The following is a 140624-nucleotide window of genomic DNA, read 5'->3' as shown; positions in this document are numbered from 1 at the left end:
CATTCCGGTGCGTCTTTCCGACTACACAGGGAAGGAAATTGTATGATTTCACCCAAATCTTTGTAAGTCCCTTCCCTTGATTAGATGATTTAAATTGGGATTAATTATATTGTTTATCTATTTTTTATCCGCACAAAATGGTTCAATTTGCCTCTAATCAAATTAATTCCAATTTAAAGATAATTTCCCATTTATTTTCTTTGTTTCTCCGTCGGCTCAAAATACTGCTTTATATAAGACAAAACCATAGCACGACAAGTGAAGCGATTACGCTCACAATAACTCACGTCTGTGTGTGTGGTATTGGGGAAGAAAGATGCATCAGCTCTTATGCAGCGTGTGCCCACAAGTAGAAGGGGGAAGGGTGAGAAAACTTATAATGCATCAAGTCGCTCAAAGCCCAGGCTCTTCTTCGCTCGCACGCCTCGCAGATAGGGAATAGATGATTAGAAAATGATGAAATCAGCGGATGAGATAATAATGCAATTATAGCACACAGTTCTCTTGACTTGGCTTTGTATTTGTTACGGGGGGGAAGAGGGACTCGAGTTCAAGCGAATTTACTCATAAATTCCACCCCAAGCCTTTAGCATTTGCTGTAACACACGACTAAAAATCAATCGAAACGCGCCTCGACTCTGCAGTAACGCTGGCGTTTGGAGCGAAAAAAGGAAGCGTTAACGCGCGTATGTGTGTGAAGAGAGAAGCAAAATGACATAAAATATGCTCCCCGGTACCGTACTGCGGAGAAACTGGGTCACAGGAAATAGTGGCCCCGGTTTATATCCGTACACATACACACACCCAAACAAACAAACCCATACATACAAACACATCACCCTTTAGTAGTGAGTGTCGTACAGGGAAAAGCAGGATCACGTGTCAAACGGCCAAACGGGGCGGATGGCTGATGTGACCTATTCCAGGTGTCACCACCGGTGGACAAATAATCTTCTCCATTTATTAGAATTTATTGTGTGCTGTGAAAAAAGGGTGCCTCTTTACTGTCGTGTTTGCGTAGCAAAAGAAGGCAACACGTGACACGCAACAATCACCCCCGTTTTTTTTCTAATTAAGTAATTAGTTGGAATTGGGGAAGAGCCCTTACTTCTAGCACTAAAACAAAGCCTGAAATAGATCATCAATATAAGAGAAGAAATAACAGCTTCTAGGATAGCATCAGCGACCTGACGGGGCGCGATATTGGAGCTCAGAGTCTCAGAGTCGAATTCCTCATCCAACAAGTATTTCGGGGGTTTTTTGTCGGCACACATACACAACCACTGGTCGTGTGAACTGGTGTGAAGGAAGGTAGTGGTGACTTAAAAATAGCAAAATGCTCTGTTGGGAGGTTTTCCACCAGATCAGATCAGTCCGCGTGTCAGACTGACCACCAGCCAGTCGGGGCCGGGGATTTGAAAAAGATGAAAAGCGATGCGGTTGCGAGTTTGCGTTCGTTGCGTTCGTCTCGTAGGTCGTCTCTTCGCAAGTGAAAAATAGCATCAAACGCATCAAATGGCCGGTGCGGGAGGGCATTGGGAATATTTGGGCACAGATGTGTATGTAATTTTTCAATGCCATTTTTCCGCTTCTGTGTCTGTGAAGATGATATCCGGTCAGACGATTTTCTCTCGCCACTCGGCAGACAGGGTCGTGGTGTTTGTGGGGAGGCACTGGGAATGGCACCACATCAACATTGACAGCAGACGAATGCCCCGCCAACGAACTGGAGTGGAATTGGGAGCGGAATTTAGGAAATTAGGCCACCAGCCAACAAACCACATTCATTGTGGAATTATTTGTTTACGTTTTTACAGCATACCCGCCTTCCGTTTTGGTTTTGGTGGTTGAGTACATGCCCGCCAAACGAATCGATTGCAATTCCAAACTTCATACTTCTTCCTCAGAATACCCGGGAAAAACGAAACGAAACGAAACACTCCGACGAAACAAATGCTACCGATGCTGAAAAGTCTTATCGCAACGATGAAGAAACGAGGTGAATATAAAGTTCTACTCTTGTAACTTATGCTCTAGGTTTGTTTGCTACACTGGAAATAAGTTCCAAGTTTTCCTGTGCTTACGACCAGTGTTTCATGTATCCACCAAGATGTTTAACCTTTGTACTGGATTCTTTTTTGTTGTGTGTGTGTGTATTACGTGCTTTGTGCTCACCTCAACTTGCTGGAGGAAGCCCTCACGACCCACGATCCGTTGTCGTTTGCAACGTGTAAGTTTGTAACACACATTGCCTGCCTGCGTCACCGTTACTGTGTAACGTCTGTGTTGTAATTTGTTTATTTGTCGATTCATGTTTACAAACGAACTCTTTGTGTGTTTGGGTAGGTAAGTGTGTGTGTGTATAGCACGAGGAGGGTTGTCATAAAAAACACAGGTGCGTTCAGGCAATAGGGCACGATCGCGAGGTGATCGCGTGGAAGCAGCAGCGTAGAACTTCCAAATACGTTTTAGAAGTTTAGAATGCTATTCGACCTTCGAATTTTACATTTTGCTTCATGTTTAAGAGCTTTAAATTTGGTTGAATAATATTGAAATAATTTAAAATGATATTCTACAACATTTGTCATGATCCCAGTCAATGAAGTTAACTTACTTACTTTACTCAGTTTAATCAATTCTACTGAATTCAAGATTCATTCGGCGCAAGGAAACGTCATGCTAACGTACAACTTTTAAACAGTTCTGTCTCTCTAATGAACTAGAAAAAAGAAACATCAAACCTCTTGCAACAGACCGGTCCATTCCGAGCCGGCACTTGCGGCTGCACACGAAAGCAAATAATCGAACCTAGTTTACAGCTTGTAAATCATTTGGAATGCATTTTACCGAACGTCTGCACACGCACACGGCCAGCCAGCTAGCCGGTTAGCCACACGTACAATGTGCCCTTTTCTCTACACTGCACGCTTATCGATCCAAAAGAGGGGGTGGTGGATGTGTGCGCTTTTAAAAAATTAATCATCACCAACCAAACCAACCGGAATGGTTTCACCCTCCCTCCCTGTGGTTCGTTATTATCCGCTTCACTAGAGACGGGGACCGGCCCGATGCATGCATTCGATCACAAACATGCTTCCAGGGTTGTAGTCATCAGCGCAGTAGCCCGATCCACCCGAAAGTGATCATTGCGCGTCGATCGATCCGGACGAAGTTGCGCGTGCTTCAACGAACGGGGAAATAATGATATTTTGCAACAACAAAAAAAAGAAGAAGTAATAACTAAGCACCGATTTTAAATGAAAGGGCGCGTCCGCCGGGGTATCGGTTTCCGTACGGCTTGTAGCGCCGTTTAGAGGCAAGATTAACTCATCTTGGCTCAAATGCGCCATGCATCATTGCGTGTGGTGTTTGCATTAACCGGGTGCGCGTGTGATGATGGCGTCTTGTGCCAGGTCGCTAGTGACCGGTTAAGTATCGAATTTACTGAGCAATTACACTAAGTACACATGCCCGGTCAAAGGGGGTTTACGTTGACGTCAGTATGACAATAGTGTGTACGATGCTGTCTATCCTCATCTAGCCCGTAATGAGCTACAATCAAATGATTTGACAGATTTGTTTTGCCAAGGTTTTTTTTTCTGCGTTGCGTGTGTGCTGCTTCTATTTCTCAATGTTATGTTTCACTATCTTTTTGACGTTTTGTACCTTAGTTGTATCATGTTTGTTTGTTACTTGATTTTACAAAATAATTCGATTGTTTTTATTTTTCTCCAAGTGTCTGAAGTGTTTTTACTTTTTTTTATATATTTCATACAATTTTTTTTAATATTTTAAATGAAATCGTCAATTCAAAAATCATTAAACATATAATCCTGTCTGGCTCCATGTTTAAGGTTGTTAAAGCCACGGATCATTAGGCCTTATTATCCACTCCGTTTACGACCTTTGTCAACAACTTTATCGGCATTTGTGGTTTTGTTTTTTGAACAAAAACACTTCATGGCCAAATATGACATAACATCGGTAACGGGTTTGTTTTCGGTGATTGTTTGCCGACAAATCGAACGATAAATCGTTTCATCGGGACGGTTCGATTTGTTGTCTTTTATCGAAGAGATTTTATAGATAAAAAATAACAAACAAAAAAGCCGAAACCAGCGAACCATAACAGAGAGAGAAAGAGAGAGAGAGCGAGAGCATGTTGAAGGTTTGTCCTCTCATTAGCTCGTCACACTCCCTTCCAATGTCAATGTCTCCACGGTCGGTTACATTTTCGATCAATCGTTACTATGGGCTACTGCCGGTTTCCTTCCCTGGTTTTTGCAGGGTTGTTCTGCTTCAGTAAGGTTTGTCTAATTGATAGCCTACTGCGGCGTCTCATCAACGGGGGGATTTTTTGGGTGATCGACCGAATCAGTAGGGCTTAGCTGCGGCTAATCAGTGGTAATTAATTACCAACCTCTAATTCACCCATAATGACCATAATGTATGGAAGATAGGAAAAAAAGCACATTTTACTAGCGGTTCTTTAAAATGGCGGTTTCACTTTTTGTTGGCTTCCTCACAGCAGCTTTTAATTAACATCCGGGTGTGTTTGTCTTCGCCCGTCGCCGGGTGTTCGCCGTTGATAATGGCAATACCGCGTGGCGTTCCACTTATCAGTAGCGTTTGGCGAGAGGTTCAGTATACAACAACACACGATTCGGACAACATAGTTCGGCTTTTAGAACGAGTGGGTACGAACAAAAAATGCCAATCGATCGTGCATTTCGGCACGAGTCTTCCACCGATTACCAGTTTGATGGAGTTGGCAGATGTTTCTTGACGCGGCAGAGAAGCTGGATTTGTAATCTGATGTCATCACTGCGCTAACACACACACACACACACACACATTGGTTCGCAGTTCTTGTTAGATTGGAGCCGAGCAGAGCACACCACAGAGGGAGAGATCTCAAGGTATCTGTGAAATTAACCTTTAACGGAAAACAATATCCTCTCCTCTCACACACGCGGCCAGAAGAGTCGCCGTCATCGGGCAGGGGTGCGTTATTAATAGTGGCCCCAATCTTGCGAAGGTCCTCCTCGTGTGTGTGTTCCGTTGTGTCCGTCGGTTTATCGGCGCATCATCGGTCCATGTTTACATTTTGCCACGACCCCGAACCCTCTTTTTACACGTCCTCCCGGGCGTGTGTTTCTGTGTGTGTGCCTGTAGCAGTGATTTTTGTAATCGATTCCACATCTTATATGACGGTGCGCCATCTGAAGGATGGCCACAGTTGCCGGTGCAGAAGAGTGTAATGGTGTGTAAACACAGTGGATCACTAATTGACGTTTGATGCTTCTTTTTTTTTGTTGGTCTCAACCTGAACCGGAAAGCAGGGAGAATGCGACGAGAACCATGTGACGCAAGCCTGTCCGTCCGTTTTTATGCAAACAATTACGCGATCGCGGGGTTGCTGCTGGTACTGCTTGGGGTGTGATTTTTGGGTACATGGAAAGAAGCTAAAGATGATGTGTTCTAAAAGAATCTCCACGTTAAACTGATCTTCTGTGCGATATTGTGTGTGTTCGTGGTGGTGGTTCTGGTTCGTCTTCCGTTGCACAATCACGTTCCGCTCCCTTTTGTGTGTTATCTTGTGCAAGCTTTTTGAGTGTACCGCCTAATAGAATCGATAAACAGTTATAAGTGAAATAGGAAACAGATGGGTGTTGACGGTGCCATTTAACTAGAGGTGGTAACATTGTTGCTAAAAAGGCAAACAGTTTGCCAGATAAAATGCTCTCGAAGGAAGTGCAAAGTTCGTTCGTTTTAGTGCTCGAGTCCCGGAGGTGTTCCTCTGTTTGTGGTGCCAGCTTTTAACAACCTATCACGATTCGCAAATACAGCTGGATTAGGCGGCAAACAGATTTGTACCAACACCTGTGCCGATAGTGCCGCTTATCAAGGAGAAAGCGAAACGTTTTCAATGCATCATCGTCGTGACAGTAAAAAGGTCTTGCTATTTTTTTTAATTACATAAAATAATTAGATGTTTCATTACAATTTGCTCATGCGTCTGATTTGGAATTTAAATGCAATTTTTAAAATTGGATTCTTTATATTTAATTACAACAATTTAAAATAATCACACAAGGCCGAATTGTGTTTCGTTTGTTTGTGTGTTATGAGCTTTCGTTTTTTTTGGTCCTTCGTGCCGGATTCTACTTATTAGCGATGACCTGACAGAAGCGATCATAATTCAAAATGAGAGTCAATTAGTCTTTCAAATGAGCTCATTTAATTATAATAAAGTGTAGGAAAACAATCGTAAATAAAGCAGAGTTTGTGAGAGCACTTTCGCTTAGCCAGTGGTCGGCAAGTAGCATTGATTCGAAGGACATACATAAATTACTGTTTAAATTGTTTAATTTAAATTGCTGATTGTATTGAAGAGTTGCGTGCATTATTAAGTATTGAAACTGAAAGTAGAGAATTGTATTCAAACCTTTCCTTTTGTGTGTGTACTTGCCAACCCCTGGTCTAGACGATGCATTCCTGCAGTCCAGCTAAATCTAGACCATTAGTCTACCTTTCCCTTAATGCACACTAAACATGCAATGTGGCCCGTCCATCGCCTTATATGCAAATATGCATCGCATCACTTCCCAAAAACGGCTGGGTCAATGACGCTCTAGCCCGCAGTAACTTGCCAATCGTCTCTACGCGGCAAAATAACTCACAAAATGCCGCAAACTAGACAAACCCCCTTCCCAAAAAAGGGTAAAAGCTTAAGCGCAAGAAAAATGAACCTTTCAAGGTTCTTCAAGTTTCAGTTTTGGCTGTTTAAAGCCGTTTAAAGCCTTCCCAGTCCCTGCCACCTTGACTATCTGTGGCTAGTTTACTGCTGAATTTAGTTCGCGTTCGAGCCTCACGATGGTGACCGGTTTGGTTTTGTTGGTTGGTGGGATTACCTCACCCCGAGGCTTTTGGTCTGTGTCGTGCCGGTACCACTGTTTGTGACAGTTTTATTTGGCATTCTTCTTCTGCTTCGACTTTTTTCGCCCTTCTTCCTCTAACTCCATCGATAAAACCGATACCAAAACGTCTCGGCAACCTCGTCACGTCATCTCGCAATGGCACTCCATGACTCGAAGGAGTTGTCCCTGCGGTTCAACAACCATCCCTCCCTCCTCCCTTTGCCAAATCAATGCGACGAAGAAAGGCACCGCTGTTGGGTGTACATAAAACCCGTCCCTTCTCTTCCCTTCGCTGATTGCCATACCACACGGCACATGCGACATTGCCAGCTGACTGCCCATGCGAGCGCCCAACGGTGGTGAATGTTAAACCCCCTTCTCTCTGGAGAAGGCGCGCTGATGTCATGCTGCAGCACGGATTTCGCACGGTGAAGGCATGCGTAATGTTCTATTCTTCTTTTGGGTTGTGATAAATGCAAAAAAAAATGTCTATGGTAGTTCTCTCTCGCTCTGATGATGATATTACTCTGCAGAGTTGTTACGCGAAAAAGGGAATGGTTTGGTCGAACAATCGACGGACAGGTTGTAGGGCAAAGGTTGGTGATTTATTTAATTGACCATTGAGTGGCATCATTTGAGTAAGCATTCTTCCAGTGACTGATGATGTTGTTGGGGCTGATTTGCACACCGACTCTTGGTGGTTTGTGTGTGTGTGTCACCTGTGGAATGACACGAGACAACCAGTGATTGATGATGTATGGTGCAGATACATCGACCAGACTTGAAGGCGCTCTTTGAAGTGTTAAATGTTATGAAATCCGTTACAGATGCCTGAACTGACAATAAATCTCCAAAGCGTCTTTTTAATGTACCTTACAAAATTCGACTTAACACATGATACTTGATCTTGGATTGAGATACGCTCCTGTAAGGCCGAATATGGTTCAATTCGAATATGGTAAAATTTGGTAAAAATAAATCCAAAATACCTGTATAATAAGACCTCCAAGTTCGTTACATCTCAAGCATTAGGGTTAAGGTTACAAGGGTCTTCTATAAGGGAATCATATTAAGCAAGAAATTAAACATAAATCTCTTCCTTAACCTCAACTTACTATAAACTCCTGTATGTGTTCCGTTTGTTACAACATTAATTTAATCTCTCCCGTTCATTTTCGATCAACCTTCACCAATTGTGCTTATCGTCCAAAATGCCTGCTCGATGCACATTTTGGTCGACGCATTTGTCACTCCCTAATCCTACCCGGCGGTTCGATACCACGGAACCGCAGCGATAAACGTCATTCGTCCAAAGCGTCCGAACAACGTAATGCGTTCCGCGCAATTATCGTGGTAATCCGTCGACTTTATGAGTCAGTGGTTAATGCAACAAAGAAAAGGTACGCCACATGCTTGTCTCATGTTATCGGTGTGCCAGCTGTGCTAGCTTGCGATGTACGGGTTGGTCCGTTGTTTAACGAGCAGACAGACCACACACATAGAGGAATCCTTCTGTGTGGAGATTTATGATCAATGAGACTGTCCAAAACTATATCGGCCGATAAGTACGACCGGTTAATAGAAGAAGCCGATAAGTTCACAAATAAAACACATCACTGCAGACCTACAGACGTTATGTAAACGATCGCAATGATACACTCGTCACTCAAAAGATGAACAGGGGAGACAGGGTGGACTGATAGACATGATGGCTGGCATGGCTGCCAAATTGCAAACCCCAGGCCCACTTGAACTATTGATAAATGTGTGTGCGTGCGCCGTGATACGGGTGAGCCAATTTTGGTTAACCCTTTCACAGTTCCACTGAAGGTGATCGGTTCAATCGAACGCAAATTCGATCATCGTTAAGAATAGTAACTTCGATTCTGGTTGTGCCTGTGGTTTTGAATTTCCTGCTCGATTCGCAACCACCACTTGACACGCAGGAGAATCGCAGAAGTGGAAAGTGTATAATTTAAACGTTTCCGCGCGAGAGATGAGATCATTGGACGATCGGTTGATCGCGTCAAGTTGTCAGCGATCGTTTTTACGAACAAATTGAGGAAGGATAAGAAGGAAAATTGAATTATTCAAATGATTTAGGATGTTTAGTCAATATCAATATTGACTTCTTGTAGGATATAGCGGGGCATGATGCAAGGTTTCACTCCAAAAATGATCGTTTTGCATGATCTGTATACTGTATATAAATCCTACTCAACATTAATTTTTAATTTCTCGTGGTAATTATTTGTCATTTCTCCCAGATAATGCAAAATTTCGTCCCTTTGTGTGTTTAAAGGCCGTGCATTTTCGTGTATGTTGTGTGTTGTTGTGTCCTCCATCTGAGTACCAAATCGAAAGCTCCCCCAAAAGTGTTCTTGTGTGATGTTGTGAATAATTCCAACAAAACCCTAAACAATAAAACTGAACCTAATTGTACTTCAACAGTCCTAAACATTACAATCTCACCAGCATTGTGTATCCTTCCACATCCCTCCAAAACAAAAACTACATCCCAGAACTTTCCTCACTTCATCACACTTTTATCGAAACGAAACGAAAACACCATCGTCCCCAGTGCGCGTGCCCTGCCGTCCGTTGGTCGTGCCGGTTATGTCGTGTGGCCGCGTAGCACCGAACTGCTATGGCCGAAGACTTGGCTGATCAAATTGACGACTATATCTGTGTATTTGAAGGAGCCGGTGACCTCACGATGGATACGTTCGTAATGCTACTGTTCGCGCTGATTGTGGTAGTGATTTCGCTCGTGTTTGCGACCAAACTGATCTACGACAAGTATGTACTGAAGAAGGGTGCTACGGCGACCGGTGGGACTGCTGACGGTGTCGGTACTGCTGCCACCGTACCGGCCGGTACTGCGACACCGCTCGTGTCCGCCGGTGTGACTGCTGGGACGCGCGTCTCCGAACCGAAGGAGGTGCTCAGCAAGAAGGTAAGGATGGGTGGGGTATTAGGGACATTAATTCTCGAAGATTTAGTTTAGGACCAATAAAGCACATTTCCATGTAAACAAGGAATCTCTTAGTACCTAAAAGTCTGAAACAGAGGTTTATGTTTCACAAAGATCTTCTGGATATTGGGTACTTTAGACATAGGCCTGCGATCTCAAAGATCTTCAGGATCATGGCAGAACAGAATGTCTATTCCGAACTCCTCATCTTCACTAGTCCAAAATTGCCATATCTTACAACTCCAAAACAGAAATCATGAGCCTAAAAACGAACTTCATCTCCTCTCCCTTCAGGAGGCCATTCTGTCCCAAGTTCGTAATGGAGGCAGCGGTGGCATGGGAGGTGGCGGCGGTGGTGCCAGAGGTGGGAGCGGCTTCGGTGGAGGAGCGATGGGTGCCGCCAGTGGTCCCACGATCGCTCGCAAACGCATTTCCCGCATGAGTCCCGGTCCCGAGGCGCAAAAGAAGCGTCCGGTGATACCACCTTCCAACATTAATGGCACTGATCCGGTAAGTGTACCAGAAACAGATAAATACCTGGATTCTAATCTCCAATGTCTCCCGCTCTAGCAAATCACGCAATGGGCAATCCATCTGTTCCGCTGGCTGTACTCCGACCTGGTAGTGGTGAACAAGCTGCTCCAGGATTGGGTGGCCACGGTCAACACGGCACTGCTGACGCACGTCGAGCAGCACGAAATGATTGTGGAGGTGGTGCGCGTCCTGCCGGAAAGTTTGCCTCCCAACATGTCGAGCATACTGTGCGAACCGACCGATCAACCGAACGAAGTCGAGCTGCTGTTCGACGTCGACGCTACGCCCGTGCTGCAGATCAAGGCATTCAAGTCGAGCAATCAAAAGACGGAAGTGTCCCACTACAAGGCGACGGTGGCCCGGCTGAAGTCACGCGTCAGCGTTATCGTGAACTATTTCGCACTGAAGGGAGAGATGAAGCTGGAAGGATATCCTGATGTAAGATGGAGGAAGATCTCCTTGAAGATCGTTTCGATACATTGTATCCGTTGTTTTGTAGATCAAGATCCATCTGAACAGCATTGGACCGTTGAAGACCGCTAACGCACAGGACGAGAAGAAGCAGATCGATCTCATTACGGAGCTGCTGATTGGTTCGATGCGTGATGTGGTGTACCCAGTTGACTTCTCCATCTACTCCACCTGTCCGCGAATAATGGGCGAAGAGTCGGAAGAAGTCACCTCGGACTATGGCTACGGTGTAAGACAGATTGTTTGTTAAGTGCAAGGAATCAATCAGAGTTGTTGAATGATCGTTTGGCTTCCCTTTTGTTATAGGGTTACAGTGATGGATATCGTGGCTATCAGGATGATGCGTACGGTACCGGACTGTCGGCATCCCCAAGGAAACTACTAGTCAAAGTGCTGAAGGCAGAAGGACTGTTGAAGGTACATCTTAAGAACAATCAAAAGGAACACCAATTCTTATCATCTCTCTTTAAATTGTAGTGCTCACAGCCTTTCTGTGTGATCGAGATGGACGAACCGGCCCAAAAGCACCAGTCCGCCTCCAAGCTTGGCCAAAGCCCGTACTGGGATGAAACCTTCCTGTTGTAAGTAGCTCCCTCTAGCGTACAAAAAAAACCCTCGTACCGTAATTGACGTTTCAATGTTTAGACAAACGTTGTAGCGTATAGCAACAGTATTGATGTTAGTGTAAAGTACGAATTATGTGGTCATGTGGTATGGTATACGATACGTTTCTTCTTTCTTCTTTCCTTCGGTTCCAAAACGAAACGACCGGCTCCTTCCCTCCAACCTCCCACGTAGTGATCTGTCGAACCACTCTACCGAACTCCTGTTCGAGGTGTACGATACTGTAGCAGTAGGTAATGATAAATCGACGAGCGAACCGCGCGAAGGAACGGCCGAGGACGATGCTACTAGTGACGATCCTCAGCAGGTTCCTTCTGCGGCGGTTAACATGGCCTCCACCGCCAGCATGCCCGACGTTGTCGACAGTACTACTAACACGCGTTCGGAAACGAGCGCCGAGCTGCCGCCGGTGGACAATGGCAGCGATGGTGTGTTGGCCACCGTTGCCGAATGTCCGGAAGCGAGTGACGCCACGGAGAACGATCCGGTCGAGCCGCTAACTACCAAAACAACTCCCACGCGGACGGTCGACTCCGGTGGCGACGAACCTGCATGTACCGATACTAACCAATCTAAACCCCGTAATGCATGTGAGTGTAATAATACGAAAAGATGCTTAGCAAGTAGTTGATGATGAATGAGCGTATGAGTAGTAAGTAGTGAAGGTGGATATTGTTGCCTGCATTGATTCAAAAATTGATAGTGCTTTAGTACTAAGAATGTGCGTTGCAGAGATTAATAGCTCCCTCTAGCGTAGAATCAAAGGTACCATCAACCTTTTAACGATGGAGAAACCATTTTAAATGTAGGAAATAATCCAGCTGCATGATCTTTTCAAACAATTTTGTAACAGTTTGCCGCTTTTCTAATCAGTATTTAGAGCTTGGATTTGAAATCCAACTTTTAACGAAATTTCTTCGGATTTGGATCCAAGTACTAACAATCACTAACGATGCGTGCCATGTTTTCATAATTTCTGTTCTCTCCCCTCCCCACAGCTGGAGGGCAAAAGTTCCTTGGACTGGGTCTGGTAGGAATCGACGAACTTGCCAGTGGTCCTGCCACGACACAAATCCTGGAATTGCAACCGCGACCCTACGAAACGGAAACCATTACCGGTTCCTTAACGGTTGAGGTAGTACTTGAAAAGGTTAACCATACCAAAGCGATCGAAGATACTAATTCCCTGCACTGTTCCTTGTTTAGTTTGTCTTCATCGATTCACCACCGGTCCCGGCAGCCCGAAGACAGTACACCCAGCAGTCCTTCCACGCGAACGGAATGTCCAACTTTGCCCGAGGTAAACCTTCCTACCATTATGTTTTTTACATTCATCCTTTCCATGTTCTGTATTTGGACCACACCACACCTCTCTCATCACCGATCATTTCCAAACACTTCAACTTGCAAATTCTATACAATTTTTCACAAATACACACATTTTTCATTCTTTTTACATCTATAAACATACTTTCGGTACTTGTACCAACTCTTTTTTGCACCTTGGTGTTTTTTTTCCTCTCTTGTTTCTTTGATTAGTTGCCTTTTGTTACGTTGAGTTTAGTTTTGCAACTGTTAGTTTGTTTATCTTGCTATTTTTTGTTTGATGTTGTTCTTTTTTTTTCTTTTAGTTTATCATAGATTATTTCAATCTTATTAGTTTTTTTTTTGTTTCAAACTAAATTCACTTTTGGTGCACTTGGGTGTTTTTGTTTTGTTTTTACGTACAAAGTTAGGTTATCGTAGATCAATATTGCGATGGTTTAAGAAATTTTGCATCACATGAACGAATCACTCTTCATTACACATTTTCATTTTCCTTCTCTCGTTATTGGTATCTCGTTCTTTTGGGCCTTTCCATATTTTTTTTCCATAACTCTCTCTCTCTCCCAATAATTTATCCCAAAAATGGGTTCAAAAGTATCATAGAAAGCTTTCAATCGTCACCGTTTCCTCCCCCGAAAGGGTAATAATTGTAACCACCAACAAAATCAACAACATACAAAAAAGTCAAACTGCCACCACCACCACCTCCTTTTTAAGTGAACAAAGTATATTTTCTCACATAATCCCTCGATCGATCTTGTCTGTTATTTTGTTATCTTTTCTTCTTCTTCTTCTCTTCTTTGTCTATTGTTTCAGAATACTAAATCAAAATTTTCAAATACAACCCAAGATAAACAAAAACAAGACTTAAACACTTTCGAAATCTTATCTCAACCACACCACAACCAACAACAATACCTTTCAATCTACTGTATGCGCTTCCGACTTATTCGCCGAGCGATCGCTGCGGGATCGCTGCTCCGAACCAATAACAAAGCTGTTTTCTCGCTCCTCTCTTTGGTTGTTTCGTTGAATCAATGTCCGGTTTTATATTTCAAACTGTTATATTATTATTTTACTATTTACTTTTCTACTGTTTTCGATTGAATTTATGTTTGTAATGTACGAAAAATAAACATCATTCGTTATTGGCATGGTTGGTATTGACGTTCTATTGATACTTTGTTTATCTCAAGATGAAAACTCTTCGAAATCTTGTTGCTGAATTACGATAAAATTTTGTAAATTGTTCATCCAGTTACTTTGCATGCCAAATCAAAAAACTCTACCAAAAGAAGTGAAAGTTGTAGGTCTGTTCTGGCAACGGGGAAAGCAATCAGCTCTGCTACTACTACTACTACTACTACTACTAGGCTACTAAAGCACAGCACAAGCCGCTCCACTCTCTACTACACCACTACTCAGCCACTCAGCTTTGTGTCTGGGGCCGAGAAGGATGACAGACAGAGCAATTATATAGGTAGACAGTAACCCAGTCAAAAGTATACAAACACCCGACCCTCACCCCTATTTGCAAAGCGTTTACAGTCGATGTACAAAACCTCCCTTTAATTCTAGTTGAAGTTGAGTGCTTATATCAAACCAAATACTTCCAAAAAGTATATGTATAATTGCACTGAAAGAGAGAGAGATAGAGAGGGAAAGATCTATGTGAGTAAAGATATTTTTGCCTGCTACGCACCGACAACCACCAAATTAATCTACGCCACTAATCGGGATGGTTTTGTGCGTTTTTTTTTTTTGAAGACTAACGATATCATCAACACTTCAAAGACATAATTGAAGCCTGTTTTAAGACTTCCATTTCTTGCTCGAAACTTAACAGACGAATCATCTGCATGTGCTTCCTTCACCAAAAAAACGATAATACTCTCTTGGAAACGAGCTATTGGTTCTCGATGTGTTTGATTTACCTCTTGTTCCCAAACAAAAATCCACTCTTGCAAGAGTGATCCTCGTCATCCCAGTTTTTCCTGGAGAGAAAACGTCCCTCCAGGGTCGTCCCATCAGGCTTGAAATGGTTTCCTTTCTTCTTTTTTTCGAACCGATTTTAAAAACTGTGTGGTTTTGTGATTGTTTTTCACATGCGAAGGCTGATCCTTGATTTCTCATTACGATTGTTTTCCCCCCAGATGCCGTCACGAGTACGCCCGGTCCGGGAAGTCCGGGCAAAACCGCAGCTAACCAGGCGATGGTCAACGGGTCGCAGAGTAGCTCCCCGATGTCACCCTCCTCACCGTCCAAGCAGCTGTCGAACAAAGCGCAGGCGATGGCAGAGCGTAACCAACGGTTCCAGGCAGCCGAAGCTAACCGGATGGTAGGAAATGATCCTTCCAGCACATCTCAACTCAACCATAATCTTTCTATCCTTATCTCTTGCAGAACAATTCCTTCCTCAAGCCGACCGCAACCGGTCAGCTGAACTCTCTCAACGGCATGGGCAAATCCGAATCCACACCGGCATCGCCGGCCCTCTCCTCCACCTCTGCCACCTCCCAGTCAATGACGGCCAGCCTGAGCAACAGTGCGCCGGTGAGCGTCAACTCGGCGCCACCCGTCAAGAAGCCGCGCAACATCTTCGGCACGCTGCGCAACAAGCTGACGCCCTCGAAGAAGTCGAAATCGCTGGACGTGCCGCAGTATAGCCCGACCATGCCCGGAGGTAACGTGCGAAGCGCATCGTCAACGCTCAGTCGAGGATCATCGATCGATCAAAGTTGGTTGACAATGCATGCGCTCACGCCTCCTCACTCGGTTTATTAATGTTTTCGTTTTTGTTTTCTCCCAGGATCGAACATTTTCCGCAACCTGTCACGCAAGTCGTCCATCTCGGAGTCGTCCGCCATCTCGGGTCTGTCGACGGGCAGCGGGCGAACGTACGTGCACGAGGAGTCGACGCTGCTGCTCGAAACGACCGAGAACAACGTGGTGCGCCACTATCTGGTGCCGCTCGAGGTGGCCACCAAGCAGAAGAACTGGAAGCGCAAGGGTACCAAGCTGCACATCTACAACGATCACACGTTCGTTGCGAAACACATCCCAGGGTTAGTGGCGTCCCGCACGCTTCACCACACGCCAAGAAGCACTACTAACTGTGTCTGCTTTGTTTTCAGTGGCATCCTGTGCTTTGTGTGCAACCGCAGCATACCGAGGCGTCCGGGCAAGCAGGGCTACGAGTGTCGGGACTGTGCGATCCAGTGCCACAAGCCGTGCCACGTGCGGGCTCCCCAGGCCTGCCCGAACCCGAAAATACTGTCCATGCAGCTGTAAGTATGCGAGGAACGGGATAGCGAGTGTTAGAGCATTGGTGATGGGATTTCCCCGTTTTTGTTATTTGAACTGCGTAGCCTCTCCATTTCCTCCAAACTATTTAGGTTGTTTTGTTTAAATATCTTCCCTTTACCATCCCACTTCCATTCTTTTCCCAAAGGTCTTCACTACCCGTACTTAGAGATTAGTGTGGGGGCCGGCACACCAACAACCGATGAACCGAAAAACAGAACCCTCCTCCCCCCTTTGCTGCGTACGCTCTTGCCGTTTTGTTGTGTACCACACACCTTGTTACTCGCGGGTCGCTCTCTGCATCACTCTTTCCCCAAATGTGTCGAACTCGCTCGAACATTTTGGCTTCTTATAGTCTTCATCTTTTTGTTAAATGTTCTAAAAGAAAATTGTCGGTTTTTTGTCGCGCTTCCTTTAGAAGAATTAAATGAAAAATAAGCCAAAACAGTCGTAGAGAGTAACTGCTTCAGAAAGCTTCCTTCCCGTACATCCCCCCGCATTGCAACTTTCCAACAAATCTGCGAACCGTTTCGTAAGTGTGTCCCTAGAATACAATGTCCGTTTTTATTGCTGCTTCAGCTCGTTGTGCTAACACAAAATTGGCTCTCTGGCTGTGTTTACCATTCTCCGTTGGGTGAACTATTACCCATGTCGTAATCTATTCTGATGTGTTAATGAGTTTTGTTTTTGATTTTTGACAATTTACTCCAAACAATACTTATTTTTACTTTAATTTGTGTTATTTTACTTTTTTCTCTTTATGTTTTGTGTTTTTGTGTGTGTGTTTTTGTCTCTTCTAAGTTTCTTTCTTATTTTTTATAATTGCTTACCAATTTTTAATTTCATTCTAACTCCTTACTATTGCTAATAACAAAATTGTATGCTCCTATTTGTGCTTTCCAACTCTCTGTAAGCGAGTGTCACTAAACGTGAATCTACGATTTTCACCCTAAACAATACTAATCCATTTCTATCCTTCCAGTTTGCGATGGCCCTGGACACACTAAGGACACACCAGTATCCCCCCAAAGAGACCCTCCCCGGAGAACGGACAACAAACAACTCTCTGCCAAAGGAGCATTTATACAGAGAAAACAACTACTACCACTACCACTAATAGATCGGCTAAAGGACGCTAAACGGCTAGTGGAAAAGAAAAGCAAAAGCGGCGAAGAAAGTGAAAGGAACAAAAAGCACACAACAAGTTAGGATAAGCAAAAGTGTATCATTCGGGTAATGAAATGAATCAACGCAAACAAAAACAAACGAAAAAAACGGGATACAAAAATGGGAAAATCTTAGCTGCTGCTTATTTTTGCTACAACGTATTACATTCATCAAAACTTCCTGCAAAAAAAAAAAGTGTAAAAATTGCTAAAACTCTAAAACATATAAAAGAAGAAACCGATCCTCTCGAACGCTACAGCGCTTTCTACGACGAACTCTATATGAAAACGATCTTTCGAAAACAAAAAGCAAACGTATAACAGAATATAACGATAGACATGTTGCGTTGCGAACCGTTTGAATGCACCTGTGTTTGTGCCCGCGCAACAGGCTTTTGCTCGCGCAGCAAATTCGTCTTTCTCGCACACTGTGTTTCAAAACATTAGCTCTCTTTTTCTCACGCTTTCTTCTAAACCTTTCACCCCTCTACTGCTCTTTGTAACGTTTCTCTCGTGTTAAAAGAATACATTTGCTATAATATAGTCAAAAAAAAAAAAGTTAACATTGTACAGTACAGGATGAGGGTGAGGGACGACGCGCGTACAACTATGTTCGATTTAGTATAGCAGCATGTGTTTAGAAGGAAAACAGTGCCTAATGAATGGGTTTTCAGCGAGGATCTGAGCGTATTAGTCATTACAATGTAAGAACAACCCGTGGGCGCCAGGGAATGGTAGAAGGTCCCGACAAAACTGGCCAGCATAAGTGGAATTCACATTAATTTATATCTAACACTAGGGGCAGCAGTACAGCGTATCTGAAATGGTAGGGTAGAGATTGAAATTTTCAATTCGTTTCGTTCGACAAAGCAGAAACCATGCTAATAAATACCTCTCTCTCTCTCGAATCTGTAAACAGTGTGACCAAAAACCGTGATTACAATCAGCAAACAACAGTGCAGTAGGAACCGATTGAACGATTTTTTGTTTGCAAACGATAAAACGAATCAAGGCTTTAAGTGCATCAAATGCAGCTAAATCAAAATATTGACCGTTAGATAGGTCCGTTTAGTTTGTCACTCTGTTAACACGCTTCCGCCGATCCCGTCACAGAGCACAACAACACAGTTTCGTTTTTTTGTAGATGTTTCTGTTACTGCGACGTTTTGTATTGTGTACGATTATGTTGCTTTTAATGCGTTTATACTAATGACTATTGTTATGCCCGTTACGAATCTGATTGGTGAGATGATCACGTTGTGTTGAAAGGTAATGAAATGTTAATTTAACAAAAAAAAAATCCCCGAATAAAGTCAGTTAAAGGTGAAAGTGTCAATGAATAAACGTTAATATTGTTTAAAAGGATGGTGTGCATGATGGATATATCTACTTACTTACAACCACTCTCTTTCCATCGTCATCTGATTTCTTCTTCAACCGCCGAGCTTGCTTCTCAATGTGTTAGTCGTTATTTTTCGAATTTTTCACATCTGTATGAGAATATTTATAGTTAGCTGATGGAAACGTTTTTTTCCTTATTTAGTTCATTTATTGTTCAGACTGATTACTTCTACGAAATAGTTCATCTAAAAACGAATCTCTCATGTAGACACTCGTAAGCTAAATCGACCGAAATACATGCCGTTATATCTAATTACTTTCCGCGGGGTGGGGGAAATCGAAAATTTCTCTACGCCCTTAATAAACCCTGACACTGGCTAAATTCGAACGATGTGTTGCAACATTTGGTCAACTGCGGTACGCGCCACTACACGGTACACAGCATAAACACCCTGCGAAAGCACTTCCTTCTAGACACTTTTCACTCAGTCCACTTAACTACAGCCTAACGTAACAAAAAACGAGTAACTTATATGCAACGTTGCAATTTGCCACAATTGTCTCCTCTCACCGCCTCAGTATTGTGCGTCGCGGTACGCGTGGAAAAAGCGCACAATAATCTCGGGCAGATTCGGCGCCCGGCAGATGTACTTGTGGCCGTAGTGGCTGCTCTTCTCGAACCGATGGAACTCGATCGGGCCCCACGATTTGCCCCGCGTGTCTAGCGCTTTGCGGTAAAGCTGGGGGAGGGGGGGAGGAGTAGAAGAAAGCTGTACTACTGCACCAGCCATGTTGATGGGAGCGTGGAGCGCCGCCCATTACACTTACCTTATAGCCTAATTCAAATGGCACCACGAGATCGTCCTCCGCGTGCAGTATCAGCACCGGCTGGCGGAACTCGGCAATATGCTGGTCGGACTCGAAGCGCAGCTTATTCTTGTACATTGGTCTGGAGATCAGGTAGTCGAACCATGGCAGGTGACGGTATAACTACAAAGAAAAAACAGGAGCGAAACGGTCATTTATAATCATCTCCACAAGCACATACAACCGATCGCTCACCTTTGAAAATGGATGGGCACATATCTCTTCCTTGATGTTGTTAAACGGACTCTCCAGCACGACCGCTTTCGGCCCGGGCAGACTCATCTCGGTCAGCAGCGACAGCAGATGCGTGGAAACGCCCGTCCCGAGCGAATGGCCCCACAGGTAGACCGGATTGTTGGTGATGCTCGTGATGTACTGATACACGGCCAGCGCATCGTACACGACGCCCAGCTCGGACGGCGACAGGTTGGCCGAATCACCGTACCCACGGTAGTCGATCGCTATCACGTGATAGTTCAGCGCCCGTAGCATCTGGTACAGCTCGACCCGGTGCGGGGCGCCGCGCGATGCCGTATTTCCGTGCAGGTACAACACCACATCGTTCGTCGTGGCCCGCAGCGTCTCCTCGAACAGGTCGCGCTGGTGTTTCTCATCGGTTAGCTGAAACCCGTCCGAGCGCAGCACTTTTTCGATCCCTTTGTAACGATCACCGGCGTGATGTTTTTCATCGGCAACGATGCTACCACCGTTGCTCGTGGTGCCATCGATCGTCGGGAGCGTTTTGTTTGCTATCGTTCGCTGGGGAAGCAATAATGGGAAGAATTGTTAGAAAATATTTGTTCTCATTGCTGCAAAGCAAAGTTTTGCTTTTATCGCGAAATTTACTGTCAAAGTGATGACTCAAGCGTTGTAAATTCCCGTTAACTGAAACTACAATTCACTCCAGGAGTGCCATTGATAATCGCTCTGTTTATCAAATGATTAAGCTTGACTAACATTTCTAGTGACACTGATAAAAGCAACATCTTGGAGCCATTTTTAACAATGTAAGTTAGTGTGAGTCGACAATCGGCTTGTTGCTATCGTTTTAAAAAAAGAGGTTTTTTCTCTTCAACAAAGCAATTGAAAGAAAAAGAGAAAAACTAGACAACAAAAGTGTTCAATTTTCTTTTCCAATGTGTTTACAATTTCAATCAATTAAATCTTTTTTCTTAGCTTCGTATTTCTCTCTCGTTCATGTGAAAGCTAACACTTGGCGCGATGAAATTGAGGCATACAATATTCATATCCATACACCATCGTTTTGTTCCGTTCCACAAAGCAAGTTAACGCCCAAGCTACAACAAAAAACGACGTTAATAAATCGTAATGCAATAACGGAACGGTGGCAGCATTACATTAATTATTTCACTTCACTTATTGATTTCCTTCTTTTTGATAGTCTTTTTTCCTTGAAAATCGACCCTTGGTAAAATGGAAAGACCAACAACACTCCCTTAACTTAGCCTTGTAGGAGCGTTTTCCGTTTTTTTCCCTGTTCCCTAATATCCCCCTTGTAGCTAATTGCATAATGGATCAAAATGATCGTAAACCTCCCGGCACCTGGCCCCGGCAAGGTCTCGCCCGTCTCCCCCAGCCGAATGGCGTCGCGCGACCAAAAACCGAATGCTGTGCGCGCAGCATTTGGTTCACAAAATTGTAAAAATAACCTCCGAACGTAAAAGTAGTAGCTCGATCGTCGCGGCGATCGAGTGTCCCGCGGCAAAGGGGGATGATTGAAGCGTGCGCTTGAGGCAAATTCGCACGGAGCGCATCATTACGGTGGATGCACGCCACGATCGGCTGCTGCCACGCTTCCCGCTTACCTCGTCGACGTGCAATTCCTTTGCATAGCGGCGCACCAAATCGAGCGGCAGCACGTGCCACACGGCAACGTTCACCTCGAGGTCCTCCTCGTGGTCGTGATGGTTGACGTAGAAGTTTCTCGTCGCGTACAGGCCACTCTTTTCCGGCCGCTTCAGGTCCAGGTTCGGTGGGTAGGTTACTGCAAAGGGAGGGAAAAATCAGACTTGCACATTCGATCGGAAGGGGGCAGGCTTTTTGTTTTGGATCACTTACTGAAGGTGAGAAAGAGGATGCTTTTCTGGAGTGCGTACGAATACTTGAAGATGATCGGTAGTATGACGAACCCGACGAGAAATAGCAGCACCGCAACCGCACACGTACATCGACCGATTCTGGAAGTAGGAAGCGAACGAAACGTGATTACATACACATTTTTCACACATCCTTTAAAAGGCAGACAATCAGCTCACGGAAATAGTAATAAGTTGATTGAAAACGATTTTTAAGTTTTTAAACAAAATAAAGAGAACAACATGAAGAGAACACCTAAACGACACACTTAGCACAGCAAATGCATTACTTGCGGCAGAGGGGCATCTTGGCGACGGTGCATTCGACGTGGTGCAACGCGCGTTCGAGTGCGATTAGTGTGGGCGCGTGTACTTAGGGTCGGTGCGCACACACTAGATGTAGAATCTACTTCTTCGCGGCACAAAACCGGCACAAATGCAAAAGGGGGTGGCCCCTACATTTGTGTTTGTGTGGTGTGGGTTGGATGAAGACAGCGTGCGCACTTGTTGTGAGCGAGTGAGTGCACGCCTCCTCTGCACTTGACCCTGAAAAAAGCGGCAAATAAACTATCTCCTTTCCCCCGCTGGCGTGTCACGTAATCTGGGGCGACGATCTGCACCACATCTTCGTTATCTCTGCAATCAAAGTACTGTGTACTGTGTGGCACTGGCAAAAACCGGTACGGTGAGACTCGTGGTGTTGGTGTTGGTGTGAGCAAAACAAAGTTAATGTTTGTAGTTTGCTTGCCAGCACTCCACCGGAGAGGTGACATTTTTTCAACATAGCCAAAGCAGAAGATACTTGAGGAGCAATAAAAACGAACAACTAAAACATCAAATACACAGATATGTGAAAAGGAGATTAAATAGTGTATTAGTGGTGAAAAAGCGAAAGGTGAAAAACACAAAAAGAATAATTAAAGTGCATTAAGAGTCAAGAAGCAAGTAGAAGCATCATTTTAAATTGTGAAAATAAAAGAATACAAAGCTAAGGATTTGAATAAAGAAAATACCGAAGCAAATGTTGTGGATTATTATGCAGAAGTAAATATTTTTAGTCAAAATCCAAAGACAAAAGTATACTCCTTACCATACGATTAAATCATTTCGTAGTTCGAACTGTATATCTATACGTAGATGAGGTTTTTTTAAAGTAATTTCATTGTTTTGGTAATGCAAAGGTAATGCAAAGGACCTTGATTAAGTAGGGTCAACCATTAACCAAGACGCTGCTTGTTAAAATCATAAAATGTATAATACTACAATTGATCATTTCAATTTTTTGACTGTTAGAAGCTCGAGCATACGCTAATCTGGTAACAACCAATTGCAATTCGAACGAGCGAGATGATTATTCGGTCCCGTGGTACAGTCGTCAACTCGTACTCGTACTCGACTTTACGCCATGGCCCGTCGTGGGTTCAACTCTACAATGGAACCCGCGTCCCCCCGTAGAAAGGGACTGACTTATGTTATGCGGCTGTTGTAGTATGGTGGTGTACAGAATAAAGTCTCGAAAGCCTTTATAAGACTTAAGACTATAGACCCAGCAGTATGTTCCCCGTAGAACGTTTACGTCCCAAATAGAAAAAGATTATTATATTCAACAGAAGACCTTCAAATGCATCCACAATGCAGGAAACGAATAGAATGTTTCGGTTTGAAACAATCAAGCAGAGAGAGGTACAACTTGTGTTTCATAAAACATACATAACAATGATAACCAAGTCAGTACAAAGTTCAACCCTCGTGGTTTTTGCGCCAATGGGGGAGCAGAGAGGGTGAGAGAGAGCATTTGTTTATGAAATGGGCGCCATCGTGAACAACAAAAAGAAAAAGAAAACACAGAGAACTGCATTCAAGCAGGAACCGATCGTGCAAAAAGAAGATAACCGGAGCGGCAAAATAGAACAATTATCTCATGGAAACGATGTGAAAAAGAAATTATAAAGAATAGAACAAATATTTATTTCAATTTCATGCAAGCACGTAGTGCAATAGAATGTAAGAAAAACGAGCAAGCATTAGAAAAAAACTGCAACGGAACTACATTACAATGGCGCGCAGGAAGCAAAGCTAAAGTGGCAAACAAAGGGGAATGATCATTCACACGATCTTCTAGAACTGTCCTCGCACCAGATCGTCATCATGGTGGCGCGATCTGTGATTTAAATGTGCACCAGACGGGCCAAGACATTTTAATTCTATTAACGATTCCACCGCTCCAGTGTCCGTGGGCATTTATTCACTCGCCAAGAAGCTGGCGACCTTTTCCCCACGTCCCGGCGAATACGCTTGCATAACATCGAGATAAATCTGTTGCGTGTGTGTGTGTGTGGGTGCAGTTGTGCAAAGAAGACAAAGTACAAGCAAAACGCGATCTCGGACACACAGATACAGACACACACACACACGGGACAAAGAAGTTCAGTGCCAACCGAAGAAGTCGGACAGATATCGCACTCCGGTCATTTTACTTACAAATCGGTCAACCACAGCCCGATCGCTATCCCGGGCAGGACGGTCGTCTTGAAGAGATCGGTTATGAGACGATCGAGATCGAACATGGCCATCCTGTGCTCGTGGGGTATTATTTCCTGCCGCGTTCCTTTAAGGTTTAAGGTGGGAAAGGTGCGATTGCCTCTGTCACAGCAAGGATTCCCCCGCAAGGGGCGTGTGTTAGAATTGGGAGAGGGGGGAGGTGGTAGCTTAAGGGGGGTTGAAAAAAAGCACAGGATCGTCACACGGCACACACAAGCTCACACACACACGCCAAGCACCAGGCAAGCGGACACTTCAATGTGACTCTGTTCACTTCGCACACACGAACGGTTCCAGCTGATGATGGGTGGATTGGGATCGTGAATCATCTACATACACTCCCACACTGACACACTTTCTTCCAAGAATCTTCTTTCTGCTTGTGCATAAAAACCGGAAGCAGGAAACACACACAGTGGCACACCCCTTTGTACACCAAACAAAGAGAAACTGAGCTGCGGCCTGCTCGAGACTGATTCACTTTGCCGTCTGCAATCGAATCGAACTTGATACGCGAATAGAACCGCGTCGGGATTGGGGCTTTTGTATGTCGCGAACACTCCCGACACTTATTTAGCGGTGGTCACAAGCCGCGGCGCCTTATTTCGGCAAATGCTGTTTCCGATAGCGCAATAATACCAGCCCAGCGGTGCCTGTCAGTAGCGAGCGAATGTAAACACACTTGTTGTTGGTCTCTGTTGGCAGTGTTTGTCACGAGCGCATACAAATTCACGGTTCCTGAGCCGGTTTCCCGATGCGTAAAATTTACTCATACACGAGCGCACACACAAACACACTCTCACAACGTCGTCATGGAGACGCCCTTTTTTGGTGAAGGGATGATGGTGTCGTTAATAATTCCTACAGCGTCATAATTATTGCTCCGTTTGTTGATTAAATTTTGGGATTTGGGCACACACACTTTGGAATGTATGGAGGAAGCAAGGGAAAATCAACACTCAACACTAAAACTTCAAACTCCAAACTCCGATCAACACACATTCGTAATCACCTTTTCAAAGCGCGCCGCTTGACGGACCAGTACATGCCTGCGTACGGTTCGGCCGCTGAATTCGCACAACTTCCTCCGACGATGCTGACACGACGACCACGACGACTACGATGGCGATGCGTTCGTGTGCTCGAACCCCCTCCGCTCCTCGGTTATGTTGTGCTGCCGTCCGTTGCACCACTTCGCCACCACCTTCTCCGCTTTCTGCCTTACTTGCCCTGATGGGACCGGCTCGTAACAGAAAAATACGATCCTTCGATTGCACACTTAGTGGCGAGGGGGAAGGGATGATTAAATTGCACTTTGCCAGCTGTATAAACACCCACCGCTCCCCACCGGTTGCCGTATCAAAACATATGCTTTTGCACGCGTCACACACACGCACACACACGCAGCTAGATGATAACCGTTGAAATTTTAAGCAAAAGGGGGAAAAACACCCCGATAAAACTCGCAGCGCTTGCTATGATGCAGTGGAAAACGTTAAAATGCACTGATGGCGCTATTTTCCACACTCTCAAAATACGGGAACGAACGTTCACGCCGGTTGAACGGTGTTGCAAAACTGTTACCACCACACAGCGCAGTGCAAACGGGCAAACGGGAGAGCAAAATCGCACAAAATTGCCCACCAAATCTCCCGGCTTTTGTTTCATTAATAGCGTCCGGGATGTTCTCTTTCCCGATCGTGTCTGTGTGTGCAAGAGAAAATTGAGGGAAAACCGTGCAGGCAAAAAATTGCTCGCGCAGGTCGACGCGCGATCGTGGTTGCGTAAATTTTTTGTGCGTTGCAAAAGGAAAAACGAAGCAAATTCCCCCAGCTTTTTTGCGTTGTTTGGCTGTGTTTGCGATTTTTTGGGAACCGAGCAAATGTGCACAACTGACTTTATCTTCCAATTCTAATGGTGTGTGCTCATTTGGAAGCACAAAAACGAACTTTAAAATTTAAGTCACGTTTTAAACGGGTTTTCTACGCTCCTAGGAGCGTTCCTATCCCCAGCATGTCTCTTCGTCTTACTGTTTACGAGTTAGAGCAGTTCAAAGTCCGAAATATTTAGGACAATTTTGATGACTGCGTCACTGGTTCAGGCAATGTCGCACACAGCAGCTAGTACGAACGTTAACGATGTCGGTTTTTAGTGTCGCGGTTTGGCACACGTTTTCGTGTAGTTGTAGTTTGACGTTGACGTCGACGTTGATCCTGTCTACCGTTTAAGGGCAAGACGAGGCGAGAGCAGAAAAAAGCAACTCGGGAACAATGTTCGGCACCGATGACACCGGGAGAGTGCAGTCGCTTGTAGGGGAGCCGGCCGAGCAGCAACCGTGGTGGAGGCCAGCCGTGGTGATGTAATTGCACTTGTAGTACGCTGCAATTAAAATAGGTTACCGAAACGGTTCAGTATGCGGAAAGCAGGGGGGGAGGAGGGGGGATTCGTGGTACATGTTTAATGACGAGAACATAATTGCCCTTTTGCTTTTACGTACGGAGTGTGTGAGTGTCTGTGAAGGCTTTTCCTTAATGCTCTGTTAAATACATAAATTGGCAATGGTAAAACACGTTTTCGTAAAGGAAAAAGAGGATAAAGATGATGTAAAGGTTACGAATAGTCACCAGATGAACAAATCAACAACTTAAACAGGAAAGAAAATCGATTCACAAGCCAGGATGCCAACAAATGGTACATTTTCAGCAAAGAAAAATCATAGACGATTAGGAGATTATGTTTATCAAAATGATTAGCAGTCGCTATTAAACCATTGATTGCACGCACAGTATAGATAAATGTGCGTTTTTTGGGGGGTGAGATTAATCGATGGCAAACAGCTCTTTCCCATACGGTGTACAAATCGATGAGACCGCATCGATAGACAAGTGACACCAGCGACACAAAACAGCAAACCAAAAACACGAATGAAAAGAGCACGTGTCCTAAAGTATGATTATTCAGCACAGTTACTTACATTTTACAGTTAAATTTCCTTCCTTCGTCATCGGCACTGGTTTTTTGGTTTATTTTTAACTAATTAACATTTTGCTACGCACGATCATCCCTTCGACGTGCTGGCAATGCGTGTCTGTATGTAAACAAACGGCTGTCAAAACCAGCTGACAGTGGACGGGAGAGCTTTTGCTCGAGGTTGCTTGGACCGAAGCTTTCTTCGTGTCGTGTTTGCTGCCGCTGCTGTAGAGCTTTCTCGATTCGTTCCACTGTTGTTCACATAGACACAAACGCGACTCTGCAGCTGAGTGTGGTTCAACGATACATGATTTATTCCTAATGCTTCACAATAATTCCCACACAAATGCCGTGACGGGATACCGGCGGGAAGACCACCTTCCAGCGTCCCGCACCCCCCTTTAGCGGTAGATGTTCATAACGCGCGGCGAGTTACCGCCACCACCACGGCACAGTGCGCATATCTTCGTTTCGAAACGCATCTCGCACGAAAAAAAGGTTTACTTGTTCGATTCCCACTTGACCTTCTCATCGCGCTCCCGGACCACCTCCTGCAGGTACGGCTCGAGGTATTTGGTGTCCTCCTCGTACTTGGTCCACTGTTCCTTCGGCAGGATCGTTTTCGTCATCGACAGGTGGAGGGCGCGCGTGATGCGGAAATTGCGCTCATCCTTCAGCTTCTCCGGCAGGCGGCGGATCGCCTCCTTCACGTCCTCGTTCTCATACAGACAGTCGTCGCGGTGCAGACCTGTGGGAATACGAGGGAGGGGCAGAACATCCGGATCAGTTTGCCATTCGCAGCAAGGTCAACGCGAACCAGAACACGGGGAGGGTGAGCTGTGCTGTGCTCAACGTTCTGTCCGTGCGTCACAATAACAAACCCCGTAACACTCACCGTACTGGTTGAATCCGGCCATATTGTAGGCCCATTTGCCGAGGGCAGCTGCAAAAAAATGGAAAAAGCAGTTGGTAAACAATGCACGCAAACCCCGCTTTACCGCACCGGAATCTAAGGACACAATTTTCTTAACATTATGTAATTTGTTGCGCCGAACGCTGACCGTGCCTCGTCAAAACAATAAGGCTTTGCGGAGGCAAAAAACGGCACAGCAAATACGATGGAGCGCTTTAAAACGTGAACAACCACTCACAGTAGACGGCGGGTCCTTTGCGTGCGAGGTACGACATTTTTATCGTGGAAAAACGCTCGGAAAAATCCTTCCCGAAATGTTCAGCACAACTTCTTGGGACTTTGCAAAAAACGAGAACGAAACTGCGTGCTTGACGTTTGTGCAATTGGCGAGCGCAGAGACGTCAGCGCGATTTGACAAGCGGGAGTTTATAGTGCACTGCTGACTTCTGGGTGATGTGCCAGCGGTGAAATCGGCAATGAAAAGACAACAGAAAGAGGTGAATGCAATGCGTACATTTTGAACTGGACAATTTGAAACACGAAAAGAACGATTTAAATTTACTTTATTTCTGCAAAACAACAGTAGTATCTTGTTTGGGAAAATTTCATACTAAATTTCAGGGATAACAGTTGATAACAATCTAAGTGTTGTTTTAGTTCATGGAGTTTTGCGGGCAATGTTCGCACAAGTAGTGTAGAATCAGTATAACAGTGAGGTATAACAAAACAAACGATCTTCTCGCCCTGTACTTCAGTGAAATTGCTTTACTTCTGGATCTGATAAGAAACGATCGTCTTTTGTCTACGTTCGTTCAACATTCGAGAGTAAAATTTCAATGTTTTGGTTTATTGTAACGGTAGGTAAGCAGCGGTTCAATCCTGCCAAACGATATGATTATATTGTATGACCTTCACTATTAACTTTAATCTCATTTTCGTTCCCCACAGGCTGTTAAAATATGAATAAAAACATCGAGTACCCAACACTGCCGGTCAGCAAAGAAGAATGTTTGCAGTATGTGTTGTACGTCGCGATGATCCACGTCGAGATCATACCAGATATCAGTGATACTCTTTTGGTAAATCTAATCGGACCACCGGAGAATTATACTCCTAGAGCCAAGCTTTATGCCACGCCCAAACTCGGAACGTGGTGGCAAAGCATGCCCGAGTTCGGGCTGGAGAATGTTGCGCCGGAAGATAATGCTCCAGTTAATTTTTATTTCATTGTGAAATACGAGCTGTCCGTCTACCCGTCCAGGGTCGGCTGGTATGAAAAGAAGCATACCGGGGCAGTGGTACGCATCTGGGCCTACAGAGCCGAAGCAAAGGAATGGTCCCTGCTGTGGGATTGTCGTTATGATGGCGTCCTGAGCAACAGTTCTCCCCAGCTCTTCTGCCCAGAGATACGTACCGTTCGACACTCGACAAAGTTGCTACGGTTCGAGCTTAACACGCGTGATCGGGTAAAAGCCATCGTCAACTTTGATGGAATTGCTTTGGTAGGTGTGGAAGACAGTTCGGAGGAAACGTTACATCAGTCGTCTGCGGTACCATTGAAATCGCACGAAGGAGTCACTCAGGACAGTGGCACGCGCGACTCAAGCGCCCTACCACCTACTAGGGCCACTGGGAGGAAGCTTACCGATCTACCACACGAAATGCTGTTTAAGATCTTTTCGCACCTCGATCAGCTGTCGCTCCGTAACGTTGGACAGGTGTGCAATTCGTATGCCGCGCTCGTATCCGATGCCCGACTGTATCGGGTGGTAAACCTGCGTCCATACTGGCACAAGATGAACAGGCAGCATCTGCAATGGCTGCAGAAACGATGCACCGGCATCAGCAAGCTGGATCTCTCCTGGTGTGGCAATGTCGACGTATTCAACAATTCCGACGTGAATGCATTGTTGAAGCGTCGCGGTGCCACCCTAACGCACTTGCGGCTCAATTGCTTCGGAGTATCTGTCAATCTGTCCCGCATGCTTAAGCTCTGTCCCAATCTAACCGAGCTTTGCATGCAAAGCGCGTGCATCGACAATAATTACATATTCAGCCATTCCTATTGCGGACAGTTGGTTACGCTCGATCTGGGCCGGACAAGCGTTTCGATCAAAATGCTCAATCATCTGCTGCAGCATAATCTAGGGCTGCAGCATCTAAACCTGTCGTACTGTACCTTTCCTGTGTTGGACAGGCTTTTAACATTCGGTCAACGATATCATTTGCAATCTTCCATCATCTGTACGATCAGGGAATACAACCGGCAGCTCATAAGCCTTAACCTTTATCGGACGTGCATAGTGACTGCGGATGCACTGGAGGCGCTATATAATTGCTTCAACCTAGAAGAGCTCGACCTCGGCTATAGCTGGTACTCAAATCAATGTTTCGATTATGAGCTAACTATGCTGGTGCAGACTTGTACGCGCCTACAACGAATAGGAATTGCCGGTTATATGACGTCGAGCGATTCCTTTCTGCAAACGTTTGCGGCGAGCTGTCCCGAGCTACAGCTGCTGGATCTGACCGAATGTGAGATACTAAACGATGAGTTGAACGCTTTGCGAAATGAATTTCCAACACTCAGCATATTAGACCAATCGAGGAGTGAAGGGACTCAATGAAATTGGTCATAGATTTGCTGGTTTGATGAGATAGAGATGAGGCGACGTGTGTATAGAACACATTATTCCGGCGAATAGTGGGATGGTGATAACAAAAATCTTTTGATTATAAGCCGCTGATTCAAGACATTGGTTAAAAACACACACAAAATCAGCATTTCATTTTCAACATTAATTCTTTTATTAAAGGTTACCCTATCGCCTATCTTATTTGGTCTTTTATGATCAACAATCTATGAACAACGGGTTGCGGGATAAATCCAAAAAGTACACTATCAACTTAACGCTACACTGCGCACTCCTTCCCATGAACACTAGGCTTCTGCAGTACTACCACTCTACGGTTGAAATAGGAAAGCAAAATCGAAAGTAAAGCATAGGAAAGCGCTACACTAGGATACTAGGGTCAGGTCAAAAACAGTACACGAACCATCCAGGAACTCGTCAAAGTCAAACAAAGTAAGTAGAGTAGTAAAACCTAGACGTAAGCGAACAGACACACAACCCGACCATCCAACTAAAACTTGTTAGCGGTGTGTGTGGATGTGTTTGTCGGTAGCGGGACGACGAAATGATATGATCGCATTCTTGATGTAACTTTGCTTCCGCCCCCCTTGCTGCTTGCAAAACGGTAAGCCGGCATTGTGCAGGCACAGGAAGCTCGTAACTAAAGCTAACCGCAATAATAAAGATGGAGAATAATCAATAAGCATGTCGTACACTATATACTACTAGCAGCGTGTGCATGCCCCGTCCGTCGCGCCCTGCGAATGCCACTGGGACTACACTACTTTTGTTGCGGATTAAAATGGGAGACTTAAAAAAACAGAGGATTCCTGATCGGTAGAGCACTATCGTTGAGTCCAAAAAGGTCAAAAAGATTTTCCAATGGGGATTTGTCGCCCCCGGGGGTTCTACACTCGGTCATTTTTAAGCCTAATCACAATTTCGCCTCTCCTATCTATCCTCAAGATCACATTAAAGAAAGATCAGGCAATCAGGTTCCACTAACACACCAGCACAGCACGACCTAAGGCGCCTACGTGCAAATTTCACAAACTAAAAAGATCCGCGACGACGGCGCAAAGAGTAATTATAAAGCAAGTAAACAGGTTCGCGCTGCAGATCATCTGATTGCGCGCGGTGCATTAGTTTCCAGACTTTTCCTTTAACTCGGCTTTCTCTTTCTCTCTCTCTCTGTCTCTTGCTCGATTGTTGGTCAAAAAAGGTTTAAAAGTAAAAACTAATACAAACAAATGAGCTAAATCGAAAGCGGATGACGCATGCGCAAGGGCCATGATGGATGGTAAAACGGATTTGCTTCGATTGCATTTTGCCTTGCTCTACCTCTCTTCGACAAACAACAGCTGATTAGCCTGTTGGTGCAATATGCCCGGCGTGTGTTATGCAAGGTCGATCGATTGACCACAGCAGGCGACGCTTTTTTTTGTTGTTTTTTCGTTCACTCCGTTCAAACTGTTGTTTGCTGGCTTTTCGCTTGAAGAAGGAGGCCGGTTTCCGGTATGCATTATGACATTTGCTTTTCTAATCCCCCTTCGTACCAAGACACCCTAAAAAGGGCACTCAGAAAGCTGTTGTTCGTGTTCCACCTCCCACCATCCCGCCGCTAAAAGTTCAGGGTTGTCGTGAACCCGCCGACTACTGCAATGCGATCGTACGATCGATCGATCGAGCCCTTCTTTCTACTGTTACTAACTACTGCTAGGTGGTGGTGTGTGAGGAGGACAAGCCTTCTAACTATTCTAACTGTGTCGCTTCGTAAGCAGCGTGTGCTCGCGCGCGCACCAGCTGTTTGTTTGTTCCGGTGCTGTTTTTGAATTTCTAATTGAAGGGGGTCTTACAATGAGAGAGAGAGAACGAGGGTCGTTTGAAATGAAAAGTGAGTCAACGACGACGTTTCGCTTTCAACTGTCCTCCGTACCGACGCCCGTCGACGAGGAAGAGGGTATGGCGGCGCCCGTCGCTGGCAGGACCAACCTTCATAAGCCCATCGCCTGCTGCATGTTCTCGGTGCTGGCACCCTTCAGCGCTTCCGCGATGCCGTGGAAGCAGTCCTCGCTGTACGCCCGGCCCACCATATCGGACACGACTGGGATCGGTTCGTGGTTCGGCAGGATGAGACTAATTTCCTTGATCAGTGCCTGTGTGTGCCGGTGAAGATAGACAAAACAAAAAAAGGCCCGATTAGTATTAGCTCCCCTGTGTGCACAAATCCCGGGACAGCTGATAAGCACTTCTCCCCCTGATTACCTTTTCGACGTCAACTTTCACCTTCATCTCCTGCTGGTGGGCGGCCGTGGTCGATTTCAGCTGGATCGTTTTCTGGACGGAGAAGTTCGGCGTCTTGCCGAACCGCCAGTCCCAGGAGGCGAAGTTCTCGCGCAGCTCGGTAATGCCCGGGAACCACTTGTCGGTGGGATTGATCAGCTGGAAACCGCGCTGCTTCATCAGCAGCTCGCGACCCCCGTCGGTTAGCTGGGTGGCCGGGGTGCGCAAGAATTCGTAGCTGTATAATGAGGAAGAAAAGGGCGATAGATTAATACGCAATCCGAAATTCCCCACAATGTATTGTAGCGCAAAACACCACACACTTACCCGATGGCCGATAGCAGCTGCTGGATGTTTACGGTTCGGTTTACGTCCACGAGGTTCTTGATTGGCGATGGAATGGAAGCGGTAGCCTTGCTTGTTATTTCGACCTGCGGGACACACGTAAAAAAACATACACACACGATCAGATCAACAAATTAATTTCAAAAAGCGTGTGCAGGAAGACATCTCTCACTCTCATAACGCTTGATCACCTTCCTCCGAAAAAGAAAAAGAAAATCATATTTTCATCCACCCAGTGTGCTACAAAGATAACCCCCCATCGAGGGGGGGAGCATGGCACACACCTCTCCTCTACCTGCCCCCCCACTCCCCTCCCAATGTGCTATCAATTCGACTTCATTCCCTTGAGGCCAAGCAAAAGCAAGATTGTTTAACAGTCCCTTATCAACGCCGCGAATGAACTGACACCCCTCCCGCCCCTCTTCTGTTTCTCTCCTCTTTCCAAAATGTTAACAAAACACACACCATTAACCAGTGTCCTTCAGTTCTATTCCTGAATCGAGTCCCTCACCGAGCGCTCACAGTACAAAGGGCGACGTCGTGGGCTGTGTGTTACACTGTGTTACGGCGTCATATGTGGCATCGAAAAACGCATCCCGCCTGCCATGCACAGAAGAGCAGGGTAGGGAGAGGGACCCATATGCAGACCACCCGCCCGGCGGCGGCCCTTATACACGATTCCGGTTTGGTTCCCTATCGGTCGTGGAACCGGTTCGCGCCAGTTTCCATTTAGACCTGACTGAAGCCAAATGATTTTAATCAAGATAAATTGGTGCGCGCCCCGGGTTCCTCCGAGATTCACACACAGGCGGTGAGGCAACCTGGGACTGGCACTGGAACGGAGAAGGGACCGGCCAATAGGAGCACTTTCACACACAAACAAGGCGAGGCGAGCACATTTGCGCTAGTTGAACTTCATGTAGCCTAGTTACAATGTAGCGAGGAGTTGCAGTAGGCGGCTGTAGCGATTTTATTCTATTTGAGACCGGCTCATGGTGTGATTCCAATGCTTGAAGTCTCTGTTTAGAGGAGTCGGGACATGATTGGTCTGCTCCTCTCATACCCATAGCTAGATGGATTCCCTCTTTGTCTAGATATTACACTACTTCGACTTCAACTAAATTCAGGCCAGCATACATTGTAGCTTAGAGGCTCTACTTCAATGGGAGCTAACAAGACTCTTATAAAGAAGCATCTTTGTTGTTCTGAATGTTCTACACATACAAGAACATACTCTCAATAAAATCAACAAAGTCAGGTTAAATTCCACAATGTTATGCTTATAGCTTGGATGATTGTAGCATCGCATAAGGTGATCTACGATTGTGATGGATCGTACGATCTTATGGAGTCTAATATATAGTCTGGATCATGATCATGGAACCGGAAAGCAGTAACTTTTGACTAAATACGGGTTTTAGACATGATTTTTTGACAAATTTAATAAGATCTTACCATCACTACATCATAAAGTGAACATATATCAATCCTACGTTACTTAACTTACTGAGGTAGTGTACTATTATACTATTATTGTCGCTATTTTAACAACTCTTTTCGTAGATAAGCCTCTAATATTTACCCAACCATGCATTCTGACCTCGCATGGCCAATGTTTATCCTCCTTCAACGGGGTTATTAAAGAAGAAGCTCGCAAGACTCTGCTGAGAAGATCCAACATTATTATCTAGATGTGCCGACAATAAGCCCCAAACACCTCTGCTTAACTTATCATTATCTGTTATCAGACACACACACACACAAAAACTACAATCCGCAAGGGTCCATTGTGATCCGATGGACTCTTCTTCGATTCTTCCTCCAAGCGGTGCGAGCTTGACAGCGGAAAGTTTTTAACTCTCATTGTTTTGGTACCTACTTCCCAAAATAAGGTCGTTTGCCAATCATTATCGTTCAATTCTGGCCATAACAAAACACATGTCTGTGGGGGAGGAAGATGGATGGAGGAGGGGGGGGGGCTCTTGTTCACTGAAACAGACTTTCATCCCACCTCATCGGGACGCTTATCACACTCCCGGGCTCAGCACACAAAGCACACAAACAAGTGCTGTGTGTGGGGTGCTTTACGCATTTGCCCTCGCTCGCCCCCGAAAAAGTAATCAAAACGCCGGCACCGGGAAGAAGAAGACTTATCACTCCTGGTACACGGCCGGTTCTAACCGGTCCGCCAAAACCAGTTCATAGACATTTGGCCTTAATTTTGTGCCAAACACCAAACATACGTTTGGCGTGCGGGGGTAGGAGGAGCCTTATCGAACGTTGGGGTGAGATGGGGTACTTAGTGTTTATCAACCCCACGCACACATGGTTCGTTGTCGCTGGATGAAGAGTTCCGTCTTGTTACGATGCTTTCCGTGCAGCGGTGCTGGAACACTCGAACAAAAGGGGCGACTCACCGTACAAAGTTCAGTGAGGGTGGTCAAGGATATGTTCAGGCAAAGCTGCTCAATTGGTGGTGGTGGTTGCATCGTGCCGATGAACTCATCATCGTGCGAAATTGCCTACCGCGCCCGGACAAAGGGCTGATGCAATACAATTTATTCCGCGCGTGTTGTGCCAATCAGCTGGGACCATTCTGGAAGGGTTTGCTACACAAGTTTTGCAAAACAGAAGTAATGAGAGTTCACCCCAAGCAAGACCCCTCTAGAAGAATCATGAGCAATTGATCATGTACATTATCTCAAACAAAGCTCTGTTTTTTGCACCTCTCGTTTAATAAACTTTTTTCATCAAACAAACACAAGCGCCGTCTGCAATTGCAATTGTTCTAACCCCTATCTCGCTGTATCAGCTGTTCCGCCATAAAGCCTTATCATTGTGATACAATTTATCATCACAAAAACCACCCCGACGGCGAGTCTCCGGGTGTCTCCGTGTGGAACAAAAAAGCCTACCACACTCTCGCTTTCATTAATAGAGAGGGTCGCGCGGTAGGTGTAACGCTCGGGGATGTAGGAAGTTGCCGCTTCTTGCAGCAATAACAGCAGCAAGAAGCATAGAGAGGCAAGACATTATTTATGGGTATGGTGTGACCCAACCGGTTTATCACGTTAGATCAGACCATCGTGTGGCCTGTCGACTGTTCTGTTGTTTTCGCCTTTTCGCATAGCAACAACAGCCAGCGCTTTGTGCTTCGGATGTGAATCCTCCCTGTGCTGTGTTGTTTTGATGTTTTCAATTTGATGCCATCCCATGCCGGCATTCTTCAACTTACGTTATCTTTCTCGAGGGATGCACCCAGGTGTAGCTTGTTCGAGTTAACCAGCAGCGTACAGTGGTGATAAGCGTTCGGTTGGCCCAGTTTTGCCGCCGTGCCGGATATCTAGAAAAAAAAAGGAAGAAAATATAATTAGAGGAAACTTACGAATTGAAGTTATAGTAGATTACTTTAGATTTCCCTTAGATTGACACTCCGGCAGGGTAATTGTAAAGAGGAAGTTAGAGGAAGAGAGCTCAAAATCACAAGGCAACCGTGAAACAAAAACAACCGATTAGATTAGTGGAGCACAACACACAATCTAAACTCGACTTCTATTCTTAATGTCTTTCCAGATAAGCATCAAATCAAGCGTCAATGTACCACACACACTCCAGGGTCATTGCAGACATCGTGGTTTGTTGTTCCCGGCTTCTTGTTCAATAGAAATAGAGTGTTACCAAGCAGAGAGCCTTGAACATATTTTAGGAACTGAATATGCGCTATACTAACTTTTGCATATCCAACGGTACAAAGGCACACGAACGGCATCTTCAATCACGGAACGCCAGTGTCAATGACATCGTCAACCCCATAGTCGGGGGATGGATCAAGCGTCCGGGCACTACCCAGCGAGCAGTGAAGAGAACGAGGGCCGGTTTAATAGCCCCAGTCTCCCTCCTCTCTAGATATCATCCAGTAGGCGAGTGCACACAGGCAACGACCTGTGTGCGTAGCAACGCCGTCCGGAGCAGCATTTTAAGACCATGGACATCAACAACAACAACAGCATCGCCATGGGCTGCTCTTCTGCCCTAGCAACAGCCACTTGACCATTTGGCGAGCTGCTGCTGGCGATCTGCTCGACGCGTTTTGTGTCCACCGGTTCACAAGAAATCCAATCTCGCGGTTCAAGGGTGAGCCGCGGTCGTTAGCCGTTTGAGCGCACAAGCTTACGTGGAGCGCACAAGAACAAGATTCGATGCTCTTCCGCGGCTTATCTAAAAGACCCCTATAGACTATAGACCCCACTATGTTACACTGCGTACTAACACGCACACACATACACACTCGCGCACCAACAGCGCGCGTGCTCGCGCATAAACTATGCAAATTCGCACCCAGTACACGTGCACTCGGTGTATGTAGAGCTGCTTTGTGTGTGCCCGGGCCATGATTGTGTGTGTGTGTTCTTCCTTCCGATTTGTGTGCACGCAGAGGGTTTGGACGAGAACCGGTTTTGTGGGTCATGCTCGCAACACGTGAAACATCACCGCCTCGCTGCTCTCATGCGCATATCGTCGAGCTGAAGGGAGGATCAGCTCGTTAGCTTGCGATCAGCGTGTGTTGCAAACATGCGAACTGAGAAGCACACACAAAAAAGGAGTGCAAAAAAGCCCTCCGTCTTCGGAAAGGGACGACGTGATTGATTGCACGTAGCACCAACAGTACCAACGGCATATCGCATCCGAGTGTCCTTGGTGGGAGAGATAATTGTGGCAAAAACAAAGCAAAAAAGAATATGCCGTTTGAGTACTGCGCAAGGAAGGTCTGTCAGCCAGCCTCTCATCAATCTCGTTGGGATTTTCCCATGGTAAGCTTCTCAGTTTCTAACCAAAAGTATGATTTCGACCTAACCACCTATGAATGATTATGGGAAACCCTGAGACCCTGATACTACATATTTAAAGGTATAAGAAGCAGACCGTAAAGTACAGTAACAGTATGTTTCATGTCTTCTGCTACATCTTCTCATATTACACCTAAAATGCAAAAAAGAATCCATTTAAACTGCTCTCCCCCACACAGCTTACCTTTTTGCCCAGCAGCACGATATCGTCCCGCGCGGACAGCTCCGCATTGATGCCGTACTCCCGGTACAGGGCGCGCGTCAGCAGCGTCAGGTTGTACTTCCGATCGTACCGGGCCCGCGGCATGAAGAACGTACAGTTAAGGTTGCCCAGATCGTGATAGACGGCACCGCCGCCACTGTTGCGCCGGGCCAGCTCGATCCCATTGCGTGCCAGTGCCGACACGTTCGTCTCCGAGAACGGATTCTGATGCCGGCCGATCACCACCGACGGTTTGTTAATCCACAGCATCAGTATGTGATGGTGGGTCAGGTCAAAGTTCCGATAGATCCAATCCTCCAGCGCCAGGTTCGTGAAGACATCGTTCGACTGCGAGATGAAGACGGATTTGCGAACCTCCGCGTCGGGAATCTTCTTGATGTCGGCCGTTGACAGCTGCTTGCTGCTGCTGCTCATGGTCAGGTGGCCGGTTGGACTGCTCGTACCATTGCCCCCCTCGGTGGTGCCATTACCACCCTGGAAGGGATGTTTCGTGGTGGAATAGGCGCACAACGCCTGGCCCGGGCGGAAGAGCCGCGAGCTCACCGGTGACGCCGATGACAGGACGTACATCCGGCCGAGCGATCGTTTCGCTACCATGGCAGCCATCTTGCTTGAGAGTGTTGGTGGGTTTTTTCCGCTCTTCTTCAGTCAAGCGCCGATGATAACCAGCTGTTCGCTTGTGCTGATTGAACGCACACACACGCGCTTTCTCGTAATCACCAACACACGCAGCAGCACACACGCAGTTTCGCTTGCACTTTCTTTGTTATATCGTGTGTGCGTGGTTTTTTTGTGCGAGGTTCTTTGTGTTGTTGTTTTTTTTTCGGGCGACAGAGACACGGCGAAGTATGTTTTGACCGGTTGCTTTGTTTTGATACGCAAATTCGTAGCCCCGCCGCAGACACACACCTGTTGGGGATTGACGCAGTTCGCAGCAAATAATAAAAAAATGCTAATGTTCTTGGGCTCGATCTTCTCGATGGTTTGTGGAATATATTTCACCACACACTGGTTTTGGGTACGTTCTTCTTGCACACACACGCACACGATCCGTCTCGCTGGTCAGTCTTCGGTGAACTATTTGCTACACACGTCTTGAGACGGTCGCGAAGGTGGTGATGATGATGTGAGATGATGTTTGGGGCAGTGTTCACTGTTAGCTAACGGACGTAAAGTTCTATTTTTACGAGGCACACACACACACACACACGGAATGATGTTGTGTAGTCCTTTACGCGTTTTTTTGTTAAGGCACGTCTTTGACTAGAGCTTTGAGGCAATGCTAGGCTGAGTAGAGTTTTTGTTTGTTTACACACAATTAGCGGCTTAGTTCTAGGTAGCTAAAACTATATAAAATGCCTTAAATAAAACCTCTGGTAGCACCACACACAACAACTCACAAAACTGCACCCTTGTTCCTGAGACGGGGGTTTCTTTACGCTCTAGCAACACAACACAACAGTGCTGATGGTCTTCTGCTGCAGTAGTGGATGGTGGTGCGACTTTCGGCTGCTGATATTCGTGTCAGCTGCGCTCATCGAAATCAGGTACTCGTGCAGGGCGATCGTCTGATGCAGCCACTTCCAGGTCTGGTGCAGCGAGTTGATGCGGTATCGAATACCTACACAATCGCGACTGCAGTTAAAGGGCATTCCTTTCTGTTGACCAGACGCCAGGACGAAAACGGTTGCTACACGGTCGTTTGCTGAAACAGTCACACACACACGCACTCTCTATCTCCTTCTCTCCTGCTTTCGACACCTGGTGCGATTACACCGAAATGCAGTACCAAAACACAACACCAACTGTCAAACGGTAGGCCGTGGCGACCCGAACACTACGCAATACACAGACGTGAAATGGCGAGACATATGGGCACACACGGAGACACGATGCGGCGATTTTGGAAAGTGGGTTTCGTTTCTCTGGACGAGAATTGAACGGGTACGGGTCCGCTGAATCTAATGGTTGATACGTGAGTGGGTTCTGCTGCGAGCGGAGCAATTTAATTTATACACTCTTGGTCGCAAGCGCGCGCACACAACGCACACCGTACCGTACGGCTAGAAGCGATGGGTTTAGTGTGTGTGTGTGTGCGTGTCGTCGGTGACTCGTATTGGCTGAGTATACACTTCGCGACCGGAACGGAGCGGAAAGTTTTGGAACGAACGTTATCAGTCAAACGGGTAACGGATCCTCCTAGAGGTAGGTTAGCAGTGTTTGTCATTATTCTGCATTTAACACTTTTATTATTTATTTATCTATTTATTTTAGTTATTTGGAACATAATAGAACCACATAGATTGTTACTACAAAAAAGAAGTGAATACAAAAGAATAGTCAGGGTATTGAGCCTGGCCAATTCTAATGTTCATCCATTTACCCAGTCCAGTTGCTACCAGTCCACGATGATTCTATTCCAAAGGTAGGTTTCAGTAATTTTACCTGTTACAGGCTATCACTTTAGTTACTGTTTCCAATTTGTTGGATTTTGTCCCTTTTCAAGTGTCTGTTCTGTACCCAGTACCGCTGTTCCATTAGTTGGTTCTGGTATCATTAGTAAGTATCGGTAGTAGTTATACCTTTGTGAGAGTTTCGTACAGAATATTTGCTTTATTCTGGGTCCAATTTTGGTTGAAATATGGATAATTTTTAGGGCATACTACTGATAGAAATTTATAGAAAAAAGGAAACCTACTCCTAGATTAATACTTACCAAAACAACCTCTGCGAAAAGAACAAGTTGGTTATCTTCTCTAATTTCATACGCTGTTTAAAAGATAACAAATTCCACGACAAATCAATCTACTCGCATTCGGATTCAACTACAAATGGATATGTTGAATATTTTTACACAAAACGCTTTATTTAATCTCTGATCTCTGATCCATTTCATTCATCTCCAGATCACGCCACATTGTTACGATCGTGCATGCTCTCGCAGGACGTTACGTTGCAAATATTCAGCCTCTTCCTCCCAGGTTACACGATACACCACAATTGATCGTATCACGTTTGTAGTAAAAGCGTACACGAACGACGATGCAATTGCACCTCCCGCCGCATGCCACGTTTATCGTGGTGAGAGAGCATCACGCTCCGAGCGAGTGTCAACGGCAGCAGCCATGGTAACGTAGCGTGGTTGTGTGTAGCTGCGTTTCACATTCTCCATTCTGAGCCCGGCGTTGACGTAGGTTGTGAGAAAAGGAAAACGTTCTATGGTCAATCCACACCCGGAGCACACGCACCCGACCCAACATTGTCAAGTGTGCAAGTGGCGGGGGGGTTTGTCCTCGCTAAGGTCAAACGAGAGTGTGTGGCCAGCCATCATCAGGTGGGAATGCGTGGCACATCATCGCACACCAGGCGACCATTCCGTTGAGATGATCCTCAGCCCCACCCCAGTTGATAAGCTTTTGATGGTTGCCCGGTGTCCGTGTGGTGATTCCGATCGGTGGGTGCGCGCTGCTGATAGTCTTGGGAAGCGAGTAATTTCTCCGACTCGGTTGGTGGTGGCTGACGAGGCGACGTCATAATAATTATACGGGGCGCACTCCCGTCCCCGGGGGCAAGATGACCCACATAGAGAGCGCATTCTAGCTAAAACTGCGCAAATTGTTTGTGCAGGGTGACCGAGCGGTTGCGATGGGGGAGAAGGAACAGGAAGCTAAGCGCACATCTACAAAGAGAGGGTTATGTGTACGGTTTGCTCCAGTTATTACCGGTCCCGATTGATGATGAAGAAGCCGTTCGTGCGCTCGCGCGCCAGACAAATGAAAGTTGCAGTAAATGTAAACACATCAATCGCTATGTTTCGCTTTTCGTTACACATAAGCTATATCTTAATCACGTTGCATGGTTTTATTTTGTAATAATAATGTGTCAGGCTTTCCAATTACCAACGATCGCCCCCTCCACTTCCAAGCCAATATACGGCCATCGGCACAGGGATGCGCCTCTCTCCCTCCCTGGATGCTTAATGTAGTATGGTTACGAGAGGAAGGTTTCTTTAGATTTCTGCAGCATTTTTGGCTCAACTCAGTTTCCAGCAGCTCATCTCGCTAGCGCTCTTCAACGCTCTTCACAACATTCAAGCATTACGTCCACACACGATTCTCCTTAAAGCACCTTAACTATCGATGATCACACCAGTTTACAAGCTGTTTCGTCCCTTCCATTTCCAACCATTTGTTTTGTTTGCGCGAATTTCTGTTCTGTTCTGCTGCCCTGCTCAAAAGCGAATCTTCTTCTGGTCGTGTCATACCATCACACACATCACAAGCTAGCTTTACTTTGCCTCTTATACACTGAAATTACCAAAAAATACGATCACTTTATGTGTTGTTTCACTATTTTCTGCAGCGTTCTAATCCATTTCAGTAGGAGAGTATGTTCTTTTTTTGTTTCGATTTCCATATGTTTGCTATAAGAGAAGGAGAACAAGTGAGAGTAACAAGACGCTTTTTGGTGTAAGCATTCGAAATACAACGGTTTTTTCACAGTAGAAGAGAGTTTGTTTCTTACAATGTTTCGATTTTTCGTATTGGAGCTACCTATCTTGATTAGTAATTCATCTTTGTCCGATTAAATAGTCTGGGTGATATTGGATTTACCTTTGCTCTGCTCTCGTGTGTTTGTGGTCTAGAACAACTGCAGCTAGCTAGAGTTTTGCACAGCCTCTTTTCCCTTACTCGTCGGCGGATTATCTCATGGTTTAATAAAAAAAGACGCTTATGCTGTCTGCCTGCTCCTTTCCCAACCCCTCCAAGCACAGCAGCAGAGGATCACCGATCGTAGTAAAGGAGATCGTTCGAGTGGACCACGTGGCGATTGTTAAAACGTTTTAAAAGACTGCGAATTTTAGATAAGATGTAGAAGGAAAAGGAGTGAGTTCACTTGATCATGGGGATGTGTGCCGTTGAACTAAAAGTATACATAGAACTAAAATTCGGAAATGAAATAAAAGAACTTAAATAATTATTACATTAATCATACTTAACAATTTTTAAAGTATATTTCGATAAGATAAAAAAAAGAACACGAAACTTTCGCATTTTGTAAGACAAAATTAAATTAAAAATAAAAACTAAAACAAACAGCAATCATATGTGTATGTACTGAGGGGATGGTCAAGGGTGGTTACCCTCCTCCCCCACCCCTCTTGTAGTTTCATATATCTTCCTTCGTCCCCTACTGAAACCTCTGATTGCCCTTCTGGTGCCTTCTGGTGTATGAGGTTACGGTTGCGGATGATTTTTTCTCTTTCTTTTCTTCTCACATGTATATGTATATATGCACAATTTGCAATTATGTTAACTCTTTCTATAAAAGGGATTATTGCTGAACGGCGAGCGTATTAAACGTAAAAGAAACACATAAACATTCCTTAGCTTAGCTTGGCTAAAACGAGAGAGAAAAAAAGGTTATCGATCGGCTACCGATCAGATCCCACATAGAAAAGGGTTGGGGATCAACTAAAGATAAGGGTAGTGAAATAAATTAGGGGAAAAAATCAAAACAAAACAATAAATCAGGCGATGGTAGGTACACAGAAGTTTAGGAGGAGAAGCTTATAGTTTGTTTTTTTCCAAGAAAGTATGGAATGTTCATGCAACCAAAAAATTAACTAAAATCTTTACAAAACATAAAAAATAATAGTAGCTAAAGTAGAATAAAGCAAGTGGTATAACCAATTCAATACGAGTACGAATTGGAGCACGAAACAAGGAAAGGGAAGCAACGAAGAACATACATGAAAGCTTCGTTAGCATGATCATTCTCCCCACGTAGTGATAACAAGATGTTTTAGAGTGTATATATGTATGTGTGTGTGTTAAGGAGGGGTATAGATACTGCAGCAGGGTCATGATTCGCTTGTTCTGCTAGAGTCGTCTTTGCCTAAAGAGAGTAACTAAAATAAGGCAATCTTTTCTTTTGTTGTGTATGTGTTTCTACCTTCATACCTTCATTGTTTTCTATTTGTTTTTACGGTTTGTCGCCAAATGTTTTCCAAAGTTTTGCTATTTTTTGTACAATTGAAATATTGTTTTCGCTTGTTTTGGTGCGGAAAGCACATGCGGAACGAGCGCGCTGGCGGCTTTTCACTGTTGCTATTGCACACCATCTTTCTCTCATTGTTTTACACTCCACTGAACACTGATGGTATTTTGGTTTGACATATTTTTGCTCCTCTTTCCTTCTAACACACGCGGGGGTCTCTCTTGGTTTTTGACGGGGTCCTAGAAGAGGCTGCTTGGGAGGGCGGGATTAAAAATTTCTCCAAAAAGTGTGTTTTAGCTTTTATCTGCAAAACTAGAAACAGGGCAATGAAAAAAGGGAGAGACGGTTTAGTTGGTGTTTTAACAACAAAAGTATAAGCGCGACACACTAAACGAAGCACAACACGCCTCTCTCGTCCGTGATGTGCACACGCGCACATCGATGATAGCTTTCTTACATTTAAATTCAATAGTACAAATAGTGCTTCCCACAGTAAAATACGTTACGTCGTGCGACGCCCTCCACAACTAAAGCGGCTGTATTCTTTTGGCGAGCTTAATATTCGCTTGCTGCATTGCTAATGCTTCTGCACACACTTAATGGTTGTTCCACTTACTTTGTTACTTTTGTTTGTTTTACTTGTATCGAAGACATGCTCGGTCAACAACTGTAAATAATCGCCCGTTTTGGCGGAGAGGGGGTTTAGTACTTTATCGCTTCCTATTTCGCTCTCTCCCACAAATTGCTCCCCACTCAAAAATGCAAATTATCTCATATACTTTGTATGCCCTGAAAAAATTGTAATACACATCTTAACATCAAAGATCCATCTTCCATCTAATCAATATATGTATCTTGGTGCCTGGGGGTGATGCCTGGTGTATGCAATGTGTGTCTGTGTGTGTATATATAAGGGTTTTCCATATCTTTTCCTTTTCTTTTGCCCTTCCAAAAAGCAGCATTGGTGATTTTGTTTTAAAGCGAGAATTTGATTGTTTGCTTGCTTGCGCTCTTGTCGTGTTCCTTTCTTCTCGACTTGCCATATATATTTTTTAAACTCTAAATATTCAGCGAATCCACCGGCTGCTTCTCCCTTTCTTGCATGCGCACATGTTGCATCGCACTTTAAGCAATAAATAAATATATGAATAGTTTTCGTTTCTTATATTTCGTCGTCGACCTCTGTGTGTATGCCACGTTTCCTCCCTCTTTCTCATCGTGATCCTCGAATGACAAAGGAGGAGGACGCTTTTTCTCTCTCTCTTTATAGGGGGGATTTGCACTTTATGTTTTCTTATTTATTTCATGTTATCTTCAAACTGCATCTCGCAGCAGTGTTAACCTCCAAGAGCACACTGATTTGCAACAAGCTTTGCGGCGACACACGATTAAGCAATCACTCCAGAACGTGTAGGAGGCAAACACACACAAACACACTTTTCACGCTTTCTTCAGCTCGCGTGGCCGCTTTTCGAGAGCTAATGGCACACACACACATACCATATATCTGTGTTAACACATCCGTTTGAATCGCGATTTGTCGACTTTCGTTCGTTTTCACTCGAATCGAATCGGTTTTGCCTAAGAGCTACAGTGATGCACATATGGGATGCACACACGTGGGAGGGTTGCGGAGAACACTCCCGCGCTCATGTGTGTGTGTGTCAGCATAAAGATATAAAGGGGGCGTTGAGAGACGTGATTGTGATGATCCGCTGCTGCTGCTGCTTATTGCGTTTGCTGTTGAATTTCAATCTTCTCCACTGTCATATCTGGATTCATGGCGGTTGCTTCCTGTAAAATGGGAAATGCGAGAAAGACAATTAATACATTTTGTCATGAATAATAATTAGTGAAATTAGCATAAAAAGAACACAGTGCATAAAAAAGCTGCTACACACACACACTACGATGTGTGTATTTGGGCGGGTGTGAGGATCAGTTTTAATAAGAAGTGACTATTAGTTACGCGATCAAACAAAACTCTTTCCAATCGGTGATATGTTAGCATATGCTTTGAGGCTCGCATTGCGTGTTAAAATGAATCTTTTTTCTTTCTCTTCTCTTTTGCTGCGAAAGAATTGTAGCTTTCGCAACAAACACTGAAGCGAAAGGTCGTACAGACAACCTTTCGCGTTTGGGGGGAAACAAGCCAATGAACAAACATGATAATGTGTGTGACAAAAACAAAATCGAATTGGGATGATCTTCCAATGGGAATGAGAATTGAAGAGCTCCATGCGTCTCAGGGTAAGAAGCTCTTCAAGAAAATCAAACGGCATTTTTTGATAGCAAATTTTCAATTCAGTCGCATGAGCAGTACGCATGTTGAAGGATGACTTGGTTTTTCTCTCTTTCACACTAGCAAAAAAGTGAAACACTTGAGCGATAACGGAAAACTGTAAAAAGTCCGTTCATTAGGCAGCCACATACGCACAACAATTACGCGAAAGAAAACAGTATTTAAAATGGCTACTCAACCTCAATGCTACTCTCAAAATGTTGCCTTGCAGTAGTGTTCAGTTCGTTCGTTAGGGTAGCTGACAACCCGACCCCTTTAGCCCTGTTTCTTTTTTCCACACCGTCTTGCCTCATTTTCCCCCTTCCGGGCAACCTTGCGGGGAGCTTGGGCCGGGAAGTTGTGGCTTCGTCGAGCGCAACGCGGCCAGGGGCGATTGGCTCGTGTGCAGCAGATATCTGCGGGCTGCTTCCCGGCGATCGAAAGGGTTGATATTGATTTTAAGTGAAGCAACCTGCAGCCGGCGGGACGTAAATTGTTCGAGGATGTTGGGAGGTTGGGGTCGGTAGAGGTTTGCAACGATAGATAAACAAGATAACATAGTGAACACGCTGTTTGAAGCTATATTATGGTGCCTTAAGGGTAATGGACAGAAGGGGAGTGTTTATGCAGGGTGAGCATTTTTTTTTTTAAATTTAAGCGCAATAAAAATGATAAAATGTTGGAAAAGGGACAAAAAAAGGAAAAGTACAAAGCAGTGGCATAGCAACATTGATGCTTCAAATTTGATTGAAAGTAATGGTTTTAGAACAGGAGATCTTTTGGGTTTAAAAACATGACGATGTCCCTGTTATAAGCGTGCCAAAAACATTAGTACACAGCTTGACATCTAGATGGAGCATTTCCCCAATCGTATGCTAACATTTATAGATCCTTCTAATGCTTTACGATTCTCTCCACCTTGAATCCCCAGTGAATCCGATATTCTGGGTTGAGAGGTTCTGTTCAATCAACAAATTTTAGCAATAAACCAACTAAATCATCGTTTGGCAGATTCACGGTATGCTTCCAAGGCGGTGCTCCAATACAAACTGTGTACTAAATCATGAATGAGCTCTAATATGGATAACGTCTCACGTTTACGAGCATTCCGATGAGTATAAATCTGATCCAATAACAAAAACATACAATTAATTGCACAACAAAGGCAAGTAAGGATATAGATAGAGTACAATGCGCAACAAATGTTTCTCTGAAGTTTCTACTAGTTCTATTCAAATTCTTAGAACATCTTGTCCGATTAAGCATTTACGTAAGCGACACCTTCTTCATACCGTACCTGAATTGCTTCAGCAAGGGCTTTGTCATGATCGATCGGGTCGCCATCAGACTGGATGGTAATCTTTTGCTCGACGCGTGTCTCCACCACACCGTCCCGTTCCGTTTTGTACTAAAAACAAGATAAACGAACGTTAGTTTAGCGACTGAAAGTACAATGTACACTACACAGCAATACTTACGGTGATTGTTTCAACGGTTCGCGTTTTGCTGGATACCGTCTGGGACGATACGATTTCACCGTGGGTAGTGGTGCCACCTTCGGCAAGATCATCTAGCACCACGCGCCGATGCTCCACGTTCGGTCCTTCCGGGATTTGTGAGGCACCGACAACGTTATCCGCTCCCTAAAAACAGGTCGGAACAATGTTCATACGTATAATTAGAGACCCGTTTCTTTTCAATTGAAGCATCACAAGCTCTTCAAGTATATGTACACGTGTTCCGAATCTAATCTACCCATTCATGCAATGTATATGGCTTGTACAAACCGTGTAGGACTTGTTGTAGATCACTTCCGACAGCGATTCGTCTCCGTAGGGGCCATCGATCGGTGTTCCGGAGTCGCCGGAACTCGACGATGAGACACTGTCACGGCGTGCGTACTGCATTGATGCGTACAACACATTCGCCCAGTAACGTGTCGAGAGTGAGGTTCATGATGAACAGACATCGTGCAAGTAGTAGTTGGGGGGGATGCAAACAGGGCATTCATGCAATAACAACACATATTTAGAAGCATAACAACAACGAAAACGCAAGGGAAAGAAAATGATGTAAAATATAAAAAAGAAGGATAAGTAAATAAAAGTCATATCGCATGGGTGTATGGGGGGCGAAATTAAAACGAGCTCTGTTAGAAAAGCGACCATACCTGATCGCCACTCGTCACCGTGGCCGTGGTTTTGACTTCCTGCGTAATGACACGCTGCTCCTGCCGCTCACCGTGCTGGGTGGTGGTGGTGGCCACCGTTTTCTCCTCTAGCTGTTGCGTTTTCGCGTTCGTGCCTAGATCCTCGTGGGTGGTGGCGGTACGCGTCGTGACAGCGGTGGCCGTCACAAATTTTCCTGCATCCGTACCGGTCGGGGCATCCGCCTGCACAGCATGTCATCGGATTGGTTTGAACGTGCGCGAACACGAAAGGGGGCAAACAATAACGTAATGGAAGGAACGCGAATCGCAGTGTTCAGAGCAAAAGCGCGCGTTTAGTGGCAGCAACACAAACAGAAAAAAAGGAATAAATTATTAGTTAACGAAAAATTAAATCAAATGCATTAAACAAACAAATACAGCATTCCCCAATGTGTGTAAAGTGGCTCATGCATGATGCTAGAAAAAGTGCACAGTGGAACGGACATGGGGTCACCAATAACCGGGAAACACGCTTTTACGAAGGTTTCATAAGAAGCCTTTCAATGTTATTTTGATGTGCGAATTACGAATGCGTTTTTGGCCGGATGTTGTTAATTTGGTTATTTTTGTCTTCTCACTATCTAAACGTTTCATACTTACTTATACCAATAAGCTAATGTCCATTACAACATACCAGTCAACTACATTTTGAAAGGTTCAAACTACGATTGTTTTAAGGATTAATGTCTAATCTAGTTGTAGAAATATACCCCGAAAATCACAAAGTGAAACACGTAAGACTACTACAACTTTCTCTAATAAAAATGCAAATGTAAAAAGAGTCGAAAACATGGTAGAGAAAACAGTGTACAAGAAAAGACGAACATGCTACAGACAAACATCATGCAATAGAAGCGAAACACATGACAAGCGAACGTGAAAACACACACATATCAATGGAGCGACGGTTAGAAAACGCATGAAACAACAGACAACCCAAAGCAGATTAATGCAATGTAAAAATGTGTTAGAAATTAAAGTAAAACAAGCCAACACCAAAAACAAAACAGCACAACACAAAAATCACATTAAAACAACGCAACAAAACTATAAAAAAAACAACCAACAAGGTGTGAGTGAGAGTGTGAGTGCCAATAGACGACCGTTACGCGCTGCTGTCGATGCAACACTCTTCTCCTGCTGTCACACCCGTGAAACGAAAACAAAACCATTACACTACCTTGTGCTCCTGGGTGGAGTACACGATCTGTCCGGTGCCCAGATTCTGCACCTCCTCCTCCACGTTATGCGTAACGCCATCCTCGTTCTTCGTGATCACCTGCTTGGTCGTCGTCTTCACTACGGTTGGCGTGCCGGCAGCAGCCGCAGCAGCAGCAGCATTCAGCTTGCTGCCCGCCGCCGCTGTACCCGAGCTGATCTCCTTGATGCTTTCCTTGCCGTACTGGGCGGTCATATCGTCGTCCGAGCTTTCCGAGTCTCGGCGCGTGGCCTTCCTGTCCATGTGCTTGATGCCTTCGTAGAACTGCTCGCGCGTAATCGGTACCGTTTCCTTTGTCACCGTTACATTCTTGCCAAAGTGGCTCGGTTCAATGTCGGCATAGTTCAGGATCAGCTTACCGGTGACAGGATCGCGGATGGCCGTCGCCGGATCAATATCGCCCGTGTTCGGATCGATGTGGCCCCACTCGGACTTGATGCGCCCGGTAGCCGGGTCAATCTCACCGCTCAGCGTCATCGTTTGCGTAACCGTCGTTCGTGCGCCGGCAATGCGCGGATCGTTCGGATCCACGTTGTACGTCTCGCCCGTGATCGGATCGCGCATCTTGTACAGATACAGCGTCTTCGGTGCAACGCTGCGAATGTGACCCGTCTCCGGATCCAGATCGACCGCGCTCACGTCCAGCTCCTCCGGTTTGCCCCGCTCGTCCTTCTTCGTGATGATGAAGATCTTGATGATGACTAGTCGGCCCGATTTCGGATCGATACGGCCCACCTTGGTGTAGATTTCGCCGTCCTCTTCGTTGATTTGGGTCGCGGCAAACAGTGGCTCACCGGTGGCCTCATCGACCTGGCCCGTGGCAGCATAGATCTGGCCCGTCGTGGGGTCCACCTTCGTCATGTTCGGGTCCATCTTGGCCTGTCGTTCGATTTCGTTCGTCTTCGGGTTAAGATAGCCGTAGATCGTGATGACAAAACCGGTCTTCGGATCGACCTGGCTCGAAGTGTAAATCGTTTCGCCCGTCTTCGGATCCTTACCACCATCCGGCAGCCAGACCTGGTTCGTTTTGGCATCCACACGGATGTCTTTATCCTCGACCGGGGCAGCCGGCACGTGCTTACCCGTCATCGGATCGATACGGTTGTGCACGATGCGAATCGACACGATACGCCCGTAATCTTTGTCCGTTTTGCCCGTCTTCGGGTTGACCTGATTCTTCAGCAACACCTGCCCACTGACCGGATCCACCTTGATCTCCTTCGTTTCCGTCTTGCCCGTCTTCGGGTCGACAAACGTGACCGTTTGCTTCACCAGATCCAGCTGACCGTACTTGGTGTTGATTTTGCCGTCCTTCGTGTCCAGCTGACCCGTGCTCTTGTCGTACGTGATCGTCTTCGGATCGACCAGACCCTTCTTGTCAAGCTTGCCGAGCACGGACGTGACCTCCACCACCGGATCCACCTGGTTGCCGATCGCGATCAGATGCGCCTGGCTGTTGTCCAGCTTGTTCGTCTTGGGGTCGGTCACGCCAACCACCATAATCTGTCCATTGCTGCGATCGACCGTCACCGGACGCACGGCAGCAGCCGCAGGCGATGGTTTGCCCGTCTTAGGATCGATCGCTCGCAGCTCTCCCGTGCGCGGGTTAATGTCACCGTACTTGGTGCTCAGGATGCCGGTACGGTGGTTCAGAATACCGCGACTCTTCTCAATTTCGCCATTGATTGTGTCGATTTTGCCCGTGTTGGGATCCACCTTGGAGGTGATGGTCGTGATCTCGACCACCGAATCCTCGTCCGGCACCACCATAATGGCCTGGCCGAGCGTATCATCTACCTTGCCGCTAGCCGAGTCGACCACGCCGCCCACGATGTGCAGCTGGCCCGTCTTCGGGTCCGTCTGGCCCTGGAACGTTTCGTTCTGGCCGGTGCGAGCGTTGAAGTTCACCACCGTGCCGGCCTTCGGATCGATCAGCCCGTACTTGCTCTCAATCTGGCCCGTCTTCGTGTCCAGCACGCCGGTCGAATGCTCCACCACACCCTGCGCCGTATCGACCTTCTTCGTTTTGGGATCAAACTTGGAAATGATCACCATAATCTTCACCTTCTTCTTGGCCGGTTCGGCAGCGGTGGCGGCGGCTGCCGCAGCAGCAGCACCAGCCTGCTCGCCCTGAATAAACGCACTGCTAGTGTCGTCTAACGGACGGAACGTGCCGGTCCCAGAAGCGAGCGGATCAACCGCCTGTCTACCCTTGTTGGGCGAGTACGATCGGGCGCTGGTGCGTACACCCTTCTCAGCCTCACTCTCCCCGGGCAGTCCACGTGCAGCCGATTTCGGCGAGAGCTGATCGGTCTTGACACCGGCAGCGGTGGCAGTGGCAGCTACCGGCGATCCCGGCGCTTTACGCTTCTCCACCGACTCGCGCACCTTCTGATCCTCACCCGGCGCGTAGTTGAACGCCAGCCCGGTCGCGCGGCGGCTTTGCGAGTTCGGGCTGAGCTGCGCTTCGCTTTCCTCGTTCGGGCGCAACGGTGCCTCGTCGTACCGGAAGCCGCGCGTCTTTACGTTCTTTTTGTGCGCCGTCGCCGGGTCCTGTTCGCTTTCCGAGTACTCGTACGGCTTGGTAAAGCCGGGCTTCTCCGGCGTCGTTTGCGGCGTCTTGTTCGTGGCGGTATCTTGGGCCCGCGCCTGAACCGCTTCCTTGGCCGGGTCCTTTTTGCCCGCACTGCCACCGTCACCGTTCGCGGCGGCCATCAGCTTAGCCGGCTGCTCCTTTCCGGCGTCTTTCTTGTCCTTCGGCGACTTGCGGCCGGAGGAAAACAGGAAACCCTACACAAGCGATAGACGTTACCACAAACACGCGGACGGATGGAGGCGGACGGCCGGGCAGTACAGCACAGTTGGCGGGATGGACGTAACACACACGAAGTACATGACGACCACACGCATACACACACACACACAAACAGATACATACAAACACATATGGATCAAGAGGATGTCGGGATGCGTGGAAGGGTTCGTCAGATCAAAACGGCAAGTAGAGAACAGAACGGTAATAACATGGATGGGAAAAGGAGAAACAAAACGGGGATAAAAGAGAAAAATAAAATCAATCAAATGGTACACAAAAACGGCTAATAACGGCTAATATCACTTTATGGAAATTGTGTATGTTTTTGGGGCGAAAGGATAGCGCAAAGAAGATATTTCGCTCAGCAAATGGGAGAAGAGTTTAACGCTAACAGTCTATAATAAAACGAACAATCGCTACCTATCGTGAAGATACACACAGACAGCATCAATACCGACAAAATACGGGGAAACACACGTGAGGGACGTTTCGTGAACACGCAAAAGAGGTCAGTCTCAAATGCCATATGAAAAAATCGGCATGAAAAAGGGAAAACATTACATTCGACGCTACTATTCAGTGAGAGCAAACATTTGAATCGAAAAAAAAAGATGGAAAAGAAAGGATATAAAAAATCTACTACAGAGCGCTTTGAATAAAGGGCCATAAAAATTTGAATAATGTCGGAAATCGTATCAAATCACATTGAAGTAGAAGATGATGGAAAAACTGTCTACGATACATAATAATGATGCAAAACACGGTTCAACGGTGTGTATCGATCGATTCAATAAACCAGCGAGTGCTTAAGATCTAGAGTGGTAAGAGTTTTCTTTAAAGTAGTTAGTGTCCACGTACCTTGCGTTTGCCGGAGGGAGATGTTGCCTCTTCCGCGGAGGAATTCAGTGCCTCGGCTTGTCCATTGTTTCCTAAAAGGAAAACGTTCGTTATTAAATATGTGTCAAGAATACCTTTGCACCGTAATACATACCATTCAGACCTTCATCTTTCTGGGAAACTTGTTCGGGTTTGTCCTTCTTGCCGGCAACTGGCAGTACGGCAACTCCTCCAGCCGGTTTCTGTAATTTAAATGTGGTAAAAAACGGAAATATGAGCAGAAAGAAGCGAATAGAATACAAAGGCAGAGAAATCATGCAAAACACAACTGAGTAAATAGAGAAATATGATAAAAGCGATTAGTGCAACATCAAGTAAACAAATGTAGAAAAGAAAACTAACACTACCGTAAAGCGCATTATAGTTTAAAGAAAAACATTGATCTAAATACGAGTTAGATTTGTGTGTTTTAAGCTTTTACACTAAATTGTGCCATAAATAACAACAGCAATCAAAAACGTTTGCACCAAAATGCAGCGGAATAGAGACTTGTTTGCGAAATTGGTAAAAAATGTATTGAAAACTTTATCAGTGTTTGTAACACAAGTAGATAAGAGAGAGAGAAAACATGTTGGAGGAAACAAAAATGCCAAACAATACGTTTAAGTGTACCAGAAACTAGTGAAGAAAATATATGAAATTTAAAACATAATAACAATACGTTGCAAAATTGCAATAGATGAAGCGAAATTGAGAAATATGACAACGAAACGAAATAACGCAACTAAGTAAACAATACGGCAAAAAGGAATCCAAGTGGAGTATGTTTGGTAAGTCAATGGAGCTATTAACCTGTGCTGGAACAACGTTTGGCGATGTGGTTTCGTACTCTCCCTCGAGGGAGCTCTGCGACGAGGCGGACGCGGTGCCAGTGCTGGACTCACGCTTCAGCTGTAGGCGGAAGCCGCCCAACCGAACAACCGATCAACCAACACACCCCAAAACACATATGTTAATCGTATTTCGCATCGGTTAGTGGTTTGTTAGTGGGTGCCCAACGCATTCATGAAATCAATTTTAGTTCAGAAAAGTAACAAACGGTATCGTTAGTTCGATTAGTGAGATTAATATGAACGGAGGAATGGTAGGGCAAACGTGTGGGATCGAACACGCGATTGGATCATTTCAACAAAATCGTATAAGAGGAACTGTGTGTGTTTTCGTGTATGAGTGTTGTTGAAATTAGGAAAGAATAACGTCTTCTATTACAACTGAGAGCGATAGAGAGCAGCAACTGTGAGCTGGATCTAAATTTTTTGCAATAACATCCAAACAAGGCCACGAGTTCTACTAGTGTCGTTGAAACAAGGGAAATAACGGGCGCAGGGGGGAGCATGGGAATTGAAGTTGGAACGAGCCAAATTACATAGTGACAGAGAAATAGACAGAGAGGAGAGGGTAGGTGATACGTAACAACGAAACATCACTAGGGTGGGTACGCGCGCGCGATGAAACTATTTCGCAACTTTAGTTTAATTAGTGTGTGGTACACAGTTTAGTGCCGAAAGTGAAGATGCTATGAAGGTCTCCCTTAGCTCACACTTACGCGCTCCTTTTTGTCCTTCTTGATCGGGCTGCGGGAACCGCGCGTCGGCGAGTCCAGATCCGGGATGTGATCCGGCGGGTGCGACATCGTGTGGCGTTTGTTTGCGTCCTTGCCCGCATCCTTGGCAGCCGCACGTTCCTTTTCCTGCTGTGCGAGTGCTGGAAACAAAACAAACCAGAGGATTAATGTCATTTCATTCCCTCGGTCACTCCAAACACCAACCATCCATGCTGCGGCTGGAGAGACGCTTTCCGGTCAAGCTGCGCTTGAAATCGGGCGCCGGACGCTCGACGGGCGTTTTGCGCGTTTCGTAGTGCGTGCGGCCCGAGTATCGGTACTTCGAGCCAAGGCGCGGGAACAGCCCCGACTTTTGCTGCGGTTCCGGCGTCATCAGCCGGAAGAAGGTGTGGTGCTCCACGCACGCCTTCCACAGCTTTTTCGCCGCCCGGTGGTTCTCCAGCTTGAAGCCGATCGTCGACTCGTACTGCTCGAACTCGCCCGGACGGATTTTGATGTAGAAGTTGTTGCGCTTGTACGAGATCTTCAGGATCTTCGGCCAGGCGAACCGATTGATACGAAGTCTGCAAACGAAGTTGACAAAGGTGCACGATTAGAAATTGAATGTGATGGCGAATCATCTCAACGACCAACTTACTTGTCTCTGTACACGAGCAAACCGGAGGCACAGACGCCGAGCATGATGTCGACACCTTCGGAATCCTTCGCCGGGTGCAGATCGACACCGTACATGGCGAGCTTTTTCGCATTCTCAAGATAGTGTAGCTCAGCTTCCGCTGGCGTCTGACTCCTGGCAAAGAGGAAGAACAAACACGTTCATTAGATTCTTCCCAATCCTCCGCTTCTGCGGCAACATTCTAATACATACTTGTGGGTCTTATGAAGATCGATCACCTTGTCCAGCAGTTCGGGCGTCTGGTTCGGGGCGATCTTGAAGTCCTTCAGATAGGACCGATCCTTCATTTCGGCCGGATCGTAGTCGCCCAGCTCGGACTGCACCAGGTACGAGCCGAGCAGGGCGTGTGTTACGAACGAGCAGGGCAGCCGGCCCTCCAGGATGTCGTTGCGCACCTGCAGACACAGATGGTAGCGCGTGATGTCCTCCTGCAGCTGGGCCGGCTCCGGCGGGTAGAACTTCACCTCGAACGAAAGGTCCCACGGATCGGAGCGGAAAAACTTCGTCACCGGACGCTCGAGATCGAGCCAGGTGCGCGGATCGTTCGCTGTGTGGTACGTCAGCCCGAAGTAATCCTTCTCCAGTATGTTCAGCCCGGCACAGACCGAGTTCAGCAGGTCCCGACCGCGGCATTTTCGCTGTAGAGCACAGAGAAAGGAAAACGAGAGACGTTTAACAACACAGTTTAACAGAGCAATTGTGAGGATATTGTGCTACTTACATCAATGGTCACCTCCAGTATCGAACCATCGAGCAGTGTAACCTTTGCGAGGGCCGCCTTTGAGTTGGTGGGCTTCTTTTTCGGTGTGCTGGGACTGGTGGCGGCGGCCGGTTCCGCCGCTTTCGTTGACTCGCCCGGCATTGTTACTGCAGATACTCTAATTAGGTTCTACTGCTACTGTTTTTCCGCTACGTAAGCTGATAGTGTGTGTGTGTGTTGTGGTTAACACTACACAGAGAGCTACGAATAGGTCACTCGGCCACAGCGTCGAGCGTGCGCGTGTGCTGGGACACCAACTTCCGGACCAAACGGAACGCTACGCTGAACGGAAACGGAGAGAAAAGAAGAGAAAGAAAATGAAATTTAATTGCAACCATTATCGAAGTGGTGATACGTCTCTTCCACCCTTCTTTGCACTCGTTTCTTCCTCAGTTCCCCTGATGCTACAACCCCGCTAATGTATTTAACAGTGTCGCCGGGCACTTTGTCGTCATCATTACGACCCCGAGACACTGCGCTGTTGGGAGCAGTGAGGAGAGCTTGATAGGATCTGCATTTTGCCCGGCCAATATTATCATCGGTTGGTTGGTGTATGTGTGTGTGTGTGTTGTCATGTTTTGGGTGTTCGCCGTACACACCCTGATAAAGTCAGCACTCGGATGGACAGCAAAGTCCTTCCTTCCTTTTCGCACCTTCACGTCTCTCGACCTTGCCGAGGTAATGGGTGAGCGTTGCGACATTAGCTAAGCGCTCGGGCGTAATTGGACACATCCAGCAGACTGGCCGCCGTCTGGGCGGGTTGATGCGCACACACACACGCAGCGCGCTGGTAGTACTCTCCCGCAGGGCGTGGTGTGGTGTTAATGAGATTGGAATGCAATCGCGTTCCGGCAGGGCAGCACATTAACTTAAACGATGCTGTGTCGCTAGTTTGTCTTGCAAATGATGTACCACGTCAACACCACCATCGCAGGCAGGAGAACATTAACTAACATTAAATTAATTAAAATGATCACATAAATCAATGCGCATCGGATAGTGTAAAAAGTAATTAAATCCCGCGGTGATTCATTTCCATCCTATGTGACACAGATTCAACTGAAACACGGGGCCTCTACGACTAGGGAGTTCCCGAGCTTTCTTCCATGCCACAAACGAAAGGTCTCGAAAAAACAACGCGTGATCGTGTTTCATATGTTGTTGTTTTGCTCTCGGAGAAGCGATTATTTATGATATGACGACAGTTTGTGGGTGGGCGGTTGGGTGAGGACGTGCATTCTCTGACGTTAGCTGTTTGCGGCGGAAGCATGATTAAGGCAACGTTCCGCTGGTTCAGATAAATCATGGTCATATGTCAAAATCGAGCTGCATTTGCTCTGTTTCGTGAGGGAGAAGAAAAAAGCAGGACACGACAAACAACATAAGTCCACATAACAACAAAACCGCCAAACAGTGATAAGAATCTTTGATGTGGCATCACACAAAGAGGGTGTTGGTGAGTTGAAGTTTTTGATTTTGTTTATGTATCATCACTTTGGGCAGTAAACAAACATCGATGGCGGCAAGAGGAAGGGTTCTTCTTGTTACATTTCAAATGAGATTCCATGCACATCCGGCTGTGTGTGATACAACGCCTCTATCCACTCGATCATCAGCCTGGTCAGACACTGAGCGTGTTAAAACCTCAATAAGAATCTCTTGCTGCATTTTCAAGGCAAAAACAATGTACATTTTGACTTGCTCCAATATCGGGACGACATTCCACGAACCACACACGGCCAAAGTTAATGACCGGACAGGAGGCACTGATTCCCTTGAAAACGAAACCATGTCAATGGCACAAGGGGAATACACATCGTTTTATCGGTGCAGCACACTGTGGTGTTGCACTTTCTACCGGTGTTCCTGTGCAGGTTTGGAACGGTCGGAACATCTCCTCTGAGAGCCCATGAGGAGTGGTCCCGATTTCCGCCCTTGGTTCGATAACGCTCTTATCTTATCAGGGTCAGCGCCGATACGAAGGACAGCGCGTATCGGAAAGCCATCACACGCCGGCTGGCGATTGATGCGCGTACGTCGTACCGAGAGACAAGTGATCGAATACGATCGCGAGACAGAGCGAGAGAGGCTTAACACGGAACTCTGTGGAACGCCAAAAGCAACGGGATAAGACGTTAAGAGGTCTTATCGCTAAACCGTTCAACCGGGGAATCCGGGCAGAAAGATTATTTCCCTCGCGGTTGATTCTTCGCGGCTCTTTCCTCGACTCGTAAACCGTCGGATTGGAAGTGAAGAAAGAGGCTAGCAGCAGCTGAAGCAACGCAAGAAATACTTTCGCTGATTGTTTTGTTTTGATTCACAGAGCACAGGCGGGCGGCGGGCGATTATTGCCGAGCGTGAGGCAACCTCGCTCCCCCACTGCAACTTGCGCTTTTTCTGCAATCAGTGCATGAGGATGATGATGCTGATGATGCTATATTTAGAACGATGAGCTCATATTGCCGTTTATTTGCAAAAGGAAAAGGATTTTAAGACGCTCAATTGAGCATGGTGATGTTGTTTGAAACATAATGCAAAAAAACACGCGTTTGCTTGACGATTCATGGGGGTTTTACTGGTTCAAGAGGAGAAAGTTCACTTCCTCCTTTCGACTATTTGTTTCGACAGCTTTTTGGAGTGATTTAAATTAAATAAATTAAATCAACTAACAGCTCTGATGAACAGATTGTATATATTGACCGGGACAAAACTGCACCTCAAAAAGCTGATAAACTGATTGATTTGTAGCGAGATGTTGTTTTTTTTTTGGTTTCTTTGTGTCTTGACTTTCGCTGCCGATCATATCTTGATGTCATCATCACACACGCCAACAATAATACGCTTCTTCTGTGTGCACCTTTCACCCCAAGCCCACATTTGGTGGTAGCTGACACATTTATTGTGCGCATTTTGGCTTCCTACTTTTGCTCAATTCAGCCCCCAACGTGCGACTTCAACAACTTTTTATTCGACATGGGAAGATGTGCACACCATTGTTTGGGCCGGCCTTATACAACACATATCTTTTTCACCAGCCAACCACCAACCACTGAACTCATTCGACAGAGACAGACGGGCGTGCGTGGAGGAGGCGTCGCCAATTCCCCGGGCTAGCAGCAACGTTTAACGATCCACCCAACACGCCGCTAGCCTACAGTTTGCTTTCACTCGTCATCCGAGATAGTTTTTCCCTACGTGTGGTGGAGAGTGATTTTCCGAGCGTCGATCGTTGAGGTAGTACAATGTATTCTGTGCCGTACGATACAGCGAAAGAAATAAAAGAGAAATACAGCAACTGACGAGCACACTGCTGCTGCTGTTTGCGCTACTGCAAAGTGTGTATTGCGTATGCTCATAAATTGTCGCGATAAAGACCACACCCAGGTAGCGTGTTGTGGGACAGAGTGTTGCAATCACCAAAACAGTCCTCTCAAATTACAAAAATGGATTGATAGAATATTTCAATGTTGCGCTGAATACCGTAAACCAGGTAACCAATTGAATAGTTCTGACTGATGAAAGCTGAAGAACAAAGCCATAGCGAATGTTAATGAAAACTGACATTAAACGCCCAACACAACAGACGAACGTGAGAGGGGCAGGCAAGTAAATTAGTCGATCCCTAATGAAACACAAACATTGTTTTACGATAATGGAGCCAAACTTCTGGTGTAAGCCCTCGGGAGGGCGACTAATTATGTTGTAACTTTGCGTTGTTGTTCGCTGTCCAGGTTAAATGTTGATGCAGCAGTTGAAAGTAAATAAAAAACATCGACAAACGTTTTTGGAAAATTATTTCATCCAAAAACTTGCTTCACCACACACTGAAGGTCACTTTTTGGTTGGAGGGAGCTTTAACAAATGAAATTTCCCATATTATGGTTTATTTATTTATCATTTATGTTACTTTCTACCACGCCGCCGTCCATTCCCGATGACGATCGAGGCAAATATTTCTTTTGCCTCGTACAGAAGATTGCCAATCGATCGTAAAGAGAGCGTAGAACGCCCACCAGAAAAAAGGGAGGGAAACATAATTTATGCCTGTTTGACGTCAATTTTTATGTCCAGTTCTTCTCGCTCTTCTTTTTACATACACACACACCGTTGCACTGACACGGTGAAGGAAGGAAGTATATGCGCGTGGGGTTCCGTTCTCTCATATCTGGACAGCAATACCAGCAAAATGAAGAGCAAAAAAACACTCCAAAACGAAAGAGAAAATTTTCGAACGATACCATTTATGATTCATAAATATGGCATGTTATCTCGGTTTTTAGGGAGACTCGTACCCTCGCCTCCTGGCCACTGAAAGCAAGTTCGTGCTTCGTGGACCCTTGGAGTATGCGAACCTTTTTCCCCCCGAAACGTTGATAACATCCAACGATTGCGATGGACGGGTTTGATTCCCAAACATACATGCCAAATCGCACACGGGGGGTCGTTGTTCATGTGTAGCCATAATTATTGCACGGTCAGGAGTGTCTCGAAAGCTCCACCAAACACACAAGACGTTACGCACCATGTGCCATTTGCTATCTGTTGCTTAGAATTATTAAACTCAGCTTAATTTTATCTGCTTTTTTCTTCTGTGCAACGTGCGTTGAGAAAGGTCCGAGTTCAAGCTGTCAAAACAGGGCAGGAGGGGACCGCTCTGCTTTGTCTACCTGTCACACCAGATACAAACAAAGATAACAAACATGCCATCCTGTCTATGCACGAACAATCACGTAGAATAACACACCGGAATTCGTGATTCTTGTTGGTTTGTCCGGTCCTCAACGCTATGTAATAACGGGAACAACAAGAAAGAGAAATGGGAAAGTTGGTCTTTTGGTGACCTTCTTCATTAGAGCAGAACACAAGGCACACACCGACACACAACACTCAGGAAGAGGCGGACCGTTGTTGGATTCAGCGTTCGATCGAGGTACGGGAAGTTCGTTAGCTTTACACGCCAAAGCATATTTGCACGTTCTGTATCAATCACTGATTGTTCCTCGAATCTTCGTCGGTAGCTAATGAAGTGTATCTAGAAGAGAGACAAAAAGGCCTAAAAAGGTAGCCAAATTCGCCTTCCCTAAATTACCATATTTCCAACTAACATTATGCAATCCACGTGGCAAACCGCCTAAAGTTATGCATTATGCATAGCACATTACGCCTAATAAGGTTTAGTGTGGATCTTTTTAGGCCCTTGTTACAAGATTTTGTCGCATAATAATCTAATCTCTAACGGCATGAGCAATTCTTGAAGTTGAATCGAAAAGTAATCTACAATAAAGCAGAAAATATGTTCTTCTAAGACTTTTGTGCATGATACAATTGTAGTATCTGCATTCATTTCAATCATTGAAATCAAAATTGTCCCTCTACACATTATTATCGCCCCTATTAGGATCATCAATACCAACTAGCTGCAAACATTATCGAAGCAGAGAGTATCATTTACGCATCGCTCTAACGACTTTCTATACACACACAGCTCACCCCGCCTCTGTTGAAAGCGACCCAACCCAAAGCCAAAGCGAAACAAATCGATAATAATCCAAAAATTATCGACCAAACAGACAGTTGCACTCGAAAGCCGCACCGGGCTCCGGGTGTGTGTGTGTTGTCTCGATACGAGCCCCGGGGATCGTCGTCGCAGATTGCGGCTTTGAAGGTGGCCATACTTTACACACGCCCTCTGTCCATCGACCCAGCGCCACACACAAACACAGAAACGCACAAGCATCGTCCTGTGTCATTGCGTGTGCCTGTGCCTAAACGTCAAACCCATCACCCAAGCCCACTGCTACTCCCCAAACCACCGGTAGGGACGTGTTTCGCGTGACATCGTCCAAACACAGGAGACAGAGTGCGTGTTCTAACCACTCGCACCACCATCAGTTGGCTGGATCAAGTTTATGACCACCCTTGGCACGCGGGGGACAGGATTGGGAACGGAAGGGACAGGATGATGATGATGATGGTCGGTTTGGGTTTCATATATATCGTGCAGAGTGTGAGTTTAGCCTAAACATTGGCAAAAGTGACGTGTTGTGTGGTATACTAGTATCAACAAAGGGGGTCGCCAATCGTCCGGCGCGATCATAGAGACGAAAATGGACAACATGCCCTTTACGGGTCACTTTCGGCAACGAAGTTTGAACCTCGACAAAAAATGCCACTCTTTACGCGAGCTGAGATAAAAGAAGTGTCCAAAAATATAAAATGTTCACAAAAGCATTAAGCCATTTTGGTGACCTTTTTTAAATGGCGTCTCATCGGCCTTCGTTCTTGTGGTATAAAATTAGCTCTTCATGTGATGTGGAGGAAAAAAATACTCTAATATAATATAGTAAAATACATGCATCCAAACATCCATCATTTCTTAGCATGGTTGGCGCTCCTAACAAGATGCAAGAATTAAATTAAGGTTACTTGTCCATCTTGTAGTGGCAATACTCCTTCAATTGACTTTTTATGACCAGCGCAATCACCTTTGCTCCCCATGCATCGTCATGCTGATTTGCTGCTGGTCAAAGTATGAAGGTCGTTTAAATCAAAACTACTTGAAAAGTGTGGAGCAAGTGAGCGCATAATTTAGACCGATTGTATTTGCTGATTTGATCATAGAAGACGCCAACCCTTGCGGACATTGCCACAGTACAAACTACAGTACACGGTAGAAGTTGATGAAGTTATTGTAATTTGAATTACAGCTCTTTTAATTACACTCCGATTGCCGCCGACCGTTACTGGCCCTGTTTGCAACGAGGATGCAGCACAAGTTGCTTAATGTATTTCCAAAAACGCCATAGCACTCACCGGGGGAGGATCTAATTGATTTAATAAGACCTACGCTTACGCTTTCGCCCGTTCCAAAACCGTTTCAATGGATCGTTTCGCTTTGCCCAATCCAGCTTTCCGCTCCACAATTCACAAAACGCCCCAAAAGCGGTGGTCCTTTTGGCGGGTGGCGATAATTTAATTTACCATGTTAAATCCGACACGCTCCAATGCTAAAACGATCCATTATCGTCATTGCGCCAGCCGTCAGTTGCCGCCGGGGAACACATAATGCGATCGACTACGACGACGACAACGACCAGTAGCACGTTCCCCAACTTCCAATAATACACTCCATACTGGTCGGGCTCTGTTGGGGAGTAGTTTGGTCAGGGTGGATTCCAATTTTGAAACTGTCAGGAAACGCATTGCCAACACCCGCTTAACCGCTAATCCTCCGGAAGGCTTTGGAATCGACTCCCGGCACAGGAAACAGCCGAGACTTCTCCCTTTTCTCTTCAATTCAGGGAGAGCCGGCAAATCATAACGTTTGATACCATTCGGAGGAGTTTTTTGGCCGCCAGCCATATCATACTTATGCCCTCAATTCCAATTTGCCCGAATGTGCGTCTCCGCTTATTTTCCAATATTTCAGTAGGACCTCGCACCTCCAATCGGCAGAGTTCGGCATGATTAAATATTTACCATTTATACGTGCTTTAATCCGGCGTAAATCCCCACAAACCGGCGTGCTCCTGCTCCGTGGCCCCGCAAGAACAGAAACATTCATACGAAAGTGAAAGTTAATTCATTGCTTCATCAGACAGAAAATTAAATTCTCCAACGCCAACGGATCGCCGAGGCGACGCGGAACGACCCGTGCCAAATTCGACTGACTGTGTTCCGGGCGTCGTGTCGTGTGGGGCGCGCCGGAGATGCTACCTCCTCCAACGCAAAAAGCCATGGGGCGGCGGCGGCCCACGCAATTGTGTCTGGATTGGACAATTTTAAATCCTCAACATACTGTGGACGTCGGTGCAACAATCAGCTCCCATCCCATATCTCGTGCCTCCTCTTCCTGCTCTAAGAACCCATAAGCCCCTGCTGTGAGAGAGTTGGCAAAGATTGGCAAACATCGGATGCATAAATCATCATCAGCCAGGAGAGGGCTGGCTGGCAACACACACGAGCATTGCTGCCCGGTAATCGGTCTCTTGTCGAGTCGTCTCGGTGTGTAAGTGTAGTGCGACAAGTTTTTGAACGCGATGCGGAGGAAGAGAAGTATTGTTCATGTTGGCACGCGTCGTGTATGTTTAATTAAAAAGAAAGAAACAAAAAACACATGCAGACATGAGTAGCTCAACGTGCCAAGGAAAGGCGAAAGAGGGCTTTTCAAACTACACTGAAGTAGACTCGAAAGGACGATGGAAAGGTACTTGTTGTGGAGCGATAAGCGGGAACTGCGAAAGAACTGTTTATAATTCCGCCTTTCTGTGTACGACTGTTTGCAACTAGTGGGTGGGATTATTTGGGGATGTTCAGTGCAGAAAAGTTTAATTATTTATTGTGCAGAAACGTGTGTTACACGCACCATGGAGCAGAGGATTAGCTAGGATCCCGGGATGACTTGTTATGTAGTGACTTTAATCTTGCAAGAATTAGCAAGTATTTTAGATGTTTCTTTTGTGATTTAAAAATATAACACATATGACGATCAAACTACTGTATAATGGCTCAATATTACACATAAAATTGAACAATTACTAAAGAAACAATCTCACGTGCCAACTCAAACCATCCTAAAAGACTTCTGATCGGCGTCCAAACGTCCAGCCTACACGCATTGCTTCTCACGTGCTCTGCAAGAAGGCAAAAGGGTCATCGTCCTCCTGTGTGTGTGTGTCTGGTACCGTGAGCGATTGCACAACTTAGCCGCCTTCTATAAACGATGCATTTTGCATCAGACGCGTAAGCCCGGGGGCGCAGCACGAGGAGTGTGAGCGCGCTCGCGTAATCCGATCGATCGACCGGCTGCCGGGGGTGGGATCCGGAATATAGTAAACAAAAATCAACCATCACAACACACACACACAGCGAGGAGGCCGGTATTGGAAAAGAAGAAGGGCGACCAGCAGCCCACAGGTCCAAGCCGCCGCCCCTACACTGTGTGTTGTTATTTACCGAGACGTTTTGTTTACGAACCAATCCTCTCATCCGTTTGTGGTTGGGGAAGTGTGTCTTATGAGGGTGGGTGAGTTTAAAAGTGAGATTTGTTTCTTTCTTTTTTCTGTTTCGAAGACACGCTTAAGCCTCACGTCCATCCATCCACTTTCCACGAAACACTAAACACACATCACAGCCGGTAATTGCAGTTCCGAAGATGCAATACCGACGCCAACGGGTTATCTCATAAAGCATCGACGATGCAGCGCAACGCCCAACGAAACGATCCCCGGTTCCAACACGGCTGTGTAGGTGCATGTACTTTGGGTAATGATACACCTTCCATCCAGGGCAGGAAGAGCTTGTTGCTGAGCAGTGCTCTTAGGCACGGGTGTTTGTTTATGGGAAAGAATATCCAACGCCTAAGAAGGAAGTTTCTTTTTATGGAAGAATCACTTGGAGGAAACCCTACCTCCACAAACAATTTTTCGTTTTCCAGAAGATCTTGGAATAGGATATCAGAAAGCAACGGGGAAGTAAAGAAGTCTTCATGGTGGTTGGCAAAGATCCAAATTTCAAGTTGAAGTAAATCCATGTAATGTTTTTTTGGCAATAGCAAGCAATCTTTTAGACATATCCTCCAGCGAAGAAGGACAAAAATCAATAGTAACTGTGCAAGCCAGTTCTCTCAAGTACGGTGCCCATAATATTCTGCCCGCTATCCACTATCCTCCATGTGTTCGGGAGGATCTTAATCGGAACCCAACATTACGCACACAAACTAGCGTACGAAACTTGCGTGCTTGCTTCTAGCAGAAACTGTAAGAAGAGGAAAATCGATACAAAATAGCAAACACAAACGAAATGAAACAACACTTCAACTCTAATTACGCGCCGAAGGTAAGATAAGAAAACCACTCTGGCGCCAAATTGAACTTCCAATTCCGTTCCTCAAAAAGAGAGAGAGAGAGGGAAGAGCGTGGTGCCTTCATGACGCCTCTGCACCACATCACTACGTCGACCATCCCTGGAGGGCTGCTACTCCTGCTGCTAGTCGTCTCTAATGGGAAGTTAACTTCAATTTGGCACCAGCACCAACATTCTCTCGAGTGGCTCTGTGGCTCCACTACTACGGCGTCGTACCCTGGCGACCGTCTGTTTGCCCAGGAAGTTCGTACCTTAAAGTAAAGCGCTCGCGAGCCTCTGAGCTTTGCTTTGCTGTTGATTACATACGGTGGTACTACTCCCGGTCGTACGTACGCGTTTGATGGTTTGAAAAGTTTTATTTTCTTTTCGTGCGCTCTGTCACTTTCTGCTCGGCAGTTCATCAGTAACCCCCCGACTTATAGCTAGGGTATAAAATTTTTTTGAAGTTTCTAAGGTTATTTTGAAGATCTCATGCCATCCAAATCAAGCAGAGAAACTGAAGGAATAGCAGTATTCCAAATGCACAGCATGTGTTCTTCAAAGCTATTCAACCCGATACCTAACCTTTTTTACGCACGAATTGCCCGAAAAAGATTTATATTCGTTCGGGAAACTCTTTGGGATATTCTGAGAAATACATCTTCAAATTCCTCGTATCCTTCCGGCACCGGTTTAATCGCATAAAACAGCACACAAACCGGTTAACTGGAAGACCTTCAAAACCCTATCCGACATGTACGTGATTGACCAAGCTTTATCCCGAACAACAGCAACACAGCACACAAAAAAAATCGTTAATCCTCCAAAATAAGGAAGACCCAACTATGCTCTATCGACGGGCGAAGAATTCCAGCTCGCTTGTGGTCGTTTGTGTTTTGCGAATCTTGCCACCGGGTGAATAAATAATAAATTCTACTCCTCAACCGAAGAAAACACCCATAAAACTACCTCAACCTTCCCTTTCACCGTTGTCCGCAACATTGTGAATCCTGCAAAACTTCCCGTAAAAAGGAAGAACCAACGAACGAACACACCAGAAACGAGCTCCACACGAGGGATAGACATTAACGTGCGCTGCTTTAGGCGCGTTGTTATCGCCGTACTAGAGACACAGGCACACCACAGGCACTTTTGCTACTCTGGCTGGTGCTTCTGTAGCAGAAAAAGGCAGGAAGAAAGAAAGTTTCCCGCCAATAAAAACCACTGCGTGAAGCGACCAAAAACAACAACACCACCAAAACAAAGGTTTACATACTACATCCCTGCCTAGCAAGAAATCGCGAAAAAAGAAAGCTTCTCCACGAGCGAGGAAAGGGCATCCGCACCAACTTCTTAAAGACCACACCCCCTGGCACACTAGTAGTAGCTGGTGGGCAGCAGAACTCAAACCCTGAACTGAAGAACTGGTGTCAGAGACAAACACAGACCTCTTCCGAACAAAAAAGGGAAGGCTCACACACACACACGCACACACGGGGTCTGTTGCCGGGATTTTGCATTATCGACGGGATCGCTCTCCCTTTGCTCGATATCTGTGTGTGGTTGTGTGTTTGTGGAGTGAAAGTAGGTCGTCGCACACACGTACACAGTGGGGGCTTGCGAGATGTTCTTGGTGTTGTGGGGTTATGGCGAATGTGGGTCACTGGAAGGTACACATCCCAAGCCCGCGCCCTGGAGAGCTTTCGTGGAGAGAGGGAGCGATAGTTAGCACGCAACAACGCAGCATGAAAAACGGAACACGGCGGCGAACGCTGCTGCTTCTGCTTGTTGCTTTAGCGTGCGTCGGGGTCGGTTGTTTGTGGCATTGAAAAAGGGGTTTTGACAGCTCCCTCCGCCCGCGGGGTGGTGGTTGCGGATCGATCGAACTCCAGAGCTCCCTTTTCCGACTGTGATACGTTACCCGAGGGTGGCGGCTGGGGCTGCCCGCGGGTTGACGGATTGTTTGACAGGCTCAACCAGATCCGACGACGCCTGCTAGAACCACGGGGACGTTTATATTGCGGTATTTACAAATTCGTATCGATTTGGGGTGTGTTTTGCTTACTTGTTTATTTCGACAGCGACAAAATCCTTCACAAATTGTGCACGACGGAGGTTAAAATATCCATCACACGGGCAAAGGAACGCCACAGAGCAGCGAGCTCACGAATTCTCATCGGCAGAAACAAATTTAGAAATTTCTCCTTCCTTTTTTTCTGGGCCCCACGGTATGCCCTCGGCGGCCAGTCTTTCGTGTGCTTGTGTTTGTATGGAAATGGGTATATTTATAGGGGTGATGATGAGGTCCAACGCTGGGGACAACACACACCGACCGACCGACCGACCGACCAACCATGTGCAAAGATTTCAGATGATGGGCGCACGATTTTTATGCGTTTTCTGCGGTGTCTCTTGGTTGCGCGAGACCCGTTGCTCGAATACATGTTTGTGGGACCTTGAAGCAAAACTTCAAATCCTCCACAGACAGCGTGGCAGTGGGGGAAAGAAGTGGAATGGGAATAATAAACAATCTTGCATATTGAGGCGTCCGTTTGCTTGCCATACATCATTCACCAAACACGACAACGAGCAGCAATGTGTGTGTGTGTGTGAATTGAACACTATGATTAGAACAAAACGATGACACATCGATTGCCGTCGTGGGGGTACTGGGCCGAGGGGAGAGATGGCCTCCAACGAATCACAAACCACACGCCTCAGAAGGAATCAACGTCGGTGGCGGTACGGGTTATCAAACAATCGGTTTGAATAGAGCAAGATAAGAAACTCGTGGGCCGGTCAACTGATTAATTAGTCTCCGCTCTGGGGCCATCCTTTTCCTCCAAATTTCACTTAATTTCCCCTCGGGATGTGAGATTGAAGTCGATCGCTCTCGGCGTAATTTATCGCAATCGAAGCGCAAACGCTCGAGGAATGTGACGCAGAGATTACATCCCTAAAGCCGCAGAGAGAGAGGGACCAGCTTCCGATTGAGCATTGGACCACAGACACACAACCGTCCTTCTTCCCTTTCTCGCCCACATTTGGCCCACTTTCACGGCGTGATTGCATTCTTGGAAATGACAGTGGATTAGATGGGAGCTTCGACAGTGGGACAAAAACAACCAACCGATTAATCACCCATCCCCCGAAAAAGGCAAACGAACCAAGATTTACCCCCCTCTTCTCTCTGCTACAGGAATAGCGAAGACGAAAACAGATAAACGTTCGTCCCATTCAACAATAACACAACAGCGTCCAACTATTTTTACCCGTTCGACACGCGGTTAGAAAACAAAACAAACCATCTTTGCTATTAGCGGGCGTGCTTTGGTCGCCACGGCAGCATCGGCACGCTTTCCTCGGCGGGAAATCGGCGGGAGTAAAGGGCTGATTGGGTTGGATATCTTTACCCTTGATTGTTGATGAGTAAGCGGTTAAATAAGTGTGTCCCGTGCACTTGCTCAACGGAAACAAGATGAATGAGAGCTCATTTGAAGGGATGAAAGCAATCATTAAGTAAATACCCATGAAGATACTGTACCATTTTTCACGGTCACTATGATCCAGTGCATTCGTAGTGTTGTGCCAAACGGTTGGCTTACCATAGCACAGGTCACAGGTTCGAATCAAATCTGGATCCAAAAATATGACGTCCTTTTTCTGTTCCGTTTTCAACGAATATGAAGAGTTTATGACTGTAATATGACATAAAGTCAAAGAAACGATCAAAAAAGACGAAAACGAAGCGCTACTTCAATTCCTACGCTAATCTAGAAAGTTTATTGTCGCACCAAGAGAGACGCGGCCGTCTGTTTTATATGAAAATAAACGATCTTTTGACGGCAGAGTTTAGAATAATAAACGCTTCACGTTTGCAGTGCGCAGCTGACCTCGGCGGAACGCGGCATATGATGTCATGCGGCGTTGACGGGACCTTCACCAACCAAACCCGAAACCCCCGAAAAAACCCAACGCTTTCCGCCGATCGTGCCCGGTGTTTGCTTCAGGCCAAGGTCTCGGAGAGAGGTTAGAGAAGAGTTGAAGATATTTTGGCAGACCCTTCCTGTGCTGGTCACCCCAGGAAACGACCTTCCGCACTATAACCCGGCGGGCAATTGCATACGTACGGTGGGGTTTATATCCCAATAAAAACACAGTTCTATTCTGTGTGCGTCGTGTGCGTTATTTTTACTTCCCTTCCGACGATGTTGAGCGTTCAGTGGCTTGCTACAATTTCTCAAGTGGACACACCCAGGACCCGAGGTCTGCTGTTCAATGTTTCCCTTTTGTATCGAGCACAGGCTCGGGTGAGAAGCGAAAATCGGCAATTAGGATATGGAGCTTGGCGAACAGAAGTTGCATTCGCTTCAAATCAATTTCAAGTAGTTCCACTCCAGCAGACTAACGATCCCGGCACATCGCCAAGCAAGACATGCGCTGGAACGTATATGCGTTTAGGACGGTGTATCATGCCTCAGGGCAATTCGTGACATCTTCACCCGACCAAGCGGCCCGTGTCTCGTCGTGCTCGGGTGGCAATTGACATCCAACGACCGAAAAACGGAATTCTAACCATTCCCCACTAATTCGGTGTTGAAAGTGGGAGATGGTCGTGACGGATCGGGTTGAAAGTGAGGTTAACTCTTCCCAACGGCCAAAGTGATGACGTACCGCTATTAATAGAAGCAATAAGTCAGTGTGTCAGTGACACGCCAGCCACCCGCACCAACCCTTCCATTATCCCATTTCTCGTGTGCTGCTGCTGTTACCACTGGCACACTTTAGCTGCTGCAACGTGCTTAAAATTTATGATACGTGCAAGTGTGCAACTGTGCGAGAGTGCACTAGACCGGGTCACCTTCCCCCATACACATGTGTGGTTGGTGTTGTGTGTATGTATGCACGGGAACGGGAATCTCCGGGCATCCGTCAGAGCTTCTGGTGCAGTAAATGGGCAAACGAGAAAACAATTGCATCCACAGCACCAACAACTGGTTCAAATGCTTGTGAAGTAAACGCGCAAGAAAATATTAAAATAGGGCAAGGGAAAGAAAAGTGATTGTTCTCTCTCTCCTAGTACTGTTAAACTAATGGCACGCCACTAATGCACTGTTGTGCTTTTGCCCCACGCATACATGCTATGTGGGGAGGAGCCCACTTGAGCGTAATCTGGATGTGTGAATCAACTTCAAGCGAACTGAAAAAATGACGTCTCCCTTGCGCGCTTGGGTCGATCGATATTCTTGGTAATTTGTTCAAAATGTAATAACGACAGTGGCTTTAAATCACAAAACCTCACCTCTCCACTCGCCGCTTCACGATCCGTGCGCTGCCTGCTGTCCGGCAGTAACAGCAGCTCGGTGGTTCGGTCAACTCGTAATTACATCATCCACCGATTCTGTTCGATTCGGTCGTGCAGTTTGCCGGAGCGATGATCTCATCCTACCACCGACACACCGCTAGTAGAGAGCAGGACATTTCCCACTGGTTGTTGAACAAATGCCTTATACCTCTCTTTGGTAGTGAGTACAGTGGATACTTCAATAATGGGTTAATTACGTTAAATAACATTAACTTTGCAGTAAATAAAAACCAGTCCTTATTTTATCGTCTAGGCTCTCTCGTCGAGCTGGATGATGATGATCAATATTTGTTCAATCTTGTTGGAAAATGTCATTGCTTTTTCACCTTCCAATTACGTTGTGTTGTGTTCGTTAAATAGACGTAGAGAGCTTCCCATTAATGCCACACTTTCCAGTGGTGCAGGAAGGGTGAAGGAGAAGAGCACAAAGGGGGAACATTAAATTAGGACACATCCCGACCCACACACCTTGCCCATCATCATCATTGCCATGGATCATCAATCGCAACGGCAAAATTGAGTTTCCATCCCACTTCAAACGGAACACCTCTTTCATCGCAACACAGTCGACTGATTCGGTCGCGCGATGACACGGAATAAGGAAATGAATGCGCGGCTGAGAGTTCACTCCTCCTGAGCCGAGGCGTGGTGAGGAGTTTAAGCTTGCCTTCCTTCCTTCCGGTTGCAAATTAGATTGCCCCCCATTCCCTTTCTTTGGAAGACACATCGGGTGACTTTACCTAGGAGAAATTGATATCTTTGCTTGAGCAATCAATGAAAGCTTCGGCAGAGCCGGCAAATGGCTTTTGAAGGTTCAATTGAATCACACCCTGTCAGTTTACTTACTGGAATGGGGAGGTTTTGGTGAGAGGCGCGCATTGGGTAAGGTAAGGCGCAATGTCAACGTGTGTTTTGTGCAAATTTCCCGTTTGCGATGGATGAGAATTGTTGAGCAAGCAATGCAGAAATCTAAAGTAAATAAAGGTACTACGCTGATTGAAACTAACACAGATCGTAGCCACATCAGTTCTGTTATAAAAACATATTTGAATGATCTGAAAGTTGTCGTAAAATGTTTACTAAACAGATAGTGAAAGCAATAATTCAAACAACACAACTATTACGCCGTAAAACAAATAAAACATTCATCAAACTATGACGCCGAGCGTAACATCTGACACCTTTATAGGATGAACATGAGCAAACAAGCAGCAACGGGGCAACGCAAGCAAAAATTGCATTAGAATCTTTGCGCAAGCCCAGTCTGTGTGTGTTTTGTGTGGTGCTGCGACCGTTTGTTTATTTTGTAACTTAATATGAAAACAATCAAACACCGACAACTTCCACACACAGAGGAAAAAGCTTTTCTTTTTTTTTTGCTGTCCTAGATATAGAATGACATTTGCTGCTGACACAGAGGCATTAGAGGCCGCTCGCGACTCGCCGCGGATTTGGCTTGAAGTAACGTTGCTTCGAAAACGTTGGGGACGGAACAAACTTGCTACCTGTGTCATAATAGGGAAGAGTTTCCATTTTTCACTCCTTGAATGTTCAAATTCATCTTTCCGTTTTTGACACGTCACAAGTTGGATTTTCTAATCCGTACACAAGAGGTGACGACGACGTGACGGCTCGGTCCTTATTTCATTTCGCTTCGGTTGATGTAGGAATGCGTCTGTGTCTCATTTGACGCCTAGATTATTAGTTTCTTTGTCTCACTCTCTCACTGCCAATGTCTCTCGTGTGCTTTTCTGATGGTAGCGGGTGATAATTATATGCATTCAGCTGAAGAAACGGGAAGGCGTTTAAAGAAAAGAGCCGAACAAAAACGCACAAGAAATTAAGCGTGCGTGTAATAACGTGCGTGAGGAGAAATGTTATTCATAACGCAACAAAAACTCCAACCGAGAACTGAGATAAGGACAAGGGAGAAGGAAGTAGGGGCAAAGAATTTCATAATTTATGACACACGAGGTTCGCTGGCTGATGCATACTTATGAAACGCAATCCTAAATGGGACAAGAAGGGATTGAGCATAGGAAAGCGTAGATCGGGAAGCGAATGTTGTGAGGAATTTATGATGCACCATCTCTCTCTCTCTGTGGAGGTAGTACAAGACCCTGCAACTCCTACGCACCCGCAATCATCTTCAGTTATGCGGAGATGATGTCTTAGTAGCCGTCTTCTCGGACACTCAACCTCCTTTGCAAAGGGGAAACATAAATTTATAGCATAATGAGCACAAACACACAAAGCGCATTCAAATGGCCCACAAACCCATCCAGGGCGGAGTCGATTATCGTGTTGGCGAGATTTTTTGTGCTTCAAGTGACAGCTATCCCATTCATCCTGCTATACCCCCACATCTAGTGCCACTGGTTAAAGCACACACAAGGGAAGCAACCATTCACTGGCTACAACTGAAGTGGGCAACCACCACCATCACCACCATCGTGTTTCTGTCTCGAACAGGTGGCTCCTTTACCATCGTCGGACAGGATGTCACCACCGGGGCGAGAGAGAGTGTGGAGTAGAATTTTTTAATGAACTTCACCACGAAGAAAACAAACGGCACACCACCAAAGCACGTCGAAGGAATGCTTAATGAAACCCCGAACAGGAACACGTTGTGCACTCTTCTTTCTCTCTCCAACGGGTTACGACGACGACAACGACGACAACAACGACACGCCATGACATTCTGGTTCTCAGACATGCAAAACAAACGGTCGTTGTCGTCGTTTTTTTACCATTGCCTCAACAGCTACACTTAAGCATGATCTCTTGGGGATGTTTTGTTGAGGAGGGAAAGGGTTTTTGATGATGCCATCATAACAACAAAAACCCATAGACTGCGCGCGCCCATTTCTTCCTCCCTGTCCATGTTCTCAATTGGGTCCACAATATTTCCCCGCCCGGGATGGGTGACTGATGAGCAAAAGAATGGCGACTGTCGATTTAGGAATGTTATCAGAGAGTTTCAGGAAAGCCGGAATGACAGCAGATGCAGCAATATGTCATTATGTGCACTAATGTTTGCTAGTTATTCTATCGTCGTCTACCAAACGGGTAGTAAAACTGGGATTGAAGCCTATTAAAATTGGAGATAAGGGTTTAGACCTAGAATCTGGATGAACACTTGTCATAAAAAGTAGTAAAATATTACGAACAACTGTTGAGGATCTAGACTTTGTTCGCAGAATTGGCCTGAAGCCGGTCGTATTAGTTACGCGAATAGACCAATTAGTACAAGGGCACCACTTTAAATCCTTCAAACAGTGTAAGAATTTAGCAGATGATGCATTCCAAATTGACCGACTCCAAATTGACCGTAAAACATTAAACCTCTATTCTGTTCTATTCCGCCCAAAGACGCGTCGTCACTTTCAACTTGCCGTCCAATCAACTCCAATTAACGACGTTTGATTGAAATCAGCGAAAGATGACATCGAGAGATGACATCGGGCAATGGGCTTTCGCAACAACAAAAAACCTTTGCTTGTATCACACGCCACTCACCTGCAATAGGCAGGGAACGGCGGACACCCCAATGCTCTAACTCACTTGCAGCAACGCAGTTCTGCCGGGGTGTGGCCCGAGTGTGTATCTAACTTTCTTGAGCGCACACTAAAGTAGCATCGAAATACATCGTCACCGCACCTCAAACAATAATACTATTTGCCGAGTGTGAGTCCAAAACGGCGTGGAAAGGTCTCGCTTGGGGTCGCCTTGGGTCTCTCTCTCTCGTTTGACACAATTTTCATCTATATTCATATGTAAGTTTGTTCCATCTTTTGGGGGGCGGGATTGACGACGGAGGGGAGCGCTGCCGTGCGGTGTTCTAGGTTGCGACGATGTTTGTTCTTATTTTTTATTAGCTTTTCAACTTTGCCTACACACACACACACACCAACGTTTGGGGAGGCGTTTTGCAACTTTGGCCCGGTCAGCCTTCCCTTTCTCAGAGAAGACGAGCAAATGGTGCAATGACGATCTTCGCCTTCGAGGCCACAAACCAGTATGACACCATCAGCATCAGCAGCAGCATCATCAACATCATCATCATCAGCATCAGGCAGAAAACTGGTATGGTGATGATGGTGTTCTCGGGACAGTATGACATCATGCGATAGACCATTTGCTCACTGTCGAATTTAATGCACACGCGGGAGAATCGAGGGGTTCTTCTTTGGGACAGAGAAAAGCAAGCACGCGCTAAAAGGAAAATAACATTTCATTTCTTCTTCGCTGGTGCGCAGAGGGTGTTTCTCCAGTATTTTATAGCAATCAAGCCAGCACACAGTTGCTGGATGAAGCTTGTTCGCGATCTTCTTTGGAGTGGAGTAACCAACAGTGGTTGGTGAGGAGGAGGGGAACGGGGGAGCTCGTTCGTATTCCGGTCGGGTCCGTAATTGAATTTGATTCAGCAAATCGAAAGTTCGCTACCACATACGCAACACACCGTCAATTGCTGCCGAAAGACGAACGTTCGCGATGGTGGAAATAAAGTTCTCGGAGGTCTCTTAAACAAATGGAAGATTGTTTAAAGACTATGTATAGTTTCAAAGATTTTGAAAAGATGATAGGTAGCGGAGTCGGATACTAAGCGTTAGCGTCTTGGAAAAGGAAACGCCAATAGATGATAATGCTATAAAATATAGCTTGATTTAAGTGCAAACTTAATGGATCCCATATGACCACCAGCAATAGTGTAATCTGAAGCATGCTGTCCTATAATACGCTCTGAAAGTCCAGGACAGGTTCAAATCTCAACAAAACTCATTGCTCATTCTCACTTAAATGTTGGACGAATCAAATGCTTGTAATGAGATTAAAGGATTTTAGAATTAATTAAGATAAAATGATTTTAATAGACAATCACTTAAGCAGCTGTACATTATCATACAAAAGATACACAACAGCATCCAGCACTCAATCGAACACACTTTCTATGTCGAAACAATACATTTCAATTCCCCACTATTACACCCCAGTTGCAATCAGCTTTTTACTATCAGCTGCACAACTATTCCAATCATCCCGAGAAGGAAACAGCTCTATAGCCTCGGAGGAAATAAACCACGTCCCAATAGACAGACCACCGATTGATCCGAATACCGATCAGTGGTGAGCTGCGGCAACTTCATCAAGCCGCCTCCTCTCCCGCAGCATGTTATATGGCAACACAGTTGTGTTCCGATACCACCACAATACAGCACACGCCACACTGTCCAGGCTTTGGCACGCGAAGGCACTCGCCTGCCAATCGCAACTAATAACACCTTCATCCACTCCCCCTCCTTCCCAGGAGGACGAGAATTCACCCTGCCTAGCTATGGGAGCCTTTTTCTCGCCGGCGTCGAATCCGAACCGGACGGATGGAATAATGGCAAAATAAAATGCACTTAACCGCGTGCAATCGGTGCAACTAGAAGCCGTTTTTCTATGTGTGTTTGAGCATTGACCGTTATTCACAATAGCAGCACCAGCACAACCCAGCACCAGCACAACCCAGCACCAAGACTCCCGGGAAAGCTGTCCCCATCGGGGGCTACCCCGCGGGTGGTGGTGAGTGCTGATTGAAATGGCCACGGAACAATAGGTTTCCTGCCCCAGCAACCCCCTGCCTGCAGACCACACCATCCGACCGACACCAATGTCAGACAAAATGAAGTACGTGGTTTATGCTCCGGTGCACTTTGGGGGTGTAGAGCGGGCCTAGTACGCCATTCAATGCACTTAAGAGGATTGTGCGTTTTCAAGTGTGAGCACGACGCATTACTTGGGCGAGAACAAGCGTGCCCGTTTTTTTCACATGCAAAATTTGTAATACTTGGAAACAGAGAGAAAGAGGGGGATAGTTCAACGATCACTAAACGATTTGAAGTTTGATTATTCTTTTGTTTTTCACCACTTAGCGTTTAACAGCATTAAAAACGGAGTCGTTAAGGCGTCTCGTTTTTCGACTTCAAATTAAGAAGAAAAGAAATTCAAAAATAACGGCTTTATGCTACGGAACAAGAAGCACAAAGATTAGGATAAAACGCGCATTGTTTCTGTACTTTCATTACGGTTTGTGCTTAAACGCTTCTAATTAGGAAAATGTTGCTTGGGCACTCACAGCGGAGTAAAATGATGATTGGGAATTGATTTGTATGGGTAAGAATGTGATGTTAATCCGGTTCGAAGGACCAAGCTCTTTTCTCAGCTCTAATGGTATCGTCTAACGCCCAAAACTATCTGTCCATCAGCACCTACCTCCCCAAGGAATGACTCAAATCCCAACAAACCTACAAAACCACATTGCATTCTTTCCCCCCTACGAGACACGTGTGTGTGTTCGTATTGGTGCCACCAGATCTAACGCAACTGACGGACGAAAAGGTGCGGTCGCGCAAAAGCGCTGTGAAAACACACGCGCAACGCAACATTTCTACCGTTGTCTGCGTGAGAAGGTTGTTTCGCTGCTGCCGCCGCCCAATATTGTCACACGATCACTAACAAAAACGATCTACACTCTGGCGACCAAGCGCCAACAGCAGATTCCGATCTACGGCGGGTCAGCAGCACCCCTCGCCCACCTGTCAATGTCCCCCAGTGGCCAGGTTTAAAGGCCCCACTCGATAGTTCGCCTCGCGACACACTAACACACACACACACACACACACACACAAATAGACGAGAGCGTAGCTCAGACTAACAAGTTGTCAAATGATGCCGCCGCTGACTCAAACATCTGGCGGACGGACGACCACCATATACCCTCTCCTATCGATGCTTTTAGCGCGCGTTTGTGGATGGCGTTAGCGTGACTGACCGTGAGTATCATTGGATGATGCGAGCAAAAAAAGAAGCAAACTGCGCGTACACACAGCTGCAAACATTATGTCATCTTTTATTTTACTATTCACACTACACACCACATATCGAATGCATATATCGTTTGCACACGTATTCTGTGGTAGTGGTCGTGCTGTCTGGAAATTCTTTCCAATGTGCTGTTAGCCACACGATAGCCACGATTCTAGCCAATGTCAAGTTATTTAGGTCACCAAAGTTCTTCTAATAAATGTAATACGATATTAGGAAGATGTCAGCGATTAATGTATCTAAGGGAGTCAATAATCTCCAAGACCAATGTACAAAGGTCGTAAAAGCTAAATTTGAAGTTTCAAACTTCGACCTGAGGAAACATCTGTTCCACAACCTGATGTACAACAAGGTAGACCGCGCACTGGTTAACGGTGAAATTGTGATTAAAAACAGGTTTAGGCAATTTTGTACGAAACAACGTCGTAAATGTTGGAAAAGACCACACCGCTTAGTTCCCCATAAAACGCCTAGAGACACGTGTCATATAGCACCACGCGGGGGCAACGTGAAGGGACCACACCCTAACATTATGCTTGCTCTGGCACCCATGTTCGCTTTGTTTCACTGCTAACCTGCTACCGTCGTTCCACAACGATGGTGAAAGGGTTTAGAGGGTAAAAAGGCTAGAACAATGCAGGGGTCTATGTACTTTCCCAAAAAATATGTTCCCCTTTTCTTCAGCTGTGGTGTATCTAAGCAGAGTGGAAAGGAAAAAAAGCTTTATGAGCATGTGCACCTGTAGAGCTCTTTTTCTTTCTCTATTCCCTTTCTCCCTTCCCACCTACAGCACACCCAAGGAGCTGTGTGTTTGATAATTACAGGTGAATAACCTCGTCCACCAACAACACCACACGGTGTTGTACGCACTACCTCTCCCTGAAATGTCAGGTGCGTCATATCTTCACATTTTTGCTTCACCCAACAAACTATTACTGCTCCCTACTGTGAGTTCTCAAATTGGAATCTTCATTAGGAAGACTGGGACGGTTCGGTTTTGAGGTATTTAAGGGCCAATTAGCATCATGCACGTCGTCCCGCGGGACGCCATCATCGACAGGGCGTCCAAAACAGAAACGGTGAAACCCATTTCCAATCTATCTATGACCCAAAACGGGGTAGCTACCAGCGGGGATTCTATTTCTGGACTTACTAAGCCACTGGGCGCTCCAAGCACCAACCAACCACAGAGACAGAGGAGTCACTGTACTACCCCCCCTGATCCGGAACTGGCGGTCTATAATCAAGCACACGGAGAGCTCCAACGGGAACTACTGTTGGTGGTTGTATGTTTGGGCGACCAACGCTCCCCAACTCCCCAAAAATGTACATCCCCACAGGGTGTGTAAGTTTTTGTCTGTCAGACGATAGGCGCGACGGAAGAACACTTGCCGAGACTCGCCGTCGTCAAAACCTCGAACATGCTGGCGCCACATGACAAATACATCCCCCCTAGCACTTACACAAATTCTCGCTGGTTGAAGCTATTGGCCATCGGTCGAAAGGCTTACAGCAAAAGAAGGAAACTCTGGTTACTGTTTTCTTTTTTCCATTACAGAACCTTTCCCTTTAGTACTATCTACTGAAAAGTGGTGCGTGTTGATAGTGAGAATGAGGGTATGGGCAGGGGAAATTATAGTACACTGCCGCCGCACACGAAGCTGGACGTCGCCTCAGGCATTAAGGGGCGTTTTTTTGTTGGAACGAGCGAAAATTAACTGATTATGGGCGATAGTTGGCAAGTTGTAGGCAAAGGGACAGATAGACAGAAAGTGAAAATTGCTGGTTCTATTCATTATTCAGAGGTTGTGCTAGACGACGGAGACGATGTTGAGGACCTTGGGACATTCAGGGACGTGGAGGAGGGACATCGAGGATATTTGTTTTAAGCATTGGAGTATTACTTATTGGCATATTCATAGCAATTGGAGCAAAACTGACCACTATTCTTAGTGTTTGGTCCTCTTTTTCACTTCATTTCTTCAATGTATGCTCTTATTTTACAGAACCGCACGCTTTTCTTGTAACTTTTAACACAATTCTTGCTACATAAGCAAACATGTACAGGTATAGTTGTGACTGGCAGTCTGCTAACAGAAAGTTCCTCACTCAACTAACTCCTTGTGTCCCCGCTTTAAGCCCTTTCCAACACATACACGCTGCAGTTGCTTTCCAAACAAAAGAATAAATACACATTCTGCCTTTTTCCTGTTATTTTTACCCGCATTTGGGAGTATTCCGTTCACATGCCCTCACATCCATCCACCACCATCGTGCGGAAGTGCCCGCTGGAAGGTAAAGAGACATAAATTTCACACTTTACACCAGACACATACACGCGCGCGAGCGAAAGTATATCCGAGCTGGGAAATTCTATCCTTCCTTTCACTCCGACCTTTCCCAAACCCTTCCGTACTTCCATTGGAGAGATTGGATATCGAAAAGCCCCAGATGCGCTCTCTGCCTAACGTGCCTCTGTTGCTGCCAATGTCGGAAGTGTCAGTGTCAGGAAAGTTTATCTTCCGCGCCAAAGCATCATCCTCTGGCGAACGTGTTGGGGGCGTTGTGGCATCCACGTTTGGGGAGCAATTTTCGGGAGTAACCTTTTCGCCCCTCAAGACATTTTTCTTTCCCGATGTGCCGCTGTCACAGGATGCTCGCGGGTGTCCCAAGGGCACCAGCCAAGGTATGGGCACGATGCGGCAGAGCGCACGGGAGAAGCTTGTATTTCATTTTATGATTTCCGTTACATGTTGAGCATGTATCCGCATTGGAGGCACATAAATGTTTACGGTTGAAATTCTCCAATCTTTGAACGAAAAAAATGCTCTTTAAAGCATTAAAGTATGGAACAATGTTTTAATTTGTATCCATTTTTTTGGCGAACTTTTAAATGACCCAGAAACTCGCTACACACATTATGCCCGATGGCGCTAAAAACCTGTCTGTGGTTTCTTGTAAAAAAGCATAACTCTTTCAAACGCTGGCTATTTATCGTTTCCGGTTTCCGGTGCATCACGCCCAGGTGCACTTGCACGGGTATGTGTGTGAGTGTGTGTGTTAGAGCGCTGTTGCACTTAGTAGACCTCTCCTCTCTCGGCATTTAGCAACAACCACCAGGGGAAACCATTTCCGTTTTCCGCCCGTATCTGAAAGCACACCGCGCGTTGGAGAAGAGCACCAAGTCACCGCCGCAGCCAATCACTGAACCATTCGGTGGTATTGGTGGTAGTGGTGGTGGTGATGCTGTTTGGCCTCATTCTTGGATGCCGGTTCCAACGGAAAGAATTCAAAAAACGGTGCTCCCCATCCACACACCAACGAGGCTTGATCGCGCTCTCGAACCGGTTGGTCAGCGATCGCACAAATACAAATGCAGGCGCACCAGACCAGGTAACTCTTGTGCCTCTCCATCCCCCGTATCCCTTCCAACCCATTCAATGTGAAGGAATAATGTTAAGAAAGAGGGTTTGAAATGAAATAAGGAATTATTATTGTACAACGCCCTCGGGAGAGGAGAGAAGAGGAGGGATCGTTGCGCTCGATCTGTGGTCGGGGCCGTTTGTGTGTATTCACCCACCCACAACAAAACCGTGAACAAAATGCGCTTGATGGTGATGATGATGTTGTGCCGTTTGCCGCGCACGCCGGTGTGTGTTTTGAACGCAAGCCAGCAGGGTGTGTGTAAATATGAAACCGTAATACTTTTATGTTTATTTTATTGGCTTTTTCTTAGAAAGAAAGCTTTCAGATTGGAGGATGAAGTGAGTTTAAGTGGTTTAAATTTATATAATATATATTAGACTGAAATATTAAACTAAATGTATCGGGTTTTCACTAGAAACTACAAACATGACATTACTTAATATTCTTCTATAGTTAATAATAATGAAAAATGAAAAAAATACCTATTTTGAGTGAAACTTTTGGACAAAAATAGCCACAATGTAATTAATTCGATAGGACGGTTTCATAATTACACACTTGTCACCGGCACCAACCATTCCAACCGCAGCAGCGCGCGTTTCGCGGCTCACTGCGTTTTGTTGTGTTGTATATTTTGTTACATGTGAGGGGGGGGGGGACAGAGACAGAGAGGGAGCCAAAACCAGTTTTTCTACTTTTCGGTTTTCGGGGCTTTCGTCAAGTTCTACCCCAAACACTATCCTCGCCTCTTCTTCCCCCTTTCCCCCTGCTCCACACCCACTCACATAGCTCCACGACACAGAAGAAAGGGTGAAGCGAAAAGAACAAAATCTCCACACAAACACACAAAATGGGCCGCCACCTCTCTTCTGCTCCTTTCTTTTTTGGATACACTGTTGGTGGTTTGTGTATTTACACATTTTGGAGTGTTGCCGTATGTGTGTGTTTGTGTGTGCGTGTTCCTCGACTGCTTGTTTACTGCACCTTATTTGATATTCCACTTTGCTTTATTGGTCGCTCCGCTTTGGTTGCCACAGACAGTTTCTCTCCCCTTTCTCGAAAAACTAACCCCACCGGCCCTCTCCTCACCTCTACACCCTTAGTAACTTTGCCACGCTGACCACTCTTTCGGGCCATTCTACTTTATATCCCCCATTTTTTCATAAAAACCTTTATGCAGACGGCACCGGCTTCGTCAGTGAACGCTTATATCATTCGAAAAAAGGAATAAACGCATGGCAAGGAAGTGGAATTTAAGTCAGAAACATTAAGCGCTACAAATCGTTGCTGAACGAGAAATTGTAGTTTGAATTTTAAACTCACCTTTAGCTGTTAGCGAAGGTGCGACACGCGACGTGTGAAACCGAACAGTTCAAAATTATTTGATGATGACAATTAGTTGGATGACGATGACACGATGATGTCAGCAGCGGCAACAGATCCGCAGACGGGCCTTGTTGTGTTGTTCTTTTTTTTCTTCGCTCCGTTAACGGCTTTCCGCTATTGTGCCTTGTTCACACTCACACACACATACACTTTCTCACCCCTAAAAACAGTGCATAATAATCAGGGTCGTACACAACACAGGGGGACACACACACGGGGAACAGTAAGTTTCCTTCTTATGATGCCCCGGCGTGGTTTTCCGATTGTGTGTGCCCTTTTGTGCGTTTTATTTTTCCCCGTGAATCACACACTAGCATACACGTGCACACATACACACATTCACTCACAGTAGGCTTTGGGAGGAAAATTGCACCTTTCACAGAACGGGGTGCGAACGGGATGAAAGATAACAGCAAGAGGGACAGAGGAGGAAGATGGAGAAAAGACGCAATCGCGTTATTTTAGATTAATTTTCACTTTTTCTTCGCTCGATACACACACGCCACTAATCAAACACGCACGCACTTTTCGCTAGAACGGGAAGTGGAAGAAATAACATTTTTTTCTCTATTTCGGCTCTAATAAACAAACAAGAAAAACAGACAGACGCACGGAACTAGTTTTGAATTTTCCCATTCATACACGGTTAAGGTTAAGGGAAGAGAAGCAAAAGAAAAAAGAAAAGCCCCTCACAGAACGGAACCACACACAAGCTATGGTTTTTTTGTTTCGATCTCACCCTCCCCTCGAAATCCACCTCACAACATCATGTCGTGTGTTTGTGTGTGCGGCACACGTACGTGTTAATATCTATGGGTGGCAGTGGTAGCAGGCGACGACGGCGAAGGCAAGCGCAGCACAAACACATACGCACTGGACTGTCCACACACTTGGCTCGAGAATTACAAAAAAAAAAGAAGGAAAGACAAACTAAACCCAGTCGGAGTAGAAGCCACGAACCTGCCCGTTTTAATTCCCTCCCCCTTTCAAGCGACCGGTGGTCAATAGCAGCACCACCACCACCACCAACCCAACCATCCCGTCATGTCTACCAACAAAACACACCGATGCGCGAAATGGCTTCTTCACCGGACGATTTCCCACCTTTTTCTGCTCTTCTTCTCTGTTTCTCACTCTCTGTTAGCATGCAGCACCTTATTTTTATGTTGCTTTTATGTTTTATCAACGCACACTGTCACGCACACACACACAGAGGTACTTGTCACGTTTGTGTTAATTTTTTTCTTCTCCCGATTCTGCTGATAAAACGCATTCAAATATCACTCGCCAACAAAGCGCGCCTCACCGACAGCTTTCAGGGAGTTTTCTTCAGCCAACAACACACAGCACCACACACACACCCAATCCCACCGAACCGATGGTTTTTTGTGTTTTCCCTTTATGCTGCACCTACATAGAATGCTTTATGCGGTATTTTCAGCGCGACCACTACGACGACGACACGGTTGACACAGACACGTCTGCTCTGATCGGGTTCCGCGAAGTTAATAATTTTTCGGTCGCTGGCAACGCGGTCATAGCGCAACACGGACTGGCTGCGTACGTTTGCTGATGCGAGAGTGTGTCTGGGTGTGTGCGTGTGCTCGGTCCGATAACCCAGTTAACATTTGATTTGCCTAAATTGACAGCTATCGGGCGTCAATGAAAATACCCATCTAAAAATATATTTTAGATACATTTCATAACTTTTGTTGTTTTACAGAGAAAAACTAAGATGAGCAAAAAATGCATTAAGATTCTAAAAACTTGAGGTTTGAAGAAAAATCTTTACAATCATTAGGATATTTTTATGCTTATAAAAAAAAACAGTCAAAACTCTTTAGATAAGCTTAAATTGCCTGCCTGTTGAACGGTTGATTCAGGTTGCATTCTTTTTTAAATTTCCATACATTTTTCTCTCAAATTAAGATATGTTTTGTTCTCCAAAAGCCAAGAAATTTCAGTTAATTTGTCTTCAAATAGTTTTCCATGCAAACAAAGGTTTTTTTTATTGAACTGTTAGTGAACTATCAGACATCGGTTCGGTGCACAGCAAAGCAGGCCAACTAAAAGGCAGTCAACTAATAAAATGCGATTTCAGTTGGTAGGGTAAAAAAGCTTGAGTTGGCTGAAATTAACCGACGATTTCGCAATATGTTTGGAAGCTTCACGATTGGTCTGTTTGTGACTTGCGTAAGCTTGCAGTCAAATTATATTTTAGATACACCAAAATAAAGCAAGGCAACGCCAGGGTCTTTTTGATCGATCATATCGATCAAGAAACAATTTTTACACATTTTTACACACAAGACGGCTAGCAGGGGTGATCCAGGGGTACAGTCGTCAACTCGAACGACTTAATAACATTCCCGTCATGGGTTCAAGCCTATAATGGAGCGTCTCCCCGTAGCAAGGATTGACGATCCGGCTGCGTAGTAATAAGTAAAGTCTTGAAAGCCTGTATAGGCAAGCATGACCATCGCGTAGGACGTTACGCTAAATAGAAGAAGAATGAAAGCCGACCATCCATTCAATATAAAAATAAAGCAAGTAGTTCCATTCATTTTCCCGCTGGAAGTTCTAATTCGAACATCTTCAGTTCGAATCCTCATTTTGACAGCTCTTTTGACATCCAAGACGTCCATCCGTGCTGCCCCAAATGTTCTTTGGGAATCGACGCGCAGAAGGGAAGATATTTTCTTTTTCAAGCCGTGTGAAATTTCGGTGTGTAATTTTAGGTGTGAAATTTTAAGCACTCGCAGCACAGTCTTGCTAATCTATCATCGTGTTGGAATTTGTTTGCTCTCTCTCTACCAATTGCAGCAACCAGTGCGTAATTGCATTCGCTTGCAGCAGTTCCAGCTCTGTGGAATTACAAAAAAAGTTGTGCAGCCCTCTACTTGACCGGCTAATTTTGCAGCCCGTGCCCGTGTGTGCCCTTGTCGCTAGGAAGCCGTAACCAAGCAGGAAGAAGGAACGCAAAATGGGTGTACAGATTGTCCCAATTGCCAACGGTGACCGTAAGTATCGGAATGCGCCAGTGTGCGCTGAGCTGTGGTGGCGAGTTCTGGGAGTTTATCGTCTTTTTATGCTGAAATTTTTCGTGTGTTTCCTTTCCCCCTCCCCTCTGCGTGTTCTTCCCATCCCTTAGAGACCACCTTCCCCAAGCCGGGTCAAACGGCGGTCGTCCACTACACCGGCACGCTCGACGACGGCACGGTGTTCGATTCGTCGCGCACCCGCGGCAAGCCGTTCAAGTTCTCGGTCGGCAAGGGTGAGGTGATCCGCGGCTGGGACGAAGGCGTCGCCCAGATGTCGGTCGGCCAGCGTGCCAAGCTGGTGTGCTCGCCGGACTACGCCTACGGTAGCCGTGGCCATCCGGGTGTCATCCCACCGAACGCTCGGTTGACCTTCGACGTGGAGCTGCTGCGAGTAGAATAAACTGGAGCGTGCAAGCAATCGCTTCACATCCGTTTACCAGATGCAACACACACACACACACACACAAATCACACACATACACAGTAACACATGCATTGACCGAAGCACCGAATTGAAGAATGAGATAAAGGAGGAAGGAAGGCTGGATGTGGATGCAAAAAAGCAAGATAAGAAACAGCTACCACCAACCCGTTTCTTGCCCTTTGTTAGTCGAAAAAAAGAAGAAGCTAAACATTCTTATCATCACGTGTGTCGTAACAGTCAGATTGTTATCTTTCCGAGCCTCCGAAGACTCATCACAAACTGTAACAACAACCAGCCACAGCATTATCTCGTACCTAGCAGAGAACTTCCTATCATTGTGTAATCGGCGTTTTTTTTCCTAGCTAAAGCTCTTTTTTAACCCTCTAGTCTTTGTTGGCGTATAAAAGCGTGTTTTTTTAACGAATGAATTGTACATTCACCCGCACACCAACGAAAGAGAAGAGAAAGGATAAGCCTTTTCTTCCCCTTTCTTATTCCAAAATTGCACTGATTTTGCATTTAACTATTAAAAACAAGAGCAATAGAGGGGGACGAAGAACGGTAGTAGTACAACATAGCGAGATAGCGAGAGCGGAATGTGAAATCAAAATCGCGAGAATCGATCGGAATACAATTAAGATAATTGCAAGCAAACGAACAAGTCTCCCCTTTCGTAGTGGAATCGAACATACATTTGCGAGCTAATTGAGATGATGATGGATAATGAGATGATAAAAATTGAACTTTCCATTTTTCCTAGAGAGCACACTACTAGCAGTCCAGCATGTTTGTCAAAGTTTTTGCTGTATCTTCTTCTCTTGTACCTCTTTAAATTAGCACATTAGAACAGGGCATTTCTAGTTCGTTTTTAAGCTTGGATATGGTTGTCCCAGAAACCCAGGAAGCATTTATGTCACCGCGCACCGTTAGTGGCAATATTTATTCGTCAGTACAAGGGATGATCCAAAACAACCACACCTCTTAAAATGTAACTCAGAAAATGGGTACACTCGGCTACTGCCAGCCCACCCCTCGGTACGTGTACTGTGTAACTGCCACCCCTCGTCGATGTGCAATCCAAACTCTCTCTCTCTCTTTACAACCTAATCATTGGTCAACGGTCATTGGTACTGCAATGTGAAAATGAATCTGAAACACTCAATAAACCATTAACTCTATACCAAATCAGAATATGGGCATGCGTATGTTATTGATTTTTTGTTCTGTAAAACGAAAGAAAGCATCATTGAGGGTAAAACGTTTAACATCCTGCTTGGGTCAGCTTTGTTTCGGGAAGGACTTTTGGAAGGATCTTTTGGGGTGATGTCATCATGAAGATCATCCATTTTCTTTCCTGTTTCAATTACAGGGTATTCCGGGGGTTCTCATAGTTGTGGGACACTTCCTTGACTCTTTCTGTTTGGAAATGAACTTTATATGATGGTAATTGGACTCTTGGCACCCTTTTTAGACAGGCTCCTTAGAAATTCCTGTTGGATTTGTCCAGCAAGGGTGATATAGAGTCCAATTCCCATTACATTAAGTACATTTCACGCAAGAAAGAGTCAATAAAGCGTCCCACAGCTATGAGAACTCCTGGAAAACTCTGTAAAACACAACACGCATTTTTGTAATTTTTGGAATTGAAGACAACCATTGATATATATTTCAAATAATAATAATAATTCTTTAGCCATTACCTACGTATGCAATAATGCCAACGTCCAAATAAATAAATGAAAACAGGAACAAAACTCATCCAAACACCACGTTTGTGATGAAATCCAACAATTTCATAAAGAAACAAGTTCACCAATTCAAATACTTCTCTATTAAACTACCACCATCTAATAGAAGAACAATTCCGGAAAGTTATTCTCGTAGATTGGCCGCTGACCACCGGCCGCCAAGTGATGCTTGCCCGGCTCAATCATCGACGGCCCGTTGAGTCCCCCGTTGGCGGCAAGCAGCAGCGAACCGGCCTGTACACCGCAGGAAGCCGAAATCTGTCGTTCCGCCGACAGGGCGTTAAAGATTTCGTTCAGCTTGTTCTGGATGACGTCGTGCTTGGGTTCGGTCCGGCGTACCAAATCCTCGAACGCCGTCTCCCGGAACGTGCGCCCAATTTGCATCTGCTTTTCGCGCGCCTCACGCTTCGAAGCTTCGGTCGGTTCGGCCAGCACGCGCTTCATCGACTCGAAGTTGTACTCGGAGGCGAGCGAGCGCTTCTGGACGCCCGGGGAGCTGCTGACGCTTTCGATGTCGTTGTAGCTCGCATCGACCACACTGTTCCGAACGGCACCTGGGGAGGTGGGGGATTTTTTTTTAGCAAAAAAGGGACACACAAACAATCCTCTCAAATCAATGACTTACTGTGCGTGTCAACCCACGAGTGACGGTGCGCCGATATGTCCGTCTGGTTGAGGGCGTACGGTGTCCCTGTCTGGACGCGGTTGCACTCCAGCCCGGCCTGCTGCAAACATTCCGCCACCGCCAGCTTGTCCACGAGCAGATGGGGCAGATTGGTGTTCAGCGTGCTCGGTGCACTCTTGTCGTTGTCCATTAGCGGGGGCAGCAGATAGGAAGCCTCCTCCTTGCGTGCCTGTATCAGCTTCTCGACGTACTCGACCAGCGGCCCGACACCGGTACAGCGTCCGAGCAGGATCAGCAGCGAAATGGCAATGCTGTGCAGATTGCAGCGATGCTTTGGCGATAGTTCCACCTCGGTTACGGCCACTTGCTGTACGCTGTGTGTGTATGTTGGTGTGAATAAGATGGGAAAAAGGTCATTACGGGGGGTGGTAGTGAAGAGCTAATTGAATTCGTTCGATTTAGAGAATGAAGCGGAAGTGTCCTCGGAAAAGAGAGGGCGGATATTGATTTTTTTGCGTGGATATTTTAAGAGAAATCAATTGAATTTGGTGGGGGAGAATTCAAACACGAGAAGGATGAAACAGTTCGTTTGACCTATGACTTTTGAGTTGATTGTATGTTATAACCGCTATTTTCTGCTTTCAAGTGCGAAATTGATACTTAAAAATCATTTGAAACTGATTCAATTATCAATTATAAGGTAAGAGAGCATTATTTGAATAATATTTTTCAATAAAAATTGAATAATAAATAATATTTAACGCGGCCGTTACGGCATACATCGAATGGAGCGAGTTCAAGCCTCGTCAAAGGCACAGACAGACATGAGAGACAAGGGCTACTAAGATTGTTGTTCTGCCCAAATACGAAGCAAGCCCCATACACGTTTACATCACCATGGAGATCTTGTTGAAGCTTCTTCTCCCACGAAAGACAACATGACAGCCATCTTACTCGATAAGGAAACTCACCCCAATATGAACAGCAGAAACTCTTGCATCGTTTCACCGCACGCCATCTCGACGATCACCAGTGCGATCGTGTTGTAGGACGATTTCAGCACCTCCAGATGGTTCTCCTGCGACATGCTCTCGATGATGGCCTGCAGTATGTTCGAGCCGTACTTGTGCGTGAACAGTATGTCCGACCGGGATGGCGTTTCGATCGTCAGCGTCGGATAGTGGCTCACGTTGATCACGTTCAGCAGATGCTGGTTCTGGTGCCGGTCGAGCAGCTGCTGGAAGATCTGCATCACGATGATGCGGATCGGGATGGAGGCGGCCCGTGCCATCTTGAGCAGCGGCTGCAGGAACGATACGGGGAATGCTTTCTCGAACGAAACGGTTCGGTATTGGGTGCCCACTTTCAGCAAACTCTTCAGCAGAATGTTCTGCAGCAGATGGTCACCCTTGCTCTTGTGCGACGGATCCGGCACCGTGTTCATGATGAAGAGCATTATTTCAATCTTCTGATAGTCGGGATGATGGTTGGCGAACTCGCCCAGTGCGTTGATCAGTGCCTCCTGGTACTGCGTCTCTTCCGGCGTTGATTCGTCGTGCTGCGTGCTAACGCTCGTCTTCAGGTGCATCAGCAGATTGTTAATAATATCCAGTGCCGATGGGCCGACACTTTCACCCGCAGCGATGGCAATAATCTTGGAAAGCACGACCGCAAGCGAGGTTCGCGTTTTGGGCGAGGAAGTTAGATTTTGGTCCAGGTGCGACATGAGCGTTTCCACCACCGTGTACGAGTACTGCGGTTGGATCGAGATCATCACAATGCGGAACGTATCGATCGCGAACTTGTTCGGCACCCACAGCTTATGATGGTCCAGATGCGTGAGCAGCGGCTTCAGCACCGATTTGATATGCCCAAACGATGCCCTGCTGACCAGCTCCCGCAGAACCGCTTCCGCTAGCAACGGTGGCGTCGACGGGGTCGCTTCCGTGTCGGTCGATTTCGACGGCCCCGATTGCATGTTAAACAGCAGCGAGGGAACAATCTTCTCCATGTGCTGCTTCTCCCAAATGTTTGCCACCAAATCGTCCGACACCGTCTTGCGGATGACGCCCTGCAGCCCCTTGATGCCGGCCATCCGGATGCTGTCGCGCAGCTCCATGTCGTCGTTGTTGCCGTAGCACATGGAGGAAAACTTGGAGATGAAAAAGTCATACCGCCGATGGTAGGACGGTGTGTCCTCCTCGATGTTCGCGAACCGCACGAACGAATTGGTGGCCATGATCTGCAGCGTAGGATTCGTGTCCTCCAGCAGCTTCTGCACCATGCGCAGGAACGATTCGACGAACAGGTTCAGTATCTGCGCGTGACAGGCCATCAGCAGCAGATCCATCGCTTCCATCGCGATCTCGACGAACTTGTACCGCTTGCGGTAGATGTCCTTCGAGGCGCGCTGGTACAGGTACTCCCCGATCCGGTCCAGCTTCTCCGGCGAGCGCAGCGAGTAGAAGGTGAGCTTTTCCATGTTCGATTTCACCAATCCGTCCTCCGGATTGGCCGGAAAGATGTTATCCACCAGCCGCTTGTAGCGGGGCCGCAACGCCGAACAGCAACCGCAGCAACCTGCAATCAGTAGATTCACGATTAATTTTCTCATCCAACAGCAACACCGGGGCCGATGATGTTTGGGGTAGGAATTTCGGTCTTTAAGCTGTGTCTTTCATTTCTTGCTTGGGACACGGACTGTTTACCTAGCATTTTCGATAGGAGTGAGTTGCTGGAGCACTTGGATGAAGCAAAAAGAACGCACACACGGTGATGGCAGTGGAACAAAACTACTTGCTAGAGGCTTCTTTCCGTGCCTTGCTGGTGATTACACATCACAATCGCACACGCCTGGGTGTGTGGGAGGGGGACTAATTGGGGCGCATTTTTATCGGAAACACAAAACACCAGGGACGCTTTCGCAAAAGGCAGTGTCCAGTGAACGGAAAGGTGGGTGATACGAACAGGGCGAAGGAAGAGGCAGAACTGATTTTTGTTTCAGCCGCGATTGACGCATGACGTCATACTTCGGTTCGGTTTCCGTATCAGCTGTTTTTGAAAAGGGGTTTTTCGTGTTTTGGGAGTTATTTAATATTCTAGCTTGTAAAAAAATTACATTTTATAAGGAAAATGCAATTTTTAATTGAATATTCAACGCTTTCCCATTAAAATGGTAAATAAATATTTTCAAACTGTCAAACGTCCGTGTCCGGTGGAGGTCGAGCAGTGCTGCATGATTTCGAGCGGATTTAAAATGTGCATCCCGAAACCGTTGCAACTTCGCGAGGGAAAGGTTTTAAAAATTGATTTGTACAAATCAAATTACGATTCGACGCGTTTTAAAAGCGAAAAAACATGCAAGAAGTATTTGGTTTACATATTGATTTGAATGAATGGTTGCTATAAATATGTTAAAAAGTAAGATTAAGAGATTTACACCTCACAAGGATATTAACTAGTGGAAATGAATAAATATTACACAGAAAGTCACAAAATAATTCAAATTATAATTGTTCCATAGTTCGCAACGTTTCTTTAATGTCTTGTCATTCAACAAGTCTCATTTTACTACTATAAAAAGGACAGAGCAAGCTCAGAGTGGGAGTTGAACCACATTCGGTCTTGTAGGATCTGGCGTCTCCATGTGTAGATTCGTTTAGAAATATAGAGACAAAAAATAAACAAATAAATATTTGACTCTTCTGTTGGCTTTATAAGCATTAAACACCATTCTTTATACCACGTTTTTGATATTTTTGATATATATTTTTCAATACTTCTTCAAGTAAATGCATCAATTCTAATTCCCCAAAACGGCCAGTGCATTATTTAATTGTCCTTAAATCGATATTCCACCATCCACAGCGAATAGTTATTATTCTGCCGAGGACCTTTTTCGTGTAGTCCGGAAGTAGTCAACCGTGTTCCCGTGCAGTCACGCGATGGCTCTCGCTCTTACCATTACCCTCATATCAACCCCCCTCGCCCAATTCCCTTGGTAAACATTAACCATTTCCTACCGTTATGTAATAGGCCCTGCGACAAAACTTACATCCTTCGGTGCACTTTTTCACAAACGAGTCCAGGAACTCGGGCATCTCCAGCGGCTCGAAGCAGCATTTGATCATCGACATTGTGTGATTGGGTTTGGTTCGAACTTTACGTTTCACTTGCGTAGACAATGATTAATATTCTGATTTTCTTGAGCAAAGTTAATTAAAGCTGAGCTGAGTTCGTGTGATAGTCATCGCTTAAGATCTGAATTTTATATCAATTTACACGCTTGCCTTTAAAACTGAACACAAAACACACACTGTATCACAAAGGAAGCGCTAATTTAATTAGCTTGTATTAATTTTTTAGCCGATATTACTGAATCATTTTGAACACTTCACACATACCCGGCCGACGGTTCCGTTTGATGCAATATTTTTGCTCATGTGATACCAATAAAACAATGATTCACTACTTGAGTGGGTGGGAAAAAAACCCACAAAGCTGCCCTGTACTGTGCTGTGAACCAAACCAGGCAAGCAATTAGCCCTTCTTTTCACCGCAAAGGGCCAGCAATCAAACAAGGTCAAACTTTGAACTTTTCTTTCCCATCCACGACCACCCCATCCACGGCGAAGGGAAAGGAAAATTTCCCACAGGACACTCTTTTCTTTCACTCACTTCACTCTCTTGCTTTCTATCTCTCTCACTCAAACCCTCCTTCGTTCTAACAAAACGAAGCTTCCCTCACGCTAGTCCATCTTCGACTGGAAAAGTGTCGACCGTGCGGAAAACGGAGTCGCTTTTCCGACCTTCCCGTCATGCGCACTACCTATCACTCTCTGTTTTTATCGATAACAGTTGACAAACACAGTCGCACAATCTCACTCTCTTTATGTATCACTTGTGGTTCGGGTTGAAGTTACAGGTTGTTTATGAATGGAATTTAAAGCCATTGAGGAAAAAGCTCACCGAGAGCTGCTGCTCTTTGCATCACTGTACCGAAATCGCTTGGGTTTGCTTTTTGTTTTGGAGAGTGATTGTGAGGTGTTTAACTTTAACCGCGTACAGCTGAGCACGGTGCAATAAACCATGTCGCACGTGGACTGTAGCGCAAAACTGCTGCTGGTGATGGAAAATGGCAACATCCTCTCTTCTGTGGATTGACTGACTGCAGCGATCCGAAACGGAGGTCGTTAGCTATCAATTGCGTCTGCGATCATCAACTGGCTCAAGGTCAGTGTGATGTGATTGAGTGAACAAATAAGTGTTGATGTAATCGAGAAGGCAGTTAGAAGGGACAATGTTGTGGGGTAATTTCTTAAATAACTTTTTGAGTCGATTTTTTTACTTTTATAAAAAGAATTCAATCGAATCCAACGAACCCTTTACTCCAAAAAAAACCCAATTCAAATTAGAAAAAACTCAGAAGACCATGAATCTAATTGCACTGACGTCATACGAGAAAAACGCCCACTTACTAAGCCTTCATGTTCACTTTCGATCGCCCCATAATAAGCAGCTCAATAAACGAAAAAAAGAAGCTGAACCGTTTACTGTATTCTAATTACCACACACACACATTCATAAACGCCGCTTATTGGAGCCGCAAAGTGGTAAAGTTCTGAGTTGGAACCAAACAAGAACACCCTTGGGCGCACTTTTCCCTAAACAAGCGTGTGTGTGTGTTGTGTAAAAGAAGAAGAGAAAAAACAAGAAAAAAATAAAAAGCAGAGCAAAAAGTAAAAGCGGAAAACGCGAATGGGCGGCAGTGTAAGTGTTTCATTACTACTAAAGCGGCTGCGCGAGCTATTCCGGTAAAGTATTTTCATTTGGCTTTGGCGCTATTACGCAGGTTTGCGCAAAAGGGGGTGCTGTGGAGAGCATTCGCTTTCACCGCTTCCGGCCAGCTCGAGTGCGGGGGGGCTCATCTCTTTTTAAGAACGATTAGCAACGTGAAGCGCATATTTATATGAATGATTACTGTTTTTAGCAATGCAATTTGCACCGGCCGAGACGCCCTTCCCGGCTGCACTTTCATAATGTGGTTTGGTCCACACATTAACGGCGGCGGTGGTGGTAATGCTTCGCGCGATCATTGCACAATAAATCGACCATCGTGCGCGCCACATAATCGGCCGGATGGTTTCGTTGGAAATGCGCATAAGCGTACGCCAACAGCAGCAGCACGGGCAGCAGCAAAAAATGGGAAACATTCAAAACAAAACGCGCTTACATCGGTAACGGCTGGTCGAAGTAGGCGATCAATTTCACTTGTTTGTTCATTACAGCAGCAAGCGCGCATCCCTTGCAAGACAAGTGAAAAGAAAAGTCGCGCGCGCCTGTGTGTGTGTATGTGTGTTTGGGTACATGTGCGTGCTTAAAGCTCATAATATTGTGCGCAAAAAATTCATTGACCGTGTACAGAAATTCGTGTGCAGCAGCACCTGAACAATGCACTTTTTTGTGCATACTCATACCACCATTGAGGGCTTTGAATAATCTTTCAAAAAAGACAGCAATGCACGAAGCGACTAACCCCCTCGCGCGAAAGGTGAGTGACAGCTTGATTGATAGGAAGCTTAATTCTTGCACGACAAACTGCAATCTTTTCTTAAATAAAAAAAAAATCATTTGCCACCAATAAATTTCCCAATTTCTTTTTTTTTTCTTGTTTTCGGTACTCATTATTCTTCCTTTCGCTGGCAGAACCTTTTCCTCCGCTTTTTGCGGTGTCAATCACTTGGAAGGAGAGAGAGAGGTTTTTTCACCCCTCATTGCGTTGCAATTCTGAGCTTGATTTAAACACATTGTCACACGAGCAATCACACACACACACACACACACTCCTCACTATTCCTGTTGCGGGCGGTCATTACGTACGTTTAGCACGTTCGCGGGTAGAATAGAATCTGAGCAAGGGACATGGGAATACGCCGTGATGGTCAAGGGAGAGTTTCCTTCCAGCTTAAGTGGGCGGTATGTGTGAATGTGTGTGTGGTGTACTTGGCGAACTGTCAAGAGGAATTTCGGTGGTACTTCATCATCGTCAAGATCGTGGCGATTAAAGTGGCGGAGTCTTGGCGTGCGCATCTACCGGTCTGGTACTTCACCTTTTCAGCTTTCAGGGTGTGCTGGTGGAGAAGAACGAGCGTACATTTGCTAAGGTTGGCCAGGGTAAGGGAATTAAGATTTCTGTGGAACGATATTTACTTAATTTAAATGTTGCTAATAACTGGATGGGAAGAGATGAAACAAGAGAAAAGAAGGGAATAAAAGATATAAGTAGTAAAAGTGATTTGAAAACTAAAGAAGAATATAAGAAAGAAACAGGAATAAACATGACATGACAAAAAAGACCTAATAATAATAGAAGAAAACATGTATGCATGTCTGCAATATTTTGTTGGTTTTTGGTGCTTTTTCCTATGTTTTTCCTTTATAAAGCTTGTATTCTCCAATTTACGTATTTAGTTGATCATTTACTAGTTTGTTTTATCATTTACTATTCATCTTTATGACTTACTTTCTTGTGTGCTTCTCTTCTCTTTCCCATATTGACATAATATCATTATTATTTTGACTTATTTTGACATTTTAATAAAGAAAAAAAAGACAAAACAAAAGTAAAGTAGTAGCATTATAAGTTCCTGCTTAAACACAGCTTAACATAAATAAACAATAAATAAACGTATCAAAACTCAACACTTTACAAGGAAAGAAGAGAACCACACAACAAAGCTAAAAAAAAAGGAGTAAACCTATCCCCACAATTTATGGGAATTTCTTCCCCAGGTAGTTATCATTATGCGTTTATTTATTGTTACCCACCACACGGTACACTGTTCTGAAGGTGCTCATCGTCAATGTGCCTTCCGAAAAGTTTGGAACAGCCTCGTCCCCCCCCCTCCGCGGCCAAGAAGAACAGAGTTGTAGAACATAATTTCGTCATCCTTAGCGTAAAGTGGATAAGATAGCCGTGGGGGTAAATTATGCGAATGCACCCATTGCGACGAACCTGCGCGACGCTCACAAGCGTCTGTGTGGACTGCCCTCTTCACCTTCTGCTGCTCCTGCTCTTCCTCCAAACAATTCCATATTTCGTGTGCTTGTTTTCGGCGTGAGTGGTCAAGAAGAATTCACTTGAAACGGGGCCCGCAAAGGCACCAAACGCAGAGGGCGCAAGGTAAACCACAACACTGGTTTGGTTCCGGTTGGTTAGCCGGTTGCTTTATGGATGATCATGATGGGAGCCAAGGGGAGCAAAGGGGAAGGTAGAGGACCATCATTTCTAATGTGCATGCGTACGACGAGGGCACCTGAAGCACCGATCGTGTGCGCCTTTTATCGCCTGTTGCCCGCAAACCAAAAACCCGATGAAGAAAATGTTTATCGCCACTTCATCTTGTACCAAATGGGTGTTCCTTTCTATCGCACTTTGCTTCGTTTGATCATGCCAAGGGCAAGGGCCTGTTGTTTTCGTGGGCATTCGTGGGCAACCGCAAAGTGCATTGGTATATGGATGTAGGTTAGCAGGGACGCATGGTGGGATTAATGTTTGTAATTGAACTTTGATAGTGATCGGATTTCGACAAGAGACTATCGAGAAGAGATTGGAAAAATATTAACAATAATTTCAAGAAAACATGTTAATTATTGACATTTAAAGTGTAAATAAATATATAAATAAACCTAAAAAAGAAGAACTATTTAAATAAACAAAACTTTATAAAATAATGTAATCAAAAGCAAACATATTAAATGGAAAAGAAAGGGATGCCATAATCCAATAAGAAGGTATTAAAAGGAGGAAATTTAATAAGACATTACTCCCAACAATAAAAGAGAAGTGATCAGCCCATTACAAAACGAAAGAGAGTAATTTCTTAAAGGTCTTACCGCACAAAACCTTAAGGTAAACTCTGCACAAACACGAACTCACCAAAGCAAATGCACCGTTTGTTTGAAATGTATCTTTTACTCTCCAACACGATACAAAAGCATACAATAACAACACAACACCAAAACCACTCTCCAGAAAAAAAGCATCCCGCTGCGTCACGCACCCCAAATAAGTGAAAATATCATTAACGCACGCGGGGCCAACCACGCATATAAAGGGCACAAGGCATCAGGTGTCTTGCAGGCCCTTTTTTGTGTCCAGCCCGTCCCATGCACACAACATAATCACAATAAATCCCGAACAATAACCAGTGCAATGCCCGACCGGGGTCCCACTGGCACGGTCCCACGAAGCCGAGGCGGCCGTCGTTTAAATTATGTCAAGCGATAATTCTTCCGGAGCGCGGACTTCGCTTAATCCTAATTAAATTTTTGCACCAAACATGCTTTCCATGCGCGTTTGCCTGCCTGCCTGCCTGCCTTCCAGCCAGCAATGGCCACTTGCGCAGCGACAAATGCACCACCACAAGAGCCCGACTTAAAGGATAACTAACGAAACGCAGGGAAGCAGAAATTCATAACCTAACGAGCGATTGCGATGGCAACGCAGTGCGCACCCCGGACGCAAAGGCGTGTTGCTGTGGTGCGCGCGTTTTTTTTCGTGGTTGTGGTTTTTGCGCCACGTTTCCTCCTTCCAAAGCCCGTACACACCGTGTTCCTTCCCGAGGCATCGAAATTTATAGAGATGTTACGCTCAAAAGCTAAGAAGGAACGTAAGGAATCACCGCCGCCGTTTGCCGTCATATCCCTTGGGGCGACACTTTGGCTCATCGTCGTTTGGCGATGCGCGACTCAATTTTCGCTGCTTTCAGGAGAGCTTTAATTCATATTTTTTGCACACACTTTTATTTCCTTCTGATTTCGGCACCAGGCGGCGGCGGTGGCTGCTGTTGGGTGTCTGCTGTCGAACTGTTCGTTTTATCAATGTGCTTCTCTCTTTTTTATTGTTTTATAAAATATTCTTGCGTGTCTTCTCAGATGCGTCAAACCTTGCGCGCGCAAGCGCTTTGGTGGAATTTGGCTGTGGAGTTTGGAATTTGAAGGTTACACACACCTTTTTGCTATCGCTGAGAATTCCTTGTTCTTTATTTTTCGGTGTTTTGTGTTGAAGTGGCGAAAAGTTTATTAACATAAATCATAGAAGGATTGTCCTATAAAGGTTGGGGAATCATAAAGCTGGACTACAAATTCTGTCTGAGAACCTGAAAAAGATTTCCTACTCTATATTCATTTGGTCTAGATTAGATTCGAACTATTGATCTGCCGTATACAAAGCCGTGAGTATAACAAGACACTACGAGTGAGTCCGGCGAGAGACAATAAATTAGTTGATCAGGTGGTGACTAACTCTTTATTTTTGCTTGTTTATTTTATGTTTCTAATTTCTAAGAAATATAATTTAAGCAATATTAATGAAAACCTTCCAAAATGAAATGTTTGACACTCATGCCACCATCTACTCGTCTGCAACTGCCTCGTTATGTGCCGTGAAAAAACGAATGTTTGCATATTTTCGTCTCGCCGGGCTACGTCGCGCAACGCGTTTGCGCGTGAGAAAAGCACAAGATTTGAAGAAAAATGTTATTATGATTCGTGTTGGAGCAGATTTTTTTATTCTACGCGCAGAGGTACCGAAATCGAAGGAACCGGAATTTCGTTAGTCGCAACACTCTCGAACGCATCGATCGTCGATCATTCGCATCGGTTCTATCATGCCTGGAGCTATGCGCTTGTGTGTAAGCTGGTCCCTTGAGGGCTTTCTTTAAAGTGAACCTCCAAACAGCTTGACCCTTCCGCAAAAGCTCGCAGTAGTGCGTAGGCTGATAAATTGAGCTGCCTGCAATGTGCATCATTAATGCAGGCGAGCCCGGGCCGTGTCGTCGGCACACCACCAACGTACACGTGTTTTGCTGCGATCGCGGCGCATGTGGCGCAATTGGTGCACTGATTAATGGCAACCCATTACGGGAGAAGCGCAAGAAGAGAAGAAGTCGGCGAGATCGGCGTTTTGGCGTTTTGGTGTTTTGTTAATTAAAACCCATCGGCACGCCACAGGGGGATGAAAAGGAGTCTTTTCCAAGCTTGTGCTAATAATTTCACACTTTCCTACACGGTCCCTGTGGCGATTTTGGCAAACTCGGCGAATACTTGTCGATATCATTATTACTGGTCGTTGGTTTTTTTTGTTGCTTTCGTCCCTCTGAAGATAGGAATCCTCATCAAAATGATCATCGCTGTTTTGTTTTAACATCTACGTACATCTCTCGTGCAAGGGATCATTTATTCGTTTTTTCGTGGTCGCCGCCACCACCGCCTCACGTTTATGGTAAGTAAAGAGTTTAAAATTTATAGCCAACCCATAATCGTAAAACATTAACGAGTATTGAATGAGGTATTCTGTTGAATTGCATATTTCCCCGGGACCAGCTTCCTCATCCCCTCCTTGAAGGACACATTCCTTGATTGTCTCCGGTGTGAGCATTATTGCGACACTGGATTGCCGTTATGTCGCCCAGGGGGTCACTGAACTGCGTCATCAATGATGGGGATGATTTTTGTTTTAAAGTGCGTAAGCTTTTGCATCATAAAAATAAGGTTCAGCTCATCTTTAATTGAGTGTGCATTTAATGAAATAACAATCAGTGATGGACATGGTGGGGAAGGAGTTGAGTATGTTTTACAGCCATTTTTACACTCTAAATGTCAATGTATGTGTGTGTGTTTGGTTAGGGATGTTTTGTTGATAATTAATGATCGAAACAATGGTTTTAAATTGGTACCACAAAAGATGTTGTTCATTAATTTGAACTTATGAAGTGTGAAATAATGTTGTAAAAATGTTAATTTAAAGGCAATAGAATCGATTGTAGCTCAAAGTGGCGCCCTTTTTATTGTAATTATTAGAACGTTTTGTTGATTCAGTTGTGAAGGGCTACTGGAATACACAGCAGAGGAAGCAAGAATTGATTGATGAATAATTGGAAAGGGCTTCATAAATATGTGGCATGTAATGTGGGCTATAAAATTCATTCAACCAGTACAACAGTAGATAAAATATAGACAAGCCAATAAACATGTATTAATTTTACATTTACACATTTGCACAAGACTTCTTCATTTCATACAAAAACCATACAAGACACACATTCAAAGACCGACGTCAACATAAAATTCTCATCATAACTCATGCAACCGTCAATGTTGATCTCGACATTTAATCTTTTCCATATTAAACCTCGGGTATTTACAGTGGCGCCACACAGCAACTTTGCTCCCAATTCTATCCACCACAGCGACTAACGAACCCTTTTGCAAGCAAATAATTAATCACTCATATGAAATCATTCCTTATCAGGCCACTGGGCACAAAGTTGTCTTAGTGTGTGTGTCAGTAGGACCGCAACACCATCATTAACCGAACTGGCGGCAGCAGGCTGGTTGTTTTACCCAAACACGGTTAGCATCCGTTTGGGCCATTCTCATAAAACAGCAATTATGCGCGAATCATAAGCGACGAGTGCGGTGCTTCGTGCAGTGCTTTTTGGGGTCACATTTTCGATTGGATGCGGAGCGAGCACCTTAAAGCCCCGCAGTGTGCATGCATGAAGGATCGCGTGGAATCAATAATCTTTAATTGCGCAGCCTTCGGGTCTCCTGGTGCGATACGACCTACCGATGATGGTACGTACGGCGGACGCAGTCGATTGATGTTGAAGTAGCCAGCATATCATGTTGATGCTTTGTGCCCACACACTCACACACACACACAAGAGCGGCTATGCTTTGTGCCTTTGCGCGAGATCATCAGCCGCGCGGCGCGAAGGTTGCGTCAAAATTTCACTTTCAATCACACGCTTTGGGGTGCTTTTTTCGCACGCCAAGGCAATGTTTCACCCATGCCCTAGCTGGGGACAGATTTTGGCACTGCTGGGACGGTGCAATTGCAGCCGAATGGTGAAAATTGCAACCATCTGTGTGCGCACTGGTGTGACCGGTGCGTTGTGCAGCCACCTTGTCACCTTGTTACGTGCCAGTGGTGGTGACTGTGCGCGCTAAAACCTTTCCGTGCAGCGCTGGGACGGGAAGGAGCGGGTCTCGCACGAAGGGGGGAGCCGTGTTCCTGGCTCGCGGGGTTGACTGCCATTTAGGGAAGGTTCAGTGTCAGCGTCGGTTCAGTCCGTGTGCGCGAATGGGGGGGTTTTCACGACGAGAGTGCACGGTTTTGTGACGGTGTAGTGAGGATCGTCGACATTGTGTTCGTGCGGCTTGGGTCGACATGTTTTAGTGGTGGCCTCGTGCTATCAAACTATGCCGAAATGAGGGGCGGAGAGGAGATTGAGCGAAAGAAAACATTCATTAGCGGCAGTTGGGGTGGTTCTGATGTCGATTTTGGTGGGCTGAATGTAGCCAGCTGAGGCGTTTGTTGATGAAGTTGTACGAGTTGTTTCCTGTCAGTCGGCCGTTGTGTGTCTCAGGTTACAATTTGTCATAAAGGGTTGTTTTGGGATGTTTTTTAAAGGGCATTTTAATATGGAACAGAAGCTCGTTTTTAATTATTCTTTATTGTACTACATAATTCAAGAAACTCTACTTTGTAAAAGGCATACAGCTTTGCGCTAATAAAAGCGATCAGAACGAGTAAAGTAATCGTGTAATTTGTTTTACAAATATTTATGATCAATTCTACTTTAATCTCAACATCTGATCCTCATCAAACCGATAATCTTAAAAGCATCCAGCAGTGCTCTTTAAAATTGAACTTTAAATGCCCTCTCCTCCACCCACCGGGGTACGTAAACCTGTTTTAATCGTATGCATTCCACCGTAAAACTAAAACCTTCTTGCCGGAAATGGTGTTTGTTTTTTAATTCACAAAAAGCAACAAAAAAAAAAAAACACAAAAAACTAACACACAACTCTGATTGACGCTTTGAATTGGTAAGTATCAAACCAATCAAACAAACAAGAGTACCACCCTGCCTCACGCGGCCCCAGCATTGAATTTGAACGATTTGTTGGGCCCCACAAAAGCGGATGTTCTGCCAGGCGGTTTGTTCTCGTTCGCATGCACCCTCGTACAGCGCGGGAAGGGAGAGGAGAGGGCATTACAAATCGTCCGTCTGGTACGACAAACGACAAAACACGACAATTCGGCACCGACCGAAAACCAACCACGGCTCATTATCGCTGCACGCTCAACTAAGCAGTTCTAATTGATTGACGCGAAGGTGGACGCGCTGGTGGAAAGTGGACGGATCATTCCTAGGAAGATCTGGTGGCCCCGTGCAGCTCGATCGCCGATGGCACGCACGCGGTGTGTTATCGGGGTGATTTATATTAATTAGCTCGCACCACCGAACTGAAATTTATGTTCACCTCGGTCTAGAGTTCAGGTGTATCGTACTCGCACTCAACCATGATGATGACAATCGGTTGACGTATACGGTGATTTTGGTATTTTATTTTGTTTCATCGCGCACCATCGCGCAGCACAGTGGCGCAGGACAAACAATCGGAAACCGATAAAGCACGCGGTATTGCTTTTCCATGCTGCTAATTGAGTGGCAGTAGGCTGGGCGATGATGGGCAGTGGAAGAGGTACAAAGAATTCGATTTTTGCCAGTACGTTACCTGGGTAACGTAACCGTAATACCAACAGGGTCTCCACTAGGGGACTTCTCTTTTGCTCAACTGCAGGTTCGTCGCCTATGGTTGTAGTGGTTTTCGAAGTCAAGAAATCGATCGATAAGTTAATTGTATGTACACGTTTAGTGCACAAGAGGCACGGGCTGTATGTTGTCGTAGCGCTAGGGCACGATCGTACACTCCAGCCGTACCACTGCCGTGAGCGAACACGCAAACGAGTGCACTTGGCAATAAATAGGAATTTGCGCGTACAAATCTTACCCGCGCGTTTCGCAGCCGACGCAGGCCGTCGGTTGGTGTGGTTGTTGTCGGTGACGTAGTACCCGTACGGTCGTACTCGTTAACCTAAACCTGCGGCTCTCAAGATTTTCTCGATCAACCCTCTCTCCCTCTTCGTGCATGCTTTTTCGCCCTTTCGCGCCAAGGAAACGAGGTCCCAGACACCTTCGCGAACGGTGCGATCACACCTGTCTTGCCTTCGGTACCACCTACACAGGGGCCGTACTGCTAGTATTGGTGCTATCGCGAAGCGAGTGATTTCATTCTTGCTCGGGCGTTGAGACGCTCGATCGATCGATTCATTCATTGCCGAGATCGCCTATGGCCGATGGAAGGAGACGGGGGGGGTTCGTGGCTGGCGGTGGCGTACAAGTCTTTCGTGACGCAAGGTATGGCAACATTCTCTCGCGCGTTCGATCTCCGCGGCTCTCCGCGCGCGTGGAATGCGAACTATGGGATTGGAAAGGTTAATTTGTTCGATTAGTTTGATTCATTTATAATATTGAACAACTGAAATTAAAATATCGCAGAAATTCATTGAAAAGTAGAACAAGAGAAAAAAATACTTGATTTCAAATGTAAATAAATTTTAATTAACGTTAAGATAGCTTCCGAAATAAAACTTTTTTTTTTATTTCACGATCTATTACCAAAATAATCTCCTAAAACGCTCCTATTACCCGGATCGAAACATTCCCATTCGCTTTTGGGCGCCCTTTGTCCCACCACAAGCTCCGTTTAGCGCACGCTCATGCTCTCTCCGTTACCATCGCGACGCAGAAAGAGAGAATGAGCGAGAGCGTGCGAACATGTGTATCGGCTGAGCAAAACCCGATGAGTACGAGATTTGCTTTTTGCCCCGATCCGTTTTCGCACAGTCTCCGTCCGAACGCGGTGCCGTCCACAATTGGCGATTTTTGACTGTGACACACTCCGACCGCGTAACCCACTGGGACGCGCACGAAAGCTGTTTAGTGCTACGCAAAACGAAAACGCGTGTGTGCGCGCGTACGCCACCGAAACCTCCGAAACGGTGCACGAATTGAACGAAAGCAAATTAATAGTCTAACCCGCGACTAACCACACGGGCTCGGGCAAAGAACTGGTCCGTTTTCACGATCACGAGCTCAAACGAGGCACAGAGCGAGCAAGGGGTAAATAAAAAAGAAGGATGCTAATTGCAGTGTGTGTGTGTAGTAATGTGACGTAAACGCGTAATGCTAATCATTTATGTGAAGGAAAGATTTCAACCGCGCAACAAGTGACAAACCCGTTTTTTGTTGTTGTTGGTGCAGCTGCCGTTGTTGATTTTAAATTAGTTTACTCTAAAAGCACACTAAGTGAATTAAGCTCGTCGTTACTAAGTGTACGTGTGTGGGTGTGTTTGTGTGTTAAGTGTTGCAAAAATTGTTCTTATCATTTAACAATCCCTCAAGTGCGTCAATCTCCTCCCGTGCGTCTGTGGGTGTAATTTTACTCTTTCGGTTTAAAATATCACATTCCAGCACGCGCGCGCTCGCGCCTCTTGAGTGATTGCTTCCGCTTCGGGGTTTTGGTGATTACAAGGAGTTACCAGCGGCCCAGAGGCGCAATTGTAAGTGTGACAGACGGACAAGGAGTAGAAACCTAATATGTTTACCTAGCTAACGTAGCGTAACGGTTTAGCGATTTAGCACCAGTAATCGAACCTGGGATTGTCACAATTCCCGCGACGTCCAGTGACGTCTTAATGGATTAGCGTTTGCTTATCTGAGCGGCCGCCCTGTTAGCGTTTTGTACGCGTGATCAATCACGCGCGTGAACAGTGAAACGCAAACAAAAAGAAGCTAACGGTGCATTGTGGACGCCCTTTGGCACATCGAAACTGTAAATCAGGTATGTGTTTTGGTATTGATTTTTGTGTTTCACTCACCGCTTGCTTCTATGCAAAATACTGGTCCTTCGAGCCGGAACTCCTGTAGGAATGAAGCCATTACAACCGCAATTCATATTTGGGAATCGAAATAACCTTTCGATACTTTGTTGCTGTTCCCTGTGTGTTCGCGCTCTCTGTGCCTACATTTGGTAATTATTTCCCAAAACCACAAGCCAACGGACGCTCGTTACGCCCGTTTGAGCTTTGCGGTTTTCTTTCGCTCTCCCCACGCTACTCGTCTCAATCATCGAATCTGAAAAGCGAGGGACCCCAAAGTATCCCATGTCTCACGGCACGTAAACAATGGAGCACCAAATTAATTCACAATAATCGATTTGGTATGCAGTCGGCGTAGTTTTTCGCCCGTCGTGGTTCATCACTGCGTGGGCATAATTCGATATTCGGTGGAATCTCGCAGCGCAAGAGGACAGAAGACTGCTCTTTTTTCTGTTTAAATATGCGTGCGTAGCGCGTGTTTTGCGAAGCGATGTTGGTACACTGTTCTACCGGGCTTTGCAGGGCTTTGACGAAGCTCATAACCCCGTGGCTAATCGCTCGTCCGTGATGAGGGGAGCGTTTATTCATTCAACCGAAATCAGCTATAATGCTCATTCACAACGCGTCCTCCCGAGCCTGTGCCTGTGGGGCTGTGCACAGGTGGAACGGGTGGACATTAGGTACGAGAGATAAAATAAATGCTTCACAAACTGGTTACTTGCCGCGTCGTGTGAGAATCTTTGCGTCGTGATAAACATCGCTAGCCGGTACCGGCAAAGCGGTAAAGCCAACTGTCCAGCAAGAGCTGGTATGGTAATTTGTTTTATTACGTCAGTGAAGATAAAAAATTATCATTAATTCAAGGATGTTCCGTATTCTCACTAAGGGGTTATTTTTCGACGGAAAATTGTTGCTGTTTTGTTTTAAAATTATTTCTTTCTGAGATATCTTTTGAAACTTATTTATAGTAAGTTATTAACTGTTCTTCGGAATCGCTCAATTAATTGATCTGATGATGTTTTACGTCACAGTACTAAGTCCCATGCTCCTTACTTTTAATGTCTTTAAAAGAATGAGTACCTTAATATCGACATTTGGATTATCAAAGAATTTCGCATAAAATTATAGATTATGAGCATTAGGAGATGATTCTGAGCACATTATAAATTAAAGAATTAACTACCTAAAAGCTGAAAAGATAGACAATTGTACTAGTAAAAGCTTCTAAGTACCCAACATTGGTAAGCAATGGACATTAAAAGATATACACTCCTCCAGCAAACTCATTTCCCAAGGTCCCCCAAGAACACACAAGCTGGTAACGGACATCGTCAAATGCCATTACGACTATCTCCCGAGTTCTTCCAATAAAAAAAACAACAACAACACCATCATTTAGGTCCGCCGCTGTCCAATTCCACGTACGGCCCATCATTCCGACTTCATGACTATTTTATTGCAAAACAGAACAGAAAATTGTCCCCCAACGAAGCATCCTGTCCTGGATGGCTTGGAAGATCTGCGTCAATGTTGCCTACGTGCAAACTGTTGGAAGCTGTCCCGATCTGGACGACGTTTCCCAAGCTCACTGACTCTGGGCAATGGGGAAGCCCATCCCAATTATAATCACATCTCACACAACGCGCCCTGCTCCGCGGGCGGGAATTGACGCTGGGAAGAGATTATTCTTCAATTAGTTTTCTCGGTGCCGCTTAGCCACCGCTTTTTTGCCTAGGTATTAGTTGGGTTATTACGGGAGTTACGGGATGGTCGTCGCAGTGTCGCTTGGTGGTCTTGGGCAACGTTCGGCCGCACGGTTCTTGATTGTTTTGAGGAAGCGTTACGGCTAAAGACAGGAAGTTTAGCCGGTCATTCTGCGTCGGTGGACAAAGTCATGGGGTTTAGTTGTTGGGAGTTTAATCACCATATTTTCAAAGCGTTGCCTTTGATGTGGAGGAGAAATCGAGTTAAAGGAGAACTTTAGATTAGACTTTTTTGGGGGGAATTAGGGATAATCCGTAGATGGCAGAGAGCAGTGGAATAGGGAAGGTGTCAATATGTATACTGCCACACATGCGAAACGACGAAGCTTTATTTGGAGATCAGATTTTGTACATTTCAGGAACACGACGACGTGAAATGTGTCTAGGATGGGTTTAGAATATCTCTTCTAAATCTTGCTCCAAGAACTGGGCTTTGATGGCTATTTCCCACATAAAATGTGATCTCCAAAACGTTTCTCCAAGGTAACCGTATATTTGCTTTGGTGTTTAAGACGATCACTGATATCCAAAACAGCAATCTCAGCTAACGAAAAAGTCAAACATCAGTTACTAAACTACGCATAGCGTAGTCATGGAACAAACATTGTGACTTCCTTAAAATCTCATTCTTCAAAGTCTTCAAGATGCGTCACTGAAGCAACACCTTTGGAACTATACGTCAAAAAATCAAAGCAAACACACACACAAACACACAGACATTGTAGCCTCAGCGTTTTGTGACTGAAGGTGAGTTCAAGGGAACGCGTACATTGTCCACCGCACGATGGCCACCTCCGCATTTCTTCGTTCGCATTCAAGCTCCGATCGCGTTTCAGCGAGGCCACCACCACCGCCACACAACTACCTAGGGGCTAGGCGCCTCGTGCTCGCGTACATTCAGCCACCATCGCCATACCACCCCCGTGTCAACCCCGTGTAGGAAGCTGCGCGCGTGAGTGTGTCGGAACTGAGTGCGCGCGCCCGGAAGGTCGGGCTTCCGTTCGCCTGCCGCATCCTCCCACTCGGTGACACTGTTGACGAACGCAGGCGAAGCGAGAACGTGATTAGAGTTGACAGTGGAGGCTGTCAAGGTTGGCTTTTCTCGATCATCTGCTGCTGCTGCTGCGTGTTGGGCAGGACACATGCTAATGCTGCTGCTGGAAGCGGCTGACCTTGAACGGATCGTGTGTCGCTTGAATGGTTCACGTTACGTGCGTGCCCGTGTGTGTGATTTGAGTCAAATCGGTGACGCGATCGTGTTTATGGTGCATTATGGTGTGTTCCAAGCCGGAAAGGGAGTGGTCGTCCAGGGCGGAATCGAACATCTGCTACAAAACGCATCGGAATGTGGCTGTTTTGCGTTGCGGGTGAGGGTGTAACTGCGCCGTCGAAAATTACTGTTTACACTGAACAATCAGGCACAATGCTTATCGCGATTGTGTCGAGCAGAGTTGAGTTTTACTCAGTAGAAAATGATGGATAGCGTTTTTATTGAACTGGATCACTGTCAGAGTACAAAAGGTTATTTGAGCAGATCATCGGGTTTGATACCATGCTATAGAATTACTTTATTTCTATACCAAAATATCTAACTACTCAAACCTAATTTGTCACCAGATGGCGCTAAAATGGAATAGGGCAATTAGTACCTTTACTATAAAAAAATAACCCGTAGTGTGGGTTATTTCTGGAAATTCAGTAAATTAAATTAAAATCAGAGTAGTTTCCAATAGTTCTCAAATAAAATGGCCAGATATCGCTTCAAAGATATAGCATTTAATTTATTCTAGTTTATTTCTTCTTGTCATTGCTCTTGCCATCTCTTCTCGCATGAAATATCAATAAATTTTTTGGGCCTTAAATTGATACTCCCTTTCTCCCAAGCTGTCATGATCCAGATACATCCATTCTTTGGATTTAGAATGAAACGGCCCGCTTGCTACCTAAAGGGAAATAAGAAATTTACTGTCCATGTTTTGACAAACACCTCGCGCCAGTCTCGGGTAGCACAACACAGTAAGAATGTTAGACAAATTTGCATATTTTATTGCTTCCCTACCGTTTCTACAAAACGGTCGAATATGTTCTTGCGCCTAGAACCTAGTTTCAAAGAATAGTTTCACAGTCGTAAAATGCGTTAAAATAGAATCGCTGTCATCTGCCATTGGTTGTGGCGTTGTTTCAGCAACAACCCAAGTCCCCTGCGATGAGTTATGCAGTACATCACACACACACACACACACGCCCCCATCCCGGAATTGGGTGTCCTTCTGCGAAAGTGGCGTGCGGTTGCTCTTTTTCTTTCTTTTTTTTATGTTGCGGTGGCACGATTTCCTGCGGCCATCCGTTACCCGTTGACTGGAAGCTGACAGTTAGCTTATTTTTCTACCAATTCTCAAACCCCGCACCGGGAGTGGGAGTGGGAATGAAAGGATTCCGTTTGCGAAAGGACGTGTAACATTGGGCTGGAGCGAAGCAGCAAAGCATTTCAAAGGCCAACACCAATTAACAATGGACCTTATTTGTGCGTTTCTTTGGTGGGGATGGCTGGGAAACAGAAGAGAAGCGAAAGGGGGAGGAAAACAAAAACTACAACGATAAAGAACGGTACCACCTATCGCGCGATCGAAGCGTACGAACTGTCCAAAACGTGTGCGATCCACCGTGCTGCGCCACGGTGTCAATTTATCACCATCGCGATGTCGGCGCGAGGCGCGAAACCCAACAGCGCACAGTGTCGCTCTGTCATCTCTGGTCGAGGGAGGGAGGAGCTGGCCTTTCGACTTGAAAAGTGCTTGGAAGGCAGACGCTTTGGAATGTGGATGTGTTTCTTGAAATTTGAGTTGAAAGATTGGATTCTGCAGAGAGATACTAATGCAATGGGTTTTAGTACATCAGTTAGTACACGTAAAGTTATATTACTCCTGCTGAATAGCAAATTCATATCATCTTTACTAAAATCAATTTTTAAATACAGACGATTATAAAAATGTTTCTTAAAAATGTCAATGATTACTTTAATGGACTTTTTAGTACATAAAATAGTATTTCAATCTTTAAGCTTCCTATTAAACTGTTCTATTCTAGTAACCTTCCAATCCTTCTCCTGTAACCGTTTGATCGTACTCAATTTCCGCCCGGCAGAAGAATGGCCCGCTCTGTTCTCCTGCGCCGAAAAGGGGCCTTAAAATGACCCCCCCCACCCTTCATCCCGTTAAAAAAGGATCTCGGAGATTTTCGGCGATGCCGATCCAAAATTGATTCCACTGAATGATAAGGCAGTTTTATGCGAGCTTCGAATAATTGCTAATTCGTTACCGCCCGCCAGGTGGCGTTTTCCCGTGTGTCCAGCTTAATCCCCCTTTTGGATGGGGAACTCCAAGAATGGTGGGATTTCGTTTTTGTTATTTGAGGAACGCAAAATTTTAATTTGGCACTTCTGGTAAACAACCCCTCGCTAAAAGGGATGATGGAGGCCTGCGCGCTACCACTCGACCGCGGGATGCTCCGCGTGGACTGTAACGACGGTGACGACGATCGCCTGTGCGGTCTGTCCTCCTTGAAGTGACCCTCCAGACACACACGCACACACAAAGTAAATTCCGCATCCCTCAAAAAGGGATAGGATTAAAGCCTCACACATTGCAGCGCATCGATCATGTGTGCGGTCGCGTGGAGTCAAAGCCGTGCTGCTGGAGGCGGGTGGTGCTAGCACGATAACAATACGCGACCCAAAACCTCACCCAGGAAAAGGGAGGAGGTGGGTTTCATTTGTCATGTTGAATTTGCGAATTAAATGCGTATAACTTCATTCAATTACATGCCAACCAATCGCTGCGATACCTGATGGGGAGTTGCGTTGTGGACACTATAGACTCCAGGTTTTTGGCTTGTAGAGTGGGCATTGGGATTGGATTCGCTTACCTTTGCTGCATTCAGCACATTTAATTGGTTTCCAGCCTTTTCCTTTCAGGCCTGGTGTGTAAGCTGAAGTGGAGTGCCAGCTGAAGTGGATAATGTTGTTCGTGGTGTGCGTTGTGTACTGCGGGAAGTGAGTGTTAAAATTGAATTAAAGCCAGGGAGCTTTGGGGCACGTGGCTTGATGGTTTGGCACACACCCGATTGGTTGATGTCAAAATTTGCCGTATCACGAGTGTCGGAAAGCTTGTCGTGGAATTAACGGCTTGCCAACACGTGCCCTTTTTTCATAAAACTACAAAGCAAAGGTGAACAGAGTAACATACAAATTGTGGGGCTCACCGGGAGGATGATCTTTTTATTGCTGGGTTATTCCAAACAGCAACAGATCGTTTCATTATTACACAAGCCATAAAGTTGTATTAATGACGCAAACTGTTCTTTTTTTGGATGATCAAACTGTTTGTACAAAAGGTTTAAAAATATATTTTGTACACAGTTTCCGTTTATGGCCTAGTGCCAGCCTCAGCCAATTCATTAGTCATTGAACAATGTATCTGTGTATGATCACTCTTGGAAGAAGTAGGAATTTCTAATTATAGCTTTCAGATGGTGTTACTTACTTATTACTTTTTCTGAAACGACTTAATTGCAACAATATAGTCGTCTCCATTGTCATACTTTTAGTCCGAAGGCTACATTTCTATCTTAGACGATGTAAACAGTGTAAATATGAGTGGTTTACCTTGACAAGATCGTTACACTTTTTTAAGATCACACTACCCACTCGTTACGCACTTGTGCCACGAGAACTCATTGAACCGCTTAAACAAATGATCGTTATGAAAATCAATCAGATCATCGGTTTTGCATATGCCCTCGATCGTTTTGCCATAATTATAGGAAGTACAATCGTGTAATAATATACCATCAGGCTCCCAAAACTGTGCGTCTTGCCTACACTGTAAAGCACAGTCGAAGAGTAATAAAAGGTTCCACCGGTGAGCTTCAAAAAAGAGAGAAAAAACCCCCACACCACATCGGAAGTTATAATTTAATACCGCCCTCGCCACGGTGCGTGCCCAATGTCAAACAGGCGGAAACATTTGGTGGCTTTGAGGCGGATGCGGAGGTTTCGGCTATTAGGGCGCCCCATTGAAATTGGTGGCATTTTTCTTCTGCTGTATCGCATGGAAGCGGAGGGGGAGATTGTACCCACCACCAACAACAATGACATAAAAGTGGCCCATTTGCTGGCGCGTTGCCAATTTGGAATATTTGTACGTGAAAATCGTGACCGATTGCCGATCGGGGTACGTGCTCAATACAGCGCCCCTCGGAGATGGTGGTGGTTGTGCGTTGGGTGTCGATTCGTTTAGAAAGAAGGCGCTAGTAGTGTGGGAGTCGTCAAAGTGTCGTTTTAGTGTGTGTGTGTGTGTTAGTATTAGGGAAGAACGATGTTAATGCTAGCCGGTGCGAGGTGTGCGAGCCGTTTTGTGTGTAGGTTTTCGCTTTCGGTGAACTTGCTAAGGTCTCCCCATGAGGAGAAGCTCTGTCACTGGCTCTGCCTGCTGTTCGGCTCGGCTGGAAGAAGGTCCGCGAGATGACGTTCCGATACGGTGTTTGGCCCGTTACGTATCCCGAGTCCGGCTTACGTAACGATCGCCTCGATAAAGGCTGGCAAAACGGCAAAAAGGCGAGAGATTTGCTGTTGTTGGTGTTATTCTTCAGTGGGATTTTTTGTTGTTGTTGTTGTTTGCAAACTACTTTGTACCCCGTGGGTAGCATCACGGGCGAGATAGACGTGTTGTTAGTGGCAAATGCGTGTTGGTTAGGGAATTTTTGGTGTCGCGTTCGGGGTGTCGTTAGACTAGCAGAGGCTTAATATCATCATTGATCAGTTTTTTGTTTAGTGAAGCAATTTGATTCACTGCAAAATTGAATGTTACTCATTTGACATTAACATTTGGCCCTATAATTCAAACCACTAAAACAATAATCAGTATAGAAGCTAGCCATAATAGCTTTATGGCACAATTAGGGTTATTATGGCAATATACTTACCGGACAGATTGGATGCAGTTGCTGTAATGTTTGTTTTGCATAGGCGATGATTCATTTACAAAATCTATTCATCAAATCTTTTCCAATAATTAGTTTGATATTTTGTAATTAAGATGAAGTAAAATTTATAATAATCTTAAAAAATAAACAAATTGAAAGGCAAATAACGCATGATATGAGTAGACAAGATCGAAGGATTATAAGCTACACAAACTTTGATACTTTTGCGTGCCAAGCTCCCATAACACGTGCAAATGGTTCCAAAGCCATTCAAAATTATCTTCAAAATCTCCCCCCCCCCCCCCCCCCATTGGATCGGACACCTTTAGGCCACATTGGTTAGCGTTTCACCCTGTGTGTAGAATGTGCAACCGCGGGTGTCTCGGTGCCGCAACCGCGCAGCCATTTCAGTGGCTATCCGCTCGGCAGTGTTTGGCTACAGGACCCCCAGCTTTAGCTTTTGTGGGTGGATCGTGCTCGTTTTGTTTGGCGTGAAAGTGGGCAAACAGGGCTATTTTGCGTGTGCCGTTTCGGGAAGATGAACGAATCGATTGGCGGTGCGAATCGTCGGCTTCGTTTCGCGACGGAACGCTACTTACGAACGCTCCCTTGTCCGAACGGACTGGTTGGGAGCTACGGAGGAAGGTAGCGAAAAAAATAATAATAAAAAGAGAGAGAGAGAGAGAGAGAGAGAGAGAGAGAGAGAGAGAGAGAGAGAGAGAGAGAGAGAGAAGCGACTCAGTCGGGTTTGGTAATGCACCAAACTATAGCCTGAAATGGTGAAATGATGTGTTTAGAGTCGTCGATGGTACTGGTTTTGAGTGACTGTCAAAAAATCGGCAGAGTTCCCAGTCGCCCAGTTAGATTACGTTATGATAAGCGTGGTAACGATCTAACCGCCAGTTGCTGCAAGAGTTTAGCCATCCAGCTAAAGCTAAAAATGCTCCGTAATTTGTTTGAAATTAAGCGTCAGAAAGTAGATAAGACATGGTTGATTTTGTCGGTTTAAGTTTTTAGGCCAACCAGTGTTGTTTACCTTTCATAAATTGGTTTTCATTCGACACTTGAGCCCATTTTACGATTTGTCATTTCTTATCCGTTGCATCAATTCCGCTGACGTTGCAAGAAAAGATAATGTGCTTTATTGTCATTTATTTTTACAACAAAGCCGACAACAAACTAAATGATGTTGTTTGTCCTAGTAAATACAACTTTTGCTATAAATATTTCCCAAAATAGCTCATTCCCACAGCACAGACAGCGCAAAGTTTGACTCCAAAACCAAAAGTGACTAACGAATTGCATCGTTTCGTTTCATTGCAGCACATTACGTTAAGACGATTGTACGAAGCTGAACGCTTCTTCTGCTGCTTAAGAAGAAGCATCGCCATCATTGAAATAAAAGCCCACTACTCCTCCACTGACAATACTCCGGACCACCAATCCGCGGGTAAGTGTTACACCGCTATCTTATCTGCTGGACACCATCAACCGAGCACCAGTTGACCTTCTTCAGGCGCAGCATATGTTTACCGCCGGTGGGAAACGAGTGTGCGGGACACAGCAAAAGTGCACAGCATAAGTCAACGTTGCTTGTACACATTTATTACCGTGCGCCGAAAACACTGCACACTGGTTAGTGTGCTTGATCAGTACCCCAAAACACGACTCTCCTCTTTGGAGACAATTCATTCCGCCTGATGGTTGTCGTGTCTCCAGAGCGGACCAAGCCAGAGAATGACTTCAGTGCGTACCATTTTTCATCCCTCCTGCACGGCGTATTAATTGGTAGTGTGTTAGTGTGTTGTAGATTTCGAATGTAGAGTATAAATCTTTCGAATTTACCTACTGACCGCTACCATTTTTACTTCACACCGAGACGACCTTCGCGCTGATTACCATCTCCACCCGCATGCGATCCCGTTCTGCAGTTCTGCTGGTGATGGGAAAGCGCTCAGCCAGGTGGAAAGCGACGCTCGCTCGTTTGGTCAGGTTTTTTTTGTTGTGTTTTTGCTGTCGCCATTTCTTATTCACCTTCTCACTGGACAAATCGACAAATCGGGAAGGCTGACGGAATATGCATATTTTTGGAACGGCAACTTTCTTCCGTCGTCTGGTCGTCGGAGGATGATGTCATTGATCTCATGGTGGCGGTGGTGAGCCATTGAAGCGAGTACAGATTTTTTTGTTCGCGAGGAAGTAGCATACGGAAGGTTGGAAAATATGTTAACTGATTAGATGACGTAGATTGACAGCAGGGTGGAGACCAATGTGACAAGTGTGTGCAGCGATCGCGCTGCAGGGAATGTTCTTTATAAGTTTTCTCTTCCAATTTAAGTGCAAATTAAATGTAAAGTGCGTAATAAACTTGAATGTAGATAAAACATGTCAAAAAATATTGAAAAACTTATATTTTATACCACACTATTATTAGTAGAATACAAACAAGAGTCTCTTGTTCTTTTCGACGCCTCTTTTGGCCAAACAAGAGGCCTTTTCGACGCCGAAAGTACCCAGCGCTTGAAGTGCCTCGGCATCAGATCGATCGTCACCAAAAAATCAACCAAAACAACACCCTACCAGGATGGTTGGCTGTTTTCAGTCTCTCGGCCAGCCGTCTGTCTAAAAACAAAACTCGCTCGCCACCATGCAAAAGCTCGAAAAGCTGGCAAGTACTGTGCGCGCTGGTGGTATGGCGCATATGATTAAGCCGACTATTTGTGACGATGACATCAGCCGCGGTGGGGCGGTTCGGTTTACTGATCCGGTCGGTTTGGTTTCGGAGGGAAGGTGACAAACCCCAGGACTGTCATCGACCCTCCTTGGTGGGTGGAAGCAGAGAGAGAGCGAGAGAGAGCCTTAAAGTGACAAACACATTGGGTGGACAACGCACACTGGAATGGAAGTGATCTTGTACGCCCGCTCTGTGCGTCGCCGCTTTGGGGTGTGAAAAATGCCCCGATGCATCGGTTCGCTATCGGCAACCCCGTCTGACGGATGTTTACCATCGATTGGAGCCCGCAGGACTCATTGGCAAGAACGAAGAACCGCGAGGTTCTCAGAGCCTTGGGCGAATGCGGCGCAACGGTCGCTAGAAACAAGGTGTATTAATTGACCATTAGTGTCGTCGTTTTAACGCCCCGTTCTCGATTATTGAACCCCTTGCCCGGTTTGCGAGCCCTTGCGCGCAAAAAAAAAGGTGTAAATCCTTCGGGCAAATGTTTAACCATTGCAAATGGTGGTGAGGTGTGCGACCGTTTGCCCTGCCCGCTGCCTAATGAGCTCGTTTATTTGCGATCGGGGCGAAGAAACTCGCGCACTCATTGTGCTGTGTGTGTGTTTGTAGGTTTGTGTTTTGAATTCTCCTTCAGCGCAATCGAACCAGGCGCCCGTCTGCACGAGCTCCACGTCCACGCAATTTTAGTCCGTGGCACAAAACGATGTTCAATCGAAGGAGGAAGGTGTCTCTAAAGCTTCTAGAAAGGGGAGAAATGGCAACCAACCAAGAGGTGAAATGGTGGTGCAATCGGTACAAAGGAAATCAATTAGAGGTGGCGTGCACCTACCATCCGTACCGTTTCGGTTGCGCCGCGATGCGAGGCAGATCGGGTACAGGAAGGTGTCATCTAAAGTGTTGCTAGGTGTTGTACCATCGCGATAGATGTGTTTATTATGAATTGGAATATTTAACAATCCCACGCGGCCACCATTCCTAATGCGTTACGGATGTTAGGGAGCGTGTGTGTGTAGGATGTGTGTTGTGGGCCATTTACAAGTGCAGTGAAAAGCAGCCGAGACGCGTTGTTCGCGGTGGTGGTGCCGTGAAGCTTCGCACAAATTAGTGTCGACAAAAGGTGGAGAGATATGGCTGGGGATCGTTTCCGAAATGGTTCTTAAATTAAGACAAATGATGTGATGGCAAATTATGTGCTTACATAATGGCTGTTATTTGTTGTAAGCTATAGCTATACGCGAGATAAACGCAAAAACACTCATTACGGGAGGGTTCGTCGCTTTTCTGTCATTGAAGTCTTTTGTTGGAATATCGTTAGATTTGTAGTTCTTGCAGTGGTAATTAATGTTTTTTCTTAGTTTCTTCAGTAAATTGAAGTTATTTAATCAAAAAATGATCTTAACCATAAAATAGCTGCAAATAGTCCTATTCATTCAATGCTAATGTGCAGATTCTATTTGATTTTAGTTCAGGTCTTGAAACAGTTATGTATAATTTGCTTACAGTTCACATATTCCCCCTACAAAACATAACTCGTCAGGTGAATTTTGATTGATCGATTGGCTTATGAATCTAAGCCCGAAATTTATACACACTGTCTGAATATTAATATTCACGAACCAAGCAGGGCGTGCCCAACTAGTCACGGTTCACGGAAGATCCCCTCCAAAATAAAAACAAACACCAACTAAAACACTTACCCAGGGAAGGTGTAAACAGTATCTCATCCTAAAGCCATGACTAGCTAATAAATTCCTTTCGCAGCTTAATGTGCAAACTTTCACCCACTCAACGGAGGGCACGAAAAGAGGGGGGAGTTTTTCATTTAGCAGCGATCGAAGCGACTCGCACCGATGGTGCTTTGCTGATAAACAATTATCGGTGTAGGATTCCGCTTTTCCGCTGAATATATCGATCGAGCAAATCTCAACCACCATCGAACATGTTTTTCCACTGCCGGTCCGCTAACTTATGCTGCGCAAGTATGTTAACCTCCCCGAAGGGAGCCCTTCGAGGCGCTGGGAGGTTTCGCTTCAGGGTGGGCTATTTGCGGCCGATGATAATGATGATGGGGTGGTGAAAGCTGGAAACAAATATTTTTAAAGCCCAAATAGCGCAAGGTTGATTTGCAGCAGCAACATAACGGGTCGTAAAATATGAGTTTTGAAAGTGTGTAGCCCTCGGTAAGGTGGTCTGAACGTTAGAGCGAGGACGAGTTCAGTAGACCGAGTGTGCCCACCGAGGACGTCATGGTTGGAACGAATCTAGCACCTCGAACAGTCTGCAAAACCGGCATGAGTACCGGCATCATAAAACAGTGATGAAATCATCGGAACAGCATCCTTCCGATGGTTAATTGATGGACGGAACTGATTCATGTGATTCCAGAACCACCGGCCGCTCGGCTCCGTTGATTGAACGGGGCAGTTTTCTTCGTGGGAGGAACATCCCCTTTTGTGGCGCTTCCCCTTGCAAGGAAAAGTAGGTGACCAACTACCCGCAGTGCAGCATGGAGTGGTAGAGGATGAACGATGAAAGTTTGAAGGAGATCTTACGATCAGATTTGCTATGCGAGTAGATTTCGATCAATATTGGCAAACCGGGGAGGGCTTTTAAAACTGTCGATGAAGTCACACCGTCGGACACGATTCTTCGACAGCCTCTGGTCTCAGGACCGTCTCGTTCGGCCATGTCCGGTGCGGAGCGGATCAATTAATTAAGAATTACGCCTGTCGTGCGATCGCGGACGACCAGCGAACAACCACGAAAACGCCTCCACACGCGCTCTTGCGGCAATTATTTCACCATTCAGAACCGTCCAATGCTTAACCTGCTCCACTTTGGTCGAGTAAACGACCCACTGTGGCCAGTCATCAATTAAGCTCTGTGGTTGGGGTCTTTTTTTGTATTTTTGAGCCGTATTGAAAACATTCGCAGCGGTGACACACACAGCCCCTGCGCACCATCCGCTCCCGGCTCGATGACGATCGATCGCATGAAGGGTTTGATTTGTATGCCAGGTGAAGAAGATGACGGTGGGTTGTAGTGGTGCACACAGAGTGAGAGAGAGAGAGAGAGACCCCGAGCTGCTTTCCTTTTACGGCTCTGGCTCGTTCTGTGTGTAAAGAGTATCTGATCTCTCGCCCCCCCCCCCCCCCCCCCCCACTCGTGCTGTTGTGCTCCAGAAAGGCGCCCCCAGCGCATGACATGGTTTCAGTTTCAACGGTGCGAACCGACGACGACGACGATGACGACCCCTTCTGGTCGAATATAAATAGGTCCCCAATAGGGCAGGAATGTGGTCGCGGTTATGTAAGCAATTCTTTTGTGATATTGCAGCCCTTGTAGCAACGCGCTTGGCCTTTTTACGGTGAGTCGGGTGCATCTCGCAAAAACGCAAAACCGGCTCTGAGAAATGGGCTTACAAAATAATTGCGATGCCAAGGTGAAGCTCCCCCAAACCCGAGGATCAACCCGAGGGCAAGGAGGATGTGTCGGAAGGAAACGGGAGGGATTGGGAGGGGACCAAAGACTTCACACCACGTCCCTGGGAGTTTTGAGAAATGGACCAACCTTAAAGAAAACCTCGTTCGAACGCTTCGATTTCACTTGTCGTCGGCTGGGTTTGGGTTGGTTTTACTGTTTGTGAGTTGTCCGTGCGCTTATCGATTTGGTCGTAAAACATTTTATTACCTTTCTGTCGCCAAGGCAATTTTGGGATTTTAGGTTTTATTTTGCTGTATTGTTGCAAAACCCTCGTGTGTTACCCCATGCAAGCGTTGGGTCCTCCAAAAAAGCCATTAGCAAGCATGTTAATCGTTTCGTTCTGCTTTCAGGGCCTCGGCTTTCAGGCTGCCATAAGCGGGTGGGAATACAAATGCGCAACACTAGTCAGTCGTCTGCTCTCGTTACGTGAGTTGAACCGTGCCGTGCTTCTTGACACTCTTAGCTCAACATGTTAATCGCCAGAATGGGCCAAAGTGCTCGGAACGGAACGTGCACATTATAGAAGTTATCTGTGAGGTGTGCTGCAAGCTTCCGCACTTTTGCCAGAAAAACACTCGTGACAAACTCACCGCGCCACGTGACAGAAGGGTGCTAAATTTTTCACCCCAATATGGCCCGCCAATGGGGTCAGCCCAATGATACAGGGAATATTGGCAGCTGAATGGGTTTCATTACCCGCGCCGTGCGCGATATGGCTACAATGTTCGTGGATGGTCCGGGTTTGGGGCACGATTTAAACGGTCCCGAAACTCCACTCCACTCCACATTCCGGGTAGGGGTTTTCTTTCAGATTTAAATGAGCTGTTTTCTTTTTTTTCTGTATAAAAAGGGACAACGGGGCGGTGTTGCTTAAAAGGTGCTAAAATCGACGGGCTTTGCATAATTCATGAGCAGCTGGTGGTTTGTCACTCGTGCAAACGTGGTTTTTGCAACATAATTGAGTTGCCGCCGACAGTCTGCAAAGAGGCTGTATCCTCCCGTTCCTGGATGTTATCTCTGGATGAATAGAAATGGTTGTTTTCTTTCTTGCATGGGAGTGGACAATCAAAGCATTAAACTTGTTTATCTGGCACACTGTATGGGTTTCGCGTAGGAAAGAACCTTTCGGGCGATGTGTTAATCGCGTAAAAGAATATGTGCTTTTAAGCTTGAAGATCATAAATCACCCTATTTTATGATTGATGCTTATTTATCATGGAGTTTGGAAATAAATTATGTGCGTTAAGCTGCTTTTGAAAGAGATAAAAATGTTGCTTTTCATCGCTTAAACCCATCTCAAAAACAAGATTGTCTGCGAAGGTGCTAAACGTTCGTGCCACGTCTTATTTGTGTAACATTTGAACCATTCACCGATAGTGATCGTTGCAGCAGTAGGCTTTTAGGGGTGCCGAATGCCATCGAACCGGTTCATCTTGCGTGAACAGATTGACAAATGTGTGAGCATCAAACCGGTTCACCCGATTATCGAACACCGCCTGGGTTGTTCGGTGCACAACCTTTTAACCTGCCCCCTTTTTCAAAAAGATTGGCACTGCCCCAAGGGCTTTAAGCAAATAAACGTTTTACCGATGTCCACCCCCCGTAGTAACGCCGTCAGCAAACGAAGGGAGGGGAAAAAAGCTCCCAAAAAACCCCCCGAAAAAACGAACCACTTTTTGTTTCGATCCCGAGTAGAAAAACAGGTTGACGACCAGCATTTGTTGGGCTTGGTGTTGCAAAATAAACGTATCGGCCGTCTGTTATCGAAAATAGGCGTCCTTGAGAGAGAGCGCGCGGGGTATACGCGCGTGTGCACCGTGGGCCGATCGACAATTCGCCGAAACGACTGTGCCGGCCCGGTTGCCGCTGCGGCCACTTCAATCCCTCCGGTGAGTGAGCAATATCCTACCGTCGAGCCGTCCGATGGCGACATTTACTGTTCGGGGCGAAAATTTCAGGTTTTGTTGGTGGCTCAGGGAGCTTGCGGAAGGCGAACTGGATCAGCGCGCAATGGAATAGGAGAGGGAGAGCGACGGTATGCGAAAACAGCGTCCAATTCCCAACGGTGAACACCTGGGCAGTCAATAAATGTTATCGTTCGCATCGTTTGATCCGCTTATGCCACTGGCTGGCGAAAATATGTTGGAATTTGATGATCGGTTAGAATGGAGTTGGCATTTGGCAAAACACGCAGGCAAACACAGAGGTTTTTTTTAATTATGACGAAGAATATTAGTGTAAGCATTCCGACTATTAGGGGAGAAGAAGGAATTGTTGTTGAGTTGTTTACAAAACATCTTGCTCCAGCTTCTTGACTACTGGAGATCACGGTATTGGAGGGTATTAGACATTTAATTTATTGATAGAGACCTTTTGAATATCACTATAGAATGAAAGAAGCTATAGGACCTTGAAGTATTCGAAAGCAAGTTTAATCCCAAAAGCCCAAGGAACTAGTTTAGCAAGATCCAGATATGCATCGATTATTCGTCGATTCTTCAAGAAGTAGAGTCACTTTTATGACACGAGGCTACTCTTGGAACAATGCAAATTATAAACCATTGTACATCTGAGGCATGGATCCTGTTAAGACTCTTTTGTTATTCCAAGTCTTAATCCCTCTAGGAATCGAATATCAAACAAAATTAGTTAGGGACATTATCCAAGCTTTTTGGAGAGCTTTATCGTCCATCTCTTGGATGCGTTACTTTTCAAAACACGTTCAATATTCATGCCTCTTTTACGCTCTTTGTTAATCAAAGTAGGTCAGTTGATGCTTGAATAGTGATGTGAACCAGATTTGCGTAATTAAATATTAGAGTGTGCTTAATTTCGAAGAACTCGCATCTTGGCGAATGTCTGGAGTGTTGTAGAATCTCTTGTAGATCAACTGATCCTAAAGGACAAGGTATGACATTATGTGACAGAATTTAGCGGAATATAGTATAACTCAACTTTTCTTTCTATTGAGGACATGATCCATACACAACAAAATATTGAGAATTGACATCTTGAACCATTATTACAGAACAACTCACACAGCATGTCTTCAAGATTTGCATGAAATAAAGCAATATATTTATATTAACCCGAGTCTATTATATACCTTATCGAAACCCTTTAAAAATGTATCATCACTTTAATGAAGATCAGATCGGCGCCAGCACTCTCGTAAATCCGATTAATTTTTACGATTTGATTGGAAATTTTTCATTACACGGGCTTGAAAAATCTTAAAATATGCCCCCGTGCTCCCAAGTCCGCTATCGCACTGGAGAAATGTCGTAAATTGGCTGATGAAAAATTCACCCTCCGACACAACAGCCATAAACAGCCAATGAGTGCCATTTGTTAATCGGTTGTTAAGTCGCGACAGAAGCTCCTGAGCCATTGGAGTTGGGCTGAAAAGTGAAATAAATTAAAGGCAAGAACCAACACGGAAAGAAATGCTTTCGTCGCCATTTCGCCAAGCGCCTACAAATTAGGTAGTTCGCTTTATGATTCGCGCTAATGTGAGGCAAGCCTCGGAAGCCTCGGATTGGAGTTTGGTGAAGGCTTTTGCAAAAAATGTTCTGAATTAATAACAAGCAAAGCTTCCCCGTCGGACTACCTCCCAATCTTTACGGCCACAAATCTCGGGAACGTTTGTTGTTTGTTTATTTGATCAACCCTTTCCGATCGTGGTGTCGTTTACGGACTGTTTCGAAGCGCAGGGAGGGAAAGGATTTTAATCGGGTACAGCATTCCGCCTCAATGTTTAATTTTTGTTTGTCGATTCTTTCCGCACTGCACGATTCCTGCTCGACCCACTCACCCCTGTCCTTCCAAAACGAACATCAATTTTGTTTGATTTCGCCTAATATCGTCAGTTCGACACATGGGCCGGGCTGGTCGCGCGAAGGCTCCAACATTAATTGGTGACGCCCCGTTCCGAAATCGATCCTAATCAGCACACAATTAGCATATTTTTGCGATTTGTTTCATTTTATTGCTAACGCAGAGCGAGCCTTATTTGCAGCGCTTTGCGGTGCTGCTTCTTGAACTCGTCGCTACACGCCCTCCCGCACGAATCGGAAAGCATTCGCAAGAATGTATCCTGAGCTGCGTGCCTTTAAGGAACCTTGAGCCCCGTGAGCACCGATTGTGGATTGATTTACTTTTCTTTTCCTTTTTGGCCTGGCTTTTTTTTCTGGTGAATTTTTTGAAACTTTCAAACCCAAAAATGCTTGCACCGAACTGTTGTTCATCGAGCGCAAGCGAAACCGAAACGGAATGCAAATTTACACAGCCAATAACCAGCGCTGAAGTTGAAGCGCACCGATCGTTGGATCGTTTGTGTGGGGTTTTTGGGCTTCAGGGCAGGTTTTTTCACCATTCTCCGCCCGGGTCCCTGTGGACCAAGAAGGGAAAGACTTTTTTGTCTTGGCTTGAGGATCATGCAGTTGCAGGCTGGTAAAACCGGAATAATTAAACTCTACGAAGCGAAGGAACCGGTGTGTGTGTGTATGTGTGAAGGAACCTAGAGCCTTCGAAGGTCGTTTGCTGATCTCGATCGTGGCAAATCGGAACTGTTGTGGAACTAGTGCTGTGCTCCGTTTTGTTCTCGCAGGTCGTTGTCGGTCTATCACGACTAAACACAGCCACGACGTGACGAAGCGATCGATGTCATGCGATACCTCTCTAACTTCACCAATCTACATAAAGAGAGCGCATGAAAGAGAGAGGACGGGTGACATAAAAAGAACGGAAGCCTATCAGAGGTAGTAGTAGCGGCAGTAGAGCGAGTCAACTTTCAACGGGAGTTGTTAACGATCGAGTGGTCGAAATTGCCGATAAATCTGCGTTTAATGACTTATTAAGGATGCAATTGCTGTTGGTTTGTGCGTACAATCGTGGCTGAGGATAGCGTATAGAGAGGCAGAAGCCGCATCTTCATCACCATCGCATGTCCGTGACATTGGAGCGAGCGGGCGAGACATCCCACGATGCGCGCCCGTTGGTCGCACTTGAGAAGCTTCCATATATGGGGGAGACCCGCGCAGAGTAGGAAGTCTGAATGTCTGGAGGTCAAAATTTTGGACGGTTACGCTGGCAGCCAAGAGGTGTTCGGATAGTTGAAAGACCTTTTTGTCATTGACATTGGTACAAGCTGTTGGCGCCTTCGGACCTCCATTGCGGTAGCATATAATCAACGCGGTCCTCTCAGGTGAGCTGGAGTGAGTACCACTCAGCACACCAATAGGTCAACACCATGGTAACGATCGTAAAGATACGTTCGTTGATCTCTATCTCTCTCCGGATGCCCTTCCACGCAACAGCCCTTTGCCTTTGACAGTAAAAATCCCGGTTTCCGCAAATGCCTTCAGTTTTTCATTTTGTTCCTGCTTGTTTTTTGCAAAAAATAGTCTACATATTTTGCGTTGGCCACCGTACCATCGCGGGTCTATGTTAATCGTCACCTTCAAGGTAAGGCAGCAACAACAACAACGCCACACAGCGTACACTATTCCACGAAACCGGGAGAGGATGGAATAATTTATTTATTGACGCCCCGACGCACCCTGTACGCACCCTAGCTAAGGTCCAGGGCACGGAGTGCTGAGGTTTTGGTTTCGATTTGTCTCTGGACGTACCCCGTGCCACGACCTACGCACTAAATGGCGTGCGAGCGCGATCCAGTTCGGTAAGCCCACACTTGCCCACTTTGCGGATACGTTTGTTTGCATTCTTTGCTCCCCCGGCACACGACGGATCGTTCTTACGCACACGCGATGACTTCATACTTCCGTAGCCGGCTTCTACGCTGACCTTTCTGGAACTAGTCAATAGATTGGACGTGTGTGTGTGTGCTCTCTTCTTACCGCTGCGAGCGAATGGCCTAGTTCTCCGCTGCAACCAAAGCTCCCAGCAGTAACGCGCCCAAACGGACCTAACGGACACATCTGGGATGGTATCGACCAGACCGAAAAAGAAGGCCGCCTTACTAACTTCCTAGCACTACTCCATGTGGCTAGTTTTGTACCGCAAAAGCGCTTTATTTAACCCACCAACGTAAGTCGCCGACTGACAGTACGTGCGAGTAGGTGGAACAAAACGTCGCTAAAATGGCACTGCATAATGACGGCGGCCGGGTGGCGCGTGCGCGCATGCAAAACGTGGCAATAAATTCATGATCACTTCCGCCCTCCCAAAATGTGCGTGTGTGTGCGTCTAGTTGGAAGGTAATGGAATTTCGTAAGGGGAAAATTGAGAAGTTTGGAATGCACGCTTTTCCACACGACACTTTAAGTGGCGTTCAAGTTATAAGTGATTGTCGATTTTCAATAAAATTAGTCCTAATTTAAAGGGAAGTGCCTAATTGGTTCAAGGCTTCATTGGAAGATCGATGCAAGATCAAAAGTACCAATAATGATCGTCATTTGACAGGCCAGATCGCTCTCTAATTGGTACAAAATACTTATATATACCATCTCAAGCAGCGAAAGCGCTACTTCGCAAAGCGCCTCTCAGGTCAAGGAGCACGCAATTTGATCAAATTTTGCCACTTCTCAACCGGACAACCCATCCCAAACGGTGCGCGCTAATGACTCAAGAGTTGTCAGAGCAATTGGCAAGCGCAAAAATATTCCAACCTCGTCAATGTTGTCACAAAACTAAATCTCAAACATCCGGACGGTACAGTAAACACAGCGGCTGCGATACCATCATTGCCACTGGGCAGAAACTCTATTCCCCCCTTGGTTTTTTGCACCCGCATCGACTCCATGCTGGCGAAGACCCTGAGCTCCGTAAGCGGCTCCGTGAGCTCATTGAGCAAATCCTTAAAAGGCACGCCGAAGGCAACCTCCTTTTCGAGGGATGGTGGAAGTACCTCAGCGGGCTGAGCGTAGATTTTTCTCGCAACACACATCTTGTTTTGCTGCTGCTGCCTGTTGTCTGGCAGAATGGGGCCTTGTTGGTGAAGAAGCAATGCCAGCCGTGGTAGTACATCTCTTCCTAGAGGATTCCCTGCAGAGGGCAATGATACCTTCGACAGGAGATAATTCTTCCACCTCCCAGCACGACGTGCAGTTACCGATTCGTGTGACCTTCGCAAACGCGTAGGGCAGATGTGTTCAGCAAGATTGCAACAAAAACCACGGGGTACAAACAACGAATCAAGGTCACTGGGGTTGATGAATGGTCCGGAAATGCGTCGTATCTGCGGAAGAAAACCACCAGCATGAGCTACCCCTTGTAACGGATGAGTTTTATCTTTATTATTTTTAATTCTTTTTGATTATAGACATTGACCTGTGCGCGCGATAGCGGACGTTTGCGTTCGTTGGATCTGAGCCCAATCGGTAGAGGAATTATCAGGCGGTAAGTGGTGGTTCCGTACTGGGAAGAACTATCCGGGAAAAAATGCCTCATGTACGGTTAATTAGTCACCGAGGCGCAGCGCAATGAGCAACAGAGGCTGCGCTGAAGCTTCATAAAATTGGTCATTAATCATTAACCATAGGGTTTTTTAGGGACCGAGCGATCTAGATTGTACATTGTAGTTGATGAAGAGACAAGATTCGTTGTTGGATTTGATGTATAGCTGATGCCTGCGTAGAATTGTAGTGTAATTAGTGCGCATAGAACTTGTCCTCTTTGTAGTTTTTGTATTGTATTTTGAAGCAATTTTCAGATTATTTGACTGTTTTATAAAATCTACTTAAATTAACGGATCAATCAATACAAATTACAACTTCCAAGACTGCAATTTCCAGCAAGAATATGTCCACCTGTATTAAGCATGCTTCATTAGAGTAGTCGAGGATACTAACATTGTTCATTTCATAGATTTATAGCAGTTCGAAAGGGCTAGAAATGCTCCTGTCTCTTCACTGAGCATTTTACACAGTATAATTGATCGTCCATTTGAATATGCGCATCCTTAGCCTAATCATAACCTCACACAGTTCGATCATGATTTGATGTACTTAGTACATGCGCTCACTAAGCACGAGCCGTCATCGTGTCTCCTTCACCTTAATAGCAACCTAAAGTGTAAGTAATTACAACAAAAATCGATTCATTGGCATTTATAACACGCTCCATCACACCAACGGAACTCTTCATAAAGCGTTCACTTAGCACAGGTGCATATGCATGAAAGGGTTTCCCTCTCTCTCTCTGATCAGCTCCTTCTTCTGCTCCTCTGATTCAACATCATCAACACATGATCATCACCATCATCTCCTTTTGTTTCTTTCATCAGTCCATTTGTTGTTCTTTCCATCTCGTTTTTTTTAAATAGCCACCCTTCCACATTTGTTGCCTAATTTCGATTGGTAAGCAGTGTAAGAGCCTAGCAGTAGTGTCTTCCCTCCATCCGATAGTTCGACTATATAGTCGCGCTAGAAGCAAACGCTAGCCACCATGATCGTCGGTTGCAGCACTCCCAGTCCGGTGCGGTAGTCTTGTCTCCGTGGGGCAGACAGGCAGGCAGACAGGCAGGCAGAAAAGGCACACAGACCATAGGCAAGATGACGGAAGTCGAGTCGTCAACCGTCGTAGCCGGCGCTTCGCCCGGACCACGTGTCTCGTTCAATAGGGATGTGCACGTGAAACGTATCGGTTAGTGTGGAAAACAGTCTCTCTTCCTTGTTTTTACACCAGTGTGTCTCCTTCTCATACACCCAGAGGGTGTTTGTAATGTGCTCCCTGTGACAATCCCAGTGGTTTGTTTTCGCTCTACCAACCCAACACCCTTTCCTCCCTTTCTCACCCATTCTTTCACACACTATTCATTGTTTTTTTTTTTGCACTAAAACTTGCGCTTGTCGTGTCGTGCTGTGTTTGCGCGTTTGCGGGGTTTGAAAAGCATAAAACACCCTCCCATCACCCTGTTTATTAACCTGAAAGCAAATGACATCCGCTACACCGATTCTCGAACTCTGCTTGAATCGTCATACCACTGCACACGGTACTAATTTGCACAGGCACTCTTGCGCGCGCGCGCGCGCCATTTGCTGCACCCGATTTGCTGCAACTCTAACTCCGGCGGCCGTTTGTGTCTCCCGTCGTCCCGTAACCAAACACGATAACACACTTAATAAACTTACACCAAACCGAGCGGCAGCCACACCCGGCAGGCTTGGGCGTTTTGCAAGCGTCTGACTAGTGGAGCAAAGTCTGGCAATGGTACAAAGTAGAGCGACCTGTCGTCGCAAATGCCCACGATGAAAGGTGGATGAGTCTCTTGCTTCCTTGTTAGATACGCTGTCGGGCCGATGTCGATGGCGCTGCTGTGGCGACAAATGGCGATAAACTTTCGTGGGATTCACCTAGAAATTGGCACGTTTCAACAACACCTACGATCGGTTGGGTACAGCAAGCAGCAAGTGAAGTGAAGAACTTGGCAGTGTTTGAAGAAGTGAGAAGAATGTGGGCGTTTCTGGTTGGGTTCTGAAGTGGCGAACTGCTTGGCATTGTCTAGAGCGATGTTCTAATTCAAGCTTGAAGCTTATCTTATGGGTCAAGCAGAGAGAATAGAGAGCAAAGCTCAGAAGTTGTTCAACTCATTGACTTAAAAATAGCTTGAGGTCCGACAAGACACGAAAGAGATCCATCATAAGAAGTCTGTAACGTCAATTTCATGTTGAAATTAGTATTTATAATTAAATGGACGTTAATAGCTAGCTCAGACTGTTCAATTTTAATTAACATTCAACCTCAAACGACCCGCCTTAGTGTAGGCGTCTGCATTGGCCCAGTTACTCAAGGGTCCGCGACAGGGTACACTGTCTGTGACAAAGAAACTCGCATCACACAAAGGCATTACGCAGAAGAAAAGAACAGAATGTGCAAATATCCCCGATGTGGTTTAATTGCTTTCATCAAATAAAGGCGTAAAGGTGCACAGGTGTGCGGCTGTATATGCATAAATTATTCCAAAATGAGGGCAAAAGCTCGGAAGCGACCCGAGGGCGTACGCTTTTCCAAAAGCGGATAGAAGCGCCTACTCAGTCGGGTCGATCGGTCCCGCTTTCCAAGCGGGTGAAGAGGTCTTTTTGCACAGCGTGGTTGACACGCTGTGCTGGGATAATTAAATTATCTCCGTCTGTTAGGAAAGAGTTCCAAACACTCACTGTTCGTTGTCACTCACATTCGACCTTTTGGCGGTGTTTCGGGACGGCAGGTTCGTGGCGGGTTAAAACAAACAGCTTCATTCACGTCACCAAATAGCACGCTGGTGGGACAAGTTGTCTTCGAGGAAAGCCCTACTACGCGTCCCGTTGACGTCCATCCAACGACACTCATCGTTCAGGTCCACCACGCAACAACGCAGCTGTTTGTTTGGAACCGTTTGCGACCAATTGCGTTGGCTGGCTGTACAGGCTGGCGTGTTTGTACGCTATCGCAGGAAGTTTGCCTGACCCGAACGACTGAAAACGACAGATCAACGCCGGCGCAACGGCTTCCCGCCAAAAGCATTCCAAACAACCGCAAGGCGCACAGGCGACGAACCTCACGGTACTTACTCATCTGGAAATATTGTAATAAGCAATTTGCGTTCGCTGGCTGACGTTTTGTTGGGGGCCCAATGGGTTCCGACTTGTGCCCACTTGCGCCAGGGCGTAGTGCATTATCGAGGATTCCCTTTTTGCGATTCCCTCCCCATGAGCGCGTCGCGTTTGTCACAGGCGAGGCGTGCGTACTACTGGTGAGGTGGTAGAATGGCTTGCTCCTGCAGGTGGCTCCCAAGAAGGATCGATTGTGCGTTTTGCAACAAAGTTGCAATCAGTGCCGCACCGATTCCATTTATTCCTGTCAGCTGCAAATTACACGCTACCGCAGCAGCCCAGCCGCGGTGCCGCTGTTGCGTATCGCGCTAGATTTAAAGCGTGCCGCGACAGGGGAACATCTTCTCCCGGGGCCGGGACCCTACTCAAATGGAATACGGGGGATAACGTTGGCTAGGCACCTAGGCCGTAAGGTCGTTTCGTTTTATTTTAGCTTCTTCCCATTCACTGTCGGATGCGTTTATCTGCCACAATCAGATGCAGCCTATACGGACGTACAGTGGACAGTGGACGAGGAAAATCGCAAATGGAGAAGAAAAGAGCATTCTTCTTTTTCAATGTATCACACTGGTTTTGTAGCATTTATTTAAATATTTGTTGCTTATGTTACACTGTAAGAAGCTTTTTGATTCTTTTTTGTTATTTACTTATTTTTGAATAGTTTGTGTTTTTTATATACATTATCATGTGTTTTTGTCTTGTTGAGCAAGTTACTTCATGCTTGTTATGTTATTTTTTTAAATTGGTTTGATGTGTGTTTTGCTAGGTCACATTTATTTGTGTAATTATTATGTAGTTTGCTTGTTTGTAATGTTTTGATCATTATTATATATTTTATTTTGCCATTTTTGTTATGTTTTAGTTGTTTTTTGTTTCTATTTTGTACTCAAACACCGCTTTAAAAAAGGTTTTATGTCGTTTTTTGTTTCTTTAACATGTTTTAGCTTTTATGTAAAGACTATTAGCAAACGCGATAATGAATTTGCTTAAAATGGAAACTAGTACAAGGCCAGCATCGCACGCAAAAGCACCACACATCTGCAAACGAAACGGTGCTACCTAATCGCACCATTTAAACGGTAGCACCGTTCAAATGATTCGTCCGCGGCCTCTCGGGTCGGTTAAATGCTCGTAATAAAAACTTTGCAGCAATCACTTTACTCATTTGCCCGTGTGTAAGCGCGAAAACGGTAGGGTCAAGCAAAAAGGGTTCCTCGGGGGTTCCTTACCTAACGCTTCGCGAAGCAGGTCACACACACACACACTCACACGAGAAGATGACGTTGGTGAGCGATTGTTTGCCTTTCTTTTTGAAGTTTTTTTTTGTTGCTGTTGAGCATGGTGTGTGCCCTTTCCCCTTCAACGTGTGTATGTTTTTGTGAATCGTTTATTTATCCATGGTCAACTACACGATGTTTACAAATTTTGCCGTCCCATCGGTCGTAAATCAGCGTGGTGTGCGTGGTTCACTATTGTGCTGCACAGTGTGCAGGCGACATGCGTTAGCAGCTCGAGCAGTTCGATCGAGTTTGAACGCGAACGCGATAGAGCCTCCGGTTTACTAACGATCACCGAGCCACGGAAAGTGAATCGATGGCTTCGCACGCGAAAGACACCCTCGAGCTCGAGCACGATCGAGGGTGGCAAAGGGGGGAAAGCATTTGCATAATAGCAATGCTCTATGCTAGAACACTTGGTACTCCAAGCATCAAGACACACGGCAGCACGGCAGCGAGCTCTCCCGAAACCCTCTTGATGGGTTGTCGAGCTGAGTGTAATTTATTCCGCGGGCGCGCGGCACTTGCGCGTGAGTGTCCACCGTAGTGCGCATTTCGTTCGTTCCAACACAAAGGGGGGAGCTGAGAGTTGGTTAAGTTTTTCCCTTCTGTTGGTGAACCCTCTCGGTTAAGAAAAATCTCCTTTGCTCCGTGGAGTTGATTTATTTTTTCGTTTGCCTGCACGATCGCATTCCTGCGCGGTGCAAGTGCAATGCGCCCGGATTTACCAGTGAAAGGCACCTCGCAGCCACAGCAAGGGGCCCAACTCGGCAAGGTCGTCTGGTGAGCAGTAAGGGCGCTCTAGGAAGTGGCTACAGACAGGTCGGGTGTCATTCAAAAAGCGGTGCGAGCTCACAAATTCGTACGATCGTAATTAGCAGAACGAGAGATCCATCATAAACCGTTTCCGCGTTATTGCAGGGAATGGGCGGGTTAGCGGGCTTTTTTTATTGTTTGAGGCACATAGTAGCAGTCGCACATTTTTTTGCCTCGATCGTGCAAAGACATTAATGCTGATTAACGATATTATATTCCAATTTATGTAGCCAATCGAGCCAACGCGGGTGCCGCTGCAAGAGGGTAGATAGATCACTGCAGCTGATCGTGGATGATCGTACGCGATCGCATACAAAATGCGCCAATGATGATGTGGCAGATCTTTTTTTTATCATATTCATCCGTGACTGGTTGATTGCGATCAAAATGATTATTATTGCTGATGAATGTGATATTAAAATGTGTAACAGATGGTGCTACATCCTCAAGATGTGATTTTTATTACCCTTTTGTCTTGTTCTGCAAAGAAATGAGGCTATAATTAGAATAAAATTGAGGGATGATTATTAACAGTCTACTTTGTAGTTTTGTGAATGGTGTTTGGTCCTCATATCATAACTATTTAGCTGGATAATATAGCTGGATATTCGACAAATAATGTACTTAGAGGTCTACATACATTCTGGTGGTGATCGACACTCAAAGATTGGTAAGGTAAACTAGTAGTTTAAACTTTGTTGGTGTACTCAGACTTTTCCCAAACAATGGAGTGTTCTACTTGGTTGTGTTGTTGTCGCTTCTAGTGTTGTTGCTTTAACCGCTTATCGTAGTTTTGGTTGGTTTCCGTGTGTATCTGCCTTTCTCTATGTACTCTATTTTCCCCCCATTTTTCCCATAATACTCTACCTTCCCCAAGGCTCCTCTAACTCTAACACTGCCACAGCTATAGCGAACCGCTCCCTTTCTCTTGTTCCCCCGCTCATTGCAGGCCCTCGACACGAAGGTCCCCCACGCACCACCCTACCGAACGGTACCGTTCGCAAGGAGCACCCCGAGAACCTATCCCAGGAAGCGTTACGCCGTGAAGCGGAGTTCGTACTTGCGCAGGCCGATAAAATCGATCGCTCCAGCCAAGCCGCGGCCAAGCAGTACAGCCAGCCCGGCGAACCACTCGATGCGGCACGGTTCAATTCGCTGCCCTCGCGCTCCAAGTCACGCACGAAGAAGGTCACCCGGTCGGTGAGTGACGCCGCCTCTAAAAAGCCCTCCAAGAGCCTGTTGAGCCTGTTCAGCCGTAAGCCGGCGGCGGATGAGCAAAGCGCACCGCGGCCCCAAGCACCCTCGAGCGGCAGAAGCGGCACCCTTGGCCGGAGCAAAAGTGATGTTGGCCGGAACGGCGCCACACCAGTGAAGCAGCGCAAAGTGGTACCGCGCCGGGCGACGCAGGAACTCGGCGAGCTACGATCCACGGGCACGGTCACGCGAAAGCATGACCCACTGACGCCGATCATCGAGGCATCACCGCTCGAGTACACGCAACAGGTCGATCCGCTGACGGCACAGCTAGCACGGCGCGGTCGGGCCGTGTCCGAGGAGCCGAAACCATCGACCAGGCTCGCCGCACCGCCGAAACCGGGCGTTATGGAAACGATCACGCTGCTGCGCTCGTCCAACAGCACTGCCAAATCCCAGGACGCACTGCACAGCTCGCAGCTGCCGCCGGAGAAGCCTCACCTTACCAAGGGCGTCACGGTGGAGAACATCGTCAAGCGGTTGTCGAGCGAGCGGCACACCTCCCCTCCGCCATCGCAGATCGTGGGCGGTGGGTTTTCGTACACCCGCGGATCGGGCGAGCAGCCGATCGTGTACGCGCAGGTCGTCGCCAACGAGACGAACAAATCGAAACACACCGTCAAGCAGCAGCACTATCCCTCGACCGAAGAGGAAGACCCAGCCACCATGTGGACGGCGGGTGAGAGTAAGTTGAGACCGTCGGGAGGATTCCTGGACACGACGCAGCGTCCGAGTCCTCCGCTGCCGAAGTATCGGCTGGATGAGGCCGACCATTCGCCGCTCACGATCAATGGAATAAGGCGTAAGCTGCACACAAATAGCGACGAGGATGAAGGGCTCGGGATCGACTACGCCCGGCAGAAGCAGGCTCAGGAGCGTTATAAGTCGTCCGCTTACGTGCACACATCGAGCAGCACGACCCGTACATCGCCCAAGTCTTTCCTTACCAACTCGGACGAGGATCCACCGATCGCACCGAGTATCGTGCGGTTGACACCGACGGAGAAGAACTTCTCCAGCAGCTACAGCGTCCACTACCGTGGCCAGGCAGACGGGAAGGAACATCTGCCCGAGTTCCATGAGCTCAGTCAACGACGGGAGATTCTGGAGTCCCGTATACGATCGCGCATTGGATCGCGTGATCTGCTCGATCGGATGTCACCGGAGAGGACGGTACCGGTTCCGATTCAGCTAACATCTGGAGGACATCGAACGAGTAACAGTAGCAGTACGACCAAGTACCGTACGACCACCGAACGTCGCTCGGTGGATCGGGTACTGGATCGACATGAGTCACCGGTGCGCAGGAGTACGCTCTCGCCGACTCCAACATACCGAGAAGCATCGCAGGAGCGTGGTGCAGTGCCACGAAGAAATTCCCGTGGATATGTGGAGACATTCGTGACGAAAACGGTTGTCAATCGGGATGGTAAACCCGTGTCGGAGGAGTACGTGGAGCGGTACAAGTATCCGGGCGAGAGTGTGGAAGCCGTAACAAGCTCCAGGACGGTGTACGATCGTGAAGGATCGGCAGGACGTACGGAGGTTCAACGATACAATCGTTACGTTCCGGAGCAACAGGGTGGAACAAGCAGCTACACCACGCGTCACACGGTCGACAAGGGAGATTCGGGCATTGAGAACGATTTCCGCAAGGATTCGTTCAATCATGAGTTTATCTCGGGGTAAGTAACGGAATGTTCACTGGAGCTCATGTCCGAAGTTCGATTGAATGTTGAATGTTCTCCTACCAGGACAAAGTTTACGCTGACGGAGAACGTACGCGCTTGTGAGGACTTCCTGCGCATGGAGCGAACGCACACGAACAGCTGCATGAGGAAGCCGAGGAAAGCGCACGTCTACCGGGAACGGAGCATCGATGATGGATCGCGGTACGATCCACGTTTGGATGAGATATCGGCTAGTCGCAGCTACACCCGAGACAGCACGCTCAAGTCTTCGCTGAAGGCTGACAAGAAAGCTGGAGGACTCGCAAAGGTATGTTCGAGTGCGGAGTCCTCTATTCGGCGGTGCTTCAATGAGTGTTTCCCTTATTTTAGGTAAAGCAGTTCGTCAGCTCCACCCGCAAGAAATTGGTCCGCATGGGTACGGATACATCGGAGAAGCGAGATCACTCCCGCGTCGGCAGTCTTCGCTCGGACAGTGCAGATGGATCGCGTGTCCCAGACATTGCCACGCGGCGTCGACTCTCCACACCGAAATCGAGCCCTTCGTCGGCGAAGCGATCGCTTTCCTTCAAGAGCTCCAAACTGTCCAGCACTACGCCGGCAGAGGGTCAGAAGCAGTCGTCTTCGCGCTCGGAATGGTTCAAATCGTTCGATCGGTTGTCAAGGAAAAAGTCCAGCTCGAAACCGAACCTCACCGTGGATACGAAATCGCCTCCACCGCCACCGAAGCAGGCCAAGAGTTTGCGCTTCTTCGGCGATACCGATACGGAGTATGGCGATCAGAACGCCACCTCGTACAGATCGGCACGGTAAGAGGGTTGTTACAAGGAGTCTTGTTGTGGAATATTCTGCGGGTCTAATCTTCCCTCTTTCTTATCAGGAGTAATCTCTCGAAAACGGAAAAGAAATATCGCAGTGCGTACGATCTGGACACAGCCCCAAAGGTGCGCGATACAGCTCGCAATCGATCGTCCTCGTTACACAACCTGGACGAGGAGGATGAGCTGAGCCTACGGGTAAGTGTATTACGTGTATGCCACCATTATAAATGATCGTTCTAACCGATTCGTCTTCTCCCCAGGGCAAAGACTATCGCTCGGAGGAACATTCCAGTACATTCTACCGGGCGAGATCGCCATCACCGTCGGACTATCGGCCGGAGCGAACTGGCACACCTCGGGACTACACGCCGGAACGTGTGACCAGGAAGGCGTACCACCATCACCATCGATCGAGGGAAAACAATATCGATCTGGTAGATGGAGAACGGTCGCAAACACCGGTCCATCAACGGCCGGGGAGTCGTAGTCGCAGCGAGCACAAGAAACCACCGTCAGGGCCACAGAAACCGGCCCGGACCTTTGAGCGTCGGGATAGCTTAAACAGGTAAGCTTTGTTAGTGTGTTGAGAGATAAAAAGAGAGCTTTACTTACATCGTGTTTTGGGTCATCTTCCAGGGACATTGATCGCATTCTGGACAGTTCCGGGACGGAAGGTGAATCTAGTCAGCAAAGCCAGCGCAGTGTCGTGTTTCTGCATGCAACAACCGGTAAGCACAGAAATGAGTAGGAATCCCCAGAGGGCCTATTTGACTCATTGGAGAACACTTTCTTCCTATTCCAGTTGGCGATATACCGCATCCACAGATTGCGAATGCTCGTCGTCGGGCGTACTCGCGCGAATCACTCAACCACTCGGTCGCCTCCTCCAAGAAGGTCCAGCCGATGACACGCACCGTGTCTCGTTCGATATCGGTCCTGGCACCCTGGAAGCCGAAGAACATTCGCGAAGGATACGAAATCGATTACCACAAAGATCAGCACCAGGCGAAACCGATCTCAACCTTGCCTCGGTCCGGTGCCACCAGCCGCCAGTCGACAGTCGGCAGCCAATCCACGCTCAGTCGGCAGCCCAAGCAACGCAACACACCATCGGCCCGTGATGACCCAGACTCGGACAAAAGCTCTTCGTTTGAGCAATCGCGACGCCACAGCGCTGACCAGCAGCAGCAACGACGCGCAAGCGGATCACGCGAAACGGGCGGATTAGCCACACCGTACGCTTCGACCACGCTGCCCAGCTCGCGCCGTGTGAAGGACTCGATCGCACAGTATCCTTCCCGTACGGCGGGCAGTGGCTCTACGCTTAAATATCGCCGATGAAAAAAACATTACCGTTAACACGTGCAGTAGCTACTGCTGCGGAAAAGCAAACGACGCGGTTAACACTAATTAATTAAATGTAGCATGTAAGCATTCACGTTCAACAGCACGCTGTATTTCGATTTGCAAATGATTCAAACTGCCATGCTACCGGCGTGATTTTCCACGATGCCAACTTTTTGGGGGAAGGGTGCAAAACTGCAAAAACTGCAATTCCAATCAGACTTTACATTTTATTTTAATAATTTTGTCACTCCCCCTTCCTCTTTTTTTAACAAAACTGAAACCAAGTTTAACCAAGTGTTTGTATCGCGCACACTTACTGACTGACGACGAAAACGACGAACCCCGTAAAATGATTGTTCTTGCATTGTGTGTGTTGTAATATGCGTGTCGTTCAGGACCCTAATAAGCTAATAATAAAAGAAATATTGAAGTAGCAAAATGTGATGCAGTTCGTTTTACAATGCCATGTAATGAAAGAAAACATTTTAGTATTCGTTTTAGTAGTCCCCTATTTTCTTGATGTTTTGTATCCTCCATATATTGTAACGGTCATTTCAAATTTTATTGTTCGAATGTATGTTCGAAGTTTTCGAAGAAGGCAGAAATGACGTTTCCAATGTAAACAAACCAATCATTTGTTGTTGTCTTGGCGGTGAGTATCGTTCAAACTCGGTTTCAGCTAATTTTTCTTAATTTTGTACATAAACCTTAACTATATTCTTCTTAAATGACAGTATTTCATGATATATGGATTCATAACTGTTGCCATCGTGTCCTGAGATTAGAATTTGCGAAGCTCAACCCAGCATCCAGGATCAGTAATGTCGAAAACAATAGACTTTACCCGCATAAGTATGGATTCTCCCGAGAACACGGCACCGGCTTCGGTGGATATCTACGCCGTGTTAAGCATTTTGCTGGTGGCAATCATGTGGGGCGCTACCAATCCTTTCATCAAACGGGGTAGCATCGGTTATAACGAGCTAAAGGCAGACAGCAAACTGGGCCAACTTTGGTTGGAAGTACGATTTCTTATCACTCGTTGGCAGGTAAGTCGTATCATTGGTTCGTTTCATTTCCTAAATTAAATATTGTATTTTAAAATGCATTTTACAGTACCTGCTTCCATTGGTGATCAATCAGTTGGGGAGTATCGTGTACGTATTAACCCTGCAACGGACGGAACTGTCGCTCACCGTTCCAATGGCGAACTCGTTAACGTTCGTTTTCACTGCCATCACCGCTCGACTGCTGGGCGAACGACAATCGGGCTGGAGTAAGTAGCAAGCATCTTTTAATTATAGTTAACAAACTTACTGATTACGGCGATAATGCTTGTATACTATTGATAACGCATTACATGTTGTCTTCTTTTAGAAATTTACTGTGGAATGACTCTAGTCATACTAGGGACCGTAATCTGTGGACTTGATAAAATGTTGTGATACGCTTGTTTAAGTATTGTTGAAATATAATTTAAAGCTAACAATCATATTCCATTTATTGCAAATATCACGATAAAAGATAGATTACGATGTGCCTTGCATATGTACATCTCTTTAAGTTTCCCATGGCACTCTAATCATTTCTCCATTATCTAGATCACATTCTAAAGATAATTACATTTTTTACCACCCTAAAGTTCTTGTAACTATTTACTATGTACTATTTACAACACAGAATTTTTTTACAGGACTCTAGTGCAACCCGCTTGAATCACGTTCCTGTAGATAAACAATTGTATTAGTAATAGTATCCGAAAAATATTTGCATATTGTGAAATGCGACACAATATTTAAATTCAAGAATGAAAAGGGTCAGGCAATATAGAGAAGCGTATGCAAATCATTCTATCAGTACCATCCCACTATCCCTCGTTCTTGCTAGCCTTCAATGTGTACAACAGACAACAGGAACACATCATGCGCCTAATGCAGTTATTATTTGTACTACTATTGCAATGATGCTACTGGGAGGAGAATAAATTAAACTTTACCCTGACCCAATTATGCTGCCGACGACCCAGTTCGTTGCCTCACTTTTCCCCACGATCTGCTCGATCGGTGATGCAATAATTCTATGCAAACCGAGGGTGTCCGAGGGTTTAGCTCTTCCCGTCCCGCTACGTTTTTGTTTTAATTGCTTTCCGGAAAGCAAAACTAGGAACCTGAACCTCAACTAACCACAACCGATGCCAACCCGATTTGTGGGGGGGCGGAACCGATACGGAACTATGCATGGTCGTGTGCATGCCAACTCCTCTCGAACTGCATCGATCAAAGGGGCAAAAGTTTTTAGCCGATTTAGAACGTTTCGTTCTTTGCTTTTTCCAGCGCACTTCCACCAGAACACATTACTCTAGAAATCAGAGACGAGTGAGGAGAAGGGCCTAGAAAAACTATTCATTGCCAGTCGCCATCGCCGTTTTTGGCAGCGGACAAATTCGTTTTTTTTTATCTTTTCTCCTTCGTTTTGCAAAGCACCCTTCCCTTGCTCGCTCGTGCACACATTCGAACGTCGTGAAAGTGGTCATGAATAAGAAATGCACAATTGTGGGACTGCGAGAGCGAAGGGCGTGC

At 45.9% G+C, this 140624-nt stretch overlaps 11 protein-coding genes across 36 annotated transcripts in view; 5 read left to right on the top strand and 6 right to left on the bottom strand.

The window, feature by feature from the left end:
• LOC120904760 overlaps positions 1-18683 on the top strand; it is a 21727-nt gene extending 3044 nt beyond the window's left edge. For 2 of the 13 annotated variants that reach the window (XM_040315071.1, XM_040315072.1), the window contains exons 2-17: positions 1908-1999; positions 9620-9876; positions 10189-10404; positions 10465-10866; positions 10928-11128; positions 11206-11316; positions 11377-11480; positions 11698-11756; positions 12522-12658; positions 12730-12823; positions 15003-15187; positions 15253-15586; positions 15659-15914; positions 15984-16136; positions 16301-16684; positions 17135-18683. In XM_040315071.1, the coding sequence (XP_040171005.1) occupies positions 1954-1999; positions 9620-9876; positions 10189-10404; positions 10465-10866; positions 10928-11128; positions 11206-11316; positions 11377-11480; positions 11698-11756; positions 12522-12658; positions 12730-12823; positions 15003-15187; positions 15253-15586; positions 15659-15914; positions 15984-16136; positions 16301-16328 (2583 nt within the window). In that variant the 5' untranslated portion in view covers positions 1908-1953 and the 3' untranslated portion in view covers positions 16329-16684; positions 17135-18683. Of the gene's footprint in view, positions 1-1907; positions 2000-9187; positions 9877-10188; positions 10405-10464; positions 10867-10927; positions 11129-11205; positions 11317-11376; positions 11481-11697; positions 11757-12521; positions 12659-12729; positions 12824-15002; positions 15188-15252; positions 15587-15658; positions 15915-15983; positions 16137-16300; positions 16685-17134 lie in introns of all 13 variants that reach the window. The other 11 variants (XM_040315074.1, XM_040315075.1, XM_040315066.1 and 8 more) reach the window with 8 other exon arrangements.
• Positions 18684-18828: 145 nt separating this feature from the next.
• Positions 18829-25555, bottom strand: LOC120904764 (lysophosphatidylserine lipase ABHD12). Of its 4 annotated transcripts, none has more exons than XM_040315082.1 (6): positions 25176-25555; positions 21606-21724; positions 21353-21531; positions 19722-20285; positions 19488-19649; positions 18829-19399 (listed from the first exon to the last, which is right to left on the bottom strand). In XM_040315082.1, exons 1-6 carry the CDS (start codon positions 25208-25210, stop codon positions 19235-19237), a joined length of 1224 nt encoding a protein of 407 aa, XP_040171016.1. In that variant the 5' UTR covers positions 25211-25555; the 3' UTR covers positions 18829-19234. The 4 variants fall into 4 exon arrangements, with proteins under 4 accessions (XP_040171016.1, XP_040171014.1, XP_040171015.1 ...); XM_040315080.1 differs by lacking the exon at positions 25176-25555 and adding an exon at positions 24104-25169; XM_040315081.1 differs by lacking the exon at positions 25176-25555 and adding an exon at positions 24505-25169.
• A 1865-nt stretch (positions 25556-27420) lies between these two features.
• Positions 27421-28438, bottom strand: LOC120901249 (cytochrome b-c1 complex subunit 7-like; the record flags this gene model as incomplete). Its single annotated transcript, XM_040308950.1, has 3 exons — positions 27421-27881; positions 28029-28076; positions 28285-28438. Coding segments are annotated over 3 exons (450 nt in total), but the record flags the coding sequence as incomplete, so codon positions are not given.
• A 191-nt stretch (positions 28439-28629) lies between these two features.
• On the top strand, positions 28630-31030 carry LOC120904763 (F-box/LRR-repeat protein 4-like). Of its 2 annotated transcripts, none has more exons than XM_040315077.1 (2): positions 28630-28903; positions 28995-31030. In XM_040315077.1, the coding sequence occupies exon 2, from the start codon at positions 29006-29008 to the stop codon at positions 30671-30673; it is 1668 nt and encodes a 555-aa protein (XP_040171011.1). In that variant the 5' UTR covers positions 28630-28903; positions 28995-29005; the 3' UTR covers positions 30674-31030. The 2 variants fall into 2 exon arrangements, with proteins under 2 accessions (XP_040171011.1, XP_040171012.1); XM_040315078.1 differs by having other exon boundaries at positions 28630-28907.
• On the bottom strand, positions 30831-39035 carry LOC120904765 (lipoyltransferase 1, mitochondrial). Its single transcript, XM_040315084.1, has 5 exons — positions 38339-39035; positions 36543-36650; positions 33290-33393; positions 32945-33200; positions 30831-32835 (listed from the first exon to the last, which is right to left on the bottom strand). The coding sequence occupies exons 1-5, from the start codon at positions 38981-38983 to the stop codon at positions 32674-32676; spliced, it is 1275 nt and encodes a 424-aa protein (XP_040171018.1). The 5' UTR covers positions 38984-39035; the 3' UTR covers positions 30831-32673.
• Positions 39036-39192: 157 nt separating this feature from the next.
• LOC120904769 lies at positions 39193-40109 on the bottom strand. The gene has a single exon (XM_040315102.1). The coding sequence runs from the start codon at positions 40027-40029 to the stop codon at positions 39820-39822; it is 210 nt and encodes a 69-aa protein (XP_040171036.1). The 5' UTR covers positions 40030-40109; the 3' UTR covers positions 39193-39819.
• Positions 40110-43357: 3248 nt separating this feature from the next.
• On the bottom strand, positions 43358-85223 carry LOC120905038 (protein 4.1 homolog). Of its 8 annotated transcripts, none has more exons than XR_005739857.1 (17): positions 85103-85223; positions 83626-83848; positions 56760-57080; positions 56231-56676; positions 56000-56152; positions 55567-55925; positions 55345-55502; positions 54591-54689; positions 53893-53980; positions 53760-53830; positions 50048-52876; positions 48829-49050; positions 48446-48559; positions 48137-48301; positions 47956-48066; positions 46859-47130; positions 43358-46171 (listed from the first exon to the last, which is right to left on the bottom strand). XR_005739857.1 is itself a non-coding variant. In XM_040315675.1 (16 exons), the coding sequence occupies exons 3-16, from the start codon at positions 56898-56900 to the stop codon at positions 46106-46108; spliced, it is 5022 nt and encodes a 1673-aa protein (XP_040171609.1). In that variant the 5' UTR covers positions 56901-57080; positions 83626-84219; positions 85103-85209; the 3' UTR covers positions 43358-46105. The 8 variants fall into 8 exon arrangements, 2 of the variants coding, with proteins under 2 accessions (XP_040171609.1, XP_040171610.1); XR_005739855.1 differs by having other exon boundaries at positions 83626-84219; positions 85103-85209; XR_005739856.1 differs by having other exon boundaries at positions 56760-57075; positions 83626-84219; positions 85103-85209.
• Positions 85224-86310: 1087 nt separating this feature from the next.
• Positions 86311-88344, top strand: LOC120902754 (peptidyl-prolyl cis-trans isomerase Fkbp12). Of its 2 annotated transcripts, XM_040311749.1 has the most exons (3): positions 86311-86412; positions 86512-86708; positions 86840-88344. In XM_040311749.1, the coding sequence occupies exons 2-3, from the start codon at positions 86672-86674 to the stop codon at positions 87127-87129; spliced, it is 327 nt and encodes a 108-aa protein (XP_040167683.1). In that variant the 5' UTR covers positions 86311-86412; positions 86512-86671; the 3' UTR covers positions 87130-88344. The 2 variants fall into 2 exon arrangements, with proteins under 2 accessions (XP_040167683.1, XP_040167682.1); XM_040311748.1 differs by lacking the exon at positions 86311-86412 and having other exon boundaries at positions 86433-86708.
• A 443-nt stretch (positions 88345-88787) lies between these two features.
• On the bottom strand, positions 88788-94293 carry LOC120902381 (protein EFR3 homolog cmp44E). Of its 2 annotated transcripts, none has more exons than XM_040311090.1 (4): positions 93581-94293; positions 90498-92106; positions 89527-89900; positions 88788-89455 (listed from the first exon to the last, which is right to left on the bottom strand). In XM_040311090.1, the coding sequence occupies exons 1-4, from the start codon at positions 93660-93662 to the stop codon at positions 89001-89003; spliced, it is 2520 nt and encodes an 839-aa protein (XP_040167024.1). In that variant the 5' UTR covers positions 93663-94293; the 3' UTR covers positions 88788-89000. The 2 variants fall into 2 exon arrangements, with proteins under 2 accessions (XP_040167024.1, XP_040167025.1); XM_040311091.1 differs by lacking the exon at positions 93581-94293 and adding an exon at positions 92235-92541.
• A 10981-nt stretch (positions 94294-105274) lies between these two features.
• Positions 105275-138247, top strand: LOC120901384. Its single transcript, XM_040309292.1, has 11 exons — positions 105275-106284; positions 115390-115516; positions 127572-127648; positions 128574-128893; positions 133885-135874; positions 135944-136187; positions 136250-136686; positions 136758-136893; positions 136959-137263; positions 137335-137426; positions 137501-138247. Exons 4-11 carry the CDS (start codon positions 128803-128805, stop codon positions 138037-138039), a joined length of 3834 nt encoding a protein of 1277 aa, XP_040165226.1. The 5' UTR covers positions 105275-106284; positions 115390-115516; positions 127572-127648; positions 128574-128802; the 3' UTR covers positions 138040-138247.
• A 461-nt stretch (positions 138248-138708) lies between these two features.
• On the top strand, positions 138709-139534 carry LOC120899718 (transmembrane protein 234 homolog). The gene is made up of 3 exons (XM_040305867.1): positions 138709-139094; positions 139162-139321; positions 139423-139534. The coding sequence occupies exons 1-3, from the start codon at positions 138867-138869 to the stop codon at positions 139488-139490; spliced, it is 456 nt and encodes a 151-aa protein (XP_040161801.1). The 5' UTR covers positions 138709-138866; the 3' UTR covers positions 139491-139534.
• The last annotated feature ends 1090 nt before the right edge of the window (positions 139535-140624 follow it).

The sequence above is a fragment of the Anopheles arabiensis genome, chromosome 3, assembly GCF_016920715.1.
Source record: "Anopheles arabiensis isolate DONGOLA chromosome 3, AaraD3, whole genome shotgun sequence".
Classification (NCBI taxonomy): domain Eukaryota; kingdom Metazoa; phylum Arthropoda; class Insecta; order Diptera; family Culicidae; genus Anopheles; species Anopheles arabiensis.
This window is presented reverse-complemented; position numbering and strand designations above follow the sequence as displayed.

Bases quoted from the DNA above. Each gene is read 5' to 3' on its own strand.
- LOC120904764 (XM_040315080.1), bottom strand. From the start codon at position 24,195: ATGGCCATGTTCGATCTCGATCGTCTCATAACCGATCTCTTCAAGACG. The intron at 19,650-19,721 runs GTGAGCGATCGG...TTTTCTTTGTAG, and splicing joins GTGCCCATCCATTTTCAAAG to TTATACCGTCACCTGCCATG. The intron at 19,400-19,487 runs GTAAGTGTAATG...CCCCTCCCCCAG, and splicing joins CATTTGAATTAGGCTATAAG to CTTTACCGCAAAGCGCTAGA.
- LOC120904763 (XM_040315077.1), top strand. From the start codon at position 29,006: ATGAATAAAAACATCGAGTACCCAACACTGCCGGTCAGCAAAGAAGAA.
- LOC120904765 (XM_040315084.1), bottom strand. From the start codon at position 38,983: ATGGCTGCCATGGTAGCGAAACGATCGCTCGGCCGGATGTACGTCCTG. The intron at 36,651-38,338 runs GTAAGCTGTGTG...TTTTTTTTCTAG, and splicing joins TCGTGCTGCTGGGCAAAAAG to ATATCCGGCACGGCGGCAAA. The intron at 33,201-33,289 runs GTAAGTGTGTGG...CTCATTATACAG, and splicing joins CAGCTGCTATCGGCCATCGG to CTACGAATTCTTGCGCACCC.
- LOC120904769 (XM_040315102.1), bottom strand. From the start codon at position 40,029: ATGCCCTTTAACTGCAGTCGCGATTGTGTAGGTATTCGATACCGCATC.
- LOC120905038 (XM_040315675.1), bottom strand. From the start codon at position 56,900: ATGCCGGGCGAGTCAACGAAAGCGGCGGAACCGGCCGCCGCCACCAGT. The intron at 54,690-55,344 runs GTAAGTGTGAGC...TTCCGCCTACAG, and splicing joins AGAAGGACAAAAAGGAGCGC to CTGAAGCGTGAGTCCAGCAC. The intron at 53,831-53,892 runs GTATGTATTACG...TTTTCCTTTTAG, and splicing joins GAAAGATGAAGGTCTGAATG to GAAACAATGGACAAGCCGAG.
- LOC120902754 (XM_040311749.1), top strand. From the start codon at position 86,672: ATGGGTGTACAGATTGTCCCAATTGCCAACGGTGACC. The intron at 86,709-86,839 runs GTAAGTATCGGA...CCCATCCCTTAG, and splicing joins CCCAATTGCCAACGGTGACC to AGACCACCTTCCCCAAGCCG.
- LOC120902381 (XM_040311090.1), bottom strand. From the start codon at position 93,662: ATGTCGATGATCAAATGCTGCTTCGAGCCGCTGGAGATGCCCGAGTTC. The intron at 92,107-93,580 runs GTAAGTTTTGTC...TACTGATTGCAG, and splicing joins GAAAAAGTGCACCGAAGGAT to GTTGCTGCGGTTGCTGTTCG. The intron at 89,901-90,497 runs GTGAGTTTCCTT...ATACACACACAG, and splicing joins TTTCTGCTGTTCATATTGGG to CGTACAGCAAGTGGCCGTAA.
- LOC120901384 (XM_040309292.1), top strand. From the start codon at position 128,803: ATGACGGAAGTCGAGTCGTCAACCGTCGTAGCCGGCGCTTCGCCCGGA. The intron at 136,188-136,249 runs GTATGTTCGAGT...CCCTTATTTTAG, and splicing joins AAGCTGGAGGACTCGCAAAG to GTAAAGCAGTTCGTCAGCTC. The intron at 137,264-137,334 runs GTAAGCTTTGTT...GTCATCTTCCAG, and splicing joins CGTCGGGATAGCTTAAACAG to GGACATTGATCGCATTCTGG.
- LOC120899718 (XM_040305867.1), top strand. From the start codon at position 138,867: ATGTCGAAAACAATAGACTTTACCCGCATAAGTATGGATTCTCCCGAG. The intron at 139,095-139,161 runs GTAAGTCGTATC...TGCATTTTACAG, and splicing joins TTCTTATCACTCGTTGGCAG to TACCTGCTTCCATTGGTGAT. The intron at 139,322-139,422 runs GTAAGTAGCAAG...GTCTTCTTTTAG, and splicing joins CGAACGACAATCGGGCTGGA to AAATTTACTGTGGAATGACT.